At 44.4% G+C, this 139308-nt stretch overlaps 1 protein-coding gene across 3 annotated transcripts; it reads left to right on the forward strand.

Moving 5' to 3' along the window:
• The first annotated feature begins 533 nt into the window (after positions 1–533).
• LOC130367591 (uncharacterized) lies at positions 534–116182 on the forward strand. 3 transcript variants are annotated; one of them, XM_056570101.1, is made up of 11 exons: positions 534–588; positions 53296–53685; positions 89385–89723; positions 92447–92815; positions 95873–95965; positions 97080–97104; positions 104283–104320; positions 105528–105583; positions 110692–110800; positions 111874–111920; positions 114867–116182. In XM_056570101.1, the coding sequence occupies exons 1-11, from the start codon at positions 552–554 to the stop codon at positions 114987–114989; spliced, it is 1626 nt and encodes a 541-aa protein (XP_056426076.1). In that variant the 5' UTR covers positions 534–551; the 3' UTR covers positions 114990–116182. The 3 variants fall into 3 exon arrangements, with proteins under 3 accessions (XP_056426076.1, XP_056426079.1, XP_056426077.1); XM_056570104.1 differs by lacking the exon at positions 95873–95965; XM_056570102.1 differs by lacking the exons at positions 97080–97104; positions 104283–104320.
• The last annotated feature ends 23126 nt before the right edge of the window (positions 116183–139308 follow it).

Below are 139308 nucleotides of genomic sequence, written 5' to 3' on the forward strand. Positions count from 1 at the left end.
ATGTGATAGTTGTAGGGAATGCTGGTAAACCTGACGTAATTTCTCTGCCCCTGTGCTTCCTGCTTCCCCTGGCCACCAAAACGACCTTTTGTGTTCATGTTCATAATTTTGCACATTTCTTGGTTCGTGCAATCTGAACTGGGAAATTTTCGAAAGTTCTCGGTGTGTCCACCCCAAAATTCAGGCCAAATTTGGATTTGAAGGGCTTGGTTCGCTCATCTCTAGTCATTTGTGTGCTGATAATACAGATTACATGACACAGCGCCAAAAGAGAATGCACCTCTCCCAGCTCATTCTAGTGATCTATCGAGGTCTGACCATTCACTGGCTCACTGACCTCAACTGATAAAGGCTGTTGAGAAATCTCTATGAGAAATCAAGTTTTATTCATAATGAAAGGTACACTTTTAGCGTTAATACAGTAACCTTCTAAGCATTAAGTTTCACTTCCCCTTTTAGTCTCTTCCTCTTGCAAAAAATATAAATAAAAAGAAGAAGCTTCCTGCATTCTGATCACTCGATACATCGTCCATCGTCCTCCATCATCTCCAATGAGACTTTCCATCCTGATCTTCTGTCTCTTCCATGGTAAGATAAGCAGGGAATATCCTATTATATACATCAGGGGGATAGTGACCTGAAATTTATATGGGGTTATAAGAGATGACGTCTGTCTATAGTCTTTATATGGGGTTATAAGAGACGACGTCTGTCTATAGTCTTTATATGGGGTTATAAGAAATGACGTCTGTCTATAGTCTTTATATGGGTTATAAGAGATGACATCTGTCTATAGTCTTTATATGGGGTTATAAGAGATGACGTCTGTCTATAGTCTTTATATGGAGTTATAAGAGATGATGTCTGTCTATAGTCTTTATATGGGGTTATAAGAGATGACGTCTGTCTATAGTCTTTATATGGGGTTATAAGACATGATGTCTGTCTATAGTCTTTATATGGGGTTATAAGAGATGATGTCTGTCTATAGTCTTTATATGGGGTTATAAGAGATGACGTCTGTCTATAGTCTTTATATGGGGTTATAAGACATGACATCTGTCTATAGTCTTTATATGGGTTATAAGAGATGACATCTGTCTATAGTCTTTATATGGGGTTATAAGAGATGACGTCTGTCTATAGTCTTTATATGGGGTTATAAGAGATGACGTCTGTCTATAGTCTTTATATGGGGTTATAAGAGATGACGTCTTTCTATAGTCTTTATTTGGGGTTATAATAGATGATGTCTGTCTATAGTCTTTATATGGGGTTATAAGAGATGACGACTGTCTATAGTCTTCATATGGGGTTATAAGAGATGACGACTGTCTATAGTCTTTATATGGGGTTATAAGAGATGACGTCTGTCTATAGTCTTTATATGGGGTTATAAGAGATGACGTCTGTCTATAGTCTTTATATGGGGTTATAAGAGATGACGTCTGTCTATAGTCTTTATATGGGGTTATAAGAGATGACGTCTTTCTATAGTCTTTATTTGGGGTTATAATAGATGATGTCTGTCTATAGTCTTTATATGGGATTATAAGAGATGACGTCTGTCTATAGTCTTTATATGGGGTTATAAGAGATGACGTCTGTCTATAGTCTTTATATGGGGTTATAAGAGATGACGTCTGTCTATAGTCTTCATATGGGTTTATAAGAGATGACAAGTGTTTATAGTCTTTATATGGAGTTGTAGTCGGTGCTCAATCGTATAGCGAGCCTACCTAACTGAACCTCTTACTAAACTCCTGTTCCCTACTATCCTATAACCTATCTAGGCAGTCTGAGTTATGCCATGTACTGCCATGTAGGAGTACACCTGAAAAATAGAGGGCATATCCTGATGTATAATGATAGCCATGGCGTGAAATGAAGTTGAGGGAGGGTTGGGTGGGACGTGACGAACCCGCGGCGGTGAGGACAGGTACCACCGCAGGTTCTTATAGCGAAATCCCGCCTCTCCCACAAATACAGGCTTAATGAATTAGCCTTAACACTTGTAGTCGGTGCTCAATCGTATAGCGAGCCTACCTAACTGAACCTCTTACTAAACTCCTGTTCCCTACTATCCTATAACCTATCTAGGAAGTCTGAGTTATGCCATGTACTGCCGCGTAGGAGTACACCTGAAAAATAGAGGGCAAAACTCATAATGAGAACACAGCGCTATTAACTCATGCAACAACCCCATGACCAATGACTGAAATGCATCGTGTGTTACCGACCATGGAATGGAGGTATAGCGCATGTAGGTACTGGCTCCCCAGCACCCCTATTACCTAACCACGTATGCTGGCACACCATGATGTGACGCCAGTGCAGCAGGCCTAATGCTAAGGGAATGACTGGATATAATGGACGGATTGCTAAAGAATTAACAAGAATACGAACATGCTTGACAAACAACTTGCAGTGAGTGCCGCCCCCTAAACAATGCATCTGCTGACCCCATTGGACCCTTGTCAAGCTGAAGCGAAGATTGCAATACTCAGCTGAGCATCACTCTTGGGACTTGAGAAAATGCCGTATGATAGTAACCTGACACAAACGTTCATCTGCTATACAATTTCAATAAGTAATTATTTACATCCCTGTAAAGTTCTTGTAACTACGTCCATGCACCTGCATGTAATTCTTCTCACCTTAGGAAACCACGACAACTGAAGGATAGCGCGTTAAGCCGTCCTGATGTCCCAATGGAGAACTACCTAAACGTCAGCTAGCCAACTAACTAAGCCAGCTGCCAGGGCTGACAGCTAGAGGGGCTGGATTCAAAGAAGAGTGGCAAAACTCAATAAATGCAAGTAAGAACAAAATGCACTTGAGACATCCTCTGAGTGTCTGTCGTAAACATAGTGTAGGTATTCCAGACTGCGTGTTAGAAGATCTCTGTGGCTATGGACGTGAAAAAGTCTCAACAGGGAACAACCCTATGCCCGTAAGCACAACTCCGAGTGCTAACAATGTGCATACGCAAATGACCACCAAGTCACTAACCTAAACCTGTGTCAGGTTACCACTGTGACTAACCTGTGGATGTGACCGGCAACGAAACCACTAACACAGCAAACATGACGATGAAATTCAACCAACACGTGATTACTAACGTCAACCTGAAGCCGAGACAACAAAACCAACCACACAGAGCCAAGTCCCTGTATGCCCAATCCAAATGCTGAGTAGGCCTATGGAGCCATAACGACGTTTCCGCCAACCTGAAGTCGTGTCAGGTTGCAACTGGACCAACCTGTAGACGTGACAGGCCGAGAGTAGATGGCAATAAACAACAAAAAATAAAGCTATATCCCTGTGCATAACCCAACGGGTGAATTAACATGACGTATATAACGACACTGTAGCCAACCTGAAGTCGTGTCAGGTTGTATCCGGACTGACCTGTAGATGTGACTGGTCCAGCCAAACTTAAAGCCTGAACCAAAGTATGTGACTAACCTGAAGCCAAGATAAGACGTAACCATACTTAGCCTGTCGACTAGGCAAATAACCAACCGAACCCCAGATATATACGTGTGCGATATATATGTATGCGCAGCTAAGGATGACCCACCGAATTATCCATGCACAGGTTCGCCCAACGCCATGAAACCTGTGCAGAGTCAAAGACATGGATGTATGGACTAAACACCATACCATAGCAAATATCATGAAAACATATGTACCTAATGAACCTATAAATGTATACCGAATATGAATACCATAAATGTAAGCCTAGCATGACCCCTATGAAGACCATGACCATATGAACGTAGGTCCAGCATGACCAACAAGGCCATATGCCCCTTACTAACACCACGACCGCATGCTCAGCAATCTACGACCATATGCCCAGACAAACTATATGGGTGTATGTTCAAAACTGAGCACGTGCACTGAACAAGTTATGAACGTATGGCTAGAATGAACTGCATCAGCGAATATGCACTGAATCAACTATATAACCAGATACACAGACAAACTTGTACACACATGGCCCGTACGAGTAAAAAAATTAGCATTAAGCACTAATATACAATACAAAACATGAATTTAAATATCCGATGTCTGTCACCCTGCACAATAACTACGCCTATGTGTTGTGTTATAATTGTTCTGAAAATGTGTCAGTAACAACAATAATGCAATATATCCCCCTGCAGACGTGGCAGGTATAATGGGTATACACCGCCTATGTGTGAAGTTATCGTTGTTCTGAAGACGTGTCAGTAACAACAATTACGCAATCTACCCCCCCCTGCAGACGAGGCAGGTATAATGGGTATACACCACCTAAGTGTCGTGAAGCTGTTGCTGAGGAAACGTGTCAGTAATAACTACTGAGTCCCATCCCCTGCTGACATGGTAGATATGAGGCCCCGACCGCAACAGCTGTATAAACACTAAAGTGTGGAACGCATGTGCCCCAATGCTATGCAACTATATGCACTGCAGACACTACAATGCACCTACAAAAGTGCATCGATAAACACTATAACGTGTGAACTACATGAAGTAATCATTAGCATGAAACCCTGAGCATATAGACCGAATGAACTGTGTGTGCGTATATACAAACGAACTATATGAACAAATGCCCACTGTAAATGCTACCATGTCAATAAACACTTGCCCATAGTATCGAAGTAACAAGCGGATATAACATGTGACAGCACCAGCGGATCTGTGAGCGTACGTATGTGAGAGTGTTACATACAGTATGCTTCCTACGAGCGTATGAATGACATGAAATCTACAAGCGTGTGTGCAGTATAAGTACTACCAGCGAGTGTACAGCATAAACCCTCTGAGCGAATGCACAGTATAAACCTACGGGCGTGTATACCGCATCAATCCTACGAGCGAGTATACTGTATAACCCCTATGAGCATGTGTAAAGTATGAATACTTCCAGCAAGTGTACCGTATGAACCCTGAGCGTATGTGCACTATATATCCTACGAGCATGTGTACAGTATAACTATCTATATACTACCAGCAAGAGTACGGTATACTACCAGCAAGAGTACGGTATAAACCGTCTGAGCATACATGCAATGTAAACTCTATGAGCGTGTATACTGTAAAACCTATGAACGTGTGAACAGTATAAATCCTGCATGCGTGAGTACAGTACAAATCCCACGAGCGTGAGTACAGTATAAACCCTGCGGGCGTGAATACAGTATAAACCCTACAAATGTGTGTACAGTATGTATTCTGTGAGCGTGAGGACAATATACATGTGCTCTTGAGTGACCCTTCAACTACCATGGACCAACCTAGCTGACGAAGTGTTTGTCACAGAGGATTGGTTATTTTAAAAAAAATAATTTTTATGTACAACATGAATCTATGAGCATATGTATGTGAGTGTTATGTACAGTATACTTCCTACGAGCATATGTATGATATGAAACCTACCAGCATGTGTACGGTATAAACACTACCAGCGAGTGTGCAGCATAAACTCCCTGAGCGTACGCACAGTATAAACCCGCGAGCGCACGTACAGCATAAACCTGCAAGCGAATATACCGCATGAACCCCACGAGCGAGTACACTGCACGAACCCTACGAGCGTGCACACTGCACAAATCCTACTAGCAAGCATACTGTATGAATCCTAAGAGCGTGTGTACTGTATGAATGCTACCAGCGTATGTACAATATGAATCCTACGAGCATGTGTAAAATATGAACACTAGCAGCGAGTGTACCGTATGAACCCTCTGAGCGTATGCGCAGCATAAATCCTACGAGCATGTATACTGTAAAAACCTATGAACGTGTATATGGTATAAATCATGCGAGCGTGAGTACAGTATAACATTTTTTTTTTTTTTTTATGTAGCTGAACCTACCTAACATCCTGACATGAATAATTAAGTACGTATATGATGCACTCGATCATCTGATAGCTAGAAGAACCCCCCCCCTTTAACTTTATATTATTATTATACCTGTAAAGAGAACATATATATATCACAAACTTTCATAACGTAGCCATGCATGCACTGCATGTATATGACAAAGCCCCTGCAATGTGTATGAGGGAAGCAGCCAGAGAGCGAGCCGACATAATTAACACCTTACTATAATGTGCAGAGCAGCCAAAAGGCGTTCTGGCATATGATTAGCGTGCTGGCATACAATTAACCCCTACTGTAAAATGCGGAGCAGCCAGAGAGCGTGCTGGCAAATAATTAACCCCTACTGTAATATGCAGCGGAACAGCCAGAGAGCGTGCTGGTATATAATTAACCCCTACTGTAATGAGCCTTGCGGAGCAGTCAGAGAGCTTGCTAGCATATAATTAACCCCTACTGTAATGTGCAGAGCGGAGCAGTCAGAGAGTTTGCTGGCATATAATTAACCCCTACTGTAATGTGCGGAGCAGTCAGAGAGCATGCTGGCATATAATTAATTAACCCCTACTGTAATGTGCCGAGCGGAGCAGCCAGAGAGCGTGCTGGCAAATAATTAACCCCTACTGTAATATGCAGCGGAACAGCCAGAGAGCGTGCTGGCATATAATTAACCCCTACTGTAATGAGCCTTGCGGAGCAGTCAGAGAGCTTGCTAGCATATAATTAACCCCTACTGTAATGTGCAGAGCGGAGCAGTCAGAGAGTGTGCTGGCATATAATTAACCCCTACTGTAATGTGCGGAGCAGTCAGAGAGCATGCTGGCATATAATTAATTAACCCCTACTGTAATGTGCCGAGCGGAGCAGTCACACAGCGTGCTGGCATATGATTAACCCCTACTGTAATGTGCAGAGCGGAGCAGCCAGAGAGCATGCTGACATATAATTAACCCCTACTGTAATGTGCAGAGCAGAGCAGTCAGAGAGCATGCTGGCATATAATTAATTAACCCCTACTGTAATGTGCCGAGCGGAGCAGTCAGAGCGTGCTTGCATTTGATAACCCTTACTGTAATGTGCAGAGCTGAGCAGTCAGAGCGTGCTGACATAATTAACCTCTACTGTAATGTGCAGTGCGGAGCAGTCAGAGAGAGTGCTGGCATTAATAACCCCTACTGTAATATGCAGAGCGGAGCAGTCGAGAGCGTGTAGGCATCTGAATAACCCCTACTGTAATGTGCAGAGCGGAGTGTTCAGAGAGCGTGCTGACATATAATTAACCCCTTATAGTAAAGTGCAGAGCTGAGCAGCCAGAGAACGTGCCGGCATATAAATCAACCCCTTATAGTAAAGTGCAGCGCTGAGCAGCCAGAGAACGTGTCAGCATGTAATTAACCCCTTATAGTAAAGTGCAGAGCTGAGCAGCCAGAGAACGTACCGGCAAATAATTAACCCCTAATGTGATGTGCAGAACGGAACAGCCAGAGAGCGTGCTGGCGAATAATTAACCCCTACTGTAATATGCAGTGCAGAACAGCCAGAGAGCATGCTGGCATATAATTAACCCCTACTGTAATATGCAGAGCGGAGCAGTCGAGAGCGTGTTGGCATATAATTAACCCCTTACTGTATTGCGCAGAGTGGAGCAGTCAGAGAGCGTGTTGGCATATAATTAACCCCTTATAGTAAAGTGCAGAGCTGAGCAGCCAGAGAATGTGCCGGCATATAATTAACCTCTTAAAGTAAAGTGCAGAGCTGAGCAGCCAGAGAACGTGGCGAAAAATAACCCCTTATAGTAAAGTGCAGAGCTGAGCAGCCATAGAACATGCCAGCATAAAAATAACCGCATGTGACTAATCCCCCACCACACCGTTGTGGACCGGTAACCGACACACAATAGACACTACATAACCATGACAGGCGCCGGGGGTATGATGATAGCCTGTAAGCTCCCCCAATACAACAAGCAGGGGCCAGTTACCAGGCAGAAAACCCGAGGTGACAGCACAGTAATGGCTGTAGACATGCTGGTTCCGTACTGCCACGGGGGTTCGTGTGGGAGCGAGGACTCGTGCAGCCATCCCCAGACAACAGCAGCATGCTCCCGTCATGAGTCCCACTGCCGGTGGGGACTCGTAATACACTGCCGTGCCTGACTGGCCGGTAGAAGAGAATAGGCCACGTGGGACGCGTGTCCCCCTGTTGCTGAAACTGGGGCCGGGGCCTGGCCGAGCGTACACCCCCGGACTCCGGCTTACCTCCGGAGAGGTGGCTGAGGAGAAACGCCGCCAGCCCCGGCCACTTACCCGTACCGCACCACTGGAGACAGCTTCCGGTCAGCTGACTCGGTGTGTCAGCTGACCACTTTTCACATGACGAACCCGCGGTGGCGAGCACAGGTACCGCCACGGGTTCTTATAGCGAAATCCCGCCCCTCCCACAAATACAGGCTTAATGAATTAGCCTTAACACTTATAAGAGATGATGTCAGTCTATAGTCTTTATATGGGTTTATAAGAGATGACGTCTCTCTATAGCCTTTATATGGGTTATAAGAGATGATGTCAGTCTACAGCCTTTATATGGGGTTATAAGAGATGATGTCTGTCTATAGTCTTTATATGGGGTTATAAGAGATGACGTCTGTCTATAGTCTTTAAATGGGTTATAAGAGATGACGTAAGTCTATGATTGCGGTTGTCTAAGACACCCACGATCCCCCTGTAGGCATAGGAGTGAGGTGGCAGGGTTGCCACCCCTCCTATCCCTCCTATTGGTTTGCTATTGATCGTTAGAGGCAACGACCAATAGCAGACCGGGGACGGGGGGGTTAACTTTCGTTTTCCCCGTCCTGCCCACCCACAATAGGCGAGGCAGAACGGGGAAACGATGGGGACCGAACGCCGACGTCCACTTACCGATCCGGAGGCTGCGGCGACGGTGATCGGCGGGCGGCGTGACGTGCGTCAGAAGAGGATGGCTCCCTGGATCCTACGGAAGCCAGCAAGTTGATCTGGAGGGCTACAGTTTGAGACTGTGGTCTCTAAACTGTAGCCCTCCAGATGTTGCAAAACTACAACTCCCAGCATGCCCGGACAACAAACAGCTATGTGAGCATGCTGGGAGTTGTAGTTTTGCAACAGCTGGAGGGCTGCAGTTTGACACCACTATACAGTGGTCTCTAAACTATGTCCCTCCAGATCTTGCAAAACTACAACTCCCAGCATGCCCACATAGCTGTTTGTTGTCCGAGCATTCTGAGAGTTGTAGTTGTGCAACATCTGGAGGTCCACAGTTTGGAGATCACTGTGCACTAGTCTAAAATCTGTAGCCCTCCAGATGTTGCAAAACTGCAAATCCCAGCATGCCCAGACAGCATACAGCTGTCTCGGCATGCTGGGAGTTGTAGTTGAGTACCGCCAGCTGTTGCATAACTACATCTCCCAGCATGCCCTTCGGTGATTAGTACATGCTGGGAGTTGTAGTTTTGCAACAGCTGGAGGCACACTGGTTGGAAAATACTGAGTTAGGTAGCAGAACCTAACTGAAGGTTTTCCAACCAGTGTGCCTCCAGCTGTTGCAAAAGTACAACTCCCAGCATGCACGGTCTGTCAGTACATGCTGGGAGTTGTAGTTTTGAAACAGCTGGAGGTTTGCCCCCCCCCCCAATGTGAATGCACAGGGTACATTCACACGGACAGGTTTACAGTAAATTTCCTGCTTCAAGTTTGGGCTGTGGCAAATTTTTCGCCGCAGCGCAAACTCCTAGCGGGAAACTCACCGTAACCCAACAGTGCGAATGTACCCTAAAAACACTACACTACACTAACATATAATAAAGGGTAAAACACTACATTTACACCCCCTTACACTGTCCCCCCCCCAATAAAAATTAAAAACGTCTTCTACGGCAGTGTTTCCAAAACGGAGCCTCCAGCTGTTGCAAAACAACAACTCCCAGCATTTCTGGACAGCCACTGACTCTCCAGGCATGCTGGGAGTTTAGCAACAGCTGGAAGCACCCTGTTTGCAATCACTGGTGTAGAATACCCCTATGTCCACCCCTATGCAATCCCTAATTTAGTCCGCAAATGCGCATGGCGCTCTCTCACTTCGGAGCCCTGTCGTATTTCAAGGAAACAGTTTAGGGCCACATATGGGGTATTTCCGTACTCGGGAGAAATTGCACTACAAATTTTACCGCTTGTGAAATTGCACTACAAATTTTACCGCTTGTGAAAAGGAAAAGTTGGGGGCTACACCAGCCTGTTAGTGTAAAAAAATAAAAAAAATTACACTAACATGCTGGTGTAGCCCCATACTTTTTATTTTCACAAGCAGTAAAAGGAAAAAAAGACCCCCAAAATTTGTAACGCAATTTCTCCTGAGTACGGAAATACCCCATATGTAAGCGTAAAATGCTCTGCGGACGCACAACAAGGCTCAGGAATGAGAGCGCACAATGTACATTTGAGGCCTAAATTGGTGATTTGCACAGGGGTTGCTGATTTTACAGCGGTTCTGACAAACGCAAAAAAAATAAATACCCACATGTGACCCCATTTTGGAAACTACATCCCTCACGGAACGTGACAAGGGGTATAGTGAGCCTTAACACCCCACAGGTGTTTGACGAATTTTCATTAAAGTTGGATGGGAAAATGAAAAAAAAAAAAATTTTCACAAAAATGCTGGTGTTACCCTAAATGTTTCATTTTCACAAGGGAAAATAGGAAAAAGCCCCCCAAATTTGTAACCCCATCTCTTCTGAGTAAGAACATACCCCATATGTGAATTTAAAGTGCTCTGCGGGCGAACTACAATGCTCAGAAGAGAAGGAGCGCCATTGGGATTTTGAAGAGAAAATTTGTCCGGAATTGAAGCCCACATGTGTTTACAAAGCCCCCATAGTGCCAGAACAATGGACCCCCGACACATGTGACCCCATTTTGGAAACTACACCCCTCACGTAATTTAATAAGGGGTACAGTGAGCATTTACGTCCCACAGGTGTCTGACAGATTTTTGGAACAGTGGTCCGTAAAAATGAAAAATTAAATTTTTCATTTGCACAGCCCACTGTTCCAAAGATCTGTCAAACGCCAGTGGGATGTAAATACTCACTGCACCCCTTATTAAATTCTGTGAGGGGTGTAGTTTCCAAAATGGGGTCACATGTGGGGGAGTCCACTTTTCTGGCACTATGGGGGCTTTGTAAACGCACATGGCTCCTGACTACCATTCCAAACGAATTATCTTTCCAAAAGCTAAATGGCGCTCCTCCTCTTCTGAGCATTGTAGTTCACCAGCAGAGCATTTTACGTCCTAACATGGGGTATTTCCATACTCAGAAGAAATGGGTGTACAAATTTTGGGGGTCATTTTCTCCTATTACCCCTTGAAAAATGTAAAATTTAGGGGAAAAACTGCATTTTTGTAAAAAAAAAATTTTTTCTCATTTACACATCCAACTTTAACGAAAAATCGTCAAACATCTGTGGGGTGTTAAGGCTCAGCGGATCCCTTGTTACATTCCTTGAGGGGTTTAGTTTTCAAAATATTATGCCATGTGTGTATTTTTTGCTGTTCTGGCACCACAGGGGCTTCCTAAATGTGACATGCCCCCAAAAAACCATTTTAGCTAAAGTTGCTTTCAAAAACCCAAATGTGACTCCTTCTCTTCTGAGCATTGTAGTTCGCCCGCAAAGCATTTTACGTCCTAACATGGGGTATTTCCATACTCAGAAGTGATGTGGTTACAAATTTGGGGGGGGGGGGCAATTTCTCCCATTACCCTTTGTAAAAATGGTAAATTTGGGGTAAAATCTGCACTTTAGTGTAAAATTTTTTTTTTTCCATTTACACATCCGATTTTAACAAAAAATTGTCAAACACCTGTGGGGTGTTAAGGCTAACTGGACCCCTTGTTACGTGCCTTGAGGGGTGTAGTTTCCAAAATGGTATGCCATGTGGGGTTTTCTGCTGTTCTGGCACCATAGGGGCTTCCTAAATGTGACATGCCCCCCAAAAACCATTTCAGAAAAATTCACTCTCCAAAATCCCATTGTTGCTCCTTCCCTTCTGAGCCCTCTACTGCGCCCGCCGAACACTTGACATACACATATGAGGTATTTCCTTACTTGAGAGAATTTGGGTTATAAATTTTGGGGGCTTTTCTCCTATTACCACTTGTAAAAATTCAATAACTGAGTCTACAAGAACATGCAAGAGTAAAAAATGAAGATTTTGAATTTTCTCCTTCACTTTGCTGCTATTCCTGTGAAACACCTAAAGGGTTAACAAACTTACTGAATGTCATTTTGAATACTTTGTGGGGAGCAGTTTTTATAATTGGGTCATTTGTGGGGTATTTCTAATATGAAGGCCCTTCAAATCCACTTCAAACCTGAACTGGTCCTTGAAAAATTCCGATTTTGAACATTTTGTGAAAAATTGGGAAATTGCTGCTGAACTTTGAAGCCCTCTGATGTTTTCCAAAAGTAAAAACATGTCAACTTTATGATGCCAACATAAAGGAGACATATTGGCCCTCATTTACTTAGAAAATCGGGTTGTAAGTCTATAAAGCTCAGAAATGTCGGGTTACGCCCCTTTTTCGGGTTTGGGAGAATCCACATCGGGTCCGTCGGGAAAAAATGTAGCATCGTGTCGCAGACTGGCGCAGACAAAGATGCGACAAAAAAACCCGACAAAAGAAGTCGGGTTTAGAATAGTAAATGAGGGCCATTGTATTTGTGAATCAATATATAATTTATTTGGAATATCCATTTTCCTTATAAGCAGAGAGCTTCAAAGTAAAAAAAAAATGCAAAATTTAAAAAAATTTCTAAAAATTTTGGAATTTTTCACCAAGAAATGATACAAGTATCGACAAAATTTTACCACTAACATAAAGTAGAATATGTCACGAAAAACAATCTCGGAATCAGAATGAAAGGTAAAAGCATCCCAGAGTTATTAATGCTTGCAGTGACAGTGGTCAGATGTTCAAAAAATTGCCGGGTCCTTAAGGTATATTTGGGATGGGTCCTTAAGGGGTTAAACTCACCTGGGGCAACTAACAGGTGTGGGCAATAAAAAAAATCCCAACTGAAAGAACATAAAGAGGAGAGAAGTTCACTTAGTCTTTGCATTGTGTGTCTGTGTGTCACACTAAGCAAGGACAACAGAAAGAGGAGAAGAGAACTGTCTGAGGACTTGAGAACCAAAATTGTGGAAAAATATCAACAATCTCAAGGTTACAAGTCCATCTCCAGAGATCTAGATTTGCCTTGTCCACAGTGCGCTTCTTTATCAAGAAGTTTGCAACCCATGGCACTGTAGCTAATCTCCCTGGGCATGGATGTAAAAGAAAAATTGATGAAAGGTGTCAACGCAGGAGAGTACGGATGGTGAATAAGCAGCCCCAAACAAGTTCCAAAGATATTCAAGCTGTCCTGCAGGCTTAGGGAGCATCAGTGTCAGCGCGAACTATCCATCAACATTTAAATGAAATGAAACACTGTGGCAGGAGACCCAGGAGGACCCCACTGCTGACACAGAGACATAAAAAAGCAAGACTACATTTTGCCAAAATGAACTTGAGTAAGCCAAAATCCTTCTGGGAAAATGTTTTGTGGACAGATGAGACCAAGATAGAGCTTTTTGGTAAAGCACATCATTCTACTGTTTACCGAAAATGGAATGAGGCCTACAAAGAAAAGAACACTGTACCTACAGTGAAATATGGTGGAGGTTCAATGATGTTTTGGGGTTGTTTTGCTGCCTCTGTCACTGGGTACCTTGAATGTGTGCAGGACATCATGAAATCTGAGGATTACCAATGGATTTAGGGTCACACTGTGTAGCCCAGTGTCAGAAAGCTGGGTTTGCGTATGAGATCTTGGGTCTTACAACAGGACAATGACCCCAAACATACATCAAAAAGCCCCAGAAATAGATGACAACAAAGCGCTGAAAAGTTCTGAAGTGGCAGCAATGAGTCCAGATGTACAGTCATGGCCATAAATGTTGGCACCCCTGAAATTTTTTGAGAAAATGAAGTATTTCTCACAGAAAAGGATTGCAGTAACACATGTTTTGCTAAACACATGTCTATTCCCTTTATGTGTATTGGAACTAAACCAAAAAAGGGAGGAAAAAAAGCAAATTGGACAAAATGTCACACCAAACTCCAAAAATGGTCACACCCTTTGGAAAAATAACTGAAATCAGTCGCTTCCTATAACCATCAATAAGCTTCTTACAACTCTCAGCCGGAATGTTGAACCAATCTTCCTTTGCAAACTGCTCCAGGTCTCTTATTGGAAGGGCACCTTTTTCCAACAGCAATTTTAAGATCTCTCCACAGGTGTTCAATGGGATTTAGATCTGGACTCATTGCTGGCCACTTCAGAACTCTCCAGCACTTTGTTGCCATCCATTTCTGGGGCTTTTTGACGTATGTTTGGGGTCATTGTCTTGCTAGAAGACCCAAGTTCTCTGATGCAAACCCAGCTTTCTGACACTGGGCTGTACAGTGCGACCCAAAATCCATTGATAATCCTCAAATTTCATGATGCCGTGTACACATTCGAGGCACCCAGTGCTAAACGCTGCAAAACAACCCCAAAACATCACTGACCTCCACCATTTTTCACTGTAGGTACTGTGTTCTTTTCTTTGTAGGCCTCATTCCATTTTTGGTAAACAGTAGAATGATGTGCTTTACCAAAAAGCTCTATCTTGGTCTCATCTGTCCACAAGACGTTTTCCAAGAAGGATTTTGGCTTACTCAAGTTCATTTTGGCAAAATGTAGTCTTGCTTTTTTTTATGTCTCTGTGTCAGCAGTGGGGTCCTCCTGGGTCTCCTGCCATAGCGTTTCATTTCATTTAAATGTAGACGGATAGTTCGCACTGACACTGATGCTCCCTGAGCCTGCAGGGCAGCTTCAATATCTTTGGAACTTGTTTGTGGCTGCTTATCCACCATCCCGACTATCCTGTGTTTACACATTTCATAAATGTTTCTCTTCCGTCCATGCCCAGGGAGATTAGCTACAGTGCCATGGGTATCAAACTTCTTGATAAAGAAGCGCACTGTGGACAAAGGCAAATCTAGATCTCTGGAGATGGACTTGTAACCTAGAGATTGTTGATATTTTTCCACAATTTTGGTTCTCAAGTCCCCAGACAGTTCTCTTCTCCTCTTTCTGTTGTCCATGCTTAGTGTGGCACACATAGAACACAATGCAAAGACTAAGTGAACTTCTCTCCTTTTTATCTGCTTTCAGGTGTGATTTTTATATTGCCCACACTTGTTACTTGCCTCAGGTGAGTTTGAAGGAGCATCACATGCTTGAAACAATCTTATTTTTCCATGATTTTGAAAGGGTGCCAATCATTTTGTCCAGCCCATTTTTGGAGTTCGGTGGGACATTATGTCCAATTATCTTTTTCTCCTCCCTTTTTTGGGAAAGGGAATAAACATGTGTAGAGCAAAACATTTGTTGCTGCCATCCTTTTTCTGCGAGAAATGCTTCATTTTCCAGAAAAATTTCAGGGGTGCCAACATTTACGGCCATGATTGTAAATCCCATTGAACACCTGTGGAGAGATCTTAAAATTGCTGTTGGGAAAAGGCGCCTTCCAATAAGAGAGACCTGGAGCAGTTTGCAAAGGAAGAGTGGTCCAACATTCCAGCTGAGAGGTGTAAGAAGCTTATTGATGGTTATAGGAAGCGACTGATTTTAGTAATTTTTTCAAAGGGTGTGCAACCAAATATTAACTCCTTAATGACGCCGGACATAAATGTACGTCCTGGTGAGCTGGTACTTAATGCACCAGGACATACATTTACATCCTATGCATAACCGCGAGCATAGGAGCAATGCTCCGGTCATGCGCGGCAGGTACCGCCGGTAATGGTGGACATCCGCAATTGCGCGGATGACCGCCATTAACCCCTCAGATACCATGATCAATACATATCAAGGCATCTGCAGCATCTCGGTCACTAAAATGGATGATCGGATCGCCCGCAGTATTGTCGCAGCGATCCGATCATCCAGAACGGCAAAAAGAACACATGGTTTTTACCGTAAATTGTACGGCGTGAAAACAAAACCTTCTAAAATTTGCTAAATTGCGGTTTTCTTTTTAATTTCCCTACACAAATAGTATTTTTTGGTTGCGCCATACATTTTATGGTAAAGTGAGTTATGGCATTACAACGGACATCTGGTTGCGCAAAAAACAAGCCCCCATACTAGTCTGTGGATGAAAATATAAAAGAGTTATGATTTTTTGAAGGCGAGGAGGAAAAAAACGAAAACGTAAAAATAAAAATGTCTGAGTCCTTAACCGCTTAAGGACACAGCCCATTTTCACCTCTAGGACGCAGCCCTTTTTTGCACATCTGACCCCTGTCACTTTAAACATTAAAAACTCTGGAATGCTTTTACTTATCAATCTGATTCCGAGATAGTTTTTTCGTGGCATATTCTACTTTAACATAGTGGTAAATTTTTGTGGTAACTTGCATCCTTTCTTGGTGAAAAATCCCCAAATTTGATGAAAAAATTTAAAATTTTGCATTTTTCTAACTTTGAAGCTCTCTGCTTGTAAGGAAAATAAATATTCCAAATATTTTTTTTTTGGATTCACATATACAATATGTCTACTTTATATTTTCATCATAAAATTGACAAGTTTTTACTATTGGAAGACATCAGAGGGCTTCAAAGTTCAGCAGCAATTTTACAATTTTTCACAAAATTTTCAAACTCGCTATTTTTCATGGACCAGTTCAGGTTTGAAGTGGATTTGAAGGGTCTTCATATGAGAAATACCCCATAAATGACCCCATTACAAAGACTGCACCCCCCAAAGTATTAAAAATTACATTCAGTAGGTGTTTTAACCCTTTAGGTGTTTCACAGGAAAAGCAGCAAAGTGAAGGAGAAAATTCAAAATCTTAATTTTTTACACTTGCATGTTCTTGTAGACCCCATTTTTGAATTTTTACAAGGGGTAAAAGGATAAAATTTATACTTGAATTTGTAGCCCAATTTCTCTCGAGTAAGCGCATACCTCATTTGTCTATGTAAATTGTTCGCCGGGGGCATTAGAGGGCTCAGAAGCGAAGGAGCGACAAGGGGATTTTGGAGAGTACGTTTTTCTGAAATGGTTTTTGGAGGGCATGTTGCATTTAGGAAGCCCCTATGGTGCCAAAACAGCAAAAAAAAAAAAAAAAACACATGGCATACCATTTTGGAAACTAGACCCCTTGAGGAATGTAACAAGGAATTAAGTGAGCCTTAATACAACACAGGTGTTTCATGACTTTTGCATATGTAAAAAAAAAAAATAATAATTTCACTAAAATGTGTGTTTCCCCCAAATTTCACATTTTTGCAAGGGTTAATAGCAGAAAGAAAAACCAAAATGTGTAACGCCATCTCTTCTGAGTATGGAGTTACCCCATAAGTTGACCTGAAGTGCACTACGGGCGAACTACAATGCTCAGAAGAGGAGTCATATTTGGCTTTTTAAGAGCAAATTTTGCTCGGGGGGCATGTCACATTTAGGAAGCCCCTATGGTGCCAGGACAGCAAAAATAAAACACATGGCATACCATTTTGGAAACTAGACCCCTTGAGGAACGTAACAAGGGATAAAGTGAACCTTAATACCCCACACGTGTTTCCCGACTTTTGCATATGTAAAAAAAAAAATTTTTTTTTACCAAAAATGCTTGGTTTGGCAAAAATGTTTAATTTTAAAAAAAGGTAATAGCAGAAAATACACCCCCAAAATTTGAAGCCCAATTTCTCCCGATTCAGAAAACACCCAATATGGGGATGAAAAGTGCTCTGCTGACGCACTACAGGTCTCAGAAGAGGAGTCACATTTGGCTTTTTGGAAGCAAATTTTGCTCTGGGGGCATGCCGCATTTAGGAAGCCCCGATTGTGCCAGGACAGAAAAAAAAAAAACCACATGACATACCATTTTGGAAACTAGACCCCTTGGGGAATGTAACAAGGGGTAAAGTGAACTTTAATACCCCACAGGTGTTTCACGACTTTTGCATATGTAAAAAAAAATTTTTTTTTTTTACACTAAAATGCTTGTTTTCCCCAAAATTTTACATTTTTACAAGGGATAATAGCAGAAAATACCCCACAAAATTTGTAACCCCATCTCTTCTGAGTATGGAAATACCCCATAAGTGGACGTGAAGTGCACTGGGGGCGAACTACAATGCTCAGAAGAGAAGGAGCATCATTGAGCTTAGAAATCATTAGGCAGAAGAAAACAGTCTTTTTTTTGTCAAAGTGTTGGTGTGCACAAGTAAGTATTGAGGATATGCATTACGTAAAACTTAAGTTTTAACATTATTCTTAGGATAAAATATATGTACCCCAAATATATATTTTTTTATATTTCCCAGGGTTTTTAGTTGGAAATAAGGAGAGGTTCCTGTGTGGGGCCACCCTTTTATAGGACGAGTAACATTTGCCAAGAAGGAAATTCATAGTGCGAGAGTAGGGCCTTACAGGGGAAGTTTTTACCCCCACCTTTTACAAAGAACCATACTTGGCTCCCTTCCACCTTTTAGAGGTCTTTGCATTGCATCAATACTTGGTGGTATAGGCACTAGGCCTTCACACTCCCTAAGATATGCACTGATGAGGGCAGAAAAATGTGCTACAATGAGCCTAAAAACTCTGTATTTTTGTAAAACACCAGCCGGTGAATACTATTGTTTGGACTTTCACAGTATGTAGGCCCTTGACAGATAAACAGGTACAAAATGTTACATTACTTGGATGTATTTATGCGGTATGCACTGATGAGGGCAGAAATATGCGCAATAATACCCAGAAAAAACTCTGTATTTTTTAAAAACACCAGCCGGTGATTACTTTTGCCAGAAGTCAGGACTTTCCCTGTATCTAGACTTGTTACAGATACAGAATAGTGGAAAGAACTGTGGTCTGCATTGCAGCAGAAAATATCGGTGTATTCGGGCGCTCTCCTCACAGATGTTGGTCAGTCCAGGATAGGACACAGATCAAATCCAGAATGGGAAGTGATATAAGTAAATGGATCAAGAGGAATGCCTGTCGTCCGGTCCTGGCTCATCCCCAGTTGCCCACGAACCCCAAGATTTCCAAACTCCCCCTGCAGTATGTCTGCGCACACAGGCTCCTTGTCTAGGACCAGCGCACTCAGGGCTGCCATCAATAAATTCGGGGCCCCTTACACAGCTCAAGGCATGGACCCCCCCCCCCCCCACTTCCACCACGTGGCCCGCCCCACGAAGCCGCCCCCCCCCCCCCCCAGGGCCTGTCCCTAATCTTATTTTATTTTCTAATTATATATTTCTAATTAGATTACAGCAGAGTGCAGTGCAGTAAGACATTGTGCTGCATAGTATTTTACTGCACTGCACCCTGCTATATTCGAATACACCCTAATCTAGTTACTGTGAAAGTTCCCTAAGAATTCAACAATATTGCCACATACTGATCAAACAGAGGTAGATACTAGCAAGGGCTCTGCAGCTATTATAAGGGATTACAGTTACATTATAAGGGATTACAGTTACATTTACTGACTCACAAGCTACGTCTTCTTTGATTAGAGGCTATCATGAAGACTCGTCTCCAAAGAACCTGCCAGACAAACATTTTAGGCGCCTTTCTTCAGCACAATGGCAACTTCTTTACAGACTCCTCATGTGTATGGCTGCACACATTGATAGTGCCCACTTTGTGCCTCTCTTTGCCCCTGTATATATATATATAGATATATATATGTACACCCCTCTGTGCCCCCTTATATATTTATTGACCCCCCCTCTTGGTGCCCCCATAATATATTTAATGACCACCCCCTCCCCTCTGTGCCCCCATATACTGCTGTAGGCCCTCCACAGACATACTGTCTCCAGCCATATATGGGATGTGGCTGCAGGCAGTATGTCTGTGTACCGGCCAGTTTCCACGGTACAATTGCTCCTTCTCTAGTCTGGGGTCAGGATCCACTGCTATGGCCTATAGTTCATAGCCAGGGGCGGACTGACAACACTTGGGGCCCCCGGACCAAAAAAAAGGCAGCTGCTAGGCTCTGCAGCTCATCAATCTTCTGCCACGTCCCTATTCCACCCAAATCCCACACACAATAAACAAAAATTTATATATATATATATGTAAGAAATACTTAAACATAGTTAAAGGGGTATTCCAGGCAAAAACTTTTTTTATATATATCAACTGGCTCCAGAAAGTTAAAGAGATTTGTAAATTACTTCTATTAACAAATCTTAATCCTTCCAATAGTTATAAGCTTCTGAAGTTTTCTGTCTAACTGCTCAATGATGATGTCACGTCCTGGGAGCTGTGCATGATGGGAGAATATCCCCATAGGAACTGCACAGCTCTCGGGACGTGAGTCATCATTGAGCAGTTAGACAGAAAACAACAACTCAACTTCAGAAGCTAATAACTATTGGAAGGATTAAGATGTTTTAATAGAAGTAATATACAAATCTGTTAAACTTTCCGGAGCCAGTTGATATATAAAAAAAAGTTTTTGCCTGGAATACCCCTTTAAATTTCCATGACCAATAATACTGGTATACAAGGAGTAAATATATACCACCACACAATAACTGGATAATACCACCATATTGTACTGAATAAAACCACTATACACAGACATGTATACTATAAAGGATCTGTATACAATATAAGTGATTATATACAGGACCATATGGTGGTAGATATCAGCTGTACACAGGATGTGTATACCATATAAGTGATTACATTCAGGACCATATGGTGGTAGATATCAGCTGTACACAGGATGTGTATACCATATAAGTGATTACATACAGGATTATATGGCGGTAGATATCAGCTCTACACAGGATGTGTACACCATATAAGTGATTACATTCAGGACCATATGGTGGTAGATATCAGCTGTACACAGGATGTGTATACCATATAAGCGATTACAGTTACATTTTGAGACTCACAATTACGTATTTTCTGATCAGCGGCGTCCTCTTTCCTTTTCTTCTCCGTCCGGATAAGACCGCCATGTGGATCTCTTAACATCTGCAGGAAAAACATGTCAGACTCTGCATATATTCAGTGCCCTCCCCTCCTCTACACAATCTTCCCATCTATAGGCCCACAAACTGTAATAATACCCTCCTTGGTGTCCTGCACAGTAAAAGGGTAGGTAGGTAGCCAGGTAAATAGGTAACTAGGTAGGTAGATCAGGAAGCCGGATATGTAGGTAGGTGACAAGCCAGGTAGGTAGGTATGGGCAGTTACCCCCCCTCCCCCTCTCTTCCCTATAGGTATAGGCAGTTACCCCCCTCTCTTCCCCATAGGTATAGGCAGTTACCCCCCCCCCATCTTCCCCATAGGTATAGGCAGTTACCCCCCCCTCTTCCCCATAGATATAGGCAGTTACCCCCCCATCTTCCCCATAGGTATAGGCAGTTACCCCCCTCTCTTCCCCATAGGTATAGGCAGTTACCCCCTCATCTTCCCCATAGGTATAGGCAGTTATCCCCCCCCCCTCTTCCCCATAGGTATAGGCAGTTACCCCACCCCCTTCTCTTCCCCATAGGTATAGGCAGTTACCCCCCCTCTTCCCCATAGGTATAGGCAGTTACCCCCCTCTCTTCCCCACAGGTATAGGCAGTTACCCCCCTCTCTTCCCCATAGGTATAGGCAGTTACCCCCCTCTCTTCCCCATAGGTATAGGCAGTTACCCCCCCTCTTCCCCATATGTATAGGCAGTTACCCCCCCTCTTCCCCATAGGTATAGGCAGTTACCTCCCCCCCCTCTTCCCCATAGGTATAGGCAGTTACCCCCCCTCTCTTCCCCACAGGTATAGGCAGTTACCCCCTTTCTTCCCCATAGGTATAGGCAGTTACCCCCCTCTCTTCCCCAAAGGTATAGGCAGTTACCCCCCTCTCTTCCCCATAGGTATAGGCAGTTACCCCCCCCCCTCTTCCCCATAGGTATAGGCAGTTACCCCCCCTCTTCCCCATATGTATAGGCAGTTACCCCCCCTCTTCCCCATAGGTATAGGCAGTTACCCCCCCCTATTCCCCATAGGTATAGGCAGTTACCCCCCCTTCTCTTCCCCATAGGTATAGGCAGTTACCCCCCCATCTTCCCCATAGGTATAGGCAGTTACCCCCCCCTCTTCCCCATAGGTATAGGCAGTTACCCCACCTCTTCCCCATAGGTATAGGCAGTTACCCCCCCCTCTTCCCCATAGGTATTGGCAGTTACCCCCCTCCTTCTCTTCCCCATAGGTATAGGCAGTTACCCCCCCTTCTCTTCCCCATAGGTATAGGCAGTTCCCCCCCTCTCTTCCCCATAGGTATAGGCAGTTACCCCCCTCTCTTCCCCATAGGTATAGGCAGTTACCCCCCCCCCTCTTCCCCATAGGTATAGGCAGTTACCCCCCCCCTCTTCCCCATAGGTATAGGCAGTTACCCCCCCTCTTCCCCATAGGTATTGGCAGTTACCCCCCTCCTTCTCTTCCCCATAGGTATAGGCAGTTACCCCCCCTTTTCTTCCCCATAGGTATAGGCAGTTCCCCCCCTCTCTTCACCATAGGTATAGGCAGTTACCCCCCTCTCTTCCCCATAGGTATAGGCAGTTACCCCCTCCCCCCTTCTCTTCCCCATAGGTATAGGCAGTTACCCCCACCCCCCCCCCTTCCCCTATATAGTGCTCTCCTCTGCCTCCGGGCCCCCCCAGCCCAAATCACATTCACCACCTCACATTATATATCGTTTTCTTCACGTTTATAGCCCTTCTCTTCCCCATAGGTATAGGCAGTTCCCCCCCTCTCTTCCCCATAGGTATAGGCAGTTCCCCCCTTCTCTTCCCCATAGGTATAGGCAGTTACCCCCCCCCCCTCTTCCCCATAGGTATAGGCAGTTACCCCCCCCTCTTCCCCATAGGTATAGGCAGTTACCCCCCCCCCCCCCTCTTCCCCATAGGTATAGGCAGTTACCCCCCCCCTCTTCCCCATAGGTATAGGCAGTTACCCCACCTCTTCCCCATAGGTATAGGCAGTTACCCCCCCCCTCTTCCCCATAGGTATTGGCAGTTACCCCCCTCCTTCTCTTCCCCATAGGTATAGGCAGTTACCCCCCCCTCTTCCCCATAGGTATTGGCAGTTACCCCCCTCCTTCTCTTCCCCATAGGTATAGGCAGTTACCCCCCCCTTCTCTTCCCCATAGGTATAGGCAGTTCCCCCCCTCTCTTCCCCATAGGTATAGGCAGTTACCCCCCTCTCTTCCCCATAGGTATAGGCAGTTACCCCCCCCCCTCTTCCCCATAGGTATAGGCAGTTACCCCCCCCCCTCTTCCCCATAGGTATAGGCAGTTACCCCCCCTCTTCCCCATAGGTATTGGCAGTTACCCCCCTCCTTCTCTTCCCCATAGGTATAGGCAGTTACCCCCCCTTTTCTTCCCCATAGGTATAGGCAGTTCCCCCCCTCTCTTCACCATAGGTATAGGCAGTTACCCCCCTCTCTTCCCCATAGGTATAGGCAGTTACCCCCTCCCCCCTTCTCTTCCCCATAGGTATAGGCAGTTACCCCCACCCCCCCCCCCTTCCCCTATATAGTGCTCTCCTCTGCCTCCGGGCCCCCCCAGCCCAAATCACATTCACCACCTCACATTATATATCGTTTTCTTCACGTTTATAGCCCTTCTCTTCCCCATAGGTATAGGCAGTTCCCCCCCTCTCTTCCCCATAGGTATAGGCAGTTCCCCCCTTCTCTTCCCCATAGGTATAGGCAGTTACCCCCCCCCCTCTTCCCCATAGGTATAGGCAGTTACCCCCCCCTCTTCCCCATAGGTATAGGCAGTTACCCCCCCCCCCCTCTTCCCCATAGGTATAGGCAGTTACCCCCCCTCTTCCCCATAGGTATTGGCAGTTACCCCCCTCCTTCTCTTCCCCATAGGTATAGGCAGTTACCCCCCCTTTTCTTCCCCATAGGTATAAGCAGTTCCCCCTCTCTCTTCCCCATAGGTATAGGCAGTTACCCCCCTCTCTTCCCCATAGGTATAGGCAGTTACCCCCTCCCCCCTTCTCTTCCCCATAGGTATAGGCAGTTACCCCCACGCCCCCTTCCCCTATATAGTGCTCTCCTCTGCCTCCGGGCCCCCCCAGCCCAAATCACATTCACCACCTCACATTATATATCGTTTTCTTCATGTTTATAGCTCTGCAGACTGCTCTTATCTAACTCACCGTGACCTAAGCCTAGTTAGCCAGCGGAGTGGAGCTGCAGCGCACTTGACTCCTTCAGTCAGCAGAAGGCAGCAGAGAGACTCTTTGCTCCACCACAGCGCTACTTGCGGCGGCGGCTGTATCAATGCGCAGTGGCCGTGAGCGAGTAAGTAGTTCCTCCCGCCGGCGGCCAGCCACTGCGCATTTAAAGAGACAGCCGGCCCCGGAGCATCCCTGCTGCATCACGGAAGCAGCAATGACTGGGGCCTGCGGCGGCAGCACTGCACAAGCTGTAAGAAATCAGTCATGAGTGGCGGCAGGCCACTCACTGACTGACAACTTGACACAGCAGCACAGCAGGCCCCCCCAAAAAAAAGCAGTAACGACCGCAGCAGCGGCGGCGGCGGCAGCACAAACTATAATTCTCAGTCAATGAGTGGCGGCGCCAGGCCCACTGACTGACTGACAACTTGACAGGTCAAAAAAAAAAAGCAGCAATGGCTGCTGGCGCCAGCACAAACTGTTACTGACAACTAAAAAAAGTGAATACAAAAAAAAGGCCAGGGACGGCTGGGCCCTCCTGAAGCTCCAGGCCCCATACAAGTGTATGGGTTGTACCCCCCTGATGGCGGCCCTGAGCGCACTTTCCTCCAGCCCTCTGTCTGCAGCCAGTCTAGGAGAGCTAGACTGGCTGCAGACAGAGGCCTGGAGGAGAGTGCGCTGGTCCCAGACAAGGAGCCTGTGTGCGCAGACATACTGCAGGGGGAGTTTGGAAATCTTGGGGTTCGTCGGCAACTGGGGATGAGCCAAGACTGGACGACAGGCATTCCTCTTGATCCATTTGCTTACATCACTTCCCATTCCTGATTTGATCTGTGTCCTATCCTGGACTGACCAACATCTGTGAGGAGAGCGCCCGAATACACCGATATTTTCTATTGCAATGCAGACCACAATTCTTTAGATTTCCGAGACCGCCTAGGATCATCCTAAGACGGGGAAGGTGACGCGGCAGCACTCCCAAGCTTTTCATATATCACGCTATATGGTTTTGTACCCGCAGTACAACACCAAGAGGTGAGCAGAATTGTTTCTCTTCACACTCATCCACAGTTGCTAGGAGTAATGGCACACTGTTGCGCTCTTTTCTGATTCCTCTCTATCCATAGTTTTTCTAGACACAGAATAGTAGACTGCTTTGATGTAGGCATGTGTTATGCATAAATGAGGGCAGACAAATGCACTACAGTCTGCTGAAAAATAACATATTTCTGAACAGCAGCAGGACCCAACAGTGCAGCACCACAATAAAAAAATATACAGGGATTAACCCCTTAAGGAGGTGGGGTTTTTTCCGTTTTTACAAATTTAGTTTTTTGCTCCTTGCCTTTAAAAAATCATAACTCTTTCAATTTTGCACCTAAAAATCCATATTATGGCTTATATTTTGCGCCACCAATTCTACTTTGTAATGACATCAGTCATTGTGCCCAAAAACTACGGTGAAACGGAAAAAAAAATCATTGTGAGACAAAATTGAAAAAAAATGCTGTTTTGTAATTTTTGGGGGCTTCCGTTTCTACGTAGTAAATTTTTCGGTAAAAATGACACCTGATATTTATTCTGTAGGTCCATACGGTTAAAATGATACCCTACTTATATAGGTTTGATTTTGTCGTACTTCTGGAAAAAAATCCTAACTTCATGCAGAAAAATTTATACGTTTAAAATTGTCATTTCGTACCCCTATAACTTTTTTATTTTTCTGTGTATGGGGCGGTATGAGGGCTAATTTTTTGTGCCGTAATCTGAAGTTTTTAACTGTACAATTTTTGCATTGATAGGACCTATTGATGTACTATTTTGTACTTTGGAATTTTTTTGCGCGCACGCCATTGACCGTGCGGTTTAATTACTTATATATTTTTATAATTCGGACATTTCCGCACGCGGCGATACCGTATATGTTTATTTTTATTTACACTGTGGGTTTTTTTTTTATGGGAAATGATCTTTATTCACTTTTTTTTTCACTTTTATTGTGCAGTGTTATAGCTCCCATAGGGACCTATAACACTGCACACACTGATCTTCATCATTGATCACTGGTTTCTCATAAGAAACCAGTGATCGATGATTCTGCCGCTTGACTGCTCATGCCTGGATCTCAGGCACTGAGCAGTCATTCGGCTATCGGACAGCGAGAAGGCAGGTAATATTTCGCCACGGCTATCCCGAACAGCCCACTGAGCTAACCGGCATACTTTCAGTTTCACTGTAGACGCAGCGTTCAACTTTGAACGCCGCGTCTAAAGGGTTAATAGCGCGCGGCACAGCGATCAATGCCGTGCGCTATTAGCCACGGGTCCCGGCCGTTGTTAGAGGCCGGGCCCGACCCGCTATGACACCGTGGCCCCGCGTTATAGATCGGGAGTGGACACATGACGTTCCAGTACGTCATGTGTCCTTAAGGGGTTAAACCCTAAATTGCACTCTGTCACACAATTCTGAGCAGCAGATGATTTGTGGAGAAAAAAAAAAAAAACACTGAATTGCGCTGAAAAATGAGGAGATAAGATGGTTGATAAAGTTCAGGCAGCTTGGAGATCTGTATGAGGCAGCTGACAGCTATCTGCCCCTCTCTGCTGCAATGCTCAATAACGTGAATAGGATGTTTAGCAATCAATGATCCTTCTCAGAGTAACAGCACAGCACTCTGCACTCCTGCCTTTCCCTAATGCTGATGTGACTAGCAGTTGCAGTGTAACGCTGTGGTATTTATTCATTCATTCATTCAACATTACATCATGTATTAATGAATCACATAGAATTATACGTTATCTTACCTGTCTTAATGTTCTGGTCTCCGCGGGTCTCTTCTTTTCCGCGCACCCGCTCCCGATAATGGTCCCTTGCTGGTCACAGCAATGGAGACGTTGCGCCTACATCTCAAGGCTACATGAGCCCTGTGGGGGCTGAACTGGAGGAGGATGATGAGGGGCAGAGCGGAGCACAGTTTAGGTTGGATGAGATGGCCGGTGTTTCTAGTCATCGGACAGGAGAGGAGGAGCAGGAACTCCGAGTCACTGGCGCAAATGGCACGATGCATGCTCAGTTGCTTGCGTAGTGACCCCCGAATTGTCAAAATTCGTCAGCGGGATGACTTCTGGATCTCCACCTTATTAGACCCTCGCTACCATTAAAAATGGGGGCCTTTTGTACACCCACTGAGAGGGAGGACAAACTGACCTACTTCAGGGAGCTTCTACGTAGTAGGTTGGCAGATGCCTATCGGCCACATGGTCCATCCACTCGCAGTTCAGACTCGGGGTGCCCTCTGCGCTCACCTTCCACTGCAATGGCTGCTGGGGAGGGGAGGGGTGGCAGGAGCAATACCAACTCAATCAGCAGCAGCCTGAGTCTAGACTTGCTGATGAGTAGCTTTCTTCACCCGCATAGTGAAGCAACTCATCAGCAGCAGGTAGACATGGAGCAGGACCTGAACCAGCAGATGGTGGCATACCTTGACATGACCATGCCAACAAACATTGAAGAACCGCTGGACTTCTGGGCAGCCAAACATGATTTATGGCCGCAACTAGCAGAGTTTGCCCTGGAAAAGCTGTCCTGCCCGGCTAGTAGTGTGCCATCAGAACGGGTGTTTAGTGTGGCCGGGGCCATAGTCCCCCCAAGATGAACTCGTCTGTCCACTAAAAATGTGAAGAGACTGACGTTTGTCAAGATGAATCAGGGATGGATCAGCCAGGATTTCAAGCCACCAATGCCTGATCCATCAGAGTAGATTGACCATGCTGCTACATGAAACCCTCTTGGGTACTGCGAATGCCTGTTCCTGGCTCATCCTGTGTCTTTAAGGAACTACTTGCCTCACAGATGCTTCGGCATTGGCCCTTTAATTTTTGGATATTTAGCACTAGCTAAATACATGTTTAATGCAAATTTCAACATTGATCTTTACATGTAAGGGGTTAGGAAACCCTCTTGGGTACTGCGAATGCCTGCTTCTGGCTCATTCTGTGTCTTTCAGGAGCTGCTTGCCTCACAGATGCTTCGGGCCTTGGCCCTTTAATTTTTGAATGTTTAGCAGTAGCTAAATACATGCTTAATGCAAATTTCCACATTGATCTTTAGTGAAGGGGTTATGAAACCCTCTTGGGTACTGCGAATGCTTGCTCCTGACTCATTCTGTTTCTTTCAGGAGCTACTTGCCCCACTGATGCTTCTGGCCTTGGGCCTTAAATTTTTGGAAGTTTAGCAGTAGCTAATACATGCTTAATGCTAATTTCAACAATGATCTTTAAATTCTCGGCGCTCTGCCAGGGCCGTCGCCTACCCCACCGGGGCCGATCAGAGCACCTCACTAAACCATCCAATTGGTAGTAGAGACAGGTGGTGTGTACAAAGGCCAGGGACTTAATGAACCCGAGCTTATGACCCACACTTAGTTGGAATTCTTCTTTCATGGCAAATAATTGCAATCCCCGATCCCTATCACGAACAGGGTTGAGCCGGTTACTCGCACTTGTCGGTGAAGGATAGACACACACTGGTCCGTTCAGAGTAGCGCGCATGCAGCCCCGGACATCTGAGGGCATCACACACCTGTTATTGCTCGATCTCGCGATTGATCATGCTATGTAAGGGGTTATGAAAGCCTCTTGGGTACTGCTGATGCCTACTCCTGACTGCTCCTGTGTCTTTCAGGAACTACTTGTCTTCATGATGCTTCTGGGCTTGGGCCTTTAATTTTACGATTTGTGAAATAGATACATACATGCTTAATTAAAATATCAACATTTATGGTGCAATGTATGGGGTTATTAAACCCTCTTGGGTACTGTTTTTTTTAAATTTTATGATAATTCTCTCAGTAATTAACTTGAATTTTCCAGAATAATAACCATTGCACCATTGAACGATTGTTGTGTGTGATTTTTTAATTAAAATTGTCAAAAATAATACGGAGATGGATGAACTCTGCTTCTTTATTTCAGAAAACATTACTTTAGAGAAGAATGTCTTTTCGTGGTCCACCGTCCTGCATTATAGAGTCTTCTGGACTCTTAGATATGCACTTGTTCTTAAACAAACCTCAGCACCTTCTCCGACTGCGAATTCCACTCCGCCGGTGTAGCGCTGCAGCGCCGAAATTGTTACCCGTGGGAAGAATAGGAGACCCTTGCCGGGATTCCTACCTCCCAAACACGCTACTATATGTTCTTAAACAATGGTACAGAAAAAAAAGTGCCGGTCAGGGCAATGGAGATATTGTGCCTACATCTCACGGCCACATGAGCCCTGTGGGGGCTTGTTGGATTTGGTCCTTCGTACCCACACACTGGGGTGCAGTCCCCTCAAAGTTTGATATCAATTTCAAAATAAAAAATCAGACATTTCAATGGTCTCCTCATGCATCAGCCAACTCCAGGCTGTGTCATTCAGACAATATATGGTTTACTGATGCCGCTGTGGGGCCTGGTTCTGTGAATTTCAAATTTTCTCATAGGTAGCACCCGCTATCCAAAATCTTCTTCATAAATTTCTTAAATTATTGTGTTTTTTTGGGGGGGATTGTGAAGCCCTGCTGTGTACTCGTGCATCAGCCAACTCCAGGCTGTGTCATTCAGGCAATATATGGTTTACTGATGCCACTGTGGGGCCTGGGTCTGGGAATTTCAAATTTTCTCAAAGGTAGCACCCGCTATCCAAAAGTCTTCTTCATAAATGTCTACAATTGTTGTGTTTTTTGGGGGGGATTGTGAAGCCCTGGTGTGTATTCATGCATCAGCCAACTCCAGGCTGTGTCAGTCAGGCAATATATTGTTTAATGATGGTGCTGCTGGGCCTGGGTCTGGGAATTTCACATTTTCTCATAGGTAGTAGTGTTGCTCGCGAATATTCGCAATTCGAATATTATTCGCGAATATCGCATATTCGCGAATTCGCGAATTTCGCGAATATAGCGCTATATATTCGTAATTACGAATATTCGTTTTTTTTTTTCTTCACAGTACACATCACAGTGATCACCCCTCTCTGCTTCCAGCTTGTGTGGTGTAAAGAAGGCTGTAATGCAAATGTGTGAGACTGGCGCGTGAAAATTCGCATATACGAAAATTAGCATATGCGACTTTTCGCATATGCGAATTTTCGCGCATGTAAAATTTTGTATATGCTAATATTCGCATATGTTAATTTTCGCATACTCGAATTTTCGCATATGCGAAAATAAACGAGAATATAACGAATATGCGAATATTCGCGAATATATGACGAATATTCGTCCATATATTCGCGAATATTCGCGAATTCGAATATGGCCTATGCCGCTCAACACTAATAGGTAGCACCCGCTATCCAAAATCTTCTTCAAATATTTCAAAAATGGTTGTTTTTTCTTAGGGATTGTGAAGCCCTGGTGTGTACTCATGCTGCTTCCTGCTACACTCTGTCAGCCCGTTGGTCCTGTGACAGTGTGCAACTCCGCCTCCACATCCTCCACTGTGTCGTAAGCCTCCACTGCCCGGACAAGTCTCAGTGGCCCTTCAGCATACCATGTGTGCAGGGCACGGCGGTGTCACGCTGTTCTTCACATGGTTTGCCTTGGCGAAAAGTCTTGGAAACAATGGCCGGTCAGGGCAATGGAGACGTTGCGCCTACATCTCACGGCCACATGAGCCCTGTGGGGGTTGTTGGATTTGTTCCTTCGTACCCACATGCTGGGGTCCGGGACACTCAAAGTTTAATTTAAATTTCAAATTAAAAAATCAGACATTTCAATGGTCTCCTCATGCATCAGCCAACTCCAGGCTGTGTCATTCAGGCAATATATGGTTTACTGATTCCGCTGTGGGGCCTGAGTCTGGGAATTTCTAATTTTCTCATAGGTAGCACCCGCTATCCAAAATCTTCTTCATAAATTTCTTAAATTGTTGTGTTTTTTTGGGGGGATTGTGAAGCGCTGGTGTGTACTCATGCATCAGCCAACTCCAGGCTGTGTCCTTCAGGCAATATATGGTTCACTGATGTTGCTGTGGGGGCTTGTTGGATTTGGTCCTTCGTACCCACACGATGGGGTCTGGGCCCTTCAAAGTTTGATTTAAATTTCAAATTAAACAATCAGACATTTCAATGGTCTCCTCATGCATCAGCCAACTCCAGGCTGTGTCATTCAGGCAATGTATGGTTTAATGATGGCACTGCTGGGCCTGGGTCTGGGAATTTCACATTTTCTCAAAGGTAGCACCCGCTACCCAAAATCTTCTTCAAATATTTCAAAAATGGTTGTTTTTTCTTAGGGATGGTGAAGCCCTGTTGTGTACTCATGCTGCTTCCTGCTACACTTTGTCAACCCGTTGGTGATGTGACAGTGTGCAACCACGCCTCCACAGCCTCCACTGCCCGGACAAGTCTCAGTGGCCCTTCAGCATACCATGTGTGCAGGGCACGGCGGTGTCACGCTGTTCTTCAGAGGGTTTGCCTTGGCAAATCTTGGAAACAATGGCCGGTCAGGGCAATGGAGACATTGAGCCTACATCTCACGGCCACATGAGTCCTGTGGGGGCTTGTTGGATTTAGTCCTTCGTACCCACCCGCTGTGGTCCGGGACACTCAAAGTTTGATTTAAATTTCAAATAAAAAAATCAGACATTTCAATGGTCTCTTCATTCATCAGCCAACTCCAGGCTGTGTCATTCAGGCAATATATGGTTTTCTGATGCCACTGTGGGGCCTGAGTCTGGGAATTTCAAATTTTCGCATAGGTAGCACCCGCTATCCAAAATCTTTTTCATTCAGGCAATGGATTACTGATGTTGCTGTGGGGGCTTGTTGGATTTGGTCCTTCGTACCCACAAGCTGGGATCCAGGCCCCTCAAAGTTTGATTTTAATTTCAAATAAAAAAATCAGACATTTCAATGGTCTCCTCATGCATCAGCCAACTCCAGGCTGTGTCATTCAGGAAATATATGGTTTACTGATGTTGCTGTGGGGGCTTGTTGTATCTGGTCCTTCGTACCCACACGATGGGGTCCGGGCCCCTCAAAGTTTGATTTCCATTTCAAATAAAAAAAATCAGACATTTCAATGATTTCCTCATGCATCAGCCAACTCCAGGCTGTGTCATTCAGGCAATATATGGTTTAATGATGGCTCTGTGGGGCCTGGGTCTGGTAATTTCAAATTTTCTCATAGGTAGCTGCCGCTATCCAAAAGTCTTCTTCATAAATTTCTACAATTGTTCTGTTTTTTCTTAGGGATTGTGAAGCCCTGGTGTGTACTCATGCATGAGCCAACTCCAGGCTGTGTCATTCAGGCAATATATGGTTTACTGATGCCGCTGCTGGGCCTGGGTCTGGGAAATTCTAATTTTATCATAGGTAGCAACTGCTATCCAAAATCTTCGGTTTAAATTTCTAAATTCATCTTTTAATCTTAGGGATTGTGAAGGCCTAGTGCCTATTCATGTTGCTGGCAACTCTGGGCTGTGCCATTCAGCCACTATATGGTGTCCTCATGCTGCCAACACCTCCACGCTGTTTCCTTCAGCCACTATATGGTCTCCTCATGCTTCAGCCTCATCCAAGCTGTGTCATTCAGCCACTATGTGGTGTCCTCATGCTGACAACATGTCCATGCTGTGTCATTCAGCCCCTATATGGTCTCCTCATGCTGCCAACACCTCCATGCTGTGCCATTCAGTCACTACATGGTCTCCTGACACTGATGCCACCACCAGGCTCTGTCATTGTGCTGCTGTGCGGCAGTAATTCTAAAAGTGATGCCGGTAATCTGCATGCTATTCTGAATAACAGTATTATTTCACTACCCCAGCACACTCCATATGTGTTTTAGAACACAGCAAAGTGTTCTATACCCCTATTGAGGCTGTATGTAGGCTAGAAGTAGCCTTTTTTTTATAAAGATTCGCTAAAAAAACTAAACAAACTTTTTCGGAAAAGTCGGCGAATCGGCCGAATCAAAATTTTCAAAAGTTCACTCATCTCTAATTATATTTTCAGTATATATTATATTATCCTTGTTTGTCTGTGAACAGGACCCTCCCTGCCCCCTCTGATCCACCACACAGACAGACTATGGTCACTGACGCTGTATTTATCTTTTCAGAATGATCCGGTCCCAACCAGATAACTTCATCTCCTGCACATTCTCTGCTGGAATCCTCTGGACAGATATATGTTCTATACATTACTGTAGAGCCCCTTGTTATAGATCCCCATGTTATGATGGTGAATTGTCTTTTAGGACATGTTCACATAATGTTAAATGAATTGTAAATTGAGTTAAAAGAAAAATTTGTTTTGCACAATAATGTGTTGTATTCAAACACTTGCAATTCATGTTGTAGTGATATTTATCGCACCTTTTATGTTTATAACCACATTTTCACAGCTTTGTTTTTAGCTTTGAAAACAAGTGAGATCAGATCTGAGACACTTTTTCCATTTTGCATCAAAATGTTAAATCTTTTTTTAAATCCTCTAAAAAATTAGAAACACAGAATGTGTCAACAGATAAGAAACATTCAGCCCATCCTGTCTGCTCAATATACTGAATAGAATACTATGAATAGCCCCTGGCCCTATTTTATATGAAGGAAAGCCTCATGTCTATCTTATATGAAGGATAGCCTCATGCCTATCTCTATCTTATATGAAGGATAGCCTCATGCCTATCTCTATCTTATATGAAGGATATCCTTATGCCTATCTCTATCTTATATGAAGGATAGTCTTATGTCTATCTCTATCTTATATGAAGGATAGTCTTATGTCTATCTCTATCTTATATGAAGGATAGTCTTATGTCTATCTCTATCTTATATGAAGGATAGCCTTATGCCTATCTCTATCTTATATGAAGGATAGTCTTATGTCTATCTCTATCTTATATGTAGGATAGCCTTATGTCTATCTCTTTCTTATATGAAGGATAGCCTTATGTCTATCTCTATCTTATATGAAGGATAGCCTTATGCCTATCTCTATCTTATATGAAGGATAGTCTTATGTCTATCTCTATCTTATATGTAGGATAGCCTTATGTCTATCTCTTTCTTATATGAAGGATAGCCTTATGTCTATCTCTATCTTATATGAAGGATAGCCTTATGCCTATCTCTATCTTACATGAAGGATATCCTTATGCCTATCTCTATCTTATATGAAGGATAGTCTTATGTCTATCTCTATCTTATATGAAGGATAGCCTTATGTCTATCTGTTTCTTATATGAAGGATAGCCTTATGCCTATCTCTATCTTACATGAAGGATAGCCTTATGTCTATCTCTATCTTACATGAAGGATAGTCTTATGCCTATCTCTATCTTATATGAAGGATAGCCTTATCTCTATCTCTATCTTATATGAAGGATAGCCTTATGCCTATCTCTATCTTACATGAAGGATAGCCTTATGCCTATCTCTATCTTATATGAAGGATAGCCTTATGTCTATCTCTATCTTATATGAAGGATAGCCTTATGCTTATCCCTATCTTATATGAAGGATAGCCTTATGTCTATCCCTATCTTATATGAAGGATAGCCTTATGCCTATCCCTATCTTATATAATACTATGTCCTCTTGTGGTAGTTTTTCTCCTATATAGATCTCGTCCTATTGTGTTGATTCTTTCATATATATAAATGTTTCTATCATATCCCTCTATCTCCTCTTTCTTCTATACATGTTAAAGTCCTTTAACCTTTCCTGGCAAGTTTTGTCCTACAGTCCATGTACTAGCTAAGTATCTTCTCTGAACTCTCTCTAATGTTACTATATATTTCTGGGGATAAAATCTCCAGTATTACACACAATATTACAAGTGAGGTTTAACCAGTGCTATATATAGTGACATGAGCTCTTCCCTCTGCTGCTAATACCTCTCCCTGTACACCCATTAGCACTTCCCTCTTTACTGCTACTACTTCTCCCTATACACCCATGAGCACTTCCCTCTACTGCTAATACCGTTCCCTATACACCCATGAGCACTTCCCTCTTTACTAATAATACCTCTCCCTATACACCATTGAGCACTTCCCTCTTTACTGCTAATACTTCTCTCTATACACCCAAAAGCACATCCATCTAATGCTAATACCTCTATACACCCATGAGCGCTTCCTTCCCCCCATACACCCATGAACACTTCCCTCTCTACTGCTAATACCTCTCCCTATATCCCCATGAGCACTTCTCTCTTTCTACTGCTAATTAGTGTTGAGCGGCATAGGCCATATTCAAATTCGCGATATTTTGCGAATATATGGACGAATATTCGTCATATATTGGCTAAATTTGCATATTTGTAATATTCGCGTTTTTTCGCATATGCGAAAATTTGCATATGCGAAAATGTGTGAACTTTATAGCAAGTATACCAGTGTTACTTGATAGAAGCAGCAGAAGGGAGGGATAAATATTCGCTCGCACACAGTAGTATTAGAGCCTTCTTTAGACCATGCAAGCTGGAAGCAGAGAGGGATGATCACTGTGATGTGTACTGTGGAAAAAAAAAAAACGAATATTCGTAATTTCGAATATATAGTGCTATATTCGCGAATATTCGCGAATTCGCGAATATTCGCGAATTCGCGAATATGCGATATTTGCGAAAAAAAATTGAATTGTGAATATTCGCAAGCAACACTACTGCTAATACCTCTCCCTATACATTTAAGCATTCTTCTAGAATTTCCTGCTGCTCTATTACATTGTCTTCCTACCTATAAGTCTTCTGAAATAAAGACCCCTAAATCCCTCTCCTCAGATACTGACTTTAGGACTGTATTTTTTATTTATGCAACCCATATGCTGCATACATTCTTTTTCCACCCACATAGACATGCCGTGAATGTAATATGCTTTGTGCGGATGCATTCGTCACTACCATTAACTATCACCTCCTTACCCTGAAGACTGGCGCCATTGTCTACATGTATTTTTTACTTGTGTACTTAGATCATCATGTTCTATAGTGTACTTTTCATGCACCTTATTATGGTTATTAGAGATGAGCGAATTGAAGTTGACGAACCCGAATTCGTCACGAATTTCATGAAAAATTTGATTCGTAACGAATGCGAATATCGCCGCGATTCGATCGCGCAAATCGCTTCATTAAACTCCATTTTACAGCGTTCCAGGCTATTGGAGAGCTAAGATGGCGGATCCACATGTGAGTACATGGGGCAGGGGATTATGGGAGGGCGGGAAACAGCTTCTGGAATGAAGGTAGGCGGGCTGACCCTGAATCACATGTGAGATGCAGCCTATCAGTGTTCACTGACCCCTGTGATGTCACAGGCCCTATATAATCGGCGGCCATCTTGCCTCTCTTCATTTCATCTATGCACTCAGATGGAGAGGACGGGACTGTGTGTGTGTGAATAGCTCATACCACAGCGTTACACTGCAACTGCTGGTCACATCAGCATTAGGGAAAGGCAGGAGTGCAGAGTGCTGTGCTGTTACTCTGAGAAGGATCATTGATTGCTAAACCTCCTATTCACGTTATTGAGCATTGCAGCAGAGAGGGGCAGATAGCTGTCAGCTGCCTCATACACATCTCCAAGCTGCCTGAACTTTCTGAACCATCTCATCTCCTCATTTTTCAGCTCTATTGAGTTTTATTTGCTCCATAAATCTTCTGCTGCTCAGAATTGTGTGACAGAGTGCAATTTAGGGTTTAATCCCTGGATTTTTTTTGGTGGTGTTGCACTGTTGGGTCCTGCTGCTGTTCAGAAATAAGTCATATTAGTGTGGACTTTAGTGCCTTTTTACCATTTTTCACCTGTTACTCTGTCTCTGAGCTAAATTCAGTGTTATACCACACGTTATACACCTGCCGGTGTATTAAAGAAAATACGTTTTTTCCTGAGTAAAAATACGCTTAACAGTGGCCTTATCATTGCAAAGGGCCTAAATACAAGCAAATAGCGTACCATATACCACCTTTTTTTCTGTCTCTGTGCTAAATTCAGTGTTATACCACACGTTATATAGCTGCCGGTGTATTAAAGAAAAAAAAAGGTTTTCCTGCGTAAAAATACGCTCAACAGTGGCCTTATCATTGCAAAGGGCCTACATACAAGCAAATAGCGTACTATTTAGTACCTGTATTTCTGTTTTATACCACACGTTATACACCTACCGGTATATTAAAGAAAAAAATGGTTTTCCTGCGTAAAAATACACTTTTTCAGTGGCCTTATCATTGCAAAGGGCCTACATACAAGCAAATAGTGTACCATATACCACCTTTTTTTCTGTCTCTGTGCTAAATTAAGTGTTATACCACACATTATACACCTGCTGGTGTATTAAAGAAAAAAAAAAGGTTTTCTGCGTACAAATACGCTTAACAGTGCGCTCATCATTGCAAAGGGCATACATACAACCAAGTAGTGTACTATTTAGTAACTGTTATTCTGTCTCGGTGCTAAATTCAGTGCTATTCCACACATTAGTATACACAGGCTGGTGTATACAACAAGAAAAGAGTTTTTTTCTGCATATAAATACGCTTAACAGTGCGCTCATCATTGCAAAGGGCATACATACAACAAAGGAGTGTACTATTTAGTAACTGTTATTCTGTCTAGGGCCTATATACTTTGAAAGGACAGCCGTAAGTAATCGCCTGCTGCTGTTCTATACCCTCATAAACACACTAAGTATGTCAGGCAGGGAAGTGCCAGGACGTGCACAGAGAAGGGGCAGAGGCCTACATACGTCAGGCAGAGTTGGCAGCAGACTTGGGGCGAGTGGCAGAAGGAGTCGCAGCAATAGGCCTGAGCTCCCGTTAACACCAAGCGGTCGTGTCGTCGACCCATCTCTCCTCGTCAATTGGTTTGCACACTCATCCCCATCATCACAAGCGACATCTGACAACCCCAGTCAAGAGTCGGTGGGTTCCTCAGACACAACCCTCAGTTGGCATGGCCCGGGAGCAGTCCCTGTAATCCCATTGCCTTTGTCCTATGCTGTTCCCTCTCCCAAAGAAGTATCTCATGCTTTGGGTTCAGCTCCACTATTTAGCGAGGACGATGTAATAGAGGACAGTCAGCATCTAATGGGCAGCCAAGAATGTGAGGAGACATGCGTCCCTTGCTCCGCAAGACGGCCAAGTAGTGATGCGGAGAGTGACGTGGGAGGCGGTGTTTCAATTGTTCAGGGTCCTGAGGCAGACACTGTTGTGGAACACGAGGAGGACATCAGTGACGTGCACACATCTTTTGATGATGATGAAAGCCGATCGTAATTGGGAGCCGGGTGCAGAAGCCGGGGCTTCATCATCATCAGGAGAAGAGATTTGCTCTTTGTCTATGAGGCAGCAAGGCGGTAGCACGGTTGGCAATCAGCGTGGTGGTGGCAGTAGTGGAAATTCAGGAGCCAAACGTGCCAGGGGGAGACCACCTGCTTCGCGGCAAGCTACCATTCAGGGAGGTAGTGGAACAGGGGTTCCTGGAGAGGGCGCCAATAACAGTGAAATAGTGCGAACTGCGGGTGGGAAAATCAGCTACTCTGCGGTGTGGTTGTTCTTCATAAAGAATCCAGAGGACCTTAGCGTAGTCACATGCAAAATCTGTGGGCAGAAAGTGAAGCGTGGCCAGGGTCCCAATCTCGGCACCACGGCCCTGCGTCAACACATGATTCTCCACCATAAAGCGGCATGGGATAACCGTGGCTCCGAGGTAGTGGTCCAGCCTGCCGCATCATCCAGTGGCCATCCGCTCCCTCCGTCATCCAGCCAAGGCTCCACCACCTCAGCCGAAGGGAGCATTGTGTCAAACTCTCCTTCTTGCGCTCCTGCTTCCTCCGCTCGTAGTCAGCCATTCCGCCAACAATCGATCGGCGAAGCCATGTCCAAGAGACAACAGTTTGCGCCCACTCATCCAACGGCGCAGAAGTTGAATGTGCTCCTGTCCAAGTTGCTGGTGTTGCAGTCCCTCCGTTTCCAACTGGTGGACTCTGCAGCTTTCAGGGAATTGATGGCTTGTGCCGAGCCGAGGTGGAGAGTCCCAAGCCGTCATTTCTTTGCGAAGAAGGCAGTACCAGCCCTGTATAAGTTTGTACAAGAGAAGGTTGGCCAGTCCTTGAGCCTGTCGTTGTGTTCAAAAGTGCACGGCAGCGCCGACGTGTGGAGCTGTAACTACGGGCAGGGACAATACATGTCTTTTACGGCCCACAGGGTAAATGTTGTTCCTGCACAGCCACAACAGAAACTTGGACAGGTCACACCGCTTCCTCCTCCACGCTCTCGCTCCCAGGCAGTTGGTCCTTTTACAGTGTGCGCCTCCTCCTCCTCCTCCACCCCCATGTCCTCGGCCTCCACTGCACGTCCAAATCTCGGTGCCCCTTCATCGTACCATGTGTGTAGGGCACAGCTGTGTCAAGCCGTCCTTCACATGGTTTGCCTTGGCGAACGGAGTCACACAGGGGAGGAACTGCTGAAGTTCATTTGGGAAGAAATCCGAGTATGGCTTACTCCACGAAATCTGGAAATGGGAACCATGGTGACCGACAATGGGAAGAACTTTGTGGCCGCGCTGCTCAACGAAGTGTGAACCATTCTCCCTGCATGGCACACATGTTGAATTTGGTTGTCAAGAAGTTCATCAAGTCTTCACTCCATTTGCAAGACGTCCTGACAATGGCAAGGAAACTGTGCATGCACTTCAGCCACTCGTACACCTCCAAGCACACTTTGCTTGAGCTGCAGCGTCAGAACGGTATCCCACAACATAGTCTCATTTGTGACGTTGCCACACGTTGGAATTCCACCCTCCATATGTTGGACAGACTATACGAACAAAGAAAAGCCATCACAGATTTTTTGATGATACAAACAGATAGGAGCACTCCCCTGTGTAACTTCAATGTGAACGAGTGGCAGCTCATACGTGACACCTGCCGTTTGCTGAGGCCCTTTGAGGAAGCCACATTTTTTGTTAGTCGCTCGAATTACGCCATGAACGACATAATTCCACTCCCACATTTACTCCAAAAAATGATTGAAAACATGGCTGGTCACGGCAATGGAGATGTTGCGCCTACATCAGAAGGCTACATGAGTCCTGTTGGGGATAAACTGGAGGAGATGATGGGGGGCAGAGCGGAGCACAGCTTACGGTGGATGAGATGGCCGGTGTTTCTGGTCATTGGACAGGAGAGGAGGAGCAGGAGCAGCCAGAGGAGCTGGAGGGTTATTATGAGGGAGGCGAGACAGAGGACCCAGACACACCGTGGCAGTATGCAGTGGAGATGGAGGCAGGTAGTCCCAGCGAGTCACTGTCACAAATGGCATGATGCATGCTGAGTTGCTTGCGTAGTGACCCCCGAATTGTCAAAATTCGTCTGCGCGATGACTTCTGGATCTCCTCCTTATTAGACCCTCACTACCGGCCAAGAATGGGGGCCTTTTTTACACCCACTGAGAGGGAGGACAAACTGACCTACTTCAGGGAGCTTCTACGTAGTAGGTTGGCCGATGCCTATCGGCCACATGGTCCATCCACTCGCAGTTCAGACTCGGGGGGCCCTCTGCGCTCACCTTCCACTGCCATGGCTGCTGGGGAGGGGAGGGGTGGCAGGAGCAGTAACGGCTCAATCAGCAGCAGCCTGAGTCTACAGTCGTTGATGAGTAGCTTCCTTCAGCCGCATAGTGAAGCTACTCATCAGCAGCAGGTGGACATGGAGCAGGACCTGAACCAGCAGGTGATGGCTTACCTCAACATGACCCTGCCAACCATTGTTGAAGATCTGCTGGACTTCTGGGCAGCCAAACTCGATTTATGGCCGCAACTAGCGGAGCTTGCCCTGGAAAAGCTGTCCTGCCCGGCCAGTAGTGTGACATCAGAGCGGATGTTTAGTGCGGCCGGGGCCATAGTCACCCCAAGGCAAACTCGTCTGTCCACTAAAAATGTGGAGAGACTGACGTTTGTCAAGATGAATCAGGGATGGATCAGCCAGGATTTCCAGCCACCAATGACAGATGGGTCTGAGTAGATTGACCATGCTCCTACAACAAAATTTTCTCTATTGTGGTTGGTTATGAAACCCTCTGGGGCAGACCTGGGGATTGTACGGCCGCTTGACACATACGGCCCTTTGATTGGCTCTGACCGTCCCGCGCTGATTGGGGGACAACTATGCTGCCTAATCTGGGGGACATCTATGCTGCCTAATCTGGGGGACAAGTATGCTCCTAATCTGGGGGACATCTATGCTTCCTATTCTGGGGGACAACTATGCTCCTAATCTGGGTGACATCTATGCTGCCTACTCTGGGGGACATCTATGCTGCCTAATCTGGGTGACATCTATGCTGCCTAATCTGGGAGACAAGTATGCTTCTTATCTGGGGGACATCTATGCTGCCTACTCTGGGGGACATCTATGCTGCCTAATCTGGGGGACAAGTATGCTCCTAATCTGGGGGACATCTATGCTGCCTACTCTGGGGGACATCTATGCTGCCTTATCTGGGTGACATCTATGCTGCCTAATCTGGGGGACAACTATGGTCCTAATCTGGGTGATATCTATGCTGCCTAATCTGGGGAACAACTATGCTCCTAATATGGGGAAAACTGAAGCTTCTGGCCTTGGGCCTATAATTTTTTTAAGTTTAGCAGTAGCTAAATACATGATTAATGCAAATGTCAACATTGATCTTTAAATAGAACCAATAAGGGAAAAACCACCAAACGGACAATGTAAAATTAAATATCATACTTTCTTAGTTTATAAATTAAACAACGTTTAAATCTGCAACGAGACATGGACAAAAATGGTGGTGGGAAACAGGGAGGTAGGGAGGACAAAAGGAAAAAGTTAATTGTTAGTCTAAGACTGTGGTAAAAGATTTTTACACCCATAAACATATGTCACAAGTAAGAAAAACTGCATCAAGCTGTCATAGAAATCATGACAATAGCAATGCAGAAAACCAGTACAAGTATAAGCATAATAGACACACCAGGTGGTTAAAATGCAGATGAAGCCGGAAAACAGTGCCGACTATTTCATACAAAAAGACATCCGCAGACTGAAAGGCAAAGTACAACAGTCTCCCCCACACACACACTCCCCGGTAACCCACCAAACCTCCGATGCGTTTCGCCCAGCGGGGCTTTGTCCAGGAGTCCTGGACTCCTGGACAAAGCCCCGCTGGGCGAAACACTTCGGAGGTTTGGTGGGTTACCGGGGAGTGTGTGTGTGGGGGGGACTGTTGTACTTTGGGCCTGGGTCTAGGAATTTCAATTTTTTTTTTTAATTCAACAATTGTGTGGTTCATTATTTTTGAGAAGAAAGTCTTTGGGTGGTCCACCGTCCTGCCTTATAGAGTCTTCTGAAATGTTGGATATGCGCTTGTGCTTACACAAAGTTGTAAATTAAAAAAAATATATATATACAATTTTGTTGATTTTGGGGCGGATTGTGAAGCCCTGTGTGTACTGGTTCATCAGCCAACTCCAGGCTGTGTCCTTCAGGCAATAAATGGGTTCCTGATGCCGCAGAGGTGGGGCCTGGGTCTGGGAATTAAAAATTTTTGGATTGCTGGTGCTACAAAAAAAGATGGACACACCCTAATCCGTTAAGTGGAGCGCGCCTGCGGCCCCGGACATCTGAGGGCATAACACACCTGTTATTGCTCGATCTCAGGAGAAGGGGGTTCATCATCGGGAGAAGAGAGTTGCAGGTTGCCCTTGAGTCAGCAAGGCGGTAGCACGGTTGGCAGTCAGCGTGGTGTGGCAGTAGTGGAAATTCTGGAGCCAAACGTGCCCGGGGGAGACCACCTGCTTCGCGGCAGCTTACCTTTCCGGGAGTTAGCGGGTTACCAGCACCGGTCGATGAAAGATAGAGAAACGCTAATCCGTTCAGTGGAGCGTGCCTGCGGCCCCGGAAATCAGAGGGCATAACACACCTGGTATTGCTCGATCTTGCAATTCATCGTGCAAAGGTAGGGGGCTATTAAAGCCTCTTGGGTACTGCTGAGGCCTACTCTTGACTGCTCCTGGTGCAATGTATGGGGTAATTAAACACTCTTGGGTAGTGTTTTTTTATTTTTTATTTACTGATAATTTTATCAGTAATAAAATTGAATTTTCCAGAATGCTATTCGTTACACAACGGAACGCTTGTTGCATGTGATTTATTAATGAAAAAAATAAATAAAATACGGACAGGGATTAACTCTGCTTCATCATTTTGGGCGAAAAAAGTATTTGGTGATTTGATCTTTTGGAGACAGATGCGCTTACACACATGTTGAATTAGTTTTTGTAAAAAAAATTTAAACATTGTGTGGTTTATTATTTTTGAGAAGAATGTCTTTGGGTGGTCCACCGTCCTGCATTATAGAGTCTTGTGAACTGTTGGATATGCGCTTGTTCTTACACAAAGGTACAGTGACCCCCCGACCTACGATGGCCCCAACATATGATGAAATCGACATACGATGGCCTTTCAGAGGCCATCGCATGTCGATGTCAGCATCGACATACGATGCCTTTTTATGTCGGGGCCATCGCATTAAGTGCTATCCGGCAGCGCCAAATGCTTAAGCTGCTGCCGGATAGCAGCTTAATGTTCCCCGTGTGGTGCGGTAAGTATTACTTACCCCTCCGCGATGCTCCGGGGTGCCCTCCGGGTCCAGCGCTGGTCTTCCGGCGTCTTCTTGGCCCTCTCCGATGATGTCAATACGCTGCTGCGCACGCCATCCTATTGGAATGGCGTACGCAGCGGCGAAATGACGTCGCTACGCAGGCCCAGTAAGGCCTTGCGGAAGACAGAAGAGGACCGGAGAAGACAGAAGAGGACCGGAGAAGACAGCGGAGAACCGGAGAAGACAGCGGAGAGCCCAGCGGAGGCCTGGGATCACCATCGGGAGCGGCGGGGACACCATCTCGAGCGGCGGGGACAGGTGAGTACAGCTTCCTATATATATATATATATGACTGCTCCAGAATCATTATGTGTCTTTCAGGAACTACTTGCCTGCCTGTTGCCTCAGGCCTTGGGCCTATAATTTTTTGAAGTTTAGCAGAAGCTAAATACATGCTTAATGCAAATTTCAACAATGATCGTTAAATTCTCGGTGCTCTGCCAGGGCCTTCTCCTACCCCGCCGGGACCGATCCGAGGACCTCACTAAACCATCCAATTGTTAGTAGAGACATGCGGTGTGTACAAGGGGCAGGGACTTAATGAACCCTAGCTTATGACCCGCACTTAGTTGTGATTCTTCTTTCCTGGCAAAAATGATCCCTATCGCCAACGGGAGCCGAGTGCAGAAGGGGCTTTATCCTCATCAGGAGAAGAGAGTTGCAGGTTGCCCTTGAGTCAGCAAGGCAGTAGCACGGTTGGCAGTCAGCGTGGTGTGGCAGTAGCGGAAATTCAGGAGACAAACGTGCCCGGGGGAGACCACCTGCTTCAAGGCAGCTTACCTTTCAGAGAGGTAGTGGGTTACCCGCACCTGTCGGTGAAAGATGGAGACACGCTAATCCGTTCAGTGGAGCGCTAGTACGGCCCAGACATCTGAGGCCATAACACACATGTTATTGCTCGATCTCGCAATTGATTGTGCAATGTAAGAGGTTATTAAAGCCTCTTGGGTACTGCCTAGGTCTACTCCTGACTGTTCCTGGTGCAATGTATGGGGTAATTAAACACTCGGGTAGTGTTATTTTTAAATTTACTGATAATTTTATCAGTAATAAAATTACAAACTTGTTGCGTGTGATTTTTTTAATGAAAATAAAAATATAAAAATATAAAAAAAATACGGAGAGGGATTAACTCTGCTTAATCATTTTTGGCGAAAAAACTCCTTTGGTGATCTGATCTTTTGGAGACCGATGCGCTTACACACATATGTCATAATAATTTTTTATAAATTTCAAACATTGTGTGGTTTATTATTTTTGAGAAGAATGTCTTTGGGTGGTCCCCTGTCCTGCCTTATAGAGTCTTCTGAACTGTTGGATATGCGCTTGTTTTTACACAAAGGTATACATTTATGCAATTTTGTTGATTTTGGGGGGGGTTGGGGTGGATTGGGAAGCCCGGGTGACAGGCGTGTACTCGTGCATCAGTCAACTCCAGTCTGTGTCCTTTAGGCAATATATGGGTTACTGATGCAGCAGAGATGGGGCATGGGTCTTGGAATTTCAATTTTTTAAAAAAAATTCACAATTTGTGTTGTTTATTATTTTAGGGAAGAATGTCTTTTGGTGGTCCACCGTCCTGCATTATAGAGTCTTCTGGACTCTTGGATGTGCACTTGTTCTTAAACAAAGGTACAAAAAACAAAAAGTTAGGGCTATGGAGACGTTGCGCCTACATCTTATGGCCACATGAGCCCTGTGGGTGCTTGTGAGATTAGGTCCTTTATACCCACAAGGCAGGGTCCGGGACACAAATTTTGATTTAAATTTCAAATAAAAAAATAATACATTTCAATGTTCTCCTTATGCTGCAGCCAACTCCAGGCTGCGTCATTCTGGTAATATATAGAGAGCACTCACTGTCCTAAATTTTCGTTAAAATTTTTCGTAAAATTTTTTAATCTTTTTTTATTAGGGATTGTTAAGCTTTGGTGCGTACTCATGCATCAGCCAACTCCAGGCTGTGTCATTCAGGCAATATATGGTTTACTGATGGCACTGCTGGGCCTGGGTCTGGGAATTTCAAATTTTCTCATAGGTAGCACCCGCTATCCATAAGTCTTCTTCATAAATTTCTACAATTGTTGTGTTTTTTTGGAGGGATTGTGAAGCCCTAGTGTGTACTCATGCATCAGCCAACTCCAGGGTGTGTCATTCATGCAACATATAGGTAGCACCCGCTGTCCTAAATATTCTTAAAATTATTTTAAAAATCCTTGTTTTTACTTTGGGATTCTGAAGCCCTGGTGTGTACTCAATGCTGCTTCCTGCTACACTCTGTCAGCCCGTTGGTCTTGCGACAGTGTGGTACTTCACCTCCACATCCTCCACTGTGTCTTAAGCCTCCACTGCCCGGAAAAGTCTCAGTGGCCCTTCAGCATACCATGTGTGCAGGTCACGGCGGTGTCACGCTGTTCTCCACATGGTTTGCCTTGGCGAGAAGTCTTGGAAACAATGGCCGGTCAGGGCAATGGAGACGTTTCGCCTAAATCTCACGGCCACATGAGCCCTGTGGGGGCTTGTTGGATTTGGTCCTTCGTACCCACACGCTGGGGTCCGGGACACGCAAAGGTTGTTTTAAATTTCAAATCAAAAAATGATGGCGCTGCTGGGCCTGGGTCTGGGAATTTCAAATTTTCTCATGGGTAGCACCCGCTATCCAAAATCTTTTTCAAAAATTTCAAAAATTGTGGTGTTTTTTGGGGTGGATTGGGAAGCCCTGGTGTGAACTCGTGCATCAGCCAACTCCAGGCTGTGTCATTCAGGCAATATATGGGTTACTGATGCCGCTGTGGGGCCTGGGTCTGGTAATTTCACATTTTCTCATAGGTATCACCCGCTATCCAAAATCTTTTTCAAAAATTTCTAAAATAATGGTGTTTTTTGGGGTGGATTGTGAAGCCCTGGTGTGAACTCGTGCATCAGCCAACTCCAGGCTGTGTCATTCAGGCAATATATGGGTTACTGATGCCGCTGTGGGGCCTGGGTCTGGGAATTTCAAATTTTCTCATAGGTAGCACCCGCTATCTAAAATCTTCGGTTTAAATTTCTTAATTCATCTTTTAAGCTTAGGGATTGTGAATGCCTAGTGCTTACTCATGCTGCTGGCAACTCCGGGCTGTGCCATTCATCCACTATATGGTCTCCTCATGCTGCCAACACCTCCACGCTGTGCCATACAGCCACTATATGGTCTCCTCATGCTTCAGCCTCATCCTAGCTGTGTCATTCAGCCACTATATGGTGTCCTCATGCTGACAACATGTCCATGCTGTGTCATTCAGCCACTATATGGCGTCCTCATGCGGCCAACACCTCCACGCTGTGTCATTCAGCCACTATATGGTCTCCTCATGCTGACAACATGTCCATGCTGTGTCATTCAGCCACTATATGGTGTCCTCATGCTGCCAACACCTCCACGCTGTGCCATTCAGCCACTATATGGTCTCCTCATGCTGACATGTCCATGCTATGTCATTCAGCCACTATATGGTGTCCTCATGCTGACAACATGTCCATTCTGTGTCATTCAGCCACTATATGGTATCCTCATGCTTCAGCCTCATCCAAGCTGTGTCATTCAGCCACTATATGGTGTCCTCATGCTGCCAACACCTCCACATTATGTTATTCAGTCACTATATGGTCTCCTGACACTGATGCCACCACCAGGCTCTGTAATTGTGCTGCTGTGCGGCAGTGATTCTAAGAGCGAAGCTGGTAATCTGCATGTTATTCTGAATAACAGTATTATTTCCCTACCCCAGCACACTCCATATGCGTTTTAGAACACAGCAAAGTGTTCTTTACCCCTACAGCCTTCTTTAGAGGCTGTATGTAGGCTAGAAATAGCCTTTTTTAATATAGATTCGCCGCGAAAAGATTCGGATCGAAACAAACTTTTTCGTAAAATTCAGCGAATCGGCCGAATCAAATTTTTTAAAAGTTCGCTCATCTCTAATGGTTATATTATTTTTATTACTGTGCCGTGTTTTACCACTATGATATTTTTTAGTCTATGCTGATTCTCATATTTATTCTTATATTTACTCTTATATTTAATTATTATTTATCTACTAATATTGTCTCTATGAGATCACCTTTTAGTCCAAGCTTTTCTTACATGTATTTTATAGTTAATTATTATTCACCTATTTATTTATATCACCCATGGTCTCATATATACATGTAATTTATTGCATAATAACTTTGGTTCATCTCCCTATCTTATGCAGACTCAAAATGCCTCACTAACATTCTGGGCTCATTCTATATACTAACATTACTTTTCCGGCAATATTTTGTGCTATATTTTGTGCTGTATTAGGCGTTTACCTCGTTATGACTCTATGTGCCCCACACACCCCATGCGCTCTAGCAGCGATGTCAACACCCGGTCACAATACTATGCATTACTGGGTTCATGCGGCGTAACATCTGCCAATTCTATGCGATCGGACATCACTGGGATATCGCTGACAGGAGCACCGACAGCAGTACCTGCCTCCTGGCTGTGATTGGTCCACTCCGGTCATATGGACGCTCCTGCATAGTAACCAGTCCTTACCACCGGCTCCAGCACTGTCAGCATCCTCTCCTCCTCTTTGTTAAGCGCTACGCAGGATGTTGACATCTGGAAACCGGATGTCATGGGCCCCAGAGCGGCTCTGCAAGGCTGTATTGTATAGCATCTACCCTGACAATTTGAATGTAAACTCTGGACTATTATGTATATTTTGATCACTCTTTGTTTTCTTAAACAAGGTAGAACGTCCAGCACTCAATGTCCATTGCAATATGGTTTATTGGCATAAAAGCATGCTCATGAACAGAGCAGAGCGTAAGCCTACGCGTTTTGGGTAACAAGACCCTTAGTCATGGCATAAAACATACCAAAAAGTAAAACAATTTATAGTATAGCAATTGATCATGTGACTGCCTCCGCAGATGGAAGTAAGACATGGCACTGGATTACAAATATAAAGGCAAAAAGTGAAAATAGACATAGCAGGACATACATACTATCTTTTCCAAATTGGTTATATCATAAATGGATAAATAACATCATAATAAGATTGACCTGTACAATTTTCTCCATATAAGATTTATTCCGCACCAGGGCACAGAACTCCAATATACTGAACCCAATCCTTCTCACGACTGAGTATTCCATTTCTAGATGTCAGATTTTCCTCAGAAGGACAGCATGTTGTTTCTTCTCCATTTCGTAAAGAAATTGCAGGGAACACTATTCTGCAGGCAACATCTTGCCATCCCCACCATGTTACGGCTAATATACCGTACGGGGAGTGGTGTAGGTTGCGGCGGAACTGCACTAAGAATGACGCATACGAAGTGGAGTCTGAACAACTACATAACAGACTGAGAAATAGGGGCTATGATGATAAGTTACTTAAGTTAGCCAAAGACAGGGCAGACAAACTAAACAGAGAGTCACTCATTGTACACATAGACAAACGTAAGGAGACACAAAAAAGTAGTTAATCTGTCCCTTTTTTCATCACCCAGTACAGTAGACAGTACAATCAGATAGGACGGATCATGCGGAAATATCTTCCAATATTGTATCAGGATCCGATCCTAGGTAAAATTGTGTCTGCAGGCTTTAAAATGGTCTCAAAACGAGACCCTTCTTTGGGTAACAGACTGTCACCCAGTATGTTTGGTACCAGTGCACCTGCTAGCAATCCGACCTGGCTACATAGTCCAGGTAACTGGAAATTTGGTCATAATACGTGTGTTACCTGTAGACACATGCATGTATCGAGGGATTTTAGGTCATATAGTAACAACCAACAATATTGTATTAAAGAATACATTAATTGTAATTCGAAATACGTGGTATATTTGGCCTCCTGCGAGACATGCATGTGCCAATATGTAGGTTGTACGTCCACACCATTGAAAGTGAGAATTAGACGACATTTGTCTGACTGTACAAATCTACAGTTTAACATCTCAGCACTATCCAAACACTTTAGGGATGTACATCAGGGCAATACAGAGTCCTTCAGAGTGATGGGAGTAGAACGTGTCAAAAAGACGTCACGGGGTGGGGATTTGAGGAGATCTCTCCTAAACCGGGAGTCCTATTGGATTTTTTTACTGGGCACCCGGCAACCAGCTGGACTTAATTTAAGACATGACCTTATTCTTACGTACTAATATACCATGTCCCTTATCGTGCCGTGCACCCATGACATGGTGCTACAATGCCAATTGCAGCATTATTTAGCATAGTCATTATATGAGTTGCATTGGGTTCAGTATATTGGAGTTCCGTGCCCTGGTGCGAAATAAATCTTATATGGAGAAAATTTTACAGGTCAATTTTATTATGATATTATTTATCCATTTATGATATAACCAATTTGGAAAAGATAGTATGAATGTCCTGCTATGTCTATTTTCACTTTTTGCCTTTATATTTGTAATCCAGTGCCATGTCTTACTTCCATCTGCGGAGGCAGTCACATGATCAATTGCTATACTATAAATTGTTTTACTTTTTGGTATGTTTTATGCCATGACTAAGGGTCTTGTTACCCGAAACGCGTAGGCTTACGCTCTGTTCTGTTCATGATTATGCTTTTATGCCAATAAACCATATTGCAACGGACATTGAGTGCTGGACGTTCTACCTTGCTTGCTGTATCGGGCGGTTGCGCTTCCGCCAGTCCGCGCACACCTGTGTCCAGTGGGAGGTGAGAGCTGTCTACTTGCCGGCCTCTTTGTTTTCTTACTTGTACATGTATTATAATTGTATTCAATTCATAAGCTGCGTGATGTATGATGTGATATCACTATCTTGGCTCCGCCCCCTTTTGTATTGGCCCCAATTTTGAATATATTTATACCCTGTTTGTACCTGTCATACCCATATTGATCTGAGGAAGGGGGTGGCTCCCCCAAAATGCATCATCCATATTTGCATTGTTTTTATATTCCTCAATAAACCACTCCAGTGTTTTACGTCATCCCTGGTTTGGCTTCTACTTCTTACTGGAACCAACAGCGCCACCACAAGGGTTATTTTCTTCCTACTACATTATGCAAAGGCAGAACTTCAGAGAATAAAACATTAGATCCAACATCCTATATATAATTACCAAGTGTGTGAAAAGCTTTCTTCACCTCTGAAACCTCATTGCATGACAGATCATGTGTCCCTAGATGTACAAAAATATCCAATTCTCCTTCTGTTTTGATTATTTAACAATTGTAATGTCCGTTTTTTTTTTTTTTTTGTATTTTTTATATTTTTCTGTTTAGGTTTGTATTCACTCACTAGGTTGTTCTGAGCAGTTTGCTATTATCCCTGGACAGGGAATTGTTAATGCTCTTAACCAATGAGAACTCAGGTAGGGTTATTTTAACCATAGTTCTCCTGCATTCTGTACTGGTTATTTGTGCAATAATGCTACTATGAAGTCTGTTTTATGATGCAACTTGCATTTGTCTATCTTAGTATTTATCTGAGTTTTAACCACGGTTATGACTGTTTGATATAGATTTTAGACGGCTCTGTATTTTAGACTTCTGTCTGTTTTTAGGATTTGTATGTTCATTCTGCTTAGTCTCTGCTCACACTGTGTTAGTCTTGCTTGTTACCTGTGCTCTGCATGTTATAATTCCTGCTAGGTATCCTGGAATCTCTTCTGACTAATCTGGGTTTCAGTCTAGTGTTCTATGTATTATAATTCCTGTTTGGTATCCTGGAGTCTATTCAGACTCATCCGGTTCCAGTTTAGAGTTTCGTGTTTCATATTTGTGTTTCCTACTAGGCCAGTTTACGTTCCACACTGGTGAGTGTGCCTGCTGGCCAGTAGTCTATTTGGATTTTGTATTTCTGTCTACTCCTTTTGTGGAGTGGGGTGTCCAGTTCTGTGTCCCAGTCTGAACAGTGTCCTATGTTAGTTTGCTATATCCTGCCCTGTTTGTTAGTTTATATTATGTCTGGTATATCTGGTTGTCTGGTAGTTTTCCAGTTCTGTTTCTGGCTGGGACCGACTATGTTTATTATTTGTTTTTACGCCACTGCAGTTTAGCGTATGGAGGGACTGACTCCAAGTTGTCGATCCACCATTTAGGGTAAACGGTCAAGTAGGCAGGGAGAATGGTTATTAGGAAAAGCTTAGGGCTCCCTCTCCCTGTTGTCCCCCCCCCCAACAGTCGGTCTTGACAACAATATTATGAATATGTCTCCTATCTCTGCCAGCAATAGCACCAGGGAGACAAAACAATTTTCCTTAAACTCCCCACTGTAACAATCCCACCTGGTTAGGCGGTGCATGTTGTTCTTTGATCAGGTAAGAGTTACAATTCTGCACCAATCGGCAGCTAGGTGGCTTGTTTCAGGCTTCCAGAGCCTTTCAGGCTTGCTGCTTATTTCCCTTTTGCCCAGGATAACCGGTCCGGTCCGCCAGCACCTCGTTGGAACGAGCAGAACCAGCAGCTCTCTGAGCTACAGCAGGTTGTGCAAGACCCCTATTTCATAACAGGAAGCCGTGGATCGGACCGGCTACCCTTGGCAAATTGGGGTTCCTAGGGACAGATGATTTTCATTACAAGCGCTGTCTATGGCCCTTTTTCCTTACAGGATCATTAGGGAAAGTCATGATCTGTATACATCTGGACCCAATATATGGAACCCACTAATTAATGCGGATATCTATCACATTATAATTTTATATACTTCTTGTGGTGTCTACTTTACCAATTCTGTACCTCCCTTATGATGCCAATTTGACTATTGGCAGAAATATGTTGGCCGCTAAAATTGGTGGGAGCAATTGATATTTGGGAGACCTGGCCAAGCTGGCAAGGCCAGGCAGAGCTCGCCTAGGCCATCCTATATACATCAACAACATCCCTTGTCATTTCTTTTTGTTTGTGGTGATTGTGAACACAAGTACACTATTTTCTATAGATAATTTAAAGAGTCTTTCTTAAAGGTTATATTTTAGGCACATCGGAGACACATTATTGGTGGTCTTATATTTTTGATTCTTCTAAGCTGTGTAATTTACTATGCTCTAGCGTGGTCAGACGCGGGACCAAATCTCTCTGCGCCTTTTTGTACGGTCCCTTTGGCATAGTAAGGTATACCACTAGCTCAGGAACAAAATAAACTAGAAATGAAGCCTGAAGAGCAAAAGTACAATACAAAATGCCATATACAAGTTATTAAATGGCCATAAATAGTTCTACTCATGTACAAGCACCACAGCTTGTTCTTAAAGGTGACCTGAAACGACAGGTGCGCTACAAGTTTCCTAATAGATAATATGATCAACAAATGTCATTATGTTGGGAATAAATTATTGTCTTTGTTCTCAAACTATTAAATATCAACAAAAATAATTTTTCTGTGTGGATCAATACAGGGACTTGTTGGACATCAGATCATTACTGTGTTTACCAACCAAGAACCGTCCATGTGAAGGAAGGAGATTCAGTCACCATCCCGTGTACATACACCTATCCTGAGCGCTACGGAAGGGAGTCACAGATTATTATATATTGGGGAGAACGAAATGGGCCTTACTGCTCTGATAGCAAGAAATCCATCACAGATAATTCTGGGAATGTTGTAGATGAGTATAAAGAGCGGATCTCTAGAGTAACCCATCCTGATCACCAGACAGAGTCTCTCATAATCCGAGGACTGAAATTTACAGATGGAGACACGATCTGCTGTACAGCGACTATATATACAACTGGTCATAATCCATTCACCTGGTATGATACATATGGGACGTCTCTCACTTTTGAAGGTAAAATTGCATTTTATACAATACAATCCATATGCTGTAGACTGAAAAACCTGAACACATAGATGTTAGATTTAAGACAATAAGGGGTAAGCGTCTGTGAAAGCAGAACCATGATCTATAAGGATAAATACATAGTGTAGCATTAGCATTATATTAAAGGGGTACTCAATATTGTTTTTAAATAAACTGATGCCAGAAAGTTATACAGTTTTGTAAATGTATTCTATATTAAAATATTAACCCTTCCAGTACCTATCAGCTGCTATATGCTCCACAGGAAGTTCTTTTCTTTGTGAATTTATTTTCTGTCTGACCACAGTGCTCTCTGCTGACACTCTTTTTATTAGAAAAATACAAAACTTATCAAATACAAAACACAAAGCAAGCTTAACCAGCTATAACATAAATAAGAAATACTCTAGAACCAAAAACAAAACCTCATAAACAAAACCCTGCCTAACCGGCCAGCCCAGCTTTACTGAGATACTAAAATACTAAGATATTAAAATATGCCCAAAATATCTAATCAAACACTCACACACTTACCGAAAATGAACATAAGAAAAATAAATAAATAAATAAAATAGCACAACTTGGCTTGTCAAAATATAAACATAAAAGTTATCATTATCCGACTATAACTCAAAACCATCCATACTTGGGAACACGCAACAAGAAAACTAAACAGAAACGTAGCAAGCACACCTAAAAAAATAAAAAAATTAAAAAAAAAATATTATATTTTTTTTACTTTTTTTTTATATTTTTTCTTTTTTTTACATTTTTTATATTTTTTTAATCTTTATACATATACATATATATACATATACATACACACATATATATACATATATATATATATAGATATACATATATACATACATATACACATACATATATACACACATACAAACAAAAACTATAATAGTAATAATAATAATAATAATCATCAAAATAATCATATCACACATACATTCACTTACAAAACGTCCAAATTAACTGGATCCTCTATCCGGGACTAATGAAAATACCAAAGAAAACATAAAACAGACCAAATAACTGAAATAAACTAAATAAACCACATATCAACACAGCAACTGGTCCGGCTACCATAACGCTGAAACAATATGAAACAATATAGATATAACACAATATAGGTACAAAATTACTAAATATACTATATAAATAAAATAGAATATAAACAAAATATATGCACTACAGAAAACCCCTACAAAATCAATAGAAAACCCTAGGAAAAACCCTACACTAAAACTGTACCCTCACCCACACCACCCCTCCTGTACATGGGTCAGAGTCCATACCGTTCTTACAGTTCACAAAGTCCAGTCCTTAACTGACCCATGTCAGGTCCCCCAAAGATGAACACCACCACCCACAAGCACACCCTCCCCACCTAGCACTCCTCCCAACCAACTTATACACAAACTTATACACACTGAACCACAACCCACTTTAGGCCCAAGTTTGGTCGCCTGTAAGCCCTTCATACCATATCAGCTTAAAAACAAAACAAAAAACTAGCGTGCACATGCATCAGCCCACCACCAGGGAGAAGGATGGCAGACTTGATACATTCAAAATAATTTTACACTCTTTCCCTAACTCCCCCTACAATTCTCCCTAATCCTATCCCTTCATTCAAACTAACCCTGTTCTCATCCTATCTCTGTCCCTCTGACACTGTCCCTAACCAAAATAAAGGTACTCTACCTAAAAGGTCTAGTACCTAGGGCACATCAAAGGAAAACCCTCTCCATAGGAGAGAAGCCCTACTGGTACCAAGACTGCCATACTCCAAAGACCTGATCTTCCCAAGGTCACCGGTGATGTTCCTACAGACCTCCACCTCGGAGAGGATTTTCTGTTGGGTCGACACTAAACACCGTGCATTCCACGTGTAGTACCTATTCACTAAGCTAACTAAGAATAAAGTGCCCCGATCACGGCCACCCAGGTTCCTGAATGCCCCATAAGCCCACTCCTGATAGGTAAGGCCGGCAAGTTGACTCCAGCCGATGGAAGCGCCCACCCTGTTGTAAACTCCTATATTAAAGGGACAATGAAGCAGGAAATGGTCCATGCTTTCCAGCGTGTCCCCACACTCTTCTCGGGGACATCCCCGGTCATCAGAGTTCCTACACTTCAAATTGTCCCTCACATATAGCTTCCCCTGAAAGCAGCACCAGGCCAAGTCCCAAAACTTCTGGGGGATCCTTTTCATGTTTAAAAGGTACAACCCCACCCTCAGATCCCGACCTGGGCAGTCCCTGAGCGCCAGAGGCTTCTGGAAGTTGGTCAACAGAACCCGTTTGTCAAGGAACTGCCTTGACTGGGTCCTGATCTCCCACACTCCCAGACCCCACCGTCGTATCGCCTTCAGAGTCGGGGTAGCGTAAGCCGGAAGATATCCATGGGGCGTACGGAGGTCCTTCACTTGCCCTCCTGTCTCCCATTCCTGGAAGAAAGGCCGAAACCATTCCCTACAGGAGAGTACCCATGGAGAAGCCCTCTCTGACCAGAGGTTTGAGATGTTAGCTTTCAAGAAGGTGTTGGTTAAGAACACCACAGGGTTTACCATAGATAAACCCCCTAGTCTCCTCGTGCGGTACGTAACCTCCCTCTTGACTAGGTTCATCCTGTTCCCCCATAACAGTTGGAAAAACAGGCTGTAGACCCTAGTGTAGTAAGCCTCTGGCAGGATACATACGCTGCCCAGATAGATAAACAAGGGGAGCAGGTACGATTTGATCAGGTGTACCCTTTCCCTGAGGGTCATAGACCAACCCTTCCACTGGTCCACCTTCTGAGTGGCATCCTGGAGCTTACCATCCCAGTTTTTGGTGGGATAATCATCCTGGCCGAATATGATGCCCAACACTTTTGCTGACTCTTGGGACCCTGGAAGGGTGTCCGGGAGATCAAACGTGGGATCTCCCCCTCCCAGCCAGAGACTCTCACACTTATCCCGGTTGATCTTAGACCCGGATGCCTCCGAGTAGCGGTCCACTTCCGACATCACCACATCGACCTCTCGCGAGGACACGAAAATGGTGACATCGTCAGCGTACGCCACCACTCTCTGGGCGACATCCAGCTCTGCCAGGTTCATCCCGACTCCCGCCAACGGCCCACAATCTACCGTCCGGACGAAGGGATCGATTGCGAACACGTATAACAGCGGGCTCAAAGGACAACCCTGACGGACTCCGGACCCCACCTCAAAAGAGTGGCCAGACCAACCGTTCACCAGTGGGAAACTCTCTGCCCCTGCATACAAGATCTTAAGCCAATTCACAAAAGTACTCGGTAAGCCATATCTCAGGAGGACGGACCAGAGGTACTCGTGGTTCACCCGATCAAACGCTTTGGCCTGATCCAGGGACAGCAAGTACCCCTTCCAGAAACCCGCACTACTCCTCTCCACTGCCTCCCTGACACTAAGGACCGCACTTAAGGTGCTTCGGCCTGGAACAGAGCAGTGCTGAGCTCCTGAAAGGAGCCGGGGTGCAAACTTCACCAGCCGATTAAACAGTATCTTGGCCAGAAGCTTCCTGTCCGTATTGAGAAGAGCTATGGGCCTCCAATTCTCAATACGGCTGGGATCTTTACCCTTTGATAGAAGAATCAGGGCCGACCTCCTCAATGACTTCGGCAGAGTGCCCGAGGAGAGACACTCATTGAATACCTCAGTCAAGAGGGGAGCTAAAGACTCCTTAAAGGTCCTGTACCACTCGGATGTTAAGCCATCCGGACCTGGCGACTTCTTAGGGTCGAGCCCCTCGATCGCCAGTCTCACTTCCTCTTCCCTGATTCCTTCTGCCAAAACATCAAGAGAGGGGTCTACCCCTGGCTCAGGAATGGTTTCAGCCAGGAAAGCCGACATCTTGTCTCGATCTAGATCCTTCCTCCCCAAGAGGTGCGAGTAGAAGGATCTGACGACCTCCAAGATCCCTGATCTGGACCGATTCAGAGATCCTGTACTATCAATCAGTCCTGAAATGACTTTACTACTCACTGACATCTTACAGTTTCTGTAAGGGTCGGGCGAGCGGTACTTCCCGAAATCCCTCTCAAAAACCAAAGATGCGTGCCTATCGTACTGACACCTCATCAGCAAGGATTTCACTCTGGAGATATCCTCTCGGCTACCTCCAGTCGAGACAAGGAGCTCGAGTTTCCTCCTCAGACCCTGATACAGGCGATACCTGTTCAGGGACCTGAGGCTCGAGAGCTGGCGGAAGAACCCCGCAACCCGCTTCTTGAATATCTCCCACCACTCTGACTTACTACTACATAGGCCCAGTAAAGGTACCTGACTCTGAAGAAAATCCTCAAAGGACTGTCTTATCTCCGCTTCCTCCAGGAGGGACGAATTCAGCTTCCAATAACCTTTTCCCATCCGGGGGGGTCTCTGAAACATTCAGGGAAAACAAAATCATACAGTGGTCGGAGAACTCCACCTCAACCACGGACACTGCGGAAGAGACGGCTTCCTCCTTTAAATAAAACCTGTCTATTCTAGACCTGCGACTACCTTGATGATAGGTGAAACCCGTGTGGCCTGAGGGGCTCCGGATGTGGGCATCCTCTAGGCGAGCTTCTCTAGCTATGCTAATCAGTGCCACACTATCGCAAGTCAGCGGACCATTGGAGCCTCTCCTATCTTGGGACCTCGTGACATTATTGAAGTCCCCTCCAAAGATCACTTGCCGACTCGTAAAAAGAAAGGGCTTAATCCTCATAAAGAGATCTTTACGGCCCCGCTTAGTTTGCGGGGCGTAGATGTTAATGAGCCGGAGCTCTTGTCCCTTCATGAAGACATCTAAGATCAGGCACCTCCCCATTTCTAACTCAATAACCCGTCTGCATTCAACAGGAGCAGTAAAAAGGACCGCCACCCCACTATACGGCTCAGCCGCAAGAGACCAGTGGGAGGAACCGCGCCTCCACTCTCTTCTGGCTTTTACCAGGGAGGCGAGATCTGACAACCTGGTCTCTTGCAGATACAAAATGTCGGCTTCAACACGGCCGAGAAAATCAAAGGCTGCGAATCTAGCCGTATCAGACTTTATGCTGGCACAGTTAATAGATGCCAGTGTCAGTGGGGTGAGTGCCGCCATCCTGGGTGATTGAGTTAGATGGCCTCACCCTTTAAACCTTCTTCCTCTCCTTCCCTCCACCCCCATCTGAATCGGAGGAAAACCCTTTGCCTCTTTTTAAACTCAGGGATATATCCATCCCAGGATCTTTACCTCCAGCATCTGGTGTTACCTCTCCCCCTGAGGAAACTGCCCCAGAGGAAGGAGGCTCGGCACCTCCTGGAGGCCGCACTGCCTCCGGACCCTCGAGAAGAGGAGGGGAGATGGTATCCCCAAGGGCCTCATATCGATTTGAAAGGACGATCAGAGGGTCAGAGACTGAGTTGTTCCTTCTATGGTCTGAGGCTAAAACTGAAGAGGAGGACGGCGCTGCCTTACTCTTACCCTTCTTCCTCCTCTTCTTCTTTTCCTGGCCACCATTTACTGTCTGCCCCTCCTTCTCCTCCTCATCCACAGTTTCGGATTCAGAGGCATGACTGGAGGAAGGAGCATCTTGACCTTCTTCCCTACGCAGTCTCCCTATCTCCTCATCCAGTTCGGCCCCACCCAAAGCCTCAGAGTTATTCTGACCTCCTTCTGAGCCAGTGTCTGGAGTGGGACCCCGAGCTACCCCTGGCACCTGGGCATTCTCAAGGGCCCTCTCCAACCTGCGCTTCTCCTCTCGCCTCCGCATAGAGGGGGTCTTATGTTTTTCCTTCACTGGCTTTGGTGCCCCCTCTCCTCCACTAGTCCCCTCCCCCGCTGGGGCAACCGTTAGGCTCTCCCCAGCTGGGGCGGTCACAGTGTTGGAGAACGAGCGTGGACACCGGCTGAACGGGTGACCTAAGTCACCACACAAGTTACACCGAATCTGCCCACAGGTGGCCGCCAGATGACCCACCCCACAGCAGAGGGCGCATATCTGCTGAGTGCAGTTGGCACTAAAGTGGTTTGGGTCACCACACCTGTGACACAGCCTCGGCTGCCCCTGGTAGAAGATCTGAATCCTGTCGCGTCCCAGAAAGGCGGCCGAAGGGATGTGGGTGACCGTGTTCCCTGAACGCCTGAGACGAACGGAAAACGTCCAGGCCCCAGACCATATATTGTGCTCGTCAAAGTTCTTCCGGGGGACGTCCGTCACCTCCCCGTACCTGCCCAGCCAGGTTATAATGTCATAACAAGAAAGTGACTCGTTACGGGTCAAAACGGTCACTTTCTTTACCATACTCTGGCGAGATACCGCTTTTACAGCGAAATCTCGCCATCCGGGCTCGTTTTTCATCAGCTCATAATTAGACCAAAAGAGATCTAGTCCTTCCGGCCTAACAAAGCTGACGTCAAACTCGGAGGAGCCGAAGGGGTGAATCAGGGCAAAGATGTCCCCAGCCCTGAAACCCATCTGGAAAAGAAGCTCCACCACCTTGCCCCTTTGGGGGCACGCATCTTCGCCTTTCCAGACCAAACGGGCCACATTCCTGCGACCTACCTCCTGCCCGTGTGTCTGGAGGGACCATACGGTCTCCCCATTCCTCTCTCGGAACGCTCCCAGACCATGTCTCTCCACCCAAAAAGACAGGTCCATCTCCTTTCCCTCTACCTGGAGCGTCCTTTCTCCTCTCTTTAGTGCCTCCAGGAGACGCCGTTGCAACTGACCTTCACCAGATGCAGGAGGTAAAGATCCTACTGAACCCCCAGCCGCCACACTTGCATAACTCCTGACGACCGGGGGGGCAGCCGGACCAGACACCGTCCCTACATCCCCGCCTAGGCCACCTGTACTGCCACAAAAGCCACTCTTATTCCTACCATCCACACCACTACTACTACTACTCTCATTCACACCACTACTCCTCCCATCTGCACCACTACCACTCCTCTCATTTACACCACTACCACCCCTCCTATTCACTCCACTATCACCACTCTTAATCACTTCACTGCCACTCCTCCCATCTGCACCACTACCACTCCTCTCATTCACTCCACTATCACCACTCTCATTCACACCACTACCACTCCTCCCATCTGCACCACTACCACTCCTCCCATCTGCACCACTACCACTCCTCCCATCTGCACCACTACCACTGCCACATACACCCCTCTCATCCACAGCACTACCACTCCCATCTTTCACACACCTTGTATTAACATTGCTTTTATTGACAGTATTTTTGGGATCAGCAGCTGCTTCACCCACTACCTCTGGGCTGGCCTGGACATGCTTTAGCTTGGCCTTTTTGTACATTCTCAGGTCACCGGCGGCTGCCATTGTCGGCGACGATGACTCCTCCTCCATTCGAGATGTCACCGCCGACATCACCTCCCGAAGCTGAGGCTGCCCCTCCAGGCGCACCTCCACCACTCCTCCTGCCACTGATGTGCAGGGACTCCCCTCTCTCACAGGGGAGATCCCTGCAGTGCCTGCGCCACACACTGTGCCCAACCGCACAGGCTCAGCAGCAGGTTCTGACACCTGGACGCTCCCCCCCCTCTCAGGGGAGTGCCCCGCAGCACCGACACTACTAGCAGCGCCCAGGGGACCGCCCCCCAAGCAGAAGATCTCACCACACACCTCAGGCGCCTGGACACTCCCCCCCCTCTCAGGGAAGTGCCCCGCAGGGCTAGTAACATTGTCCACAATACTCGGGGAACCGCTCCCCTTGCAAACTGCCGCATAACTATTGCCCACTATTAGCCTGTCCTGCTCTTCCCTACCAGCAGGACGCATGACTGTAGCACCCGCGGCCATGTTGGATGCAGCACTGTACCCCCCGTGCTGGTCCCGTTCCACAGCAGAAGCGAGATCTGGCAGGGTGGGGGGCCCAGCAGCCTGAACCAACTTTTCAGGTGGCCCAGACTGCTGGATAGGAGAGAAAACAAACTTTATCTGCTCCTCAGCCTTTTTCTTCTTCTTCTTCTTCCTCTTCCTCTCCTCAGGGCCCAGGTCCTGGCCAAAACTGAAATTTTCCAGACGGGTGGGTGACTCCTGCATCACTATGGCCCGCAGGAGCCCCCCACAGACCAGTCCACTGTCACCGCCATCATTACTGTCACTTTCCTCAGAGGTGGCTGGTAGGGCGACTTGGGCAGGGTTGATGTAATCCGCACTCGGGGTGACAGAGGTCTTAGGGGTACACGGGGTATCACACACATCCCCCTCACTCTCATCACCCTCACTGCCGCCATCTCCCTTACCACCTTCCTCCATCTTCTCCTCCGTGACACACAAGCACTCTTCCTCCCCCTGACTATCCTCTTCCTCCTTCACAGGGGTCCGCATGGTTTTATAGCGGTCTTCATTCTTTAATTTTTCTTTAAACATGCCTGCTCCCTCTACAATCAGCATTCGGGCTCTCACCACCTCCTGCTCCTCTGCCTTCAGCTCACACACCCTGGCAGCAAACTTAGCCCTCATAGCCTTGGCAGAGTTATCTGTTTGGTAGCGAGCAAACTTCAGGTCTTCCCTTATGATTTTCAGCTTTTTCCCCAGCTGCTCATATTCTACAAGATTTGCCTGCATGCGGGAACCGAAAGTAGCTAGCGACTCCCTGGGACCCTTCACCCCCCATTGCTGGGGTTCCATAGTATCAGACACAGTCCCCGAAGACATAACCATAAGCTTCTTACCGGACGCCTTGCGGTTTCCAGCGAAGGACGGGGGAGTGGGCTCCACATTACTGCGGAGCCTGCTGGATCTTCTCACCCTGTCCTGGGAATCGGCCGTAGCTCTCTCACTCCCACCCCCCTCCGGCCTAGTTCGTGGGGTGGAAGTCTGGGGCTCCATAGCAGGAGGCTCTCCCAAGGAAGCTGCCACCCTCCTGGGGAAAAGGCTGTAGGAAACACTGCTTCAATCCTCTCTCTCTGGAAGTCAGACACACCCAACAGCTGCTGTGTTCCACAGGAAGTGCTCTCTGCTGACACCTCTGTCCATGTCAGGAATTGTCCTGAGTAGGAGCAAATCCCCAAAGCAAACCTCTCCTGCTCTGGACAGTTCCTGACATGGACAGAGGTGTCAGCAGAGAGCACATCCTCTGAACACAGCAGTTTCAGTGTGTGAAGTTGTCGGGTGTGTCTCCTTTGAGCTCCAGACTTCCACACAGAGAGAAGCAGCGTTTTTCACCTGCCTTCCCAGGGGTGTGGCAGGCCCCTGGGGAGAGCTTTCCTGCATGGAGCCAAGGGAGTCTCGGGCTTCTACCTCTCGTTCCCGGCTGGCGAGAGGGGGGAAGATAGCATCTACAGCCGGTTCCAAGGTCGGGGTGAGGCGTTCCAGCAGGGCCCGCAGAAATGCGGAGCCCGCTCCCCCGTCCAAACCCGAAGGACGCAAGGCTACAGCCAAGAACAGCGGACCTTCTGCTACCCCTGAACCCCAGCAATGGGGGGTACGGGGTCCAAGGGAGTCTCTGGAGATGTATGGGTCACGGATCCAATCCAAGATGGCGGAGTATGAAGAGTTGGGAAGAAAACTTAGGAGCCTGAGGGAAGACCTGAAGTTTTCACGCTACCAGGCTGACAATGCCTCTGCAGGTAAGAGGCAGAAGTTTACTGCTCAGGTGCGGGCTCTTAAGGCAAAGGTGGCTGAGGTGGAGGAGGCCAGAAGGAACATTGCTGAGGATGCAGGGTTCTTTAAGGAAAAACTTGCTAACAATGAAAGATTTAAAAACCCGCATGCATGTGCAGACAGCCATGAGGACAGCAGTGAGGAGGAAGATGGAGAGGAGGAAGGTGATGGAGAGTCAGGTGAAGCTGTGGAGAGTGAGGGGGATGCTGCCCCTGGTGCATGTGACCCCCAGCCCCCCCAAGATAGCTACCCAGAGCCCTATCAAGTGGCGTTACCTTCCAGTGATGGGGAGATGGAGGATAGCTGTGAAGAGGACGCAGCTAGTGGGGGTTTGCTGAGAGCTATTGTGCAGCAGGAGTCACCTACCCGCTTTGAGGATTTTGCCTTTGGTGAAGATCTTGGCAAGAATGATGTAGTGAAGAAAAGGAAGAAGCAGAAAGTTCAGGAAACGGTATCTTTTGTTTTTCATTCATTCAAGCAGTCTGGGCCAGCTGTGAAGTTGGTTCAGGCTGCTGGGCCCCCCAAACTGCCAGACCCCGTTCCTGTCATGGACCGGGGCCAGCAAGGGGGGTACAGCATGGCGTCTGAAAAGGCTGTAGGCGCAATAGATGTGAAGCCCACCCATCCTGCCGGTAGGGAGGGGCAGGATGGGCTCATGGTGGGAAGTGGCGAGGCAAGCTATGCCGCCGCGTGCTCGGGGGGCGGTTCCCCAAGTGCTGTGGGCATTACCGGCGCTGCGGGGCACTCCCCTGTGAGGGGGGGGAGTGTCCAGGCGCCGTTGGCAGAGAATGGTGGGTCCAGGTGCTCAGGGGGCGGTCCTCTGAGTACTATATGTTCTGTGGGCGCTGCGGGGCACTCCTCTGTGAGGGAGGGGAATGTCCGGGCGTCAGAGTCTGCTGCAGAGCCCGTGCGGACGGGCACAGCTGGCATGGTGGGGATTCCCTGCGTGTCAGAGAGTGTGGGCGGAGCTGGGGTGCGCCCGGGGGGGCAGCTCCAGACTCCAGAAGGGACATCGCCCATGGAGGAGGAGCCCTTGGCGTCAACCCCAGCAACAGCTAAGACAGCAAAGAACATTATTAAACCAGCTATACTACAAGTCCCAGCCAGCCCAGAATCTGTTAGGCAGGTAATGAGTGGAGGATGTGAGAATGCTGAGTGTAGTAGTGTTGTGGATGAGAGGAGTGCATGTGGGAGTGTAAGTGGAGTGAATGATGGTGGGACTAGTAGTGGTAAGAGTGGAAAGTCGGGTATGAATGGGAATAAAGATGGGAGTAGTGGTGTGAGTGGCTGTACTGACGGTTCTGGGTCTGGGTCTGGTCTGGCTGCCCCCCCGGTAGTGACTGCTTCTAGGAGCTATGCCAATGTCACTGCCGGGGGTTCAGGGGGGTCCCCATCTCTGTCCGGCTCTGGAGGCCACTTGCAACAGCGCCTCCTGGAGGCTTTACGCAGGGGTGACAGGTCGATCCAGGTAGAGGGAAGGGGTGAGGTCGACCTGTCTTTCTGGATAGAGAGGCACGGTTTGGGGGCTTTCCGAGAGCGGAATGGGGAGGTGGTCTGGTCCCTCCCGACAACCGGGCAGGACAGTAACCGTAGGAATGTGGTCCGTCTGATTTGGAGGGGCGAGGATGCGTGCCCACCTCGCTCTAAAGTGGTTGAGCTCCTCCTTCAGATGGAATTCAGGGCAAGTGACATCTTTGCCCTCATTCACCCCTACGGTTCATCCGAGTTTGATGTCAGTTTCGTACGGCCAGAGGGTCTCGAACTCTTCTGGTCAAACTACGAAGTGGCAAAGAACGAGCCCGGCTGGCGGGATTTTGCCGTCAAGGCGATTTCCCGTCAGAACTCTGTCAAGAAAGTTACCGTTTTGACCCGTAACGAGTCACTTTCTTGTTATGACATTATGACCTGGCTTGGTCGGTATGGGGATGTGACGGATATGCCCAAGAAAAACTTGGATGAGCACGGGATCTGGTCCGGGGCCTGGACGTTTTCCGTCAAACTCAAGCGTTCAGGGAGTACAGTTGCCCACATTCCGTCAGCCGCCTTCCTTGGACGCGAAAGGATCCAGGTCTTCTACCAGGGGCAACCCAAGGTCTGTCACAGGTGTGGCAGCCCCACCCACTTTAGCGCAGCCTGTACTGTTCAGGTCTGCGCTTTGTGTGGTGGGGTGGGTCATCTGGCCGCATCCTGTAGGCAGATCCGGTGCCACCTGTGTGGTGTCCTCGGGCACCCTTTTAGCCGTTGTCCTAGCGCCTTCGCCCGTGCGGCGGCCGCTCCGGCTGAGGAGAGCTGCGAAGTTGCCTCGGCTGGGGAGGGTACAGGCAGGGATGGGGGCGCAACAGGGCTAGTGAGGAGGAAAAAGGGCCCCGCCAAACTAAGGCGAGAGGAAAATCGTAGAAGGAGTAGGGAGCTGGAGAATGCCCAGGTGACGGGGGTAGCTTCAGCCCCTGCTCCTGAAGCTGGCCCTGTAACCGCTGAAGCCCTAGAAGAGAACGTGCTGGATGAGGAGATCAGGAGACTTCACAGAGAGAAAGGCAATATGGCCGACCCTTCCGATTCCTCCCACTATGAAAGTGTGGATGAGGAAAGTGGGGTGAGGCCCAAAAAGAAAGATAAGGGCAAAAGGAAAGGGAGAAAGAAGAGGTCAGAGCCCTCTGAAGTTCCTTGTACTACGGGCCAGGTCCAAAACGGAAGCCTGACTGCCCCCCCTCTGATTGACCTGTCAAACCGATACCTCGTCCTCGATACCATCTCCTCCCCCTCCTTGGAGGGGGAAGGTGAGGACGGGGTGCCTAGGGAGAAGGAGCCTCTGGGGGGAACTGGGCCCTGTCCTGTTGAGGCACCTTCCTCAGAGGGCAGGGCTAGACCGGAGCCGGACAGAGACGGGGACCATATGGATCAATCGGAGTGTAAAAAAAGATCCAAGAGTGGTCCTGCCCTCTCGTCTTCTTCGGGGGATGAGGGGGCAAAAAAGAAGGGAAAGAGAAAGTAAAGGGTGTGGCCGTCTAATTTAACCACCCTGTATGGCGGCACTCACCCCATTGACGCTGGCATCTATTAACTGTGCCAGTATAAAGTCTGATACGGCTAGATTCGCAGCCTTTGATTTTCTCGGCCGTGTTGAAGCCGACATTTTCCTTTTACAGGAGACCAGGTTGTCAGATCTAGCCTCTCTGGTAAAAGCCAGAAGAGAGTGGAGGCGCGGTCCCTCCCACTGGTCTCTTGCGGCTGAGCCGTATAGTGGGGTGGCGGTCCTTTTTACCGCTCCTGTTGAATGCCGACGGGTTATTGAATTAGAAATGGGGAGGTGCCTGATCTTAGACGTCTTCATGAAGGGACAAGAGCTCCGGCTCATTAACATCTACGCCCCGCAAACTAAGCGGGGCCGTAAAGATCTCTTTATGAGGATTAAGCCCTTTCTTTTTACGAGTCGGCAAGTGATCTTTGGAGGGGACTTCAATAATGTCACGAGGTCCCAAGATAGGAGAGGCTCCAATGGTCCGCTGACTTGCGATAGTGTGGCACTGATTAGCATAGCTAGAGAAGCTCGCCTAGAGGATGCCCACATCCGGAGCCCCTCAGGCCACACGGGTTTCACCTATCATCAAGGTAGTCGCAGGTCTAGGATAGATAGGTTTTATTTAAAGGAGGAAGCTGTCTCTTCCGTAGTGTCCGTGGTTGAGGTGGAGTTCTCCGATCACTGTATGATTTTGTTTTCCCTGAATGTTTCAGAGACCCCCCGGATGGGAAAAGGTTATTGGAAGCTGAATTCGTCCCTCCTGGAGGAAGCGGAAGTAAGACAGTCCTTTGAGGATTTTCTTCAGAGCCAGGTACCTTTACTGGGCCTATGTAGTAGTAAGTCAGAGTGGTGGGAGATATTCAAGAAGCGGGTTGCGGGGTTCTTCCGCCAGCTCTCGAGCCTCAGGTCCCTGAACAGGTACCGCCTGTATCAGGGTCTGAGGAGGAAACTCGAGCTTCTCGTCTCGACTGGAGGTAACCGAGAGGATATCTCCAGAGTGAAGTCCTTGCTGATGAGGTGTCAGTACGATAGGCACACATCTTTGGTTTTTGAGAGGGATTTCGGGAAGTACCGCTCGCCCGACCCTTACAGAAACTGTAAGATGTCAGTGAGTAGTAAAGTCATTTCAGGACTGATTGATAGTACAGGATCTCTGAATCGGTCCAGATCAGGGATCTTGGAGGTTGTCAGATCCTTCTACTCGCACCTCTTGGGAAGGAAGGATCTAGATCGAGACAGGATGTCGGTTTTCCTGACTGAAACCATTCCTGAGCCAGGGGTAGACCCCTCTCTTGATGTTTTGGCAGAAGAAATCAGGGAAGAGGAAGTGAGAATGGCGATCGAGGGGCTTGCCCCTAAGAAGTCGCCAGGTCCGGATGGCTTAACATCCGAGTGGTACAGGACCTTTAAGGAGTCTTTAGCTCCCCTCTTGACTGAGGTATTCAATGAGTGTCTCTCCTCGGGCACTCTGCCAAAGTCAATGAGGAGGTCAGCCCTGATTCTTCTGTCAAAGGGTAAAGATCCTAGCCGTATTGAGAATTGGAGACCCATAGCTCTTCTCAATACGGACAGGAAGCTTCTGGCTAAGATATTGTTTAATCGGCTGGTGAAGTTTGCACCCCGGCTCCTTTCTGGGGCTCAGCACTGCTCTGTTCCAGGCCGAAGCACCTTAAGTGCTGTCCTTAGTGTCAGGGAGGCAGTGGAGCGGAGTAGTGCAGGTCTCTGGAAGGGGTACTTGCTGTCCTTGGATCAGGCCAAAGCATTTGATCGGGTGAACCACGAGTACCTATGGTCCATCCTCCTGAGATATGGCTTACCAACTACTTTTGTTAATTGGCTTAAGATCTTGTATGCAGGGGCAGAGAGTTTCCCGCTGGTGAACGGGTGGTCTGGCCGCTCTTTTGTGGTGGGTTCCGGAGTCCGTCAGGGTTGTCCTCTTAGCCCGCTTTTATACGTGTTCGCAATCGATCCCTTCGTCCGGAGGGTAGATTGTGGGCCGTTGGCGGGAGTCGGGATGAGTCTGGCGGAGCTGGATGTCGCCCAGAGAGTGGTGGCGTACGCTGACGATGTCACTATTTTCGTCTCCTCAAGAGAGGAGGTCGATGTGGTGATGTCGGAGGTGGACCGCTACTCGGAGGCATCCGGGTCTAAGATCAACCGGGATAAGTGTGAGAGTCTCTGGCTGGGAGGGGGAGACCCCACGTTTGATCTCCCGGACACCCTTCCAGGGCCCCAAGAGTCAGCAAAAGTCTTAGGCATCACATTCGGCCAAGATGATTATCCCACCAAAAACTGGGATGGTAAGCTCCAGGATGCCGCTCAGAAGGTGGACCAGTGGAAGGGTTGGTCTATGACCCTCAGGGAAAGGGTACACCTGATCAAATCATACCTGCTCCCCTTGTTTATCTATCTGGGCAGCGTATGTATCTTGCCAGAGGCTTTCTACACTAGGATCTACAGCCTGTTTTTCCAACTGTTATGGGGGAACAGGATGAACCTAGTCAAAAGGGAGGTTACGTACCGCACGAGGAGACTAGGGGGTTTATCTATGGTAAACCCTGTGGTGTTCTTTACGAACACCTTCTTGAAAGCTAACATCGCAAACCTCTGGTCAGAGAGGGCTTCTCCGTGGGTACTCTCCTGCAGGGAATGGTTTCGGCCTTTCTTCCAGGAATGGGAGAGAGGAGGGCGAGTGAAGGACCTCCGTACACCCCATGGATATCTTCCGGCTTACGCTACCCCGACTTTGAAGGCGATACGCCGGTGGGGTCTGGGAGTGTGGGAGATCAGGACCCAGTCAAGGCAGTTCCTTGACAAACAGGTTCTGTTGACCCACTTCCAGAAGCCTCTGGCGCTCAGGGACTGCCCAGGTCGGGATCTGAGGGTGGGGTTGTATCTTTTGAACATGAAAAGGATCCCCCAGAAGTTTTGGGACTTGGCCTGGCGCTGCTTTCAGGGGAAGCTATATGTAAGGGACAACCTGAAGTGTAGGAACTCTGATGACCGGGGATGTCCCCGAGAAGAGTGCGGGGACACGCTGGAAAGCATGGACCACTTCCTGCTTCATTGTCCCTTTAATATAGGGGTTTACAACCGGGTGGGCGCTTCCATCAACTGGAGTCAACTTGCCGGCCTTACCTATCCGGAGTGGGCTTATGGGGCATTCAGGTCCCTGGGTGGCCGAGACCGGGGCACTTTATTCTTAGTTAGTTTAGTGGTTAGGTACTACACGTGGAATGCACGGTGCTTAGTATCGACCCAACAGAAAGTCCTCTCCGAGGTGGAGGTCTGTAGGAACATCACTGGTGACCTCGGGAAGATCAGGTCTTTGGAGTATGGCAGTCTTGGTACCAGTAGGGCTTCTCTCCTATGGAGAGGTTTTTCTTTTGATGTGCCCTAGGTACTAGGCCCTTAAGGTGAAGTACCTTATTTTGGCCAGGGATAGTGTATATATCTTAGGGTGAGTATAGGGTCAGTTTAATGAAGGGATAGTGATAGGGTTAGAGGTTGATAGGGAGAGGAATTTAAATTTAATTTTATCAGGATTGCCATCCTTCTTCCTGGTGGGGGGCTATGCATGTCACCTTAGCCTTTTGTTTTGTTTTCTATGGATGGATTGTAAAGGGCTTGCAGGCAACCAAACTTGGGCCTTGTGGTTTTGGTGTATTGTACTGTTAATATTGCTTTGTTGTAGAGTATGTATATATTGTTTTGTATATATTGTTCTGTTTACATTAGGTGGGTAGGGGTGTATTTTAGGTTGGGTGGGGTTTCTTTTTTTTTGGGGGGGGGGGGGGGGTGGTGGTGGTGTGTACCCAGGACTGGACTGTTGCATTGGGTACTATTTTGGGGGTCTGGTATGGGTCAGTTGTGGACAAAAACTGTGACCTATGGACTCTGACCCATGTCCAGAGGGGGTGGTGGGATAGTTTAGTATAGGTTGTTTTTCTGTGTTATAAATGTATTTTTTTTTTTATTTTTTTTTATTTTTTTTTTTGGGTATGTATATTCTGTATGGTTTTATGTATAGTGGGAATTTTTTTTGTATTTTTATTTAAATTTCTTTTTTTTTTTTTTTTTTTTATTATTATTTATATAATGTCATAATTATTTTGAGAGAAAGGCAGTCGGACCAGTTTTCAGTTATTATAGTATTATATTATTTTTGTTAAGGCAGCTAGCCATATTTTTGTTTTTAGGGGGGGGGGGGGGGGGAGTGTGGTTATGTTTCCTAGTTTGGATATTTTTAGTTTTTGATCCAAGCGAGGAAAGCTTTATTTATGTTCATTAGGTATGTGTGTGTGTGTGTGTGTGTGTGTTGGACTATAGTAGGTAATGATTTATTTATTCATTTATTTTTGGTTTATCTGGGCTGGCCGGTTAGGAAGGTTTAAGTTGTTATTTTGAGACGGATAGTTTGTTTTTATGTTAAGTTTTGTTAATTTTGTTACAGTGAAATGAACTTGTTTTGTGTTTTGTACTTTTATAATAAAAAAGAGTGTCAGCAGAGATCACTGTGGTCAGACAGAAAAGGACTCCAGAAGGTAATACAACTCCCTGTGGAGCATACAGCAGCTTATAAAGCACTGAAATGATTAACATTTTTCAATAAAAGTAAAAATGTGGCACCAGTTGATTTAAAAAAATAAATAAATGTTTTCTACCGGAGTACCCCTTTAAGTATTGTTCCCTTGAGCAAGCAGACCACAGCAGAACCTCAAAAATAATATTGTTTCATCTAATAAATGGAAAAGCATAAGCCAAGTGGAACTCCACTTGTGTGCCAAAGCGCATGTCTCTAATGGATTACCGCAAAATATGTAAAATATTGGGATTCTTTGTTTTTTTCTCTGTAATGCAAAGACTTTTTGAGGCAGAGCCTGACAGATTACAAGAAAGTATTATCTGTTTTGTCAGGGATTATAAATGTATGAATTATGAGATGTGAATGAAATGGGAACAATAAAGGGGTACTCCACCTCAGACATCTTACCCCTATCCAAACTGGCTCGGTGTGTGATGACGGGGCGATGCAGGGGATGGAGCATTGTGATGTCACGACTCCGCCCACTGTGACATCATGTCCCGCCCCCTCAATACAAGTCTATGGGAGGGGGTGGGGCGTGATGTCATGGGGCAGAGCCGTGACATCACAATGCTCCATCCCTTGCATTGCCCCGTCAGCCAGCTTCCTCTGTAGTGATGACGGTGCCGGCGGGGTGCTGCTGCAGAGATCGTGGGGGTCCCCAGTGGCAGGACCCCCTTGATCAGACCTCTTATCCCCTGTCCTTTGGATAGGGAATAAGATATAATATGTCTGGGGGCGGAGTACTCCTTTAAAGGGGCGTTCCAGGATTTTTTTCTATTTGGCTGTGCTACAGAGGATGGAAATTTAGTGTCTCTGTCAGAAAACCAAAATGTATGATCCAACTCAAACTCTGACAGGTTATTTTCCGGTGGGAATAAGGGATTGGGATACTACTAGAAGATCATCTAGGCAAAGAAAAACATGTATCGCCTGATTATTTATACGAGTCACAACTTTTGCTGTGAGCTGGGTGAAGAGGGGCAGAGGTAATACTTAACGCCTTAAGGACCAGGCCCATTTTATTTTTGAATTTTCGTTTTTTCCTCCTCGCCATCTAAAAATCATAACTCTCTTATATTTCCATCCACAGACCCATATGAGGGCTTGTTTTTTGCGTCACCAATTGTAATTTATATTACATCACTTATTTTACCATAAAATGTACGACGCAACCAAACAAATATTATTTATGTGGGAAAATTGAAAAGAAAACTGCAATTTAGCAAATTTTGGAAGGTTTTGTTTTCACGCTGTACACTTTCCGGTAAAAATTACATGTTTTCTTTATTCTGTGGTCAATACAATTAAAATGATACCCATGATTATATTCTTTTCTATAATTGTATCGCTTAAAAAAAATCTCAAACCATTTTAACAAAATTAGTATGTTTGAAATTGCCCTATTTTGACCACTTATAGCTTTCTCATTTTTCTGTATATGGGGCGATATGAGGGCTCATTTTTTGCGCCATGATCTGTAGATTTTATCAGTATCACTTTTGCTTAGGTTTTACTTTTTATTAATTTTTTATTAATTTTTTTGGGAATAAAATGTGACAAAAAAGCAGCAATTTGGGTCATTTTTTTTTTTTTTTAACGTTTACGCCGTTCACCGTACAGGATAATTAACAACATATTTTAATAGTTCAGACTTTTATGCACGCCGCGATACCAAATATGTGAAGGGGATTTTTCACATGTTTTTACTTTTTTATTTCACATTTTATTTTTTTTTTACACTTTTTGTGTCCCCATAGGGGAATTGCAATCAGTTGACTGCTAATACTGTGCAGTACTATGTATAGGACACAGCACTGCTCAGTATTATCGGTGATCTGCTCTGGTCTGCTCGATCTCAGACCAGAGCAGAAGACCCCGGGAGACGGCCGGAGCCAGGTGAGGGGACCTCCGGCCGCCATGCTGGATGATCGGATCCCCGCGGCAGCGCTGCGGGCGATCCGATCATCCGTGCAAAGTACCGCACTGCTGCAGATGCAGTGATCTGTATTGATCACGACATGGGAGGGGTTAATGGCGGTCATCCGCACGATTGCGGATGTCCGCCATTACCGGCGGGTCCCTGGCTGCTGAAAGCAGCCGGGACCTGCCTAGCATGATGCGAGCAATGCTCCGGTACTCGCGATCATGTCGGCGCGTAAATGTACGTCATGGTGCGCTAAGTACCACGTCACCATGACATACATTTACGTCCATTGTCGTTAAGGGGTTAAAGGCAGGAATGTGAGCTGAAAATGATGGACTTCTTGATACTGCTTTATGGTAAACATCCTGTATATCCTGTATCCCCTTTTCACTAAAGGAATTGTAGTATTTATGGAATCTATCTTGAAACAATTGGATAATGTCTTCAAAACAATATTATAGATGGGGATTAGGAAAAAGCAAATATATTAACCCTTTAAGGAAAAAGCCAATTTTCACCTTAACCCCTTAAGTACCCAGCCAATTTTCACTGTAGGACACGGCCATTTTTTGCACATCTGACCACTGTCACTTTAAAAATTAATAACTCTGGGATGCTTTTACCTTTCATTCTGATTCATTTTACCTTTCATTCTGATTCTACTTAGTGGTAACATTTTGTCGATACTTGCATCATTTCTTGGTGAAAAATTCCAAAATTTGATGAAAAAATTGAAAATTTTTAATTTTTTTTTTACTTTGAAGCTCTCTGCTTATTAGTGTTGTTTTTTTTTAACTTAATTTTTTTTTTCACAGTACACATCACAGTGATCATCCCTTTCTGCTTCCAGCTTGTGTGGTGTAAAGAAGGCTCTAATACTACTGTGTGAGACCTGTGTGCGCATTTTCGCATATGCGAAAATTTGCATATGCTAATGTTCGCATATGCAAATTTTCGCTTATGGTAATTAAGGTATATGCTAATTTTCGCATATGTTAATCTTCGCATGCGCAAATTTTCGCATATGCGAAAATAAATCGAGAATATTACGAATATGCGAATATTCGCAAATATATGACGAATATTCTTCCATATATTCGCGAATATTCACGAATTCGAATATGGCCTATGCCGCTCAACACTACTGCTTATAAGGAAAATGAATATTCAAATAAATTATATATTGATTCACATATACAATATGTCTACTTTATGTTTTCATCATAAAGTTGACATGTTTTTACTTTTAGAAGATATCGGAGGGCTTCAAAATATAGCAGATATTTTCCAATTTTTCAAAAAATTTTCAAAATCGAAATTTTTCAGGGACCAGTTCTGTTTTGAAGTGGATTTGAAGTGCCTTCATATTAGAAATACCCCACAAATTACCCCATTATAAAAATTGCATCCCTCAAAGTATTCAAAATGACATTCAAAAGGTTTGTTAACCCTTTAGGTGTTTCACAGGAATAGCAGCAAATTGAAGGAGAAAATTCAAAATCTTCATTTTTTACACTGGCATGTTCTTGTAGACCCAGTTATTGAATTTTTACAAGGGGTAAAAGGAGAGAAATCTTCCTAAAATGTATAACCCAATTTCTCTCGAGTAAGGAAATACCTCATATGTGTATGTCAAGTGTTCGGTGGGCGCAGTAGAGGGCTCAAAAGGGAAGGAGCAACAGTGGGAAGCCCCTATGGTGCCAGAACAGCAAAAAAACAAAACCCACATGGCATACTATTTTGGAAACTACACCCCTCAAGGCAAGTAACAATATTTACAAGGGATAATAGGACAAAATGACCCCCAAAATATGTAACCTGAGTATGGAAATACCCCATGTTAGGACGTCAAATGCTTTGCGGGCGAACTACAATGCTCAGAAGAGAAGGAGTCACATTTGGCTTTTGAAAAGCAAATATTGCTAAAATGGTTTTTTGGGGGGATGTCACATTTAGGAAGCCACTATGGTGCCAGGACAGCAAAAAAAAAAACACATGGCGTACTATTTTGGAAACTACACCCCTCAAGGCATGTAACAAGGGGTCCAGTGAGCCTTAACACCCCACAGGTGTTTGACGACTTTTCGTTAAAGTTGGATGTGTAAATTATTATTTTTTTCACTAAAATGCTAGTTTTCCCTCAAATTAAATTTTTTTACAGGGGTAATAGGACAAAATGACCCCCAAAATTTGTAACTCATCTCTTCTGAGTATGGAAATACCCCATGTGTGGACGCCAAGTGCTCTGCTGGCGCACTACAATGCTCAGAACAGAAGGAGCGCCATTGAGCTTTTGGGGAAAAAAAATTGTTTGGAATGGAAGTCAGGTGCAATGTGTGTTTACAAAGCCCCCCCTGTGGTGCCAGAACAGTGGACTCCCCACATTTGACCCTATTTTGGAAACTAAACCCCTCACAGAATGTAATAAGGGGTGCAGTGAGTATTTACACCCTACTGGCGTTTGCAGATCTTTGGAACAGTGGGCTATTCAAATGAAAAATTATATTTTTCTACTAGAAGGACTATTGTGATAACCTGCATCCATAGAAGCTTTAACAATCCGTATTTTAGTTCTTTCTGGATGAGGGAACTTAGAAAATTCTATTTTGTAACATTCTCCAACAATTTTTATTATCCATGAGTTGTGGAGTGATCTTTTACCATCCCTCACGAGATCCTGCCACCCACCTTGGTGTCTTTGTTTGTCCTAATTTCTGCAGTTGGCATTGAGAAGGATTTTCATTCCCTTGGCCATTTTGGATAATTCCATCTTCCTGTTTGGCCTTTTCTCTAGATACTTTTACCTGGAAATAGGCATACATTTAACTTTTTATGTTGTTTTGATCAAAGAAGCCTTAAGAAGCCTTTAGAAAACTTCTCAAGGATTTTGTCCAAGAGAAGTTCATTTATATATATATATATATATATTGAGAGAGAGAGAGAGATGAGAGAGCTTTTCAAAAGTTTGGCTTGATGGCCTCGCCGAACTTTTGACGAGCTGTTGGTTCGCAGCCAAAAGTTTGACAGTTAAATGGGTAACTGACAATTAATTGGTTAACGGAGACTCCTTCTCAGTAATCTCAGCTCCATTGGTCTTAAGGACTCTGTTCTCGCCTGGTTTTCCTCCTATCTCTTTGGCTGCTCATTTAGTGTCTCATTTTCTGGCTCTACTTCTTCTCCTCTCCTCCTTGCTATTGAAGTCTCCCAGGGATCAGTCCTGGGTCCTCTACTCTTTTCTCTCTACATACCCCCCATTGGAAAAACAATCAGTAGATTTGGCTACCACTACTACCTCTATGCTGATTACACCCAACTCTATACCTCTTCCTCCGACATCACCCCTGCACTCCTACAAAATACCAGTGACTGTCTCTCTGCTCTCTCAAACAACGTATCCTCCTTATATCTGAAACTAAATCTCTCTAAAACGGAACTTCTTGTTTTCTCTCCATGAACTGATGTACCTAAACCTGTCATTTTCATCTCTGTATGTGGTACTACTTTAACTCCCAGGCACCAAGCTCGCTGTCTTGGAGTTATACTAGACTCTGATTTGTCCTTCGCTCCCTCTATTCAGTCCCTTTCACGTTCTTGTCACCTGCACCTCAAAAACATTTCTAGAATCTGTGATTTCCTCATTATTGAAACTGTTAAAACTCTCATTATTGCTTTGATTCCCCTCTGCCTTGACTATTGTAACTCTTTACTAATAGGCCTCCCCTTCCCTAAACTCCTCCCTCTCAAGTCCATCCTCAAGCCAGACTCATCTTCCTCTCCAGCTGTTACACCGATGCCTCCCTACCTCCCTACATCTCTCCTCCCTCATCTCTGTCTACCATCTTACACGTTCTATAATTCAAACCTCTCACTCCCGTCTCCAAGGCTTTTCTCATGCTGCACCAGTTGTCTGCAATGTAATACCTAGATCCCTCAGACTCAAGACACATCTCTTCAAGCAGGCCCATTACATCCCCTGATTGGCTCACAATACTACCACTTTGCCCCTTTTCAGCACTGCAGAAGCTGTGTGCACTATATAAATAAAGATTATTATTATTAAGTTGTGTTGCCCAGTGCAGTGTAACTTAAAATTTTTTACCTGGATCGCATCGGGTCTTAGTCCTGAGAACCACTGCGATCGTTATAACAGGCCGGGGAAGCTGGACGCTTACTTCCCTGGCCTGTCATTAACGATCGCCGCGGGTCTCAGTCCTGACACCTACTGTGATCAACAACTTTTCACATATCTGATTGAAATGTCAAAAGTTGTTTCCTGCTGGGCTGAGCACTATGCTACTAACTACTATGGATGCAAACTGATGCAAAAGGATGCCATTTAGTGGCATCCTTTTGCATCAGTTTTTCATCCGTTAGTATGGAAAGTCAGCCGACTTCCAGACTCTCGCAGCCGGGACTACTATTACTCCCATCATGAAACAGACTGTGGTGGGTAATGGAGCACAATTACAGCACGCAGTGGACACATGTCCCTCCACTCCCAGCTGCTCATCTCTGTCAGGCACAGAAATGAGCAGTAGGAAATTGACTGACATGTCCCCACTGTGACTGTCATAGCACTAGAAGATGAAGAGTGCGCAGCGGGGGAATTATTTATCAAATATGCACACTCAGGAGGAAAAATTTAATATACAAAGTCGGGGGTAATATGATTGTGATTATGCACAGTAGAGGTTTAAAATCCCTGCCAGGAGCCCTGGATGGCTGCTCGGTGCCAGCCATTCAGGGCTCCCGATAGGTTATTTAAAAATGAAAGTAAAAACACACAGTATATACATCACAAGGGAGCAGAGCATACTGCCCACTCCCCTGGCTAATAACTTCTAATCGCATTGGTTCTCAGGGGTGAGACCTGGTGCGATCAATCCCTCAGCCCCTGTATTACTACCCCCAACATAGAACAGACTCTGTTCCATGACGGGGGTAGTAGTACAAGCACTAAAGTAGCCTCCCCAGCCACCTGCAGACTCCTGAGGCTGGGCTAATGCTATGCCCTGGCTTAGTACTGGATTTCATCTATGAAACAGCTTTCACTACTAAGCCTGTAAAATCAATAAAAAAAAAAAAAAAAAGACAAAGAAGAAAAACACGAAAAAATGGGTTAGTACATTTAGGGCGCTCTCCATGGGGAGAGCGCTCATTAAGCAGTGTGTTCACAAACAGGGAGCCTTAAGCTGTTAAACTACAACCACCATTGGCTGTCTGGGAATGATGTGAGTTGTAGTTAAGTAATAGCTGTTGCAAAACTACTACTCCCATCATTCTCAGACAGCCTTTGGCTGACTTGGAATAATGGCGGTTGTGGTTTAAAAACAGCTGGAGGCCCCCTGTTTGGGAACACACGGGTCTGTTCACATTATACATTTTTAATATGTCTTTTAAAAACAAAAAGGCATGTTAAAAACGAACACTGTGAACAGCAAAGGCTGTATACTTTATACAAACCTACCAAAGGGTTAATTAGCTAATTAATCCTTTCATTGCTGGACTGGTGCAGAGTGCTCAGCCCAGCGAGAAGCAACTTTTGACATGTCAATCAGACACTCCCGAGACCCACTGATGATCGTTAATGACAGGCTGGGAAAGCGGGCAGCAATACTGAGCTGAGTGCAAGACCACTCGCTTCCCCTGCCTGTCATTCTGGATTGCAGTGGGTCTCAGGAGTGAAATCCTTTGCAATCAAGAACTGTTTTATTTACAGAAGCCCTGACTCCTTGCTGAGTTGGTGCATAGCGCTTAGCTCAGCAGGCGGTTAAAGCATTAGCTGTGCTTGCAGCTGTCTAGTTGCGGGCACAGCTCAGATTTAACATTGACAGGTTCGGCCAAGCTGAACCTGGAATTTTTGAAAGTTCTGTGAGGCCTGAACCTCCCGAAGTTCTGATCGAATCCGGTACGAGGGGTTTGATTGACTCAACCCATATATATATATATATATATATATATATATATATATATATATATGCCTCTTCAAATGGTATAGTAGAGTTTCAATTTCGATATTGTATAGGCAGACGACATTATAAGCCGTAAAGCCCTACTTGCAGTCTTAGAAATAAATGTAGCATGGTCAGCAGAGTCAAATGGGACATCAATTTAGAAACCTGTGGTCTGCTGAAGGAGAAGTGAAGACATCTTCTCTAGATGTTCCTTCTTTAAAGTGGTTTTCAGACGTGGTCTTGCATATAGAGGCTAAGTTAGTTTTCAACGGTGCTTAAGAAGTCTTCCCGGATTTCTTAAAGTGAATGTATCACCTACTGAAATATGTTCTTCGTATTCTAATAAGTTTATTTTTAGACTTTTACATATTTTTAAATAGAACCTGTCACCATGAAAATGCTACCTGCAGGCATCATGTTATAGAGCGGGAGGAGCTGAGCAGATATATATCTTTGTGGGAAAAGATTCAGTATTACTTTGTCTCTGGTATTTCCATACTTAGGAGTCCAGTGACAGTATCACTCACCAATAGGAGTACCCACTGGATATCTAAACCGTGGATAGAATAGATATAGTGATCAATAAGTTATACTGATTTTTTTCCCCCCACAATGATTTATAATTATTTGTTTAGCTCTTCCTAATACTGACAGATTAGAAAGTATTTTCATGGTGTCAGGTTCCCTTTAACAACATTTAGAGAAATGAAAGGAGGCTCTAGTACTATGCTGGGCACCTCTAGCCTGGATACAAGATGAGATACGGTTGGGCATGGAAGATATAGCTTCTGCATGGCATTCTATAGCACATTGACTACAGATGTTGAAGCTGGGCCTATGAATCCTGCAAACTTGTAGGTTGCTGATGCTGGAGTCCCAACTGGTCCCATAAATGCTTGATAAGCGATAAATCTAGTGACTGGAAGTTGGTGAGTAGTGATGAGCGGCATAGGCCATATTCAAATTTGCGATATTTCGCGAATATATGGACGAATATTCGTCATATATTCGCGAAATTCGCATATTCGTTTTTTTCGCAAACAAATTTTACAGTGGGTCAGAATTTTACAGTGTTTTGGTTTAATTTTACTTTCCTGGAAAAGCAGCATAGTTGCCCATAGCAACCAACCAGATAGCTTCTTTCATTTTTCACAAGGCCTCTGCAAAATAATAAAAGCGATCTGATTGATTGCTATCGGCAACTCAGAAACTTTTCCTGGAAAAGTTTCTGAGTTGCCCATAGCAACCAGATTTTCAGAGGCCTTTTCAAAAATGAAGGAAGCGATCTGATTGGTTGCTATGGGCAACTGCACAACTCTTCCTCTACACTGGTTTTCCGCATATGCGCATATTCGCGAATATTGTGGGAGATTTATCAAAACCTGTGCAAAGGAAAAGTTGTCCAGTTGCCCATAGCAACCAATCAGATTTCTTCTTTCATTTTGCAGAGGCCTCGTTAAAAATGAAAGCAGCAAACTGATTGGTTGCTATGGGCAACTGGGCGACTTTTCCTTTGCACAGGTTTTGATAAATCTCCCCCATTGAGCCCACCCTTCTTTAATGGTATAGGGTACTGTGACTAGTACATTAACTCTGTGATTTTTTTGCCCATTGTAAATAATAGGCTCTTTGTGGTCTATGGGGATCTCATGGCATTCACAACAGTAAGTTAAGCAGGACCATCTCAGCAGCACAGTGAATGGGAGACCACCATGGGTTCAAGTCCTGGGATGGCGCTGAGTTTTACAGTGTTGTGGTTTAACCCTTACTTTCCGGGAAAAGTTGCCCATAGCAATCAATCAGATCGCTTCTTTCATTTTGCAGAGGCCTTGTGAAAAATGAAAGAAGCAATCTGATTGGTTGCTATGGGCAACTCAGAAACTTTTCCTCTGGACAGGTTTTGATTAATCTCCCTCTATGGGGGAGATTCCTCAAAACCAGTGTAGAGGAAGAGTTGTGCAGTTGCCCATAGCAACCAATCAGATTGCTTCCTTCATTTTTTAAAAGGCTTCTGAAAAATGAAGGAAGCTATCTGGTTGCTATGGGCAACTCAGAAACTTTTCCAGGAAAAGTTTCTGAGTTGCCCATAGCAACCAATCAGATTGCTTCTTTCATTTTGCAGAGGCCTTGTGAAAAATGAAAGAAGCGATCTGATTGGTTGCTATGGAAAACTCAGCAGCATTTCCAGGAAAGTAAAGTTAAACCACAACACTGTAAAACTCTGTCCCGCCCCGGGACTCAAAGCCGTGGTGGTCTCCCATCCACTGTGCTGCCAAGACAGTCCTGTTTACCTTACTATTTTACATGCCGTGAGATCCCCATAGACAACAATGGGCCTATTGGTTTCAATTGGCAAAAAATCACAGAGTTAATGCACTAGTCACAGTTCCCTATACCATTAATTAAGGGAGGACTCACTATTCGCGAATATGCGCATATGCGCATAAATTTTCGCATATACGTATACAGTTTTGCATATGCGAAAAAAACGAATATTCGTAATTAGGAATATATAGTGCTTTATTCGCAATATTCGCGAATTAAAATAAAATTCGAATGGCGAATATTCACGAGCAACACTATTGGTGACTGGTAGAGACATTTGTTGTGAGTAACCATTGTGTGGGAGACCATTATCTTGCTGTAAATGCCAGCTGTAAGCCATAAGAGGCGACACATGGGGCTGCAGGATGTGCTGTACATATCACTAAGCTCTTACGGTATGTTTACACTGCGTATTTAGCACGGAATTCCGCACACTGAATTGCGCATCGGAATTCCGCAGTATGAACTCCTAATAATATTGTGAATATTATTATTCCTCAGGGGAAGTCACATCTGGTGACGGAACGCGTGGGGTCTTTTCTTGAGGACATGGGTTAACCGGGTTACCTGCCCCTCTTCCTCTGTCTGTGACCTGCTTATTGTCGTGATTCTGTATATAGCACATCATTATATTCTTTGTTCTGTATATTATTTTTGTAGCACCGCATCATTTATTGTTTACCTTATTCATCATCATTTATTCTGTCATTGTATTTTGGTGTGTGCACGATTTTGGTACATCTGTTCATTGTTTAGGCCACAGTATTGGCACAGGTTTGAGGGGGCCCTTACGTGTCTCACCCATGTCCTGTGGTGACCTTCACAGGTCCCACTGTTGTAGTGTGGCTATTTGCAGCCCTTTTTAAATGTTTTTCTAGTGTCTTTTCCTGTCATTTGCATTATGTGTCAATAAACTTGTATTTTCGCATCATTTTGTGACTGGGTGTGCGTCCATTGTGGCATTCTAGCTTTCCTTTGTTTTTCATTGTATGTGGTTTTCATGCCGGAAAGCACCCCGATATTATTTGATCTGTACTCTGCTTGAGCCCCCCTCCCCTTCCTCCTTTACATTGTGGCTGTCAAAAGCAGGACATTTAACGGGTGGCATTTTCTTCTGTTAAAGGGGTACTCCGGTGGAAAACTTTTTCTTTTTTTTTTTTATAAATCAACTGGTGCCCGAAAGTTAAACAGATTTGTAAATTACTTATCTTTAAAAAACTTAATCCTTCTAGTACTTATCAACTGCTGTATGCCCAGAGGAAGTTGTGCAGTTCTCTTTTGTCTGACCACAGTGCTCTCTGCTGATACCTCTGTCCATGTCAGAAACCGTCCGTAGCACAATAGGTTTGCTATGGGGATTTGCTCCTGCTACGGACAGTTTCTGACACAGGTGTCAGCAGAGAGCACTGTGTTCAGACTGGAAAAAACTACACAACTTCCTCTGTAGTATACAGCAGCTGATAAGTACTGGATGGATTAAGGTTTTAAATATAAGTTATAGAGATGAGCACATTTTTGAAAAATTTGATTTGGCCGATTCACCAAATAAATAAATAAATAGTTTAGTTCCGAATTTATTCGTGGGGAATCGCTTTTAAAAACGGCTATTTATGGCCTACAGGGAGCCTCAATAGAGGTGTAGAACACTTTGCCTTGCTGTAACACGCATAGGGAGTGTGCTGGGTGGAAATATCCTTCATGTCATGAGAATGTAGCAACAAGAGTTACCTTGCATTCTAAACTTCTTACCTGGCTTTTATGAATCAAAATTATTTATTTAAATTCTATTACATTTTATTTCAACATTTACAAGTCACTTTTCTTAAATTATAAAAAGTCTTTCAACAAAGTCTGAAAACTACAAGGTGATCAGATAAGTGATAGATATTGTTACATGATGTGCATTACAGACAGAGCTGTAGCTGTCTCTTTTTGCTCCTGGGACTAGAACAGAAAATTATGCCACTCCCCCCGCCCCATTTTGGCTTGGGGTACCCCTTGGAAAAAAAATTGTGGGACACCCTTACCGAATAATCAGTGATTCTCTTTTTTTTTTCTTCCCCATCTGGCACAGGGCATCATGGAACCTGCAACATATTAGTATTAGGCTCTGTACTTTTCCAGCATTATTCTCCCCTTTTCCCTACCAATGACTCCAGCCTCCTCCAAACATAATGCCACCAGCCTTCCCACAACGCCCAATAAATTAGGATTATAAGAGCAATCAGATAAATGCTAAACATTGATACATGATGTGATGTGCCTTACAGACAGAGCTGTAGCTAGTTCTTTTTGCTACTGAGGCGAGAACAGAAAATTGTGACCCCCCCCCCCCCCCCCTCCATTTTGGCTTGGGGCACCTCTTGGAAAAAAAAATTAGCGGGACACCCTTACAGAATAATTTTTTAAATATGTTTCTTATGTAGATTACAGTACAGTTTTATGCAGCAACTCACAAATGACATATTCACAGATCAAAGTCATTCTCTTCTTTATTACTTCCCCATCTAATACAGAACACCATGACAATCTGTTCCATCCAAAACTCTTAGGCAGAACCTGCAACACAAACATATTAGTATTAGGTTCTGTACTTCTCTAACATTATCCTCCCCTTTTCCCTACAAATGACTCCAGCCTCCTCCAAACATAATGCCACCAGCCTTCCCACAATGCCCAATAAATTATGATTTATTAAATTTACAAGTCACTTTTCATAAATTATTAAACATCTTTAACTCCTTGGGGACGGAGGGCATACCTATACGCCCTCAGCCCGCTCCCTGTCTATAACGTGGGGCCACGCCGGGATCCGTGGCTAATAGCGCGTGACATTGATCGTGGTGCTTCCTATGGGAGCTATAACATTGCAAAAAAAAAAAATAAGTGAATAAAGATCATTTAACCCCTTCCCTAATAAAAATTTGAATCACCCCCCTTTTCCCAATAAAAAAAAAAACATGTGTCAATGAAAATAAACATATGGGGTATTGCCTTGTGGAAATGTCAGAATTATAAAAATATATCGTTAATTAAACCACACGGTAAATAGTGTACACACAAAAAAATTCCAAAGTCCAAAATACTGTATTTTTGGTGACTTTTTCTATCATAAAAAATTTAATTAAAAGTGATAAAAAAAGTCTGATCAATACATAAATGGTAGCGCTAAAAACTTCAGATCATGGCGCAAAAAATTAGCCCTCATACAGGCCCGTACGCAGTAAAATAAAAAAGTTATAGGGGTCAGAAGATGACAATTTTAAATGTATTAATTTTCCTGCATGAAGTTATGATTTTTTCCAGAAGTACGACAAAATCAAACCTATATAAGTAGGGGATCATTTTAACCGTATGGACCTACAGAATAATGATAAGGTGTCATTTTTACCGAAAAATGTACTGCATAGAAACGGAAGCCCCCAAAATGAACCAAATGGAATTTTTTCTTCAATTTTGTCGCACAATGATTTTTTTTCTGTTTTGCCGTAGATTTGGGGTAAAATTACTGATGTAATTACAAAGTAGAATTGGTGGCACAAAAAATAAGCCATCATGTGGATTTTTAGCTGCAAAATTGAAAGGGTTATGATTTTTAAAAGGTGAGGAGGAAAAAACTAAAGTGCAAAAACAGAAAAACCCTCCGTCCTCAAGGGGTTAAACTAAGTCTGCTAACTACAAGGCTCTTATAAGAGTGAGCAGATAAGTGCTAAACATTGCTACATGATGTGATGTGATTCTTGCTCTTGAGGCGAGAACAGAAAATTGTGCCCCCCCATTTTGGCTTGGGGCACCCCTTGGAAAGCAAAATAGCGAGACACCCTTACCAAATAATCAGAGTTATTCTCTTTTTTTTTCTTCCCCATCTGGCGCAGAACATCATGGAACCTGCAAAACAAACATATTACTATTAGGCTCTCCACTTTTCCAGCATTATCCTTCCCTTTTCCCTACAAATGACTCCAGCCTCATCCAAACACAATGCCACCAGCCTTCCCCCAATGCACAAAGGGGGGAGATTTATCAAAACCTGTGCAGAGGAAAAGTTGCCCAGTTGCCCATAGAAACTAATCAGATCGCTTCTTTCATTTTTAACAAGGCCTTTGCAAAATGAAATAAGAAATCTGATTGGTTGCTATGGGCAACTGGGCAACTTTTCCTTTGCACAGGTTTTGATAAATCTCCCCCAATGTTTCAAGCCTCACTCAAATGCCTCCAGCCTTCCCCTGACAAGCAAACACAATGCCTCCCACATTACCCCACACAGTGACAGAGGGGTGTATATGGGAGACAGGGGAGTAGAAGGGTGTACATGGTTGACAGAAGGGTGTAGAAGTGTGACAAAGGGGTGTAGAGGGGAGACAGAGGGGTGTACTGGATAACAGAGGGGTGTCCAGGGGTTACAGAGAGGTTACGAGGTGTGACAGAGAGGTGTAGAGGAGTGAAAGAAGGGTGGGGGTGCACTACCTGAAGCTGAGTAGGCCTTTGTCAGCGCTGCCCTTGCTCCTTCCCTCCATCCACATCATTCTGATGAGGGACCAAGGAGAATCCAGAGTCCAGAGCTGCTCCACAGGAGAGGGAGGATACACGAGGATTGGAGCTGCTGCATCACCTGTCCCGACACTGCACACAGACTTCCCTCCCTCCTGTGACTCACAGGTGCGTAGGCCTGGGCAGAAAAAACATTAGCGCCATATTTCCCATCAGAGTGTCCTGGCACCCCGGTTGGGAATCAATGCATCAGGGTAACGTGTGCTGTACCCCCTTGCAACAGCACACCTGAGGCGATCGCCTCACTCGCCTCATTGGAGCTACAGTCCTGATTACAGAACATGCAAGTGCAAAAAATACAAACTTCAAAAAAGACTAAAATCTGTGATTAAAGTGCTATCAAAAAAGAGGTAGTATTATATGTGACAAGGTCATCAAAGGTGGATTTAAAAGGAGGGCAGTTTAACCACTTAAGGACCCAGGGCATACCTGTACGCTCTGAGTCCCCTCCCTTTCTATGACGCAGGGCCACAGCATGGCCAATCGTCATCGCGGGTCAGGCCCGGCCTCTAACAATGGCTGGGACCCGTGGCTAACAACCCTTTTGACGCAGTGTTCAAAGTTGATTGCTGCGTCTAAAGTGAAAGTAAACTACTCCTGGCTAACTCAGTGGGCTGTACAGGACCGCCACGGCAATATCTCGTTGTCCCGAACAGCTGGAACACACAAGGAGGGCCCCTACCTTCCTCCTGCGTGTCCGATTGCCGAATGACTGCTCAGTGCCTGAGATCAAGGCATGAGCAGTCAAGTAGCAGAATCATTGATTAATGTTCCCCTTTGGGATAACAATGATCAATGTAAAAGATCAGTGTGTGCAGTGTTATATTCCCCTATGGGGGCTATAACATTGCAAAAAAAAGTGAAAAAAAGTTAATGAAGATCATTTAACCCCTTCCCTAATAAAAGTTAGAATAACCCCCCTTTACCCATTTAAAAAAAAACTGTCAATAAAAATATATATCATTAATTAAACTGCACGATCAATGGTTTACGCGCAAAAAAGTTCCAAAGTCCAAAATAGCGTATTTTTGGTCAGTTTTTATATCATGAAAAAATGAATAAAAAGCTATCAAAAATTCTGATTAATACAAAAATTGTACCGGTAAAATGCCTCATCGGAGCTACAGTCCTGATTACAGAACATGCAAGTGCAAAAAATGCTAACTTCAAAAAAGACTAAAATCTGTGATTAAAGTGCTATCAAAAAAGAGGTAGTATTATATGTGACAAGGTCATCAAATGTGGATTTAAAAGGGGGGCAGTTTAACCACTTAAGGCACTACAGTACACTTAAAGAAGTATTTGTGCACAACACCAGCAGTACACTACAGTGCTGCAGCACACAGTCGCTGTGTACTAAACCCAAAATTGCTCTCTCTCTCTCTCTCTCTCTCTCTCAAAGACTATTAGGAATGGACTGCTGGGTATGTATTATACCATCTACAGACTAGTATAACAAGTAGACCATTTGTTGTGGAACAAAGACACAGAGTTGCGTTAAAAACTTGTTCCTCCTTCCTCTGCTAACGTTTCTCCAGCTGAGCCAGTTTGTTCAAACATATGAGGCAACACACAGCTCTCTGCCCCTCTTTGTAATACATCGCTGTAGACAGTGACTGGGAGGTAAAACGCTGCAGTAAAAATAATTTTCTGGGAAAAACGCACTGCTCTCTTTCCAACAGAACACTGATGTGACTAGGAGGTGAAACGCTGCAGGAAAAAGCTTTTCTGTGTAACACACAGCACTCTCTGCCCTATCTCTCTGCAGTGAAAGGATGAAGAGACTAGTCGGAATTATGGCTGCCGATTATATAGTATTGTGACATCACAGGGATGACTGGATGCTGACCCTTATTCCCACCTTCCCAGGATTCCTTGCCCCATGTCCTCACATGTGGATCCGACATTTTAGATGTCCTGGAGTCTGGACCGCACTAAATGGAGTTTAATGAAGCAATTCGTGCAATAGAATGGCGGTGATGTTCGCATTCATTGCAAATCAAATTTTTCCTGAAATTTGTAATGAATTCGGATTCCTCAGATTCGATTTGTTCATCTCTAATAATTAATTTACAAATCTGTTTAGCTTTTCTGCACCAGTTCATAAAAATAAAAAATATATATGTTTTCCACCTGAGTACCCCTTTAAACATTTGCAAATGGTCGAGGCAGAGACAGGGCAGGTAAAATAAAGATTGGACTTGTGTCTGGATGGTGGACAAAGAAAATGTGGAAATGATGCCCATGCTCGTTGACAGATGAAATAACTGTGTGTGTGCCCTCAAATAACTGCTGCTCCTAATTTCTCCCAACAGCTTAGTCAGGACTGCCTAGATGGTGTGCAGCTATTCAAAAGGACAATCCTGCTTCTCTCAGTCCAATGATATGCCCCCAACCCCAAATAGATGTCTTCAGGTGCATCATAGAGTCATGTCTAGTAGTTATCAATCTCTTACCAAAAGGTACACTACCCAAAGAAGCCTCTGAGAGTCTATTTATAGTCAGACCACACCTGTAATTATTTACATATCTATCTACCTCAGACATAACTGCATGCTGAGTTTTGGAGCAATTTGACATTTTTATGTGGCTACTATATCTATTTAATTATTTATTTTAGTGTAGTATTGAAAGAAAGAGTACAAAATGTTGGTGTTAGCCCTCTTGTTATTGTACCCATACTCTTTCATACAGCATGTCCACTCTATATAGGGCATTGCTAGAACTTTCCATGGTCTCCATAACAACCAGCTCCCTGCTGACCTACTAGGGGGGGAAATGGTCAGGCAAACCTACTGCAGCACGGGTGTTGACACCTCCTGTGGGCGGGATATTTAAACTCTGCTTAGTCCCTGTCTTTTAACTTACCTGTCCTTACTCTTTGCCTGTATTTGACTATTCTTTTGCTTCCTGATTTTGTAGCATGCTACCCTTTAGGTTTGACAATTTGTTATCCTTATTCTTCTTTTGTTTCTAAATCTGTGCCTTGTAGCCCTACTGGTTTGAACCTTGATATTCCTGACTTTACCTCTGATTCTGATTTAGTACTGTGCTTCGCTCTTGTCATTTATTATCTGGCTTGCTTTGAATTAAACCCTTGGCTGCTTACTTTGTACCTGTTTTGCCTGTTACCAGACAGTCCTGCCTGACTTCCCTTATGCTCTTACACTTAGTTCAGCATAGGGACCATTGCCCATTAGGGGGTCACCAGTTACGACGAATCTTTAAAGAAGGATGGTATATGGCGAGAACTAGTCTGCACTGTTTCCTACTGGACATGACATATGTATGTGGTTTATATATTTATATGTGTATGGAGCAATAACAGTTCGGCACTGCGATGACACTCGCATCCTAAATGCTGTATATGTCCTATTGTGAAGCGTATAGTGGTGCTCTCACTTTAAGTGCAGCAAGCAAATGAGGCCAGTTGAAGCTTGCTCTAGTGCGAAACAGTGCTGTCACCTTGTGGTACCCCCCCCCCCCCCCCTCTCTGTATGTCTTCCTCCCCTGTACTGGACATGTGAGTATTAATAAAGGAGATACTCTTAAGAAGATGTGGTAAGTGCCGACCATTTTTTGAAGTCTTTTTCTATAGGTTTATATGTTTCCTCTATAATCCTGATCAGTCTTTTATCAATATTATATTGTCAGCTCTTGTGTGACTTCTATTTCTAGATGGTAGATCGGTGGCTCTGGTGGAGTATTTGATGGCCGTCCCAGGAGAAGAGATGGTCATCCCCTGTCACTACTCACAGGAAACCCTGGGGGAAGCCAAACAAGTCACATGGTATAGTGGAATTCATGAACGATGTATGTATAATAAGAAAAAGATTTACAGCTGGGACCCCACACACCCAGGAGATGAATATCCATATTCACTGGTGAACCCTCCTGAAGACGTCACTCTACGTATACACAGTGTACAGGGTGATGAATCCCGCCATTATTGTTGTCATGTGATCACCCGTAATGGAACAATACAAAGCAAATACAGCACAGAACTGATCATCACAGGTAAGGAAATATTGATTGCTGTAAAAGGAGAATAATGGTATGGGTTTTCTTATGGGGTAAATGAGTCCTACTATGGACTACTATGCAAAACACTAATACATATAGAGGACACAGCATGACTATGTTCTACATACAATAGTAACATATTTGTATAGGAGCCAAAGATCTAATAATTCCTGCATCCAGTTACACAACCACTGTCTGCAGTCATCACTAGGGAGAGTTCACACTATGCATGTGTCAGTCAATGTCTGATATTTGAGCACGCCCTTGCATTTTCTGAAGTAAATAAACTTATACTGAGGCCTTTGTAGCTTTGAAGAGTGTTTCCCTACACATCCATTAGTTTTGTGGGAATGTAGTCAGAAACCATGTCAGAAACTCTGCAATTCCCTCAGCTCTTTATCACAAATCCCCCACCCTGCTCACTTCCCTCCCACAGCATTCCTGCCGGTTCCCCACATAGGGAGATTGTAATGTAGGCTGGAGAAGTGGCCCAAAAGTGATGATGTCATTCAATGAGCCTGGATGGAGCTCAGAGACAGGATCCCGCCATGCCTCCTAAGACAGCAGAGGGATATTCAATGTCTATTGAGACAGGGAGGACCCAATGAGATGCTGAGACAGCACAACGCTGACAGTAAGAGGATTATGCAACTTCCTGTCTGGAGAGAGGAAGGAGCTGGGGCGCTGCTTAAAAAAACCACAACACTGACAAAGAGAGGACTATACAACTTCCTGTCTGGAGAGAGGAAGGAGCTGGGGCGCTGCTGAAAAAGACCACAACACTGACAAAGAGAGGACTATACAACTTCCTGTCTGGAGAGAGGAAGGAGCTGGGGCGCTGCTGAAAAAAAACACAACACTGACAAAGAGAGGACTAAACAACTTCCTGTCTGGAGAGAGGAAGGAGCTGGGGCGCTGCTGAAAAAGACCACAACACTGACAAAGGGAGGACTATACAACTTCCTGTCTGGAGAGAGGAAGGAGCTGGGGCGCTGCTGAAAAAAAACACAACACTGACAAAGAGAGGACTATACAACTTCCTGTCTGGAGAGAGGAAGAAGCTGGGGCGCTGCTGAAAAAAAACACAACACTGACAAAGAGAGGACTATACAACTTCCTGTCGGGAATGAGGAAGTAGCCGGGGAGCTGCTGAAAAAAATGAGAACACTGACAAAAAGAGGGCTACACAACTTCCTGCCAGGAGAGAGGGAGGAGCCGGGGAGCTGCTGAGAGAATACCACACTGACAATGAGAGGACTTAACACCTTTCTGTAAGGAGAGAGAAAGGAGCTGGGGAGCTGCTGAAAAAACACAACACTAACCTAGAGAGGACTACACAACTTCCTGCCAGGAGAGAAGAAGCAACCAGGGAGCTGGAGACAACACCCCACTGAAAATGTGAGGGCTATGCAACTTCCTGTCAGGAGAGAGGGAGGATGTTGGTAGCAGCTGAGACAACACCGCTCTGACAAACAGAGAATTACACCACTTCTTGTCAGGAGTAATTTAAGGAAAAAACATGCTGAGGCCAATAAAATTTGTGATAAAATTATATTAGTAAGTTATATATCTTGAGAAGATAGTACTATTTACCAAATTTTTTGCCCTATATGACGCACCGGCATATAAGACGCACCCTATTTTAAAGGTGCAAAATCTAGAAAAAAAAGATTCTGCACACAACAGTGATGTTCAACCTGCGGACCTCCAGATGTTGCAAAACTACAACTCCCAGCATGCAACTCACAGCCAACGGCTGTCCGGGTATGCCGGAAGTTGTAGTTTTGCAACATCTGGAGGTTCACAGGTTGAAGACAACTGGTATAGGAGGTAGTACTCATGTGTCCCAGCCGCTCCAGACCCGTCACTGTTGCCTCGTCCCCGTGGTGTCCCTGACGCTCCGGACTTCTTGTTCCCCGGGATCCACGCTCTCCGTCGCCGTCATCACGTCGCCGTCATCAAGTCGCTACGCACGCCACTCCTATTGGATGACGGCATCCACGACGACAAGATGACGTCGAAGGAGAGCGCAGGGGATCCCGGCACAGAGAAGACACCGAGGAGGCAGGTAAGGTCCCTCCCGGTGTCCTGTAAGCTGTTCGGGACGCCGCTATTTCACCGCGGCGGTCCCGAACAGCCCGACTGAACAGCCGGGTTAGTGTTATTTTTGCTTCAGACGTGGTGGTCGGCTTTGATCGCCGCGTCTGAAGGGTTAATACAGGACATCACCGCGATCGGTGATGTCCTGTATTAGCGGCGGGTCCCGGCCATTGATGGCCACAGGTATTCGCCGTATAAGACGCAAAAACTTTCCCCCCCCCCCCCAGTTTTGGGAAAGAAAAAGTGCGTCTTATACGACGAAAAATACGGTAAATGAATTGTCCTGTAAAAGACAGTCTGAGCACATTGCTTAAATAAAAATATTCAACGGACAACCCATTTAACACTGGAATACCTGGTAAATCGTAGACTCATTGGGGGAGGTTTATCAATACCTATGTAGAGTAAGAGTGGGACAGTTGCCCATAACATCCAATCAGATGGCTTCTTTCATTTTCAAAGAAGTGATCTGATTGGTTGCTTTGGGCAACTGCACCACTCTTCCTCTACACAGTTTTTGATAAATCTCCCCCATTATGTGTATATATATATATATATATATATATATATATATATATATATATATATATATAAATTGAATTTATTGTATTTTCCAGGTCCCCAATCCGCCTCCGTGCCCTTCAATGTTACCCAGCCATATAACATCACAGGACATAGAGGAGAGTCTGTGACACTAAGCTGCTCCTACACATCATACATGGAGAGGGATGTCCTGGGGGTCACTATTTACTGGAGATTGGGCAACCTAAGCGGACCTTATGTCTACCACCCCTACAAAGAGATGGTTCATCCCGGTTATAGAGGAAGAACGGGAATACAAGGAGCAGCAGATCTCCACATACAGGGGGTGAAGATGTCAGATGACTCCATGTATTACTGCTTTGTGATCATCACATTGTGTAATGGAACTACTGAATATGGAAAACAAATCCAATATGGAGAAGGGACCCGACTGATTGTGACAGGTAACATAAGAATGTGAATAATTTTTATAGCTTCTATAAGTAACATTTTCTCTTGATAAACATAAACAATCCATCGGGGTTGGCAAATGTAAACGGGCCAGAAGGTGGCAATAAAGAGGATGTAGTTGGACTTACCTGGGCTCTTACCATATTGGGGAATGATCCCTTTGGCTTTTGAACCTTAATTACATAAAACCAAAAAGGCTTATGTCATGGAGCTGGAAAGGACTATGGAGATTAAATGATGACTAGGCCTACATAGCCAAGTGCTTATGTACACACATTTTTCAGTAAATAATCCATTGATCTACAACTCTGAAGAAGTAATACACCCACATGCCCTAGAATAACTCAAAAATGGTGGTGATAACCCAACACTGAGAAAAGCTGTCTGTTCTTCCCATACCTACATACATGAATACAATGGTCCATTCACGCTGTAATGGCACAGGTTAGTATGATTCCTTTACATGTTCTGCTCATGTTCCAAAGGGCAAACCAAGGGACTTTACTCCATGGAATTCTTCTGTTTAGAATTCCTAAAAAAAAAAATTTAAAAAAAAAACAGTCTCTGCCCATTTTATCTATGTTTTTCATTTCTATATATTTTTTAAACTATTAAGCAAGGTGCCTTGCTGGTGACAAAAGGTGTTTTTGACTAAAAAAAAATTTTTTTCACAGTAGCTCTGATTTACTAGAGTTGGTGGGGAAATGAGAACAAAAAATTGTCTTCCATATTTATTATGAGACAGATGCAATTGTTAACCAGCTCAGTCTCGACAACCCTCTGCATCCTACACAGTGCAAGGCAGCACCTACAACATAGACCACAGAAGCTAGTCCAGAGCCAGAACATTTAATTACTAAGCTTTATCCCAATTAAATTTGGACATCACACAATGGTAACAGGTCATTCGGTGCATTTCAGGGGACTTACATACTTAATTGTACTTTCTTGTACAATTGAGGGTATAAATCACCTGAAACGTGTCACAGGACCTGTTACTATTATGTGATGTTCTATTTCATTGGGATACAGCTTTGACACCCAGAAACAACTGTAACTGTAAGATTACCAAATAGCAAGATAAAAAAAAAATATAATTACATATCTTTATTCATTTATGTATTTTAGGTTGTGTTGTAGTGTTACTGTAATGTCCGTATATTTGTTTTTGTGTTTTTATTTCTTGGGGTCTGTTCAGACATTGTTTCTGTGTGATTTCTTTCTAGGCTTGGAAGAGTTAATTTTCTCATCCAATTGCAGCTCAGGTGTGACTTTAAAACCCTAGTTCGCTGCACTCTGGTTGCTGGTGATTTGTACTATTCTGACCTTGTTTGCTTAAAGGGGTACACCTGTGGAAAGCTTTCCTTTTTTTTTTTTTTATCAACTGGTGCCAGAAAGTTAAACAGATTTGTAAATGACTTCTATTAAAGTACTTCCAGTACTTATTAGCTGCTGAATACTACAGAGGAAATGGTTTTCTTTTTGGAACACAGAGCTCTCTGCTGACATCATGACCACAGTGCTCTCCGCTGACATCTCTGTCCATTTTAAGAACTGTCCAGAGTAGGAAAAAACCCCATAGCAAACATATGCTGCTCTGGACAGTTCATAAAATGGACAGAGATGTCAGCAGAGAGCACTGTGGTCATGATGTCAGCAGAGAGCTCTGTGTTCCAAAAATAAAACCATTTCCTCTCTAGTATACAGACCCTAAAAAGTACTGTAAAGATTAAAAATGTTTAATAGAAGTAATTTACAAATCTCAAACGTGCAGGAGAGCATTAGAAAATAAGCGGCACTCACCACGTCCAAGCTAGCGACAACTTCTTTATTTCTTTAACGTGCAGTAAAACGTACAGGTGCAGGGAGACAGGAACGCCGGAGAATCCTGGCACTAGTTGATTAAAAAACTTTCTGGCACCAGTTGATAAAAAAAAAAAAAAAAAAAAAAAGTTTCCCACGGGAGTACCCCTTTAATTATGCACCTTGTATTTATCTTGTAATAGTTCTGTTTTAACCATGGTTAATAGTTTTGTTTATTATAGATTTTAGTCTGTGGTACATTGGTCGGTATTAAGCATTATTGTATGTCCGTTCTGCTTGTGCCTTATAGCTTAGTCTGTGTCCACACTGTGAGTTTGAGTTCGAATATATCCTGTTTGTATCTTGAAAAATATCCTGTCTAGTATCTTGAACTGTGTTCCTTCACGTTGTGAAGTTTGGTTCTCTTGTATCAGTTTTTATAGAGTTCATGATTACTTATCTTAGAGCTTATAGTACATGCACTGATCATACAGTAGATGATCACTGATCTAGTGTTTCCCCCTGTGCTTTACCATTGGTCTATAGTGTCCTCTGTGCTTGCTTACTGATCTGAGTCCTCTGAACAAGTATCTGTTTATGTTAGTGTTCAATGTATTATATTTCTGTTTCCTTCTAGGTCAGTATCCTGATCACACGGTGGAGTGTGCTCGCTGGCTTGAAGTCTATTTTGAGTTATTATGCTGTCTATTCCTTTTGTGGAGTGGGATGTCCAGGTTGTTTCTGTTCTGTGTCCCAGTGTGAACAGTGTTCTATATTCCTGACCAGTTTGGTGTTTTACATTCAGTTATTCTGTTCATCCCCTGCATTTCACAATTTCTGCTGGTTACTCATTCTATACCTTGTCTAGTTCATTTATTTATATCTGCCGTTTATCTGGAGTCTGGTTTCTGAACTGTTTGTTAGTACACTATATACTGCCCTATTTGCCTTTATATATTCTGTCTTGTATATCTGCCTGTTTGGTAGTTTTCCCTTTATGTTTCTGGCCTGTGACGACTATGTATATTATTATTTGTTTTACGCTCACTACTCTTTAGCTCAGGTAGGGACCGGTACCGTGGTTGTCAATCCTCCGTTAAGGGTGGATGGGCAAGTAGGCAGGGATAGTGCTATTAGGGACAGCTTAGGGCTCACTCTCCCTGTCCCCCCCAGTCGGTCATGACAGTTACATGGTCGTTGTGTTTATGATTTCTGTACAATCCACAATTGTTTTCATTTTTCTACAGAACCTCCCTTTGATTTTGTGATGATTGGTTCCATCTCTGGTGCGGTCCTGTTATTTCTCCTGTGTGTGATCTTGGTAATCATAAAGACATCAAGTAGGAGGATAATTTTATCTATTATAGAACAAATATTCATTTTGATACATGATAGTTTTACTCTTTCTTCATCCAGTTACTGTCTTCTTTCCCCCATATAGCTTCTTGTGACTTGGTGAGGTACAGGTGCTTTTTCTTTCATATTATTCCCCCCCCTCCTAACAACCCCAGTCTTTCATAGCTGTCCCTCCCTCTATATAGCCTACAAGGACACCAGAGTATGGTGGGGAATGGGACTTTTCTTCATGTTACTACCACTATTACCAATTACATCCCGTTACTGTTTTCTTTGGCATGGGCAACTTCTAGTGACCCCTTTCTTCCTTTTACTATCCCCTTTACTGATGAGAAAATATATGAGTTCTCTGAAAGATGAGCAATTCATGTCTAATTACCCATGTTGCCATTTGTGATTTTTTTTATTGCATAATAAATGTTTCAAACAATTTAGTTCCGCAAATTAAGTGAAGACAAACACATTAAATTAAGACTTTGAGGGGTACTCTGCCCCTAGACTTGTCCTTTTAGAAAGGGGATAACATGTCTGATCATGGGGGGCATGGCCACTGGGACCCCACGTGATCTTCGTGCCGACTCTGCAGTGTTACGATCATGGGATTGTGTTGTCACGCCACGCCCCCTCCATTCATGTCTATGGCATACTCCCATTGACCTGAATGGAGGGGGCATAGCGGCTGTGATCTCCAGTCATCCGGCACAGAACAGAGTTTTCTCCGTGCACCTGATGACTGGGATACTGTAGCAGAGATCATGGGGGGGTCCCCAGCAGCCAGACTCCTGCCATTAGACATCTTACCCCTCTCCTTTGGATAGGGGATAACATGTCTAGAGGTAGATTACCCCTTTAAGTAATGAGTATGAACTCTGTCCATTGTGAAATTGTATAGTATATCTATACATGAAGGCAGGATTGTAAAAAAAACATTTTGAAATACTTTTGAACTATATGGTTATTGGGGGTATAATATGATATTTTATTTTATAATTAAAGTTTAATTTGTGTCGAGGGTAAACATTGAACATATGGATTACAGATTTTGTCTTATTGCCAAAAAATAAAAACAAGTTATAAATAACTTTTTATATTTTTCAGGTGTCATTTGCAAAAAGAAAATTGTGTAAGTATTTATATATTCAAAATAAAAATATGAAAGTTGGCGTGCTCTATTTGAATAACGTCCGAGAACTACTAGTGCGACGTGTGCACCAAAGGGATATATAGTAAGAAAAGACTGAGTGGAATGGTTCTTAAAGGAGTTTTCTAAGCTAAAACTTTTAACCCCACGCTGTGCCCGGGCTGTAAAACTATACATAATAAACTTTCACTTACCTGCCTACGATCCCCCGTTGTTCCGATATTGCCGTCCTGTTCTCCGGTCCCGGTCACTTCCACTTCCTGCGGGTCGGTGACTTCACTCTGCGCTCAGCCTATCAGTGACCGCAGCAATGTCCCTTCGCGGCCGCTGATAGGCTGAGCGCAGAGTGAAGTCCCCGACCCGCAGGAAGAGGAAGCTGACAGGGACCGGAGCACGGGTGGCGATATTGGAACAGCGGGGGATCGTAGGCAGGTAAGTGAAAGTTTATTATGTATAGTTTTACAGCCCGGGCACAGCGGGGGATAAAAGATTTCCGTTGGAGAACTCCTTTAAGGACAAAGGTTAAAAACTAATATGTCACCCAATAAATTTGTGAATAAATATAGATAAATATATAAAAGGATAAATATAAATGAGCATAAACGATGTAAGTAAAAATAAATATAAACATATATGGTATCCCCGAGTGCGGAAATGTCCAAACTGTAAAAATATATAGTTAAAGGAGTACTCCGACGCGCACTTTTTTCATTTTATCCCGTCCGGGCTGCAAAATAAAAGAAAACACACTTTCTCTTACCTGCCAACCAGCCCCCGGAGCTCCGGTACACTCCGGTACAGGTGTTCGGTCCCCGGGCTGTATTCTTCTTACTTCCTGTTAGCCCGACACGTCACACGGAGCTTCAGCCTATCACCGGCCGCAGCGATGTCCCGCCTCTGCCAGTGATAGGCTGAAGCTCCGTGTGACGTGCCGGGCTAACGGGAAGTAAGAAGAATTCAGCCCGGGGACCGAACACCTGTACCGGAGTGTACCGGAGCTCCGGGGGCTCGTTGGCAGGTAAGAGAAAGTGTGTTTTCTTTTATTTTGCAGCCCGGAAGGGATAAAATGAAAAAAGTGTGTGCCGGAGTACTCCTTTAAGTAAACCGCACGGTCAATGGTGCACACAAGAAAAAAAAATTACAAAGTCCAAAATAGCGTATTTTTGGTCACTTTTCATACCATAAAAAAAAAAAATAATAAATAAAAGGTGATCAAAAAGTCCCATCAAAACAACAATGGTACTGATAAAAACTTCAGATCATGGATCAAAAATGAGCCCTCATACCTCCCTATATGCAGAAAAATAAAAAAGTTATAGGAGTTAGAAGAGGAAATGTTTAAACGTATTCATTTTCCTGCATGTAATTATGATTTTTACCAGAAGTAAAACAAAATCTAACCTATATAAGTAGGGAATCATTTTAATCGTATAGACCTACATAATAAATAAAATGTGTAATTTTTACTGAAAATATGCACTGCTTAGAAACGGAAGCCCTGAAAAGTTACAAAATGGCATTGTTTTTTTTATTTTTTTTATTTTGTCCCACAAATATATATATTTTTTTCAACATAGATTTTCATATCAACTGGTCCCAGAAAGTTAAATAGATTTGTAAATTGACGCTATATAAAAATCTTAATCCTTCCAGTACTTATCAGCTGCTGTATACTACAGGGGAAGTTGTGTAGTCCTTTCCGGTCTGACCATAGTGCTCTCTGCTGACACCTCTGTCCATGGCAGGAACTGTCCTGAGCTGGAGAGGTTTGCTAAGGGGATTCACTTCTACTCTGGACAGTTCCTGACATGGACAGAGGTGTTAGCAGAGAGCACTGTGGTCAGACAGAAAAGAACTACATAACTTCCTCTGGAGCATACAGCAGCTTATAAGAACTGGAAGGATTAATATTTTTTTTATAGAAGTAATTTACTAATTTGTATAACTTTCTGGCACCAGTAGATTATATAAAAAAAAAAATAATAATAATTCTACCAGAGTACCCCTTTAAGTTCGGCAGTGAATCGGGAGCCGCAGCCGGGGACATTAATGAACCCACTTCAGGGGAAAGGAGGTCACTGTGTCAGCTGAATTAGAACGTTTGTGGCTTATGGTTTGTGGTTAGTACTATAGGTGGAATATAAACCACAAATGTTGAATTCAATTGACACAGTGACCTATTTCCCTTTGAAGTGGGATTAGATTGTTAATCCGAAATGATCTCGGGTCTTATCCAATTTACCCTGATGCTATGAATAAGCAGCTGCAAATGCAGTTTTTTAAGGCAACCAATTAAAGGGGTACTCCGCCACTAGACATCTTATCCCCTATCCCTTGGAGTACCTTTAAAGGGGTACTCCGGTGGAAAACTTTTTTTTTTTATCAACTGGTGCCAGAAAGTTAAACAAATTTGTAAATCACTTCTATTAAAAAATCTTAATCCTTCCAGTACTTATTAGCTGCTGAATACTACAGAGGAAATTGTTTTCTTTTTGGAACACAGAGCTCTCTGCTGACATCATGGCCACAGTGCTCTCTGCTGACACCTCTGTCCATTTTAAGAACTGTCCAGAGTAGGAGAAAATCCCCATGGAAAACTTATGCTGCTCTGGACAGTTCCTAAAAAGGACAGAGAGGACAGCAGAGAGCACTGTGCTCATGATGTCAGCAGAGAGCTTTGTGTTCCAAAAATAAAATAATTTTCTCTGTAGTATTCAGCAGCTAATAAGTACTGGAAGGAGTAAGATTTTTTAATAGACGTCATTTACAAATCTGTTTAACTTTCTGGCACCAGTTGGTTAAAAAAAAAAAAATAATAATAATATTAAGTTTTCCACCAGAGTAACCCTTTAAGGACCAAGCCCATTTTGACTTTAAGGACCAGAGCATTTTTTGTACATCTGACCACTGTCTCTTTAAGCATTAATAACTCTGGGATTCTTTTGCTCATTAATTTGATTCAGAGATCGTTTTTTCGTGACATATTCTACTTTATGTTAGTGGTGAATTTTTGTCGATACTTGCATAATTTCTTGGTGAAAAATTCAAAAATTTCATGAAAATGTGAAAATTTAGCATTTTTCCAACTTTGAAACTCTTTGCTTGTAAGGAAAATAGAGATTCCAAATAAATGATATGTTGATTCACATATACAATAAGTTTGTTAACCCTTTAGGTGTTTCACAGGAATAGCAGCAAAGTGAAGGAGATCATTCAAAATCTTAATTTTTTACAATAACATGTTCTTGTAGCACCATTTTTTCATTTCTACAAAGAGTAAAAAGAGAAAAAGCCCATCAACATTTGTAACCCCATTTCTCTCGAGTTAGGAAATACCTCATATGTGGATGTAAAGTGCTCTGTGGGTGCACTAGAGGGCTTTGAAGGGAAGGAGCGACATTGGGCTTTTGGAGCGATTTTGCTGAAATGGTTTTTGGGGGGCATGTCGCTTTTCGAAAGCCCCCATAGTGTCACAACAGCAAAAAAAAATAAAAAAAACACATGGCACACTATTTGGGAAACTACACCCCTCGTGTAGGAACGTAACAAGGGGTACAGTGAACCTTAACACACCACAGGTGTTTGATGAATTTTCGCTATGAAAAATTTTATTTTTTTTTTCACTAAAATGGTGGTGTTACCACAAATTTTCATTTTCACAAGGGGTTATAGGAAAAAGAAGTTCCACAAAATTTGTAACCCCATTTCTTCTGTGGATGTAAAGTGCTCTGCTGGCGCACTACAGGGGTCAGAAGAGGAGGAGCGCCATTGAGCTTTTGGAGAGAGAATTTGGTTGGAATGAAAGTCAAGGCCCATGTGCCTTTACAAAGCCCCCCGTGGTGCCAGAACAGTGGACACTCCCCCCCCCCACTTGTGACCCCATTTTGGAAACTACACCCCTATCATATAGTAATAATGGGGTGCAGTGAGCATTTATACCCCACTGGCGTTCAACAGATCTATAGAACAGTGGGCTGTGCAAATGAGAAATACCATTTTTCACTTTTTCATTTTCACGGACCACTGTTCAAAAAAAATCTGTCAGACACCTGTGGGGTGTAAATGCTCACTGACCCGAAATTGGGTTGACATGTGGGGGGGGGTTCACAGTTCTGGCAGCATGGGCGCTTTGTGAACGCACATGGGCCCTCATTTACTATTGCAAACCCGACATGTTTTGTCGGGTTGTGTGCCAGATTCTGTCACATTGCGCCAGAAATTCTGTCTGCGCCAGATTCTGCGCCAAAAATTGCGCCAGAATTTAAAAAACCCTGACTAACTCTCCATTTTGCTTAGAAAACCCAAAAAGGGGCGTGGTCGTAGAGGAAAAGGGGCGTGGTTGCTGAAAAGGGGCGTGTTCCCAACATTTTCAGAAAAAAACAACATATTTACTAAGGTTTCTACATAAAATGTGGTGGATTTGAGCTGAGGAAAACCAGATAGATCAGAGCAGGTGTAAAAAGAGCAAAATGTAGGGAAAGTAGAAAATGTAGGGAAACCAGTGTGGAAAATAAATTGTAGGGAATTAAAACCCACAAAGAAACCTACACAACACTCTTAGTAAATCAGGACCTATGGCCTTTAAATCCAAGCTAAATTCTCTCTCAAAATGCCCAATGGTGCTCCTTCTCTTCTGAGCCCTGTAACGCACCCGCTGAGCACTTTACATCCACATATGGGGTATTTACATACTCAGAAGAAATGGTGTTACAAAATTTGGGGGCTTTTATAGACAACCCCTTGTGAAAATGAAAATTTGGGGTAACACCACCATTTTAGTAAAAAAAAAATCACATTTTTCATAGCGAAAATTAATCAACTGCTGTATGCTACAGAGGAAGTTGTGTAGTTCTTTCCGATCTGACCACAATGCTCTCTGCTGACACCTCTGTCCATGTCAGGAACTGTCTGGAGCAGGAAATGTATGCTATGGGGATTTGCTCCCACTTTGTACAGTTCCTGACATGGACAGAGGTGTCAGCATAGAGCACTGTGGTCAGACTGAAAATAACTACACAACTTCTTCTGGAGCATACAGCAGCTGATAAGTACTGGAAGAATAATGATTTTTTTATATTAATTTACTAAATCTGTTTAACTTTCTGGCACCAGTCGATAAATAAATAATAATAATAATAATCACCGGAGTACCCCTTTAATGCTTGTTTCTTTGTATACATGAATAGAAGGCAAATCTAAAATGTATATATATATATATATATTTAACATTAGTACACAGAAACTAATATTTTATGGAAATGTACTGTATGTCAGCACCTTCAGGTTAAAGACCTCACACACACAACAGAATTATAATCCGTAGAAAAGAGAAAAGAAAACCAGGGCAACTCACCAAATACGTAAACTTCAAGCTTCTTTATTGATCCATGAAGGGTATAAACAGTGCAAGACACGGGTGGACAAAAAACAGGGGGACGTTCGTTCGGGGCTACGGTGCCGTTTCGCAAGATATGCTTCAACTGGCCCACTGTGGGCCAGTTGAAGCATATCTTGCGAAACGGCACCGTAGCCCCGAACAAACGTCCCCCTGTTTTTTGTCCACCCGTGTCTTGCACAGTTTATACCCTTCATGGATCAATAAAGAAGCTTCAAGTTTACGTATTTGGTGAGTTGCCCTGGTTTTCTTTTCTCTTTTCTACGGATTGTTTGCATTGGACTTTGCTATTACCAGTGAGCACCATCAGACGTGGTTGAGCCAGCAGAGGCATTGGAGGTCAGGTGTTAACAATTAAGGAAGCAGTGCCGAGTTTGTTTTCTCTACTATTGAATATCAACAGAATTATAGCTGCACAGAAACTTTAAAAGATGTAATAGGGCACCCATAGACTTCTATGGAAAACTTTTAAGGTTTTTTCATATGCCCCAATATCACACCGAGCTGTATGAAGGGTTTTATCAGGCTGTTTAATTGTTAATTTCCAATGGCCACCACCAGAGTACAGATTCATATATCCTCATTGATGACTCCACTAAGCTTATAACCTGACCATCAATGGTGAATACCAGAAGATGTGTAAGGTTCATAGGTGGTATGAGCAATTCCGCTTTCCCTTTGACATGTTGAGGGGCTAACAAAATGTTTTTCTGTTTGAACAATTTGCCATCATACTTTTACTTTTTTATTTTATTTATTATACATATATATATATATATATATATATATATATATATATATATAAGCAAAAAGAAAAATAGTCAGCACAACAACCTAATACATGGGTGCACGCTGTTGTGGCAAATACAGAGTATACAAAAAAGAGGATTGCAGCAGCTAACATTGGTCAAAAAATGGAGGCTCTTTTTGACCAATGTGTGCTGCTGCAATCCTCTTTTTTTGTATACTCTGTATATGCCACAGCAGTGTGCACCTGTGTATTAGGTTGTTGTGCTGACTATTTTTCTTTTTGCTTGTTTTTACAACTCAGGGGGAATGGCACCATCTTTAGCTGTGCACCCCTCCCCCTTTTTCACAGGTGGTGTTTTAAATTGTTAAAGGATCCAACATGTCACCCAGTCAGAGGCTACATGCCCAGAAGAGGTGAGTGGATATGAGCGTTAGGCTCAGAATTTGTGTTAGGGTACCATCCTAAATGAGGCCACCTCCACGTGGTGGATGGGGGGACACATGTTTTGATCAAAAAGTGCACTAAGAGCCTAAATTTTTTGACCAATGTGTGCTGTGTCAATCTTCTTTTTCTGCTAAATAAATATATATATATATATATACATACACATCTATTTCTAGGGTTGGGAAAAATAGAAAAAAAACTACACTTGCTTAGCCCCCATCCCCTGTAGCTCCCATTCAGCTCCATCTGGTCCCCCAACCATCTCTGTTTTTCCTGCTACCAAGTCAAGCGGTTGGTCCAGGACCTGCTGGCTCAGCCAATCACAGGCCGAGAAGGGACACCACCGTGGCCTGTAATTGGTTAAGCTGGCAGGTCCCACTCCAAGCACAAGTCTCCAAAGCAGGAATAATGAAGAAGATGGGGGGGGGGGGAGGGGCTGGATGGAGCCTAATGGAACCAGCAGTGGCTAGGTAAGTGTAGGTCTTTTTCTATTTTTTCCCAGCCCCAGCAGGATATGAATTTTTGCTAAATTCCGGTTAAGCTTTCCCTTATTATTGACTTTCTTTATAGGTCTGATAATTTGAAAACCTCCAACAGTCCAGAAAAAGGTAACTATAGCTGTAATATTTGCTGGTGTCTTGTGCCAAAATTTTTTTTTATTTCATAATAAAACTGGAGATTCAGCACCCGCATAGAATGCAGGTGCTGCAGCGAGATCACGGGAGGTCTCAGCAGCAGCCCCCCACCATCACATATCTTATCCCCTATCCTTTGGTTAGGGGATAAAATGTTTTTTGCCCGGAATACCCCTTTAATGAAAATAATAAGCTTCCCCATATTTTCATTCTCAGCCAGGTATCAACCAAGTAGCAACAGCCTGACATTACCAAGTGGGAGTGGACCATTTTTATTGGCCCTTCTTGCGAAATAACATCAACCTGTTACCACCTCTGCCCAGGAGAATACTTTTTGACACTGTGGGCCTGTTGGTATCGGCTCTTGGCACCCCTCCGTACCCCTGTGGTGGTGGGTATAGGGGTAATAATTGGGGTTTAGCGCCAGCTGTTTTTGTGGCTAACACTTTCTCTACTAAGTCTGTAAAGTAAGTAAAAAAACAAAAAACAAACATGACACGTTGAATATTTTTTTATCACAAAATAAACACTTCCCCACAACCATTTTATTGAAATGAATGGTTTTCGACATAGTCCTCTGTAGGCATGTTTCTAAAACGAGAACAAAAGAAAAACATGAGAAATGGGTTAGTACATTTAGGGCTCTCTCCATGGGGAGAATACCAATAAAGTGTGTTTCCAAACAGGGAGCCGCCAGCTGTTCTTAAACTATAACCCCCATCATTCCCAGACCGCCTTAGGCTGCCAAAAAGAATCTGTTCACATTATACATTTTAGCCCGCCTTTTTAAAAAGGTATGTTAAAAACCTTGTCTTCTATAGCTCCTCCTCTAGTGATGTAATCATAAGAGGCGGAGCTTCAGAAGAAGAGGTCCAGACCCCAGGAAGGAGGTTGGAAAATAGATTGGATTGCCGATCCCCCCCCCCCCCCCCCACTCCACCTATGCTGGTAAATTTGAAACAATTTTAGGTGTCTTCACCTGTAACCTTAAACCAATCACAATTTGAATGACTGAAAGGTGAATCTTGTCTTCACCTTTCTGTGCATTACCCTCAAAATGTAAGTTATGAAACTTTTTGAAAAATTGTAGCCCAGTAGAGTTTTTTTTTTTTTTTCTATGACTAAAATATTCTTATGGTGATGAAGAGAAGACTATAATTTGGATATAATCATCTTTCAGAACACAGAAATGGAGCAGACGTCAAAAGGATGGAGAACAAAAATGATGAAGAAAATGTAAGTATCAGAAGATCTAATCCTGCCCGAAGGTCCTCCCCTGCACAGGATAGAGGACAAGTGTCTGATGGAGAGGGGGTCTGACCATTGGGACCTGCCCTGATCTCCAGAACTGAACTTAACTCTTCCCTTTAGTGCTTCGGGCCCCGAACATTTGAGACAGATTAGTTTTATCTATAGAATCATCTAAAGTAAGGAAGCTGTTTTGTGGGATCAAGTCTTATATAATAGCGATCCTTAAGGAGATGTTTGTGTTTTAATTAAAAAAAAAACAGTGCCACGTCTGTCCCCAGGTTGTGTGTGTTATTGCAGCTTAGTTTTATTAAAGTCCCCAGGTTGTAATATTACACACAAATTGGGGACTTGGCACTGATTTTGGAAGAAAGTAGCTATGTTCTTCTATTCCTGGATAACCCCTTTAAAGGAGTACTCCGTACTCCGGACGTCACCCCACGTCCCCTCCATTCATGTCTATGGGAGGGGGCATGACGGCTAATGCAAGCAGTCATGCCTCCTTCCATAGACATGAATGGGGGAGGCGGGGAGACTGTGTTCACCAGTCATCGTCACGGAGCGGAGTTTGCTCCGTGCACCAGATGCCTGCGGTGCTGTGGCAGAGAACGCAGAAGTCCCCAGCAGCCTGACCCTCGCGATCAGACATGTTATCCCCTATACTTATTACCTCTTTAATTATAGCTGAGGTAGGTAAGAGAGGTTGAATGTTAGAAGGAGTAAAAGCAAAACCACAATGACACCATTTATATGTATAAAAGACTGGGGGGGGGGGGGGGACAGGACATATTTGAAACCTGTGTAATTTATATTGCAGTGATATTAATTTCAACTTTTAAGTTTCTATACATTTTCAAAACTTACTTGTGTTGCTTTTAAAATACGTGAGGTTTCATTGTGTCACTTTTCTCCGTTTGGCGCCAAAATTTTAACTTTTTGCACAAATTTTAAATCCCCCAAAAATTCAGGTGGGAAAATGCCGACCACATGTAAAGAAATATGGGAGATATTATTATTGCACTCTTTAGAGACAAGAGGATGAATTCACACGTGCCATTTTGTTAGCAATACTATTATGGTACCGCATCCTTTTTTTAGCTGCTTTTATAATAGGAAATGACTGAAATCACAGTGAAAATCCCTAATCGTGGTGACTAGAGATGAGCGAATCAAATCTGACGAATCTGAATTTGTTATGAATTTCAGGAAAATTTAGATTTTCAACTAATGTGAAAATCGAGGGGTGCTTCTATTGCGCAAATTGCTTCATTAAACTCCATTTATTGCGGTCCAGGATCCAGGGCATCTAAAATGGCGGATCCACATGTTCTGCTCTAGATTAAGCAACCCTGGGCGCGGTGCAGGGGCCATAACACCTTTTATTTATCCAGATATTGACACGGATTACAGAGATTTCCCCACCCACTTTATTATTTGGCCAATTGCTACCTGTGTGGCTATGGTGCCTAGACGCCCACTTTTTTTTTGTCTGTGGACACTATAGTTTTCTTATGGTTACCAATGTCTATTCAAGGTTTACTACACTGTTTCCCTACCTATATATTAGCCCTGCAAACACGTTAGCAGCATGCAATCCTATCAACAGCACACTAACGGGTGCTGGAGTGTCTCGGCTTACCTGGTTACCATAGTAATCGAGACGCTCCTCCCCTGGTGGCGAGGGGGGAGTGTCTCTCCAGCTCCGATGCTGCTGGAGAGCGCCACGCTTAACATACAGCTCAATCGCTTAGTGATTACATCAGACGTCACCTGGCAGTTTGTCTTTATATAGTGGCCAGACTTACGCTTTCTCCCAACTGCCACAGCAGCGAGGAGGAGGAAGCCAACGGATCCCAAAAAAATCGTGAGTAGCCGGGAATTCGGCACATCAGGCAGCCTATTAACTGCCTGGTCCATGACTCTTTTTGTTTTTCTTTTTAACAGGAGACGCAGTTGCCATTACTTGTGGCACATCCTTCTGACATATTTTGTTCATGTAATAGGGAGTACCCCTTTAATAATACTGGGAAATGGCAGTGTTTGTGGGTGGAAATAGAAAGAGGTTCCTGTGTGGGGCTGCCCTTTTTAGGGCGCGTAACACTTGCCAAGAAGGGAATTAATAATGCGAGAGTATACAGGGGAAGTTTTTACGGTTACAATGGACCATACGTTGTTTCCTTCCACCTTTTAGAGGTCTTTTGCATCACACCATTACTTGGTGGTGTAGGTGGCACATGGTGTTTTTTGCACATCTTTTCTTTGATTTAAAAATAATTTTGGGTCCATATATTTTATCCTAAGAATATTATTAAAAGTTAAGTTTTACGTAATGCATATCCTCAATACTTACTTTTGCACACTAACACTTTGACAAAAGAGATCGTTTTCTTCTGCCTACCTGCCTCAGCTACTATTCTGATCCTGCCACCCACCTGATGCCACACATCTGATGCCAAATTCTCCTTTTTTACCTACCTTCATTACCGGGTACTGGTATTGCCACCCACCGCACCACTCTGTCACCGGGTCACTATCAGGACTCCTGATGCTGCTGCCACCTCCACTCTCTCATTCTGCCACCTTATGTTGTCCTCATGCTGTCGCCAACTCCTCGCTGTGTCATTCAGCCACTATATTGTGTCCTCCTGCTGCCCCAAACTCCAGGCTGTCATTCAGCCACTATATGTTCTCCTCATGCTGCCACCAACACCAGGCTGTGTCATTCAGCCACCATATGGCCTTCTCATGCTGCTGCCACCTCCAGGCTGTCTCATTCTGACACTATATGGTCTCCTTATGCTTCCGCCACCTCCACGCTGTGTCATTTATAGAGGTGCACCGAAATGGAAATTTCAGAACCGAAATGGAAATTTCAGAACCGAAACGAAACCGAAAAAAAAAAAATGTCCGGCCGAAACCGATGACCTCTCCCCGTCTTCTGGTAAAATGCAGCGCTCCGCTCATTAGATTAGATTCCCCCACATTAGATTGCCAGTTCCCCCACATTAGGTCGGGAGTTCCCCCACATTAATAGGCAGCTCCCCCACAATAGTAGGCAGCTTCCCCACATTAATAGGCAGCTCCCCCACAATAGTAGGCAGCTCCCCCACAATAGTAGGCAGCTCCCCCACATTAATAGGCAGCTCCCCAACAATAGTAGGCAGCTCCCCAACAATAGTAGGCAGCTCCCCAACAATAGTAGCAGTTCCCCCACAATAGTAGGCAGCTCCCCCACATTAGGTCAGCATTTCCCCCACAATACTAGGCAGGTTCCCCACAATAGTAGGCAGTTCCCCCACAATATTAGGCAGCTCCCTCCAACAATATTAGGCAGCTCCCCCCAACAATATTAGGCAGCTCCCCCACATTTGTAGGCAGCTCCCCACCCACATTAGGTCAGCAGTTCCCCCACAATAGTAGGCAGGTTCCCCACAATAGTAGGAAGTTCCCCTTCCCCCACAATATTAGGCAGCTCCCCCCAACAGTATTAGGCAGCTCCCCCCACATTTGTAGGCAGCTCCCCCACAATAGTAGGCAGTTCCCCCACAATATTAGGCAGCTCCCCCAACAATATTAGGCAGCTCCCCCCACATTTGTAGGCAGCTCCCCCCCCACATTAGGTCAGCAGTTCCCCCACAATAGTAGGCAGCTTCCCCCCACCCCACAGACATATAGCTTCCAGCCATATACAGTGTACAGTAATCCGGTCACCGCTCCTCCGGCCCGGGGTCACATCTACTGCTATGGCCTATGGACCATAGCAGTAGGTGCTTGGACCGGAGGAGCGGTGACCGGATCACTGAAGAAGTTGACGCGCCGCCGGTCGCTTACAAGGCCCCAGCCAGCGCGCGTTCTCCTGCGACGATCCTGCGGTCCTCCTGCGTCTCTATGGTTGTACGCACGGGACATCAAGGAAGGACCGAAGGAGGACGCCGAATAGGGTGAGTGACCGGCGGACATCCTTATGTCCCGAAAAGATTTTTCGGGACACAGGGATGTCCGGGATAGGAATACTTCTTTTTTTGTGCCCGGGCCGGCTTCCGTGTGTGGCTGCAGGCGGGGGCTGACCAGAGCATATAAAAACTAATACTGTATACTAAAAACCAGGGGGCTTCCAGCTGTTGTGAAACTACAACTCCCAGCATGCCCGGACAGACTTTGCCAGACTGGGCATGCTGGGAGTTGTAGTTTCACAACAGCTGGAGGCCCCCTGGTTTTTAGTATACAGTATTAGTTTTTATATGCTCTGGCCGGCCCCCACCTGCAGCCACACACGGGAGCCGGCCGGGGCACATAAAAAGAAGTATACCTATCCCGGAGAGCGCATCGCCCCAGATGTTGCGCCCGGTGCGGCCGGCCCCCCCTGCACCCCCCACGCTACGCCTCTGGCACTGGCAGTGTTTGTAACTTGTGCTGTGGGCGGGCAGGGGAGGTGGGTCATTATCGGCAAATTTTTTGTTGTTTCGGCATTTCCCCAAAATAGCTATTTTCGGCCGATATATCGGTGCATCCCTAGTCATTTAGCCACTATATGGTCTTCTCATGTTGCTGACACCTCCACGCTGTGTCATTCAGCCACTGTATGGTCTCCTCATGCTGCCGCCACCTCCACGCTGTGACATTCAGCCACTATGTGGTCTCCTCAAATTGATACCATCTCCAGGCTCTGCCACAGTGATTCTAATATTGACACATCTGATCTGCATGTCATACTGAATAACAGTATTATATCACTAACCAAGTGCACAGCCTATAAGTGTTACGGCAAGACAATGTGTTCTACACCCCTATTGAGGCTCTCTATAGGCCAGAAATAGCCATTTTTAATAGTGATTTGTCACAAATAAATTCGGAACAAAACAACTATTTTTGGAAAATTTGGCGAATCGGACGAATCAAATTTTTCAAAAATTCGCTCATCTCTGGTTAGAAGCAAAAAACCTTTGTAATATTTTGGCGGTTTGTCCAGGATCCACCCAGACTAAACCCAAATATTTTTACATAACCTTTAGACAAGGTATCTAAGCCTCATCATTACTGTCTTTAATGTGTCTTTATTCTTAATATATTAATACGGATTATATTTATCTGCCTAGGAGAACATTTTCTATTCTGAATTAAACAAAGCCAAACTGCAACATAAAAGTCCAGCTCCATACCAAGACAAAAAAGAAGAAATTGTCTACTCTTCTGTCGTCAGTCAAGGTTCAAGAAAATAAGTAGAGATATAAATGTGCAAAAGTTTATATTTTTATGCCATTAGAATATGACGTATATGAATATTCTCCATACATGGCGGATGCTGGCTGCATCATACGTATGACACTGCCTGTAATGGCTAAGATCAGGGCTAACCCAGATTTCGGCTGCTTGACCACTTAGATGCTGTGATCAATAGCAAATACGGTATATAAGCCATTAAAGCGGTACTACCGTGCTGACAACTTATCCCCTATCTAAAGGATAGGGGATAAAGGATAGGGGATAAGTTGCCCGCTGCTGGGGACCCCCGCAATCTTACACACAGCACCCCACTCTCATAAGGCCCCGGAGCGAACATCTGCTCTGGGTCTGATGACGGGGCCAGTGATCGTGACGTCACAGCTCCGCACCCGGGTGATGTCACACTCCGCCCCCTCAATGCAAGTCTATGGCAGGGGCGAGACAGCTGTCTCGCCTGCTGCCATAGACTTACATTGAGGGGGCGGAGCATGACATCACATGGGGAGGAGCCGTGATGTCATGATACTCCGGCCCCATGATCGACAGTCATCAGACCCGGAGTGATGTTCGCTCCAGGGCCTGATGAAAGCGGGGTGCTGCGTGCGAGATCGCGGGGATCCCCAGTGGCGGGACCCCGTGCGATCAGGCAACTTATCCCTTATCCTTTAGATAGGGGATAAGTTGTCAGCATGGTAGTACCCCTTTAAACAGGAGCCCACTCTGTTACCAGATCACCCCCTCGGGTGTGTAAAGCTGTCCTACTGAATGCCCCTAGGTCTGCCATGTTACTTTTGCTAAAGGCAGGATGTTATGTGATTGTACTGACAGTGTATGTAATAAGATGTATTGTATTAGCAATCGCAAAGGAGTCAAGAGCCACAAGGTAAAAGGTGTAAAAAATATATATATTCTGCAAAAATTGTTGGTCACTACCAATCCACTGTAAAAAATAAAAAAATAAAAAATTAAACATACTATAGAACAAGATCAAAAAGTCATAAATCATAAAAAATATTACCAACAAAAAATACAACAAATTTCTTCTTTACTTCCAGCGGCATTTGAATCAGAAAAAAGACCATGCAGTGAGAACTCACCAAAGGTAATAATGCAGAATACCCTTAACCTATAACAGAGATTGTTCAGGATAAGAAAAATAGGGGGTTGAAAAATTAAAGATATTGGCCCTGATTTACTATTGTAAACCCGAGATGGTTTGACTGGTTGTGCTCCAGATTCCTGCACATTGCGCCAGAATGTGCGCCAGAATTGAAAAAAGCTTGACTAACTCTCCATTTTACTGAGAAAACCTGAAAAAGGGGCATGGCCATCAGGAAAAGGGAGCCTGACATTTTAACAGAAACCTGACATATTTACTAAGGTTTCCCCAGAAAATGTAGTTAATTTGAGCTGAGAAAAACCCGACAGATCAGAGCATGTGTAGAAAAAGCAAAATGTAGGTAAAAGTGCAAAAGTAGGGAAACCTTAGTAAATTCCGTGAAAAAAAAATTACTTGTAGGGAATTAAAACCTACAAATAAAACTACTCCACTCTTGATAAATAAGGGCCAATGTGGGGCATTTACCCTTGTCTTTGCACAATTTGTTTTGTGTGTTTGAGTGGTTTTCTGTCTTGGAGGGCTGAGCACCTAGTTTTACTTTTTGCTCTATTGTCTTGCAGTTTACCCTTGATTCATCATTTTTGTATTTTTATTGGTGGAGGGTGCATGGCTTAGTGTGCATAGATTTATTGGATTAATCATCTGCTTAAAAAAAATGTTGCACAAAAAACCCTACCCTGCCTAGGTAGTGTAGGATGTGGGAGAAACAATACTACTGGCAAATATGACTGTAAAAGATTTAACAAACATGAAATACAACTTTTGATTTGAGTAACACATTGTTTCTTATAAGGAAACTCACGCCACTTCTATGACTAAGCTATTTTAGATATAATAATAATAATAATAATAATAATCATCATCATCATAAAATAATAATAATAAATAATAATGATAATAATAATTATTATGATGCTAGACATTTAAAAGGAATACAAAATGTGTGTGTGTGTGTGTGTATATATATTATACACAGTATGGGATATATGGCATGCCACCTGTCATGATTGATAGTGGGGCGGGGACAGGGAGAGTGCCCTAAACTGACCCTAAAAACACTCTCCCTGCCTACTTGCCCATCAATCCTAATCGATGGATCGACAACTGGGCACCAGACCCTCCCTGCGCTACAGTGCAGTGGCGTAAAAACAAATAAATACATAGAAACAGAAGTCTACTAGACAAGCAGATATACCAGACAGGATACAAATACTAACAGGGCAGAATATAAACTGGCAAACTTATCAAGAACAAAGGACACTGGAGCACAGATCAAACAAACTGGACACCCCACTCCAAAAAATGTAGACAACATAATAAAACTAAATAGACCACGTGCCAGCGGGCACACTCCAGCGTATGGTCAGGATGCTGACCCAGTAGGAAACAGAAATATAAAACACAGAACTTCATAAAAACGCATACAAGAACACCAAACTCTACAACGTAGAGGAACACTGGTCAGGATACTAGACAGGATATTTCTCAAGATACAAGACTAGGACTGGATGAGTTTTAATAGACTCCATGACACCAAACAGGAATTATAACATACAGAGCACGGATGACACTAGCAAGACAAACTCAGTGTGAACACAGACAAAGCAGAACGAACAAACATAATCCTAAAACAGACTAATGTAACACAGACTAAAATACAAGGAGCATGTTATATAACCATGGCTAAAAACCCAGATAAAATGACAACATAAATAGATACAAGTACAAGTTAAATGCTCAAGCAGACTTGGAAATGTAAAGCACAATAACCAGCCCTGAATACGGGAGAAATATGGGTTAAAATTGACGCACCCGAGTTCTCATTTATTCAGAGCAGTAACCATTCCCTATGCAGGGAGAATGGGATAGATTTATCAAAACCTGTCCAGAGGAAAAGTTGCCCAGTTGCCCATAAGAACTAATCAGATCGCTTCTTTCATTTTTAACAAGGCCTCTGCAAAATGAAAGCAGCAATCTGATTGGTTGCTATGGGCAACTTTTCCTTTGCACAGGTCTTGATAAATCTCCTCCAATATCCACACCTAAACAAAAAATACAAAAACAAATAAACGGACATTACAGTACCCCCCCCCCCCTTTAAAGAGGGACCACCAACCCTCTAAAAAACGCAAAACAAGCTTAAAAACATACCAGCATTTTTTTTAAACAAAAAATACGTGGGCGCCCAGGTGGCTCCACGATTGACACCTGGACGCGGATGCTTGGCTCAGGAACGGAGGAACGCCATACTGCAGCAGACAGGCTGAAAAGGCCCTTGCACCTGGTCCACTTGATGAAAATGGAATCAGGAACATGGAAAGTGGCACCAGAGCAAGTGGGTTGGCTGGTTATTCTGTCATGACAGACTGGTGAAGAGGCAGAGTGAGCCCAAAACTGACCCTACTCCCTGCCTACTTGCCCATCCATCCTAAGCGATGGATTGACAACTGGGCGCCGGTCCCTCCCTGTGCTACAGTGCAGTGGTGTAAAAACAAATATATACATAGGTGGTCACAGGCCAGAGCAGAAACACGAAAATAGAAAACTGCTCTGAACATCCTAGTGTGTGAATACACACCTAAACAGAAAAATACAAAAACAAATATTCAAAACAGGGATTTAGTTTATCCCACCCTTTCACCGTGCATAGTTAATTAATTTCTATATGTAAACTTTACTTTATTGTAGTAAACTAACTGAACCTCTGTAAAAAATGTTGTTATCCATAAATATACTATACAATAAAAACCTTAATCATATATTGGGGGTTTGTCTGGGATCAAGGCAGACAAAATATTTGAATGACTATTAGACAAAGTATCAAAGCCTCATGTTTGTGATGATCGATTCATTATTGTCTATAATGTGTCTTTATTCTGGTATTAATCCATTATAATACCATTATAATAATGATATTTTTCTGTCTAGGAGAACATTCTCTACTCTGAACTAAACAAAACCAAACTGCAACAAAGAAGTCCGGCTTCAAACCAAGACAAGAAAGAAGAAATTGTCTATGCAGCTGTCATCAGTCAAGGTTCAAGAACATAAGGAGAGAAAGAAATGAGTCCTGCAAAAGATAATGGGAACGGCATCTGGCACAGATCGGCAAAAAGCAGAACATTCTTAGCAAAGCCCATAGGCGGAGGCTTGATGCAGAGGGGGTGTGGATTTACATGATGGGGACGTGGCCGCACATCAAATTTACTACAATTTACACCTGATAGCAGGCCTACATTGTAGTAAATATCTACCCCAGCTCGGAGCTAGCATAGATTTCTGAGGCTGCTGCTCTAGTAGCTTCAGGTGCTCTTAGACTTGGCTCATGCCACTTGATAAGTCCAGTATGATACTACACTAAGGGGGTTCAATTCAGACAACTAAAATACCATTCTTAATATATTGCCCCTCCCCCCCCCCCCCCCCCCCCCGCCTGTGATTTTTATGTCACCAGAATATGGTGTACATGATTCCGCCCTTTACCGGGTCGCGCTGGCTGGGTATTATAGCTGATACTACCTGCAATGGCTGCAATCAGAGAAGACTCAGATTCCTGCTGTTTGACCACTTAGATGATAGGATCAAGCATGTAAACCATTTGGAGAACCCTTTATTACCTGATTACCTGACCTGATGCTATAAGGAGGTGCAAAGCTGTTACCATGGCTGCTAAGGGCCCACTGAATGCCCCTAGGTCTGCCATTTTACCTCTGCCACAGATAGGATGTAATAGTATGGAGGGGATCACAAAATACATTGCACCGCAGAAGTATTGTATCTTACAAGTGATTGTGCCCTGTAGAGGTCAAATCCCACCGGATAAATGCAGTAAAAAACAAAACAAAACAACAATGATAAAGTTGATGGTGTACTGGTGTACGTCCCCCGCCTCTCTCTATCCACCTGTTTGTGTACCTGGTAAGCTGCAATAAAGCTCCGTTGCCATTGGTGAGTGCAGTCTTACTGCTTTGATTTCGTATCTTTCGGTCTGCACACGGGCTTTGCACCTCCTATATTGGCACTCATACGGGGTTACACATGCACTCCACCACAGCTCCATACTACTGAAACCACAGCCTTAGTCCTGCTTGTGCGGGGTCATTCCATACGTTTGCTGCATAAAGTTGATCTGTCACAGATCGGGGAGTGTATTTAAGCCCTGCATATATCACTTGTAAACCACTTGAAAATGGCGGTGTGAGATCGCCGAAACGTTGTCTTGTTCCTTGGAATAAAAGCACTTTGATTTAGCACAAATCCTGGTGTGCTGCCTACATTTATGTTTATTGAAAAACGGACCGGAGCACCGAGGTCTAAGGGCTGGCACCCACTCAAAGCAGTTATTTGGAGGTGCTGCTTCAATTTGGATTTTTAGATATGAGATAGATAGATAAATAGATAGAAATGGGATAGATATATATGAGATAGATATGAGATTGACAGATAGATAAATAGATAGATAGATATGAGATAGATAGATATGAGATAGATATGAGATAGATAGATAGATATGAGATAGATAGATAGATATGAGATAGAAAGATAGATAGATAGATAGATAGATAGATAGATAGATATGATATAGATATATATGAGATAGATAGAAAGAAAGAAAGAAAGAAAGAGAGAAAGAAAGAAAGATAGAATCAATGGCACTCCAAATGGTGGAAAAAATGTCGTCTTTACTCACTCCCTAGTGAGCTACGTTTTGGTAACCTAATGCAATATTTAATGCATCTGAGCAAACTACGTCATTACATTCATGAAAATTACATGTTTCAGCAATATGAACAGTAAATCATAATGCAGTGAACAGGTGCTGTACGTGAGTCATTAAAGAAGTGGACGGGGAGACGAGATCACTCACCCGGCAGTCGGCACGGTTACACGGAAAGCATGAGAACGAAAGATGCTGGCATATTTCCAGATAGTGTGGCGTATAGCGGATGTGACGTGTACAAGCGGAGTCACATTGGGAGTTGTACCCTGCGCATGCTCACAATGCCCTTCAGAGGTAATATGCGCCATCTTGATTGAGGGAACGCCATCAGCTTGTACAAGTTAAGTACCACAATCTCCCACCAGGCATAACGTGCACAATGCGATTGCAGGGTACAGTGGGACCACCGCACACCCCGATGCAAACCTAGGATAGTCCCAACTGACCACCAAAGCAGCAGGACTGGACCTCCGCGGTGCTGACCTGTCTCTGGAGAAGTACTTGGTCCCGGAATGGAGCCACGGGTCAAGCTTGGAACGTGGCACATAGGTAGCGATATGGTGATAGATACATAGAATTTTAACCAAAATAAATTAAATGATTAAAGAAAATGAAAGAAAAATAAAATTGAGTCACAGAAAAATCTACCTTGAGTCCTAAAGGTTTGAGTGAATTAAGTTCATAAATCCACCAGAGCTCTTTCCTTTTGAGGTTGGCTAGGCTCATGTTCCAAAAAATTAGCCCTCATACATCCCTGTACGCGGAAAAATAAAAAAAAGTTATAGGGGTAAGAAAAGGACATTTTTAAATGTATTCATTTTCCAGCATGTAGTTATGATTTTTACCAGAAGTAATAGAAAATCAAACCTATATAAGTAGGGTATCATTTCAACCGTATGAATAAAGAGGTGTAATTTTTTCCAAAAAATGCACTCCGTAGAAGCGGAAGCCCCCAAAAGTTACAAAATGGCATTTTTTATTTATTTAATTATTTTTTTGTTTCACCGTAGATTTTTGGGTAAAAAGACTGAGGTCATTACAAAGTAAAATTGGTGGCGCAAAATAAAATAAAAAAAAAAGCCCTCATTTAAGTCTGTAGGTACAAAATTGAAAGGGTTATGATTTTTAAAAAACTAAAGTGCAAAAATAGAAAAACCCTAAGTCCCCAAGGGGTAACCCTATAGATGCCATATTAAATGCCATGTATGACATTTATAGTGTAAAACAGAGATTTGGGTAGGCTCATTGGACCCTACTGTGTAATCTGGTGGGTCTGATAAGCGTAAATGCCTGCTGTCGTGCAGGATGGCCAAGCAGAAGAAAATCGACGATAGTACTGATTACTACTACTATGTTACAATATAGTACTGAACAATTCATAATACAATATAATGATAGAAGAATCGTCTTCTAAGGTATTTAAAAAGTGTAAAATAATTATAAAAAAATATATATATAAAAATATATAAAAGCCTTTTTTCCAACAAAAAAATTAATTAACCCTTTTAAAAAAAAGCTATGCATGTGCAAATGTTCGATCTATTAGAATACAGTGGTCCCTCAACATAAGATGGTAATTTGTTCCAAAGACCCATCCTTTGTCGAATCCATGGTATGTTGAGGGATCCGTGCAATGTAAAGTATAGGAAGCTGTACTCACCTGTCCCCGCCGCTCCTGACCGCATCCTCACCGCTCCCGATGCTGTCCCAGGGGCTCCCGATGCTGTCCCGCTGCTCCAGTGTCTTCTTCGCTATCCTCCGGCTTCTTCCGCATCTTCTGCAGGGTTCGGGCCTCGCTTTCTGGTGACGTTATTACGCTGCTGTGCCGGCGCGGCGTGCGTAGTGACGTAATAACGACGCCAGAAAGTGAGGCCCGGACCCTGGAGAAGATGCAGAAGACGCCGGAGGATCCCGAAGTGGACCCGGAGCAGCGGGAATAGGTAGGCGAACCTGCCCGGGATGCTTAAACTGCTATACGACAGCTGCTTAAGCATTTTGCGCTGTCGGATAGCAGTTAATGCGTTGGCCCCGACATATAAAAGCATCGTATGTCGATTTTATCATATGTCGGGGCCATCGCAGGTCGGGGGGTTACTGTATAGTGTTTATGATCCTCAAAGAGGATCTCTTTGGGACTGATAAACAAGATGTTTCCAAGTGAAGATGGAAGAGTCGGGATGGTGAAAGTCAAAGTCTACAGGTAACATGAACCTAAACTCTTCCTCAGACCTGTTACTGAATTGATTCTGTTGCTCTCTCTAGAGGAGTGGTAATGGGGTATCCTTGAGATACCAGGCAGGGAGTGTTCTTAATGTGTGGGTTACTATGCTTTGTACTCAATGGCCCTGATTTACTATTGTAAACCCGACATGTTTTGTTGGGTTGTGCGCCAGAATTCTGTCTCATTGCGAAAAATGTAAGTGGGGAAAAAGGGCTTGGTCACAGAGAAGGGGCATGCCCACGATATTTTCACAAAAACCCAAAATATTTACTAAGGTTTCCACAGAAAACGTAGTTGTCTTCAGCTGAGGAAAACCCCACAGATCACAGAGCAGGTGTAAAAAAAGCAAAATGGAAGGAAAAGTGCAAAATGTAGGGAAACATTAGTAAATACTGTGAAAAAAAATGTAGAGAATTAAAACCCACAAAGAAAACTACACAACACTCTCAGTAAATCAGGGCCATAATGTTTGGTTTTCTGCTCCTGTTCTAACAGCTCCATCTAGTGGCTGTTTGCATACACTGAAAAGACCAGAAGTTTTGAGTCATTTCAGATTTTATAGCCTGTAATCTATGAACTCTGATGACATCATCAGCTCAGCCCATGGCAGCCATTTTCCTCATTTTATACCAAGTTCTCCAGAGGTAACCATAGAACCAGGGACATCCTGAGCCATCCAAGTTTATAGTAGCAGCGCTGGTACAATCACACAACTATCCAACATTATAGTTTGCATCTCTGTGCATATTGTTGTATTATATTTTTTCTGCTGTTTTATTACAGTTTATGGTTAGCACCGAGGGGCCATGCTTGTCATTCAGTTAAAGGGGTACTCCACCCCTAGACAAGATGTCTGATCGCGGGGGTCCTGCCGCACAAATAAACCTGTACGCCCCGGAAAGACCAAGCCTGTTTTTCTGGGATATCTGTGTTTATTAGAGAATAACTCTGGTAACGTTTTGCCAATCACGATAATTCTGACATAGTTTTTTTGTCACAAGTTGTCCTTCATGTACATAGTAAAAGTAAGCCGATATCATTTGTAGTTTTTTTTTTTACAATGCAAAAAATCCTGAATATTTTTAAAAAATTAAGATTTTTTTGCTATTTAACACTAATAGGTTGCATATATTTATACATACTGACCAAATAGTTTATGAAACTTATACTTTCAGATGTCTACTTTATTTTGGCAGCATTTTTTTTGTTCTTAATTAACATTTTAAATTAATTAGCCTAACAATTTAACTTGAAATTTTGCAAATTTTGAAAATCTGAAAAGTACATCTTTTTTTTATGTGCTATGCAAGGTTTGCAGAAATTCGAAGGTGGTAGAACATAGGAATACCCCCCCCCCCCCCCCAAATGACCCCATTTTGAAAACTAGACCCCTCAAGGTATTCGCTAGGGGGTACAGTGAGTATTTCAACACCATAGTTTTTTGGCAGGAATTATTACAAGTCAGTGTTAAAAATCCGAAATTAGCATTTTTTCACAAATGCATCATTTGTGGGGTATATTTTTGTACATCACTTCTGATATTGCGAGAAATGCCCCCTATATTTTATTAAGCTGCTCGGCCCGTGTTTGGAAATACCCTCCCTTAGGCCATATTTGGTTCCTTGGTCACGTGGTAGGACCCAGAAGGAGAGGAGCGCCATTTGGCTTTCAGGGCATCAATTTAGGCCGAATGGATTATAGGCCGCACTTCATGCCTGCAAAGGGTTTTAGCTGCCAGAACCATTCAGAACCCCCACAATTGACCCCATTTTGGAAACTACACCCCTAAAATATTAATCTAGACCAAAAGTGAGTAGTTTGAGTCCTTTTTGTGTGGCTGGATACAAAGTCAGTGGAAAAATTTAAATTTTCTTTTTTTTTCACAAATGCATAATTTGTGGGACAAAATTTTTGTACATTGCATCTGTAAAAGTAGAAAATCCGCCCCATATTTTATTACGCTGTCCATCCCGTGTTCAGGAATATCCCCGCTTAGGCCATATTTGGTTGCATGGCCACACGGCGGGACCCAAAAGGAGAGGAGCACCATTTGGCTTTCAGGATAACATTATACAAATTATAGGCCGCACTTCATCTTGTAAAGCATTCCAGCTGTCAGAACATTACTGCACCCCCAGATGTGACCTCATTTTCGAAACTACACCTCTAAAGTATTCACCTAGGGCAAAAGTGAGTACGTTGAGCCCTTATTGTGTGGCTAGAATTATTTCAAAGTCAGTGGAAAAAATAGCAATTAGCTTTTTTTCCCCACTTATTCTTTATTTATGGGACATCATTTTGGTAAGTCGCTTTTGAAATTATCACCGTGTTCATCCGGGCTGGGCAGCTTTCAGGGCATCATTATATGAATAGTCCCCATTCATACTGCCTTTCTGCAGTATAGGTGTCCGTTGTCATGTCAAAAAATGGATGCCAATGTATACTTACTGTAGTAGTCTCATTCAGAAATAAATGGAGCTGCTACAGTATACGTCAGTATCACTCTTTTTGATGTTATGCTGACGGATACCTCTAACACTGCGGAAACGCAGTATGAAAGGGACGCAGTGTAGGGTCACATAGAGTGCATCCGCAGCATATTTCACACCGCGGATGCCCCCCAGCAGTCACAAGGGCGAGATCACTGCTTTGGCTGGGTAATCAATGTGTCTGCTCATGACTGCGTGCTGGAAATACGCCATTATGAGTGGACACACAAAACTACCCAGCTGCAGCAGGGAGCTCATTATTTTGACTATTGGCGGGCATCCGCAGCATGTAATATGCTGTGGATGTGCGCTGTGTGATCCTGCACATTATACATTTTTATTTTTCATTATCTTTTTTTACACTTTATTTACACCTTTTACAAATTTTTTGCACTTATTGTTTTTATACACTTTTATTTATTTTATATTTTTTTCACTTTTGTTTTATGCTTTGGAATACTTAGTATTCCAAAGCATTGCAGATATATGCTGCCTGCTAGTTTTATATCAGGATGTGCCTCTGGCACGTCCTAACAGGCAATAACCGGGGCCGACCTGGGGGTCCTTGTAAAGACCCTCGACTGCCTAGGTAACCAGCAGCACCCCGCCATTGTTGCGGGGTGCTACAGGAGAGAGACAGAGGGAGCCCCCTCCCTCTGCTAAAACTCCTCGCAGCTCACGGTCGCTTCCAACCGTGGCTGTAAGGGTTAAACTGTCGGGACCAAAGTTGTGTTTTGTCCCGGCAGTGCGGCAGGTCCCCGCCCACTGGGGATTACACACAGCACCCCGCGATTGCGCTGTGGAGCTCCCTCCCTCTGTCATAACACTTACAGCCAGTGGTCACTTCCGACCGTTTACTTCGGTCCCGGCAGTGCGGCAGGGTCCCGGCTGTGTGTTACAGCCAAGTCCCTGCCGCGATCTTGTGGGTGCACTGGGCAGCACCCACAAGAGCCATGGACGAGTATACATGTCCTACTGGCGGAACATGCATCCTGTCTGGACGTTTATACATGTCCATGGTCCTTAAGGTGTTAAAGAAGAAGTAACATGTCTGTGAGAGACAGAAATCATGCTTGTTTGTAGGTGACCAAATACTTATTTTCCAACATAATTTGCAAATAAATTCTTTAAAAATCAGACAATGTGATTTTATGGATTTTTTTCTCATTATGTCTCTCATAGTTGAGGTTATAACCTATGATGAAGATTACAGCCTCATCTTTTTAAGTGGGAGAACTTGTACAATTGGTGGCTGATTAAATACTATATATATATATATATATATATATATATAATTTTTAAAATAAAATTCTCCTACTGTTTTTGTCTGCAGATTATATGTAGAACTATATGTCTCCATGGTTACAGACTACAAACAAAGCCTGTGTGTAGTCTGATCCTGCAGTCATGCATTATTCCTCCCTCTGTCCCCTCCTCTTGTTCACCTTACACAGTAGAAGAGGAGCAAATGGAAGATGGAGTAATACAAGATTCCATGACATGACTGCAAATATTTACAAACCTTTTAACTTCCATATTGCTGTTCAGGTCAGGTATAGTGTTTAGGTACCTACAGATTTGTTGCTTTTGTTGCTTTTTCATGGGTCATCAATTGTAAATGTTACAAAGTTACATAGTTAGTATGGTTGAAAAAAGACATACGTCCATCAAGTCCAACCAGGGAATTGAAGGGAAGGGTGTAAGGGGATAAGGGAAAGGAATGTAGTTTTATAATTCTGCATAAGCATTAATGTTATTTTGTTCCAGGAATGTATCTAACCCTGTTTTAAAGCTGTTAATTGTTCCTGCTGTGACCAGTTCCTGAGGTAGACTGTTCCATAAGTTCACAGTTCTCATGGTAAAGAAGGCATGTCGTCCCTTTAGACTAAACCTTTTCTTCTCCAGATGGAGGGAGTGCCCCCTTGTCCTTTGGGGGGATTTAACCTGGAACAGTTTTTCTCCATATTTTTTGTATGGGCCATTTATATACTTATATACGTTTATCATATCCCCCCTTAAACGTCTCTTCTCAAGACTAAACAATTGTAACTCCTTTAATCGCTCCTCATAGCTAAGATGTTCCATGCCCCATATTAGTTTAGTCGCGCGTCTCTGCACCCTTTCCAACTCCGCAGTGTCCCTTTTATGAACAGGCGACCAAAACTGAACAGCATATTCCAGGTGAGGCCGTACCAATGCTTTATAAAGGGGGAGTATTATGTCCCTGCCCCTCGAGTCCATGCCTCTTTTTATACATGACAATATCCTGCCGGCTTTGGAAGCAGCAGCCTGACATTGTGCTATTCTGTAGTCTGTGATCTACAAGTACACCCAGATCCTTCTCTACCAGTGACTCTGCCAGTTTAATCCCCCCTAAGACATACGACACATGCAGGTTATTAGTACCCAGATGCATAACTTTACATTTATCCACATTGAACCTCATTTGCCAAGTGGAGGCCCAGACACTTAGTCTATCCAAGTCATCTTGTAACTTATGCACATCCTCTATAGACTGTACCGTGCTACAAAGCTTGGTGTCATCTGCAAAGATAGAAACAGAGCTGTTAATACCATCCTCTATATCATTGATAAATAAATTAAACAACAGCGGGCCCAGTACTGAACCTTGGGGTACACCACTAATAACCGGGGACCAATCAGAGTACGAATCATTGACCACCACTCTCTGGGTACGATCCATGAGCCTGTGTTCAATCCAGTTACAAACTAAAGTTTCCAAGCCCAAAGACCTTAACTTACCTGTCAGACGTCTATGAGGGACAGTATCAAACGCTTTGGCAAAATCCAGAAACACTATATCCACAGCCATTCCTCTATATACACAGCCCCCCTCTATATACACAGCCCCCCTCTATATCCACAGCCATTCCTCTATATACACAGCCCCCCTCTATATCCACAGCCATTCCTCTGTCAAGGCTTCTACTCACCTCTTCATAAAAGCAAATTAGATTGGTTTGACAACTTCTATCCTTAGTAAACCCTTGCTGGCTATCACTTATAATACTATTATCCCCTATGTATTCCTGTATGTAATCCCTTATAAGTCCTTCAAACAATTTACCCACAATGCACGTTAGACTTACCGGTCTATAATTGCCTGGCGAAGACCTAGAGCCCTTCTTGAAGATTGGTACCACATTCGCCTTGCGCCAGTCCCTTGGCACAATACCAGACACCAGAGAATCTCTAAATATCATGAACAAGGGTACTTTATTTATTTATTTGTTTTCCATTTATTTTATTGAAAAGTAAAAAAAAAACATACTTGAAGGGGAATTTCACCTCTAGACATTTTATCCCCTATCCAAAGCATAGGGGATAAGATGTCTCATCTCGGGGGTCCCACCACTGGGACCCCGGCGATCTCTGTGCAGTTTGCGGCATTTGTTTAGAAGGCTGGGTGCAGATGGCAGGGGTTGTGATGTCATGGTCACGCCCCCACGTGACATCATGCCTTGCCCCCTCAATGCAAGTCTATAATAGGGGCATGATGGTCACCCCTCCCATAGACTTGCGAGGGGGCGTGGTGTTACCTTGGCGTTATGACCCCCCGCCCGCTGCAACAAAATGTTCCGAATGCTGGGGCAGCGGAGTACCCCTTTAACAACTGTGCTATACAGAGTAGTGGGTGCGAAACATTTTAGACCTACTGTCCCGGGCTATTACTATGATCAAGGAAAGTATGTGGCTTATGAATTTCTTCTGCTTAGTCTTCACTTTACATGTCATTTACAAAAAATACCCACAAATCATGTGACTTCCCTTTTTTGTGGTTATCTACAAAAGATATTTAGGACATGTTTCTATTTTGGAGAATTTCGGTGGTAAAGATTTATCTTTCAGTTATTACCACAGTACACAATATGACTGAGTGATGTGTATGTAGGAGGCCTGAATGACTCCTTGACCCCAATTCAGTTGCGTATAAAGTTTTATTGTGTTTATTCATTCCAACACACATGGTCTAAGTTTTAATGTGGCCCATATACCCTACAGGGACCAAGAGGCTCCAGTTTTGCCCTTGCATCTGTTTCCTAAGGATGTTCGTGTATCTGTTTCTACTTTCTGATTATAATTTTTTTAATTACATTTTTAGCAAGTTTTTATGGGGGCGGCCATCTTACCGGAGATGCATTACAGCACGACCCATTGACATAGACACAATAAAAATCTCCAGACCCTATTATTGTATGGGGGAGGCTTGTGAGCATAATCTGAGAACTGTGCATGGGTTCATTCTACAGGGGAGGGTGAGACTGAGCTCCTATTGTCTTTTCTATCTACTGGCGTCAACTCTATCTGTAATGCTATACTGATCACTTTCCAGCAGCTTTCTCCTTATCATGACAGACAGAACAAAAAGTCTCAGCTTAGTCCTAGTGGCCAGAATGAAAATTGCAAGATTTCTGAATTATTTTATAATACATAAAGTAAAATGATGGAATTATAAAACATTTTATCAAAATTCTTAAAAAACATATGTTTAACATAAACATTTGATTTAAAGGGTATTCGGCTGGCCAGCGTGGAACTAAATGTTCCGAACGCTGTTTTCGCACTGCTGGGGTTGGCCACACACCCTTGTGACATCACAGCCATAACCTCACTTCAAGTCTATAGGAGGGGATGCGTGACAGTCATGCATTGACTGACTTGCATTGAGGGGGCGTGGCTGTGAAGTCACTAGGGTGCATGGCTGACCCCCGCAGTGCGAAAACAGCTTTCGGAACATTTAGTTCCACGCTGGCCAGTGGAGTATCCCTTTAATCCATAGGTAATTTTCTGATGACACATTCTCTTTAACCTGTTAAGGACTCATGCCGTACCGGTACGTCATGGGACCCTGGTAGTTAAGGACCCACGACGTACATGTATGTCTGTGGGAATTTCGTTCCCCGCAGCACGCCAGGCGGGGACCAGACAGGGGAGACTGCTGATATCGATCAGCAGGCACTCAGCGCAAATGCCCAGGGGGGGTTATCAGATCGCCGCAAATCACCGGTGAATTTACACTGCCGATTTGCGCAATTCCGGGTCATACGGGTCTATGATGACCCGGAAAATATGAGGCATCGGGGTTGTCCAAGATGCCCACAATCCCCTGAAGGGATAGGAGTGAGGTGGCAGGGGTGCCACCCCTCCTATCCCTGCTATTGGTGGTCTAGAAACGATGACCAATAGCACATTTGGGGCGGGGGTGGGTTATTTTCTGTTTCCTCTTTCTGCCCACCCACAATTCGCCGGACAGAACTACAGTTTGAGACCACTATACAGTGGTCTCTAAACTGTAGCCCTCAAGATGTGACAAACAGCTGTCTTGGCAAGCTGGGATTTTGCAACAGCAGGAGGGCTACTGTTTTGAGATCACTGTGCAGATCTTGCAAAACTGCAAATCCCAGCATGCCCAAACAGCAAACAACTGTCTCGGCATGCTGGGAGTTGTAGTTGCGTACCTCCAGCTGTTGCATACTACATCTCCCAGCATGCCCTTTGGCGATCAGTACATGCTGGGAGTTGTAGTTTTGCAACAGCTGGATGCACACTGGTTAGTAAAATACTGAGTTAGGTAACAGAACCTAACTGAAGGTTTTCCAAACAGTGTGCCTCCAGCTGTTGCAAAACTACAACTCCCAGCATGCACGGTCTGTCAGTACATGCTGGGAGTTGTAGTTTTGAAACAGCTGGAGGTTTACCCCCCATGAGAATGTAGAGGATACATTCACACGGGCGGGTTTACAGAAAGTCTCCTGCTTCAAGTTTGTGCTGCGGCAAATTTTTTGCAGCAGCGTAAACTCCTAGCAGGAAACTCACTGTAAACCTCCGCCAGTGTGAATGTACCCTAAAAACACTACACTAACACATAATAAAGGGTAAAACACTACATATACACCCCTTACACTGCCCCCCCCCCCCAATAAAAATGAAAAACATATCGTACGGTAGTATTTCCAAAACTGAGCCTCCAGCTGTTGCAAAACAACAACTCCTAGCATTTCCGGACAGCCACTGACTGTCCAGGCATGCTGGGAGTTTAGCAACAGCTGGAGGCACCCTGTTTGGGAATCACTGGTGTTGAATACCCCTATGTCCACCCCTATCCAATCCCTAATTTAGCCCTCAAATGTGAATGGCGCTCTCTCACTTCGGAGCCCAGTCTTATTTCAAAGAAACAGATTAGGGCCACATATGGGGTATTTCCGTACTCGGGAGAAATTGCACTAAAAATTTTGGGGGGGCTTTTTCTCCCTTTACCCCTTATAAAAAGTATAAGTTGGGGATGCACTAGCCTGTTACTGCAAAAAAAAAAATATTTACACTAACATGCTGGTGTTGCCCCATACTTTTTATTTTCACAAGTGGTAAACGGAAAAAAAGACCCTAAAATTTGTAACGCAATTTCTCCTGAGTACAGAAATACCCCAGATGTGGGCGTAAAATTCTCTGCGGGCGCAAAACAAGCTTCAGGAGTCAGAGCGCACTATGTACATTTGAGACCTAAATTGGTGATTTGCACAGGGGTGGCTGATTTTACAGCAGTTCTGACATAAACGCAAAAAAATAAATACCCACATGTGACCCCATTTTGGAAACTAAACCCCTCACGGAATGTAACAAGGGGTATAGGGAGCCTTAACACCCCACAGGTGTTTGACGAATTTTCATTAAATTATGATGGGAAAATGGAAAAAAAAATTTTCACTAAAATGCTGGTGTTACCCTAAATTTTTTATTTTCACAAGGGAAAATTGAAAAAAGCCCCCCCAAAATGTTAACGCCATTTCTTCTGAGTAAGAACATACCACATATGTGGATGTAAAGTGCTCTACGGGCATATTACAATGCTCAGAAGAGAAGGAGCGACATTGGGCTTTTGAAGATAAAATTTGAAGGCCATGTGTGTTTACAAAGCCTGCATAGTGCCAGAACAATGGACCCCCCCACATGTGACCCCATTTGGAAACTACACCCCTCATGTAATGTAATAAGGGGTATAGTGAGTAGAGATGAGCGAACTTTTCAAAAATTCGATTCGGCCGATTCGCCGAATTTTCCCGAAAAGTTTTTTTGATCAGAATTTATTCGCAGCGAATCAATATTAAAAAAGGCTATTTCTAGCCTACATACAGCCTCTATAGGGGTATAGAACACTTTGCTGTGTCCTAAAACGCATATGGAGTGTGCTGGGGTAGTGAAATAATACTGTTATTCAGAATAGCATGCAGATTACCGGCATCACTCTTAGAATCACTGCCGCACAGCAGCACAATGACAGAGCCTGGTGGTGGCATCAGTGTCAGGAGACCATATAGTGACTGAATGACATAGTGTGGAGGTGTTGGCAGCATGAGGACACCATATAGTGGCTGAATGGCACAGCGTGGAGTTGTTGGCAGCATGAGGACACCATATAATGGCTGAATGGCACAGTTTGGAGGTGCTGGCAGCATGAGGACACCATATAGTGGCTGAATGGCACAGCGTGGACATGTTGGCAGCATGAGGAGACCATATAATGGTTGAATGGCACAGCATGGATTTGGCTGATGCACTAGTACACTACACACCAGAGCTTCACAATCCCCCCCAAAAAAAACAACACAATATGAGAAGTTTTTGACAAAGATTTCTCATAGGTAGCACCCGCTATACAAAAAAATTGAAATTCACAGACCCAGGCTACACCACAGCGGCATCAGTAACCCATAGATTGCCTAAAAGACATAGCCTGAGTAGGTTGATGCACGATTACACACCAGGGCTTCACAATCACCCCCAGAAAACAACAATTTTATCAAAATTGTTAAAAAAGAATTTGTACCCTTGTGTAACAAGCGCATATCGAAAATTTGTCAAGACTCTATAATGCAGGTCTTCCCTGCATACTCCTAAAGCCGACCTGCAATAAATTGGACTTTACTACCTCGTAACAGCGGGATCTATGTTATAATATTGTAACCTGGTCTTTTTAATATGTATTGACTCTGTGTATTATTGAATGTACTTTGATTTTTTTTATTGTTAAATTTATTTTTAATATAATTTTATTTAAAAAAAAAATTTTTGATAAAATACCCAGAAAAAATATAATTTTCACCAAAAATGATGCTGAAGCAGTGCTACGCCCTCAGATGTCCTGGCCACACTAGCGCTCCACTGAACGCATTGGCGTGTCTCTATCTTTCAAGGACAGCGTGTAACTCACTGAAACCAATTAGTGATAGGGATCTTGGATTGCAATTATTTGCCATCAACGATTAATTCCCAGTAAGTGCGGGTCACACCGTTCACACCGCCCGTCGCTACTATCGATTGGACGGTTTAGTGAGGTCCTCGGATCGGCACCATAGGGGTTGGAGAAGGCCCTGGCAGAGCACCGAGAATTTTACAATAATTTTTAAAATTTGCAATAGGTATGTATTTAGCGACTGCTAAACATCCAAAAAATGAAGGCCCAAGGCCTGAGGCATCAAGGAGGCAAGTAGACCCTGAAAGACACAGAATGAGTCAGGAGCAGTCATTCGCAGTACCCAAGAGGGTTTCATAACCCCTTACATTTAAAGATCAATGTTGACATTTGCATTAAGCATGTATTTAGCTACTGCTAAACTTCTAAAAATTATAGGCCCACACCAGAAGCATCAGTTTTCCCCATATTGGGAGCATAGTTGTCCCCCAGATTAGGCAGCATACATGTCACCCAGATTAGGCAGCATAGATGTCCCCCAGATTAGGAGCATAGTTGTCCCCCAGATAAGGAGCATAGTTGTCCCCCAGATTAGGCAGCATAGATGTCACCCAGATTAGGCAGCATAGATGTCCCCCAGATTAGGCAGCATAGATGTCCCCCAGATTAGGATTTTAGTTGTCCCCCAGATTAGGCAGCATAGATGTCCCCCAGATTAGGAGCATAGTTGTCCCCCAGATTAGGCAGCATAGATGTCCCCCAGATTAGGATCTTAGTTGTCCCCCAGATTAGGCAGCATAGATGTCACTCAGATAAGGAGCATAGTTGTCCCCCAGATTAGGCAGCATAAATGTCACCCAGATTAAGCAGCATACATGTCCCCCAGATTAGGAGTTTAGTTGTCCCCCAGTTTAGGAGCATAGTTGTCCCCCAGATTAGGCAGCATAGATGTCCCCCAGATTAGGTAGCATAGATGTCCCCCAGATTAGGATTTTAGTTGTCCCCAGATTAGGCAGCATAGATGTCCCCCAGATTAGGATTTTAGTTGTCCCCCAGATTAGGCAGCATAGATGTCCCCCAGATTAGGCAGCATAGATGTCACCCAGATTAGGCAGCCTAGATGTCCCCCAGATTAGGAGCATAGTTGTCCCCCAGATTAGGAGCATAGTTGTCCCCCAGATTAGGCAGCATAGTTGTCCCCCAATCAGCGCGGGCCGGTCAGAGCCAATCAAAGGGCCGTGTGTGGCAAGCGGGCCGTACAATGCCCAGGTCTGCCCCAGAGGGTTTCGTAACCAACCATAATAGAGAAAATTTTGTTGTAGGAGCATGGTCAATCTACTCAGACCCATTGGTGGCTTGAAATCCTGGCTGATTCATCCCTGATTCCTTTGACAAACGTCAGTCTCTCCACATTTTTATTGGACAGACGAGTTCCCCTTGGGGTGACTATGGCCCCGGCCGATCTAAACACCCGCTCTGATGGCACACTACTGGCCGGGCAGGACAGCTTTTCCAGGGCAAACTCCGCTAGTTGCGGCCATAAATCGAGTTTGGCTGCCCAGAAGTCCAGCGGATCTTCAACGGTTGTTGGCAGGGTCATGTCGAGGTAAGCCACCACCTGCTGGTTCAGGTCCTGCTCCATGTCCACCTGCTGCTGATGAGTAGCTTCACTATGCGGCTGAAGGAAGCTACTCATCAGCGACTGTAGACTCAGGCTGCTGCTGATTGAGCCGGTACTGCTCCTGCCACCCCTCCCCTCCCCAGCAGCCGTGGCAGTGGAAGGTGAGTGCAGAGGGCCCCCCGAGTCAGACCTGCGAGTGGATGGACCATGTGGCCGATAGGCATCAGCCAACTGACTACGTAGAATCTCTCTGTAGTAGGTCAGTTTGTCCTCCCTCTCAGTGGGGGTAAAAAAGGCCCCCATTCTGGGCCGGTAGCGAGGGTCTAATAAGGTGGAGATCCAGAAGACATCACGCTGACGAATTTTGACAATTCGGGGGTTCACTACGCAAGCAACTCAGCATGCATCGTGCCATTTGTGACAGTGACTCACTGGGACTACCTGCCTCCATCTCCACTGCATACTGCCACGGTGTGTCTGGGTCCTCTGTCTCGCCTCCCTCGTAATAACCCTTTTCTGGCTGCTCCTGCTCCTTCTCTCCTGTCCAATGACCAGAAACACCGGCCATCTGATCCACCGTAAACTGTGCTCCGCTCTGCCCCTCATCATCCACCTCCAGTTCATCCCCCACAGGACTCATGTAGCCTTCTGATGTAGGTGCAACGTCTCCATTGCCGTGACCAGCCATGTTTTCAATCATTTTTTGGAGTAAATGTAGGAGTGGAATTACGTAGTTCATGGCATAATTCGAGCGACTAACAAAAAATGTGGCTTCCTCAAAGGGCCTCAGCAAACGGCAGGTGTCACGTATGAGCTGCCATTCGTTCACATTGAAGTTACACAGGGGAGTACTCCTATCTGCTTGGATCATCAAAAAATCGGTGATGGCTTTTCTTTGTTCGTATAGTCTGTCCAACTTATGGGTGGAATTCCAACGTGTGGCAACGTCACAAATGAGACTATATTGTGGGATACCGTTCTGACGCTGCAGCTCAAGCAAAGTGGGCTTGCCGGCGTACGAGTGGCTGAAGTGCATGCACAGTTTCCTTGCCATTGTCAGGACGTCTTGCAAATGGGGTGAAGACTTGATGAACTTCTTGATAACCAGATTCAACACGTGTGCCATGCAGGGCGAATGGTTCACACTTCCTTGTCGCAGCGCGGCCACAATGTTCTTCCCATTGTCGGTCACCATGGTTCCCATTTCCATATTTCGTGGAGTAAGCCATACTCAGATTTCTTCCCTAATGAACTTTAGCAGTTTCTCCCCTGTGTGACTCCGTTCGCCAAGGCAAACCATTTGAAGGACACCGCTTGACACCGCTGTGCCCTACACACGTGGTACGATGAAGGGCCACCGAGATTTGAACGTGCAGTGGAGGCCAAGGACACAGGGGAGGAGGAGGAGGCGCACACTGTAAAAGGACCAACTGCCTGGGAGTGAGAGCGTGGAGGAGGAAGCGGTGTGACCTGTCCAAGTTGCTGTTGTGGCTGTGCAGGAACAACATTTACCCAGTGAGCGGTAAAAGACATGTTTTGTCCCTGCCCGTAGTTACAGCTCCACACGTCGGCGCTGCCGTGCACTTTTGAACACACCAACTGGCTCAAGGACTGGCCCACCTTCTCTTGTACAAACTTATGCAGGGCTGATACTGCCTTCTTCGCAAAGAAATGACGGCTTGGGACTCTCCACCTCGGCTCGGCACAAGCCATCAATTCCCTGAAAGCTGCAGAGTTCACCAGTTGGAAAGGGAGGGACTGCAACACCAGCAACTTGGACAGGAGAACATTAAACTTCTGCGCCGTTGGATTAGTGGGCGCATACTGTTGTCTCATGGACATGGCTTCGCCGATCGATCGTTGGCGGAATGGCTGACAAAAAGCGGAAGAAGCAGGAGCGCCAGAAGGAGGGTTTGACACAATGCTCCCTTCGGCTGAGATGGTGGAGCCTTGGCTGGATGACGGAGGGAGCGGATGGCCACTGGGTTATGCGGCAGGCGTGACCACTACATCGGAGCCACGGTTATCCCAGGCCGCTTTAGGGTGAGGAAACATGTGTTGACACAGGGCCGTGGTGCCGAGATTGGGACCCTGGCCACGCATCACTTTCTGCCTACAGATGTTGCATGTGACTACGCTAAGGTCCTCCGGATTCTTTATGTAGAACAACCACACCGCAGAGTAGCTCATTTTCCCACCCGTAGTTCGCACTATTTCACTGCTATTGGCGCTGTCTCCAGGAACCCCTGTTCCACTGCCTCCCAGAATGGTAGCTTGCCGCGAAGCAGGTGGTCTCCCCCTATCACGTTTGGCTCCTGAATTTCCACTACTGCCACCACCACGCTGATTGCCAACCGTGCTACCGCCTTTCTGCCTCATAGACAAAGAGCAAATCTCTTCTCCTGATGATGATGAAGCCCCGGCTTTTGCACCCGGCTCCCAATTACGATCGGCTTCATTATCATCAAAAGATGTGTGCACATCACTGATGTCCTCCTCGTGTTCCACAACAGTGTCTGCCTCAGGACCCTGAACAATTGAAACACCACCTCCCACGTCACTCTCCGCATCACTATTTGTCCGCCTTGCGGAGCAAACGACGCCTGTCTCCTCACATTCTTGGCGACCATTAGATGCTGACTGTCCTCTATTACATCGTCCTCACTAAATAGTGGAGCTGAACCCAAAGCATGAGATACTTCTTTGGGAGAGGGAACAGCATAGGACAAAGGCAATGGGATTACGGGGACTGCTCCCGGGCCATGCCAACTGAGGGTTGTGTCTGAGGAACCCACCGACTCTTGACTGGGGTTGTCAGATGTCGCTTGTGATGATGGGGATGATTGTGCAAACCAATTGACGAGGAGAGATGGGTCGACGACACGACCGCTGGGTGTTAACGGGAGCTCAGGCCTATTGCTGCGACTCCTGCTGCCACTCGCCCCAAGTCTGCTGCCAACTCTGCCTGACATATGTAGGCCTCTGCCCCTTCTCTGTGCACGTCCTGGAACTTCCCTGCCTGACATACTTAGTGCGTTTATGAGGGTAATACAATATGCCGCACTACTCTTTAACCCCTTAAGGACCGAGCCCTTTTTCACCTTAAGGACCGGAGCGTTTTTTGCAATTCTGACCACTGTCACTTTAAACATTAATAACTCTGGAATGCTTTTACTTATCAATCTGATTCCGAGATTGTTTTTTCGTGACATATTCTACTTTAACTTAGTGGTAAAATTTTATGGTAACCTGCATCCTTTCTTGGTGAAAAATCACCAAATTTGATGAAAAAAATGAAAATTTTGCATTTTTCTAACTTTGAAACTCTCTGCTTGTAAGGAAAATGGATATTCAAAATATTTTTTTTGGGGTTCACATATACAATATGTCTACTTTATGTTTGCATCATAAAATTTATGAGTTTTTACTTTTGGAAGACGCCAGAGGGCTTCAAAGTTCAGCAGCAATTTTGAAATTTTTCACAAAATTTTCAAACTCGCTATTTTTCATGGACCAGTTCACGTTTGAAGTGGATTTGAAGGGCCTTCATATTTGAAATACCCCATAAAAGACCTCATTATAAAAACTACACCCCCCAAAGTATTCAAAATGACATTCAGTAAGTGTATTAACCCTTTAGGTGTTTCACAGGAATAGCAGCAAAGTGAAGGAGAAAATTCAAAATCTTCATTTTTTACACTCGCATGTTCTTGTAGACCCAATTTTTTAATTTTTGCAAGGGGTAAAAAGGAGAAAATTTTTACTTGTATTTGAAACCCAATTTCTCTCGAGTAAGCACATACCTCATATGTCTATGTTAATTGTTCAGCGGGCGCAGTAGAGGGCTCAGAAGGGAAGGAGCGTCAAATGGTTTTTGGGGGGCATGTCACCTTTAGGAAGCCCCTATGGTGCCAGGACAGCAAAAAAACACACATGGCATACCATTTTGGAAACTAGACTCCTCAGGGAACGTAACAAGGGGTAAAGTGAACCTTAATACCCCACAGGTGTTTCACGACTGTTGCATATGTAAAAAAAAATATTTTTTTTTTACCTAAAATGCTTGGTTTTCCAAAAATTTTACATTTTTAAAAAGTGTAATAGCAGAAAATACCCCCCAAAATTTGAAACCCATTTTCTCCCGATACAGAAAACACCCCATATGGGGGTGAAAATTGCTCTGCTGGCGCACTACAGGTCTCAGAAGAGAAGGAGTCACATTTGGCTTTTTGAAAGCAAATTTTGCTCTGGGGGCATGCCGCATTTAGGAAGCCCCTATGGTGCCAGAACAGCAAAAAAAAAACACATGGCATACCATTTTGGAAACTAGACCCCTCGGGGAAAGTAACAAGGGGTAATGTGAACCTTAATACCCTACAGGTGTTTCACGACTTTTGCATATGTAAAAAAAAAAATAATTTTTTACCTAATATGCTTGGTTTCCCAAAATTTTAACATTTTTAAAAAGGGTAATAGCAGGAAATACCCCCCAAAATTTGAAGCCCAATTTCTCCCGATTCAGAAAACACCCCATATGGGGGTGAAAAGTGCTCTGCTGGCGCACTACAGGTCTCAGAAGAGAAGGAGTCACATTTGGCTTTTTGAAAGCAAATTTTGCTCTGGTGGCATGCCGCATTTAGGAAGCCCCTATGGTGCCAGGACAGCAAAAAAAAAAACACATGGCATACCATTTTGGAAACTAGACCCCTCGGGGAACGTAACAAGGGGTTAAGTGAACCTTAATACCCCACAGGTGTTTCATGACTTTTGTATATGTAAAAAAAAATTTTTTTTTTTACCTAAAATGCTTGTTTTCCCAAAAATTTTACATTTTTAAAAAGGGTAATAGCAGAAAATACCCCACAAAATTTGAAGCCCAATTTCTCCCGAGTACGGCGATACCCCATATGTGGCCCTAAACTGCCTTGAAATACGACAGGGCTCCAAAGTGAGAGTGCCATGCGCATTTGAGGCCTAAATTAGGGATTGCATAGGGGTGGACATAGGGGTATTCTACGCCAGTGATTCCCAAACAGGGGGCCTCCAGCTGTTGTAAAACTCCCAGCATGCCTGGACAGTCAGTGGCTATCTGGCAATACTGGGAGTAGTTGTTTTGCAACAGCTGGAGGCTCCGTTCTGGAAACAGTGGCGTACCAGACGTTTTTCATTTTTATTGGGGAGGGGGGCTGTGTAGGGGTATGTGTATATGTAGTGTTTTTTACTTTTTATTTTATTGTGTGTTAGTGTAGTGTTTTTAGGGTACAGTCGCACGGGCGGGGGTTCACAGTAGTTTCTCGCTGGCAGTTTGAGCTGCGGCAGAAAATTTGACGCAGCTCAAACTTGCAGCCGGATACTTACTGTAATCCTCCGCCTATGTGAGTGTACCCTGTACGTTCACATTGGGGGGGGGACATCCAGCTGTTGCAAAACTACAACTCCCAGCATGTACGGTCTATCAGTGCATGCTGGGAGTTGTAGTTTTGCAACCGCTGATGGCTCCGTTTTGGAAACAGTGACGTACCAGACATTTTTCATTTTTAGTGGGGAGGGGGGCTGTGTAGGGGTATGTGTATATGTAGTGTTTTTTACTTTTTATTTTATTGTGTGTTAGTGTAGTGTAGTGTTTTTAGGGTACAGTCGCACGGGCGGGGGGTTCACAGTAGTTTCTCGCTGGCAGTTTGAGCTGCAACAGAAAATTTGCCGCAGCTCAAACTTGCAGCCGGATACTTACTGTAATCCTCCGCCCATGTGAGTGTACCCTGTACGTTCACATTGGGGGGGGGGAGAAACATCGAGCTGTTGCAAAACTACAACTCCAAGCATGTACGGTCTATCAGTGCATGCTGGGAGTTGTAGTTTTGCAACAGCTGGAGACACACAGGTTGTGAAACACCGAGTTTGGTAACAAACTCAGTGTTTTGCAACCAGTGTGCCTTCAGCTGTTGCAAAAGCTACAACCCCCAGCATGTACGGACAGCGGAAGGGCATGCTGGGTGTTGTAGTTATGCAACAGCGGGAGGCATACTACATTGGCTGGGGATGCTGAGGATTGTAGTTATGCAACAGCTGGAAACACACTGGTTTACTACTTAACTCAGTGTGCCTTCAGCTGTTGCAAAACTACAACTCTCAGCAGTCACCGACAGCCAACGGGCATGCTGGGAGTTGTAGTTATGCAACCACCAGATGCACCACTACAACTCCCAGCATGCACTTTAGCTGATTGTGCAAGCTGGGAGTTGTAGTTACACAACAGCTGAAGGTACACTTTTACATAGAAAGAATGTGCCTTCAGCTGTTGCAAAACTACAAGTCCCAGCATGCCCATAAGGGTTGTGGTGGTCTGCCTCCTGCTGTTGCATAACTACAGCTCCCAGCGTGCCCTTGTTGCATGCTGGGAGCTGTTGCTAAGCAACAGCAGGAGGCTGTCACTCACCTCCAACGATCCAGCCGCACAGGTCAGTCCCTCGTCGTCTCCGCTGCCGCCGCTGCTCCTGGGGCCCCGATCCCAACAGGGACGCCGGGGATCGGAGTCCCCAGCACCGGGGGTCGTCTTCCCACACCCGCTCACGTCCTCCGGAAGAGGGGCGGAGCGGGTTGCGGGAGTGACACCCGCAGCAGGCGCCCTGATTGGTCGGCCAGTAATCCGGCCGACGAATCAGGGCGATCGTGAGGTGGCACCAGTGCCACCTCACCCCTGCTGGCTCTGGCTGTTCGGGGCCGTCTCTGACGGCCCCGATCAGCCAATAATACCGGGTCACCGGGTCACTGGAGACCCGATTGACCCGGAATCCGCCGCAGATCGCTGGACTGAATTGTCCAGCGATCTGCGGCAATCGCCGACATGGGGGGACATAATGACCCCCCTGGGCGATATGCCGGGATGCCTGCTGAATGATTTCAGCAGGCATCCGGCTCCGGCTCCCCTCCGGCTAGCGGTGGGGGCCAGAAATGCTCAGGGCGTATCCATACGCCCTCGGTCCTTAAGGACTTGGAAACGGGGGCGTATGGATACGCCCTATGTCCTTAAGGGGTTAAACGGTAATTGTTTAGAACAGCAGCAGGCGATTACTTACGGCTGTCCTTTCACAGTATATAGGCCCTAGACAGAATAACAGTTACTAAATAGTACACTCCTTTGTTGTATGTATGCCCTTTGCAATGATAAGGCCACTGTTAAGCGTATTTCTACGCAGGAAAAACTTTTTTTTTCTTTAATACACCAGCAGGTGTATAATGTGTGGTATAACACTGAATTTAGCACAGAGACTGAAAAAAAGGTGGTATATGGTACGCTATTTGCTTGTATGTATGCCCTTTGCAATGATGAGCGCACTGTTAAGCGTATTTGTACGCTGAAAAACTTTTTTTTTTCTTTAATACACCGGCAGGTGTATAACATGTGGTATAACACTGAATTTAGCACAGAGACAGAAAAAAGGCCACAGCAGAAGAATGCCGTGCACCCCTTCGTCCACCGGAGAGGCGATCCGCCTCCATTCAGACCGCAGGGCTCCTTCCGCACCCAGAGCATAAGTGCAGGGCCCAGCCGCACCCTCCTGGCTATGGCCACTTCTCCCCCGACTGGGGCCAGCCTCACACTGGCTCACCAACTCCGCCACCCACTGCCCACCACGGAGATTCCTCTCCGCCCCCGTACCTCCATCCTGGTACTGTCGGCTGGAAGAGGAGGTGGGAGGGTCCCGAGCAGGGCTCTCATGGTGGTGCCGGGTGCGTGGTACTGCTTCCGGGCTGAGCCACTCAGGTGACCAAGACTTGCGGGCGCTGGAATGCGTGGCTTCCAATGCACCTGGGGCCATGCCAGCAGGAGAGGCCAGAAGCTGTCCCTTAAGCTATAAAGGTCCCTGGAGCAAGGCCTCTTCCCTGACCCGCCACAGCAGCTCCTCAAGTGCATCAGACATGCAGCATAGCAGCACAACTTCTTCTCCTGCTGGGTTCTCCTCACAAAATGCACCCCCTCACCTTACACCCCCTCCTCATATAAGCTTCCCCTTACAGACCCCCTCCCACTGGCTGATCTGACCTCCCATTCACCCCTAACTCACTTACTCTGCAACCTATCATAGACCCACTTCGTTCCCATGCT

Source organism: Hyla sarda, chromosome 4 (assembly GCF_029499605.1).
Source record: "Hyla sarda isolate aHylSar1 chromosome 4, aHylSar1.hap1, whole genome shotgun sequence".
In the NCBI taxonomy this organism is placed as follows: domain Eukaryota; kingdom Metazoa; phylum Chordata; class Amphibia; order Anura; family Hylidae; genus Hyla; species Hyla sarda.

Coding starts and splice junctions, on each gene's coding strand:
- LOC130367591 (XM_056570101.1), top strand. CDS start 552: ATGAGACTTTCCATCCTGATCTTCTGTCTCTTCCATG. Junction 104,321..105,527: donor CTCCAACAGTCCAGAAAAAG/GTAACTATAGCT, acceptor ATCATCTTTCAG/AACACAGAAATGGAGCAGAC. Junction 111,921..114,866: donor GCAGTGAGAACTCACCAAAG/GTAATAATGCAG, acceptor TTTTCTGTCTAG/GAGAACATTCTCTACTCTGA.